The sequence below is a fragment of the Homarus americanus genome, unplaced genomic scaffold (assembly GCF_018991925.1).
Source record: "Homarus americanus isolate GMGI-L3 unplaced genomic scaffold, GMGI_Hamer_2.0 scaffold25013, whole genome shotgun sequence".
NCBI classification, from domain to species: Eukaryota; Metazoa; Arthropoda; class Malacostraca; order Decapoda; family Nephropidae; genus Homarus; species Homarus americanus.
Window position 1 is genome coordinate 3,910,592 of NW_024722158.1, and position 109,063 is coordinate 4,019,654.

Sequence of the window (109,063 nt, forward strand, 5' to 3'; positions counted from 1 at the left end):
CACCACCCTTCTCCCCACCTACCAACCCCCCTCACCACACACCACTTCTCACCACCTACCACACCACCCACCTCCTCCACCTACCACCACTCACCACGACCATCACCTACCACAACCACCACTTCCTCACCACCTACCACCTCTTACTCAACCTTACCAGCATCAAAGGCCAACACATACAGCAGTCTCCGACACCCTATAGACACGACTCTCCCATACACCAGGTTGGGGACAGAGTGGATATGACACACTGTATAATGTTAAGACGGGTGAATGAGGAAGGAGTGTGGCCGGTACTGCACTAGATCACCTTCACTTCCTCAACTGTAAAGTAAGGTGTGGGGAAGGAGTTGGGGGGTGGGGGAAGGAAAGGATGTATGGGGGAGGGAGTGAAGTAGGGAGGGGTACATAAGAGGAAGGGAGGGAGGGGTGAGGAAAGGTGAAAGCAAAGGGAAGGGGGAGATGTGGATGCAGGAGGAAAGGAATGAAGTAGAGTGGGTAGGTTGAAGGAAAAAGAGGAAGTGAGGGGAGGGAACACGGAAGAAAGGACGAAGGGAAGGAGGGAGAGTAGGGGATAAAAAATGGAAGGGAGAACAGGGAGGGGGAGGGAAGAGGAAGGGGAGGGGAAGGGAAGGAGAGGGAGGGGAAGGAGAGGGAGGGGAGGGGAGGAGCTTGGACAGGTGTTGGTGTATCATGTTTCAACCGCAAGTATCGGGTTCTCCGTCATCCTGGCGCGTGCTGACACACACACACACACACACAGTGGTTGATAATATGGAGTGTAGACAGTCTGGAGTGAGAATGAGACAAAGAGGCAGTCTGGAGTGAGAAACAGATAGTGTGGAAGGTAGACACAGTACCCTCATATAAAAAAAAAATACACGTAAAAAATAATTATATATTTCAGTATGTTTATTTTTTCTGTGTTGAAAAAAAAAAACTTTGTTGAACAATTAACTAATGAGGCACCCAAGTTTTTTTTTTTAGATTTTTTAGTAATTATGAGTTCGTGAGTTGTTTTTTTTTTTGTAATTATGAGTTTGTGAGAGTTTGTTCTTTTTAATAATTCTGAGTTCGTCAAGTTTCAGCCTTTAATTGTGTTTGTGATGGGGGTTTAGGTGTGGTACTCTTGTTAAGGTACCCGGAGAGAGAGAGAGATGGATGTATATTACGTACCCAGCTAACATAACCTAACCAAATCCGCTATATTAGTATTCGAAAAAATCCTGTCACCATCACACTTTGGGATCACCTGAAGAATCACCACCCCAGCTTATTTAACCCGAAGATTAACCACCCTAACTCTATTTGGGGTGGATGAGGTTAGATTATGTTAGGTTAGCGTTAGGGTAGTGTTAGATTAGATTAAGTCAGGTTAGCGTTAGGTTAGTGTTAGATTAGATTAAGTCAGGTTAGCGTTAGGTTAGTTAACCTTTAAGTGAAATAAGCAAGGGTGGTGATGCTACAGTTCACATGAAGCAACAGTCGACCACCAGTCCTGTCGTCTCCTCTCCACTGTTGATTACGTGCTTTATAAATTCCCGCTTCTCTCGGTCAGGATTTAACGTTGGCTAGACCAGGTGTAGCCAAGAGTATTAATCGGGAATTTTTTTTATCTTTCTAAGAGCATTATTCTCTTTTGTGGATGGTATTAAAATGTGTCCGGGTGATCTATTAGTAGTGATTTGGGATCATATGAAGATCTTCCCCCCCCAAAGTATCCAACTGAAGATCCACCCCCCCAGTCGTGCTCATATGAAGATCCCCCCCAACATATAATATAAATAAACAACATAAGGATTAAATAATAAAACATGATTCAGATTACTTTCTTGTTACACTAAATATTGCAAGAACTTTATTACACTAAATATTGCAAAAAAATATGAGTACATAGGTTATCAAAAGCATTCCGGAAGAAACGGTTAGGTTAGGTTAGGTTAGGTCAGATCCTCCCATCCAGGCTTGATCATATGAAGATCCCCCCCCAAGGCTAGATCATATGAAGATCCTCCCCCCCAAGTAGGTTTGGGGGGGAGGATCTTCATATGATCCGTGATTTGGTGTTTGACTTCACGGCAAATTAAAATTATCTTCAATACAATGAATATAATTATGTAGCGAGATTTTATTAGTAATTCTATGTTATCCTAACCTAACCTATTATACACTATCCTATCCAAACCTATTCTATCCTATGCTATCCTAACCTAACCTATTATTCTACTCTAACCTATCCTAACCTAGTGTAACATATTCTATTCTATCCTAACCTATCATAAACTATCCTCACCTACCCACTTTGCCGTTTGAGGAAATTACTGTTCTGATGGGCGAACCAATGTGTCTATCTCTGTATCTACACCATGAACCAATGTGTCTATCTCTCTATCTACACCATGAACCAATGTGTCTATCTCTCTATCTACACCATGAACCAATGTGTCTATCTCTCTATCTACACCATGAACCAATGTGTCTATCTCTCTATCTACACCATGAACCAATGTGTCTATCTCTCTATCTACACCATGAACCAATGTGTCTATCTCTCTATCTACACCATGAACCAATGTGTCTATCTCTCTATCTACACCATGAACCAATGTGTCTATCTCTCTATCTACACCATGAACCAATGTGTCTATCTCTCTATCTACACCATGAACCAATGTGTCTATCTCTATCTACACCATGAACCAATGTGTCTATCTCTCTATCTACACCATGAACCAATGTGTCTATCTCTATCTACACCATGAACCAATGTGTCTTATCTCTATCTACACCAGAACCAATGTGTCTATCTCTATCTACACCATGAACCAATGTCTATTCCTCGATCTGCCAATTCATGAACCAATGTGTCTATCTCTATCTACACCATGAACCAATCACCATTCCTCTATCTAAGCACCATGAACCAATGTGTCTATCTCATCTACACCATGAACCAAATGTGTCTATCTCTCATCTACACCAAGAACCAATGTGTCTATCTCTATCTACACCATGAACCAATGTGTCTATCTCTATCTACACCACAGAACCAATGTGTTCATCTCTATCTACACCATGAACCAATGTGCTCCATCTCTATCTACACCCATGAACCAATGTGTCTATCTCTATCTACACCATGAACCAATGTGTCTATCTCTCTATCTACACCATGAACCAATGTGTCTATCTCTCTATCTACACCATGAACCAATGTGTCTATCTCTCTATCTACACCATGAACCAATGTGTCTATCTCTGTATCTACACCATGAACCAATGTGTCTATCTCTCTATCTACACCATGAACCAATGTGTCTATCTCTCTATCTACACCATGAACCAATGCCAACTTGCATAACAACTTTTACTGAATAATTATGTATATCTCTGTCTATTTATACGACGGACAACTATCAAATTGTATAACCAATGTACTGAATAACTGTCAATCTGCATATTTGTTCATCTATATACAAATGACGCAATGTGAACTTTTATGACGCATTTATGGAATTATTGTCTGTCTGTTAATGTCAACTTGTGTGATTATTTTGCTACATTGTATATCAGTCTACCTTACTTTATTTTATCTATGCGTATGGTAAACCTAAGTGAATTTATATGACGATTTTACTATCTATCTCTATTTATGAGATGAATTAATGAGCTTCGGTGACGATTGAATAATTGAACAGTACATTTTTATATATCTGTCTATTTATCCATCTGTCAATCTACCCATGTAAGTAGTCGCGCCCCCCGCTGCATTACCGCGCAAGACTCGGTACTCAGTAGCCTCGCCGCCACAACACACACAGTTAAGAAATTTTAACTGCAAAGTCGGGGGATATAAATTACCTTGAAATACGGCCTCAAAAGGTAACTTGTCCTTGTTGGTGTTAGGTGTTGGGGGAGGCGACGCTAGCGCTGCCACCATCACAGCGGCGGCCACCCACAACCTGCCTGCCACACACACACACATGGCGAGGACCTCTTCTTGCCTGCCTGCCTTCCTTTATCTTTCCCCCACAGCCAATCCTAATGACTCATGACTACCCTCACCACTGGTTCTCTGGGTCACTACTGCCGATGGTTTACAGGAGGTGGTGAGGAGGGTGGTACACGTCAGTCACCTCGCCTACCCAGCGGTCGTCCTCTCCCTAAAGATTCCCAACCGGTTTCTGGGATTGGGTCAGCGGTGTCTACTCACTTTACACTCGCTTTTAAGTAACTTTAACGCACTTTTATTATTATTTTGTTTAAGAATAATATAAACAACCCGTGTTTAGTGTTGACCTCATCCAGGAATCCTGCACTATGCCGAGGTTAATCCACTAAAACACGAAATATTATTATTATTGCTTCAGTTACACCTTGGACTGGCAGAGTGAGAGCGACTCCCCGTCACCCTTGCCCTCACACGATATACTATCGCTCTATCCAGTTTACAATATCGAATTGGGTGTTGCCGGACCTCCCACCCATCGTATCGTACTGCACCTCAAACTTTTAACAACACTTAACCTCATTAATTATAGCCACTTGTTCCATGAAATCCAAAACATATAATTAAGTTTAATAATAATAGACCCAAACTGTAGGGTTAAATATATGGATAATGACCCACAGCAAGCTTAGTACCTCGCTGCCATTTGTTGTTTTCCAAAGTCTAAGTCTGGTAGGCAAGGAAGATCAATACTCGGTTATTTCCTTATCATACTTCTATAACTTGTTATAAAACTAAATAAACTCGAGTGACTGACCCAGAAAATATATCTATAAGACCTCGGGAGAAACATTTTACGTCCGCCAGCGAATTTTCCTCTATGGTGGCAGCGTGTACGACAATTCAACTAAACGGTCCTTAATGTATAAAATAATTCCCATTAGTGTGCCAATAACTACCCACCATACACTCATACACAAAAACACATGGCAATCTATCCAGGTGTGTGTCTGTAATTAGCCGGGTTATGAGGGAGAATATTCAAGTCTGGTATTGACAAATATCGTGCACCTGTCAGCTCCGTCCCCCGCACCTGCGCTCTGCCACAAGATGAGGGGAATCAATGAAATATGAACTGGGGTGTATAACAGGTCGAAATACACTCGCTCTTGTCAATTATATACTGTACTTCATTGAGGGGGGAGAGAGCACCATAAACCTGCCAAATACATTCATACACTCCCGCATACATCTGCTGGTTTATATACATTCATACACCCTCGACATTCACACGAGTAATAAAACATACTCACTGATATATACAAGGGCATTAATACAGTTAATATACCTCTCACACATACACATACATACACACTCTCAAACATACTTTCCAACAGACACAGCCCATACATCACACACACACACACACACACACACTCAACATTCCTCATAACTTAGCATCAGATTGGCGTTTCACTTTTTTCGTCTCATTAAGGTTAGTTGTCGGTGTTTGAAGCGGCCCCGTGATTACTGAGTCAATACTGTACGTCATTAAGAGGCGACTCGAGGCTCCTGCTGTCCATTACTGTAATAACTGTGATGCTCTACTCGCCCAATGTACGTGTAATAAGGGTGTCCCACCATATCCCAGTGTAGTGCACTGTGCTTTTTGTACAGGGTGTCTACGTGTCCTCTTATAAGCCTATAAGATGATGATGATGATAATAATAATAATAATAATAATAATAATAATAATAATAATAATAATAATAATAATAATAATAAAAATAATAAAAATAATAATAATAATAATAATACAAATAATAATAATAATAATAATAATAATAATAATAATAATAATAATAATAATAATAATACAGTATCATTTAAGGTTATCATCATTATTATTAAGATACTACTGAGGTAATAATATTAACTTTTTAAGTCCCCCCCAACACACACGCTTAAATAACCCTCCACAAGACGGGGGAGTGAGGGAGGGAGGGATAGGTGAGGGGAAGGAGAGAATCAACTACGCGGGTAATTTGGTCGCATCATTTTCCCGCCAGACGTCACGGCGCGTCCGATTTCGTGACTGGACAGGTAGGCGCCCGAGCCAGGTACATGGACGCCGTGTGTCTGTCAGCAGATTCACGTGTTATAAGAAATACGTCCCTTGAATTGACTTAATTAGTGTGGGGAATATACATACTAATGTTTTAGCTTTTAAATTGGGTTCTTTGTTAATTACACTTATTGTTTACCATTGTTTGTATACCTGCACTGTCTTTGAGGATATGATGAACCAATGTAAACTTATATGACGATTTTACTTAATATCTATCTATCTATCTATAAGGTCACATCGACTAGTTTATTTGGTCAGGGTGGGAGAGCATTGTTTGTCACAGTCTGGCCAAAACTTGCTTGACTGTGTGTGTGTGCGCGCGCGCGTAGTCATAACAAACCGTGTGTGAAATCACCATGAAACCACACACACAGTTAAGTTAGGTTAGGTTAAGTCCTATCCACCCTGGCCCAAATAACCAACATTGGACGACATCGCTTGTGGTTCCTTGAACTCCTGTTGCGTCGCCCGGTACCAAATTAACCAAAAACCCACGCTTTATGTGGGCATAGTGCACTCTGATTGGTCCATACCAGCAATGATCCCTCCCAGCTCTCCCTCCATTAGCTCACCAAAATATGCTAATGGGTCTCTCAAGGCTGGCCCCATTAGCGACCCCACCAAGCCTAATAAGAGAAATGGGTTAAGTTGATTACTTCTGGAATAGGGCAGTTAGTTTAAATGCAATCGGTAGTGACGCGCGCAGTGGTAACAATTCTCCACCTCGCATTCAGTAGAAAGCTGGTTCGACTTTCATTGAAGGACGTTTCGTAGGTGAAGAATGAATATATACAGTGTATGTATGTATGTATGCATGTATGTATGTATGTATGTATGTGTGTATGCATGAGTATATAAACATCTACTTAATAATTCCTAGAGTGTATGTACGTATGAGTGTAGAGATAGGGCCCAGGAAACACCCAGCGGCCAGTTTTATAAATCACGTCTCCGCAGTACAGCAATTTCTTGTCGAGTGACGTTGGACAGTGCCTCGTCGACCACTAAATCCAATTTGTGTTACAGACTGTCAGCGTGTGGGAGGGGGGCGTGAGGCGATGGAGAGAGGAGGAGGGTGAGAGGTGTTGGAGGGCGTGAGGTGTTGGAGGGAAGAGAGAAGAGGAGGTCGTGAATCTAACCAGTGAACCAGTTAAGTTAGGTTAGGTGCTCACATCTCCAGTTATGAGTAAAAACTACCTTGTGAGTTTCTGAGGCGTGAGGGTCAAGGAGGAGCGGAAGATGAGGGATAGGGAGGAAGGTGTCAGGAGAGGTGAGGGAGGAAGGTGTCAGGAGAGGTGAGGGAGGAAGGTGTCAGGAGAGGTGAGGGAGGAAGGTGTCAACAGAGACAGAACTGAAGGATATATGATCGTGTTGACCTTCAGCTTTCTTAGTCCTGACGTGGGAGGAGGTGGTGTGTTGGCTCCCCTGGGAGGACGTCTTCTTCACCCTCGTGTTACTCTTAAGTCTATAATATCCTCGGAGTACCTCAAGATTAGGAACCTTAGCTTATTGCACCCTAATCCATCCTAAGTTAATATAGCATAACCTAACTTCATTTAACCTAACCTAACCAAACCTGTCCCCTGGGTAGTAGTAGTAACAACACAATCAGCCTCTAAGTTCACTATATAACTTCCACCACAACAGCTAGACACTAACAACCTCACCTCACCTAATCAATAAGTAACCCTTGGAAAATTAAACCTTCCAGCAATTACCCCTAATGACTGAGCAACAGATATGATAAAAATAATAAAACACAGGTAACTAATAATCTCCATTAACCTATCAAGTATTAAAAAGTTTTACTAATTACGCGGAGTGAATTTATTTTTGAAGTGTTTATGCTTCTGAATTACATTACGAGATAAGCTAAAAAAACAGTAAATTAATAAAATAAAATAAATAATATGACAATAATACAAATAATCTGACTACGTTTATATTATTAAGACATAACGTCACTAATGCCACATTTGTTCTCCCAACAATTACTTGGAAATATTTATTGTCTGATTTAAAAGACAAAGAAAAAAAATATTCCAGTTTGAAGAAAAGGGGAGTCGGCGGTACGAGATTTGTCCATTAAGTTTATTACGGCAGCGAGTGTCGCCCCCCCTGCTGCCAGCCGTATATCCCTCCCCCCTCCCACCTCTCCTCACTTACCAGTCGTGACCTTTCCCTCACTGCCAGCCGTACCTTCCCCTTCACTCTCCCTCGCTGCCAGCCGTACCTTCCCCCTCACTCTCCCTTGCTGCCAGCCGTACCCTCCGTTACCCTCGCTGCCAGCCGTACCCTCCCCCTCGCTGCCAGCCGTACCCTCCATAACCCTTGCTGCCAGCCATACCCTCCTTACCCTCGCTGCCAGCCGTACCCTACCCTCGCTGCCAGCGCAGCCGCTCAGCCAGTGCCCTCCTTCACCCTCACTACTAGCCGGCCTTCCTCCTCACTCACCCTTGCTGTACTCTCCCTCCCCCTCACTACCAGCATGCCTTCCCCCCTCCCTCACCCCCCCGCCGTACCTTCCCCCTCCCTCATCCCCCACCGTACCTTCCCCCTCCCTCAACCCCCCTCCAGGAAATTGGTGTCTGGGTCGTGTTGTCAGTTATCAGATGATCGTTGGCCTTATCGCTGGTAATATTGACGCCATTGGCTGGCTCAGTCAATATTTCCCCCACGCTTGAGACGCACAAGGAGGGACAGCCCTCGGAGTTACGGTTACTCTCACATTCTACCGGGCTAAAGACTTCCCTGAGTTATGGTTACTCACAACATTCTACCGGATCATACAACAGCAAATTTCACCGAATAAAATCCCATCAAAGTAAATTTTGTGACACAATATTGTATAATGGAATTTTATCTTCAATATCTTTTTTAAATATCTCCGTCGAGTGGGCCAGCTCACAGTGCCTCCGTCAAGAGGGCCAACTCACAATGCCTCCAAGAGGGCCAGCTCACAGTGCCTCCGTCAAGAGGGCCAACTCACAGTGCCTCCGTCAAGAGGGCCAGCTCACAATGCCTCCGTCAAGAGGGCCAGCTCACAGTGCCTCCGTCAAGAGGGCCAACTCACAGTGCCTCCGTCATGCTCACAGTGCCTCCGTCCAAGAGGGCCAACTCACAGTGCCTCCGTCAAGAGGGCCAACTCACAGTGCCTCCGTCAAGAGGGCCAACTCACAGTGCCTCCGTCAAGAGGGCCAACTCACATGCCTCCGTCAAGAGGGCCAACTCACAGTGCGCCTTCGTCCAAGAGGGCCAACTCCAGTGCCTTCGTCAAGAGGGGCCAACTCAGTGCCTCTGTCAAGAGGCCAGCTCACAATGCCTCCGTCAAGAGGGCCAACTCACAGTGCCTCCGTCCAGAGGGCCAACTCACAGTGCCTTCGTCAAGAGGCCAGCTCACAGTGCCTCCGTCAAGAGGGGCCAACTCACAGTGCCTTCGTCAAGAGGGCCAACTCACAGTGCCTATCAAGAAGGGCCAGCTCAAGAGGGCCAACTCACAGTGCCTCCGTCGAGTGGGCCAGCTCGAGTGGGCCAGCTCACAGTGCCTCCGTCAAGAGGGCCAACTCACAATGCCTCCAAGAGGGCCAGCTCACAGTGCCTCCGTCAAGAGGGCCAACTCACAGTGCCTTCGTCAAGAGGGCCAACTCACAGTGCCTTCGTCAAGAGGGCCAACTCACAGTGCCTTCGTCAAGAGGGCCAACTCACAGTGCCTCCGTCAAGAGGGCCAACTCACAGTGCCTTCGTCAAGAGGGCCAGCTCACAGTGCCAAGATGTCAAGGAAATCGCTAACTGGCCATCAGCAAACAGTTTCACCAATAACCTCCAGCCACGATCCTATAAACTGCTGAAAGTTCTTTTTACATTCTCAGCCAATCACAAACATCCATACTGTAAACTACTGCAACCTCTTGTCACGCTGTAAACTAATCGCCGATGCCATGAATGTAAACTATTATCCCAAAGTGTTAGTTCCTGTAAGCCAATCACCAGCTCTCATAATGTAAACTGCTTCAACCTGCTATTACACTCTCGGCCAATCACGACGCCCGACGCGGTAAATTGCCACTACCTCTCGTTAACCTCCGTCATCCAGTCACCTTTCCGGGTCAGGAGTCATTAACCTCCAACCAGGTGATTAGACCTTGATTAACGACCAGTGGGGGGTAGTGGTAGGATCAGTGGCAGAGTAACCGAGGCTATCATCTACGTCACCACTAACCACCACTACCATCAACACCACTCTATCACCATCATTGCCACCATCAACACCACTCTATCACCATCATTGCCACCATCAACACCACTACCATTATCAACACCACTATAGTGTATATACCACTACACCACCACTAACGCCATCAGCACCACTACCACCATCACCAAGAAAGTCTGAGGAACCCATACAATCCTTTTCATTACATCACTATTAATAATTACTGTTATTAGTGAAATAATGCACAGCACAGTATAACGATAACTGGTGTCTGTAAGTTACTATTTTGGTGAGACACTCCAACACCGAACACAGTCTTGGCAGGTGAGGCGCCTCGGGGGACGCTCCTCACTTGGTTTATTAAATACCGCCATGTAACCTTGATGGCAGCGTCTAGTCTGGGCTCCTTGGACGTGTAGTGTTACGCCCTTATCAATATGTAATGTTTCAACGATGCCGCCATCACGATATAGTTACCTTTATCTGGCTTGGGTTCTTACTGTATGTATGACTAGTATGTATGTATGTATGACTTTGTATATACAGGTATGTATGTATGACTGTGTATATGTCTCTATGACTATGTATGTATATATGTATGACTATGTATGTATATATGTATGACTATGTATGTATGTATGTATCCAGGACACTGCAGCAAGAAACAAACAAAAACACTTAAATAAGTTTGGGTCTTTCGTCAGATTAATGTGTTATGTTACCTGTTAACCAAGTAGTTAAATGAGGGTGCGCTAAGTCCGTAGACTTGATAGTGATACTACTGTAGGTGTATGGATATTTACCTAATAAAATCTAATCCGGTGTAAAGTTGACAGCTAGCATTTAAGATAGCGCTTGAATTTACTCTTTTATCTACCGGAACTCCATATATTAACTTATATTTATATACAAAATATTTTAAATGAACCACCTACACAACGAGTCTTCAAAATCCGAAAAATTCACTTTTTCTGAAACAACGGGAAATTGACTCAGCGAGGGAAATAACATGTTGGCAGGCATTTATTTCCCATCATTGTTTCATCTGGCTCTGTCTGATACGAATGACAATTTCCAGTAGCCACGAAAAACCCGAAATTAACGGAAATGTTGAACAGTAAACCGTAACATGACGTTGCTCGCCCGATATATGCACATAAACACATACATACCTTATATCAGTGTTCCTATTTCGGTGTAAATTTGTCGCCATATTACAGATTTTGTCCCAGGAATGTCAATATCTGCGTAATAACAGCACTAACATGGTAAAATACACTAGAAAATCCAGCACATCCTCTTGCTTTCATGGCGCAATGAAGTGTGGAAAAATTGCGCGCCATTTCTTGTCACGAAAATTTTTACATTCATTATTGTTTTTAATAACTGAAGAGATGTAATATATAGTAGTTATTTATTAATGAGGAAATAACTTCTAATATTGCTTAATAATTTATTAAAATGTACGTGTAAAGAAAAATGTCTGGCACAAGGGAAACGGGTTATAATTTTTTTTTTAAGTAACGAGTTACAAATTGATCAAACTTAACACAGTTCCAACTTTATAATTGGTAATGTACTGGTGTAATTACTAACCTTGTTACACTCTTGAAGACCCTAGTTCTTGAAGCTCCGAAATATCATAACAGATCTATCTGAAGAGTTGATCAAAAGCTAATGGCAGAGCTAGTCAGTGAGGGTACCCTGCCCTCTTTCCCTCACTAGCTAATGGCTGAGCTAGTCAGTGAGAGAAGTGCCCTGCCCTCTTTCCCTCACTAGCTAATGGCTCAGCTAGTCAGTGAGAGAAGTGCCCTGCCCTCTTTCCCTCACTAACTAATGGCAGAGCTAGTCAGTGAGGGTACCCTGCCCTCTTTCCCTCAATAGGTAATGGCAGAGCTAGTCAGTGAGGGTACCCTGCCCTCTTTCCCTCACTAACTAATAGCTGAGCTAGTCAGTGAGGGTACCCTGCCCTCTTTCCCTCACTAGGTAATGGCAGAGCTAGTCAGTGAGAGAAGTGCCCTGCCCTCTTTCCCTCACTGGCTAATGGCTGAGCTAGTCAGTGAGAGAAGTGCCCTGCCCTCTTTCCCTCACTAACTAATGGCAGAAGTGAGGGTACCCTGCCCTCTTTCAGGCCTCTAGGGTATGCCTGCCTCTTTCCTCACTGCTAATGGCAGAGCTAGTCAGTGAGGGGAGCTGGCTGAGCTGGTCAGTGAGAGAGTGCCCTGCCTCTTTCCCTCACTAGCTATGGCAGAGCTAGTCAGTGAACCCTGCCCTCTTTCCCTCACTACCTAATGGCTGAGCTAGTCAGTGAGGGTACCCTGCCCTCTTTCCCTCACTAACTAATAGCTGAGCTAGTCAGTGAGGGTACCCTGCCCTCTTTCCCTCACTAACTAATAGCTGAGCTAGTCAGTGAGGGTACCCTGCCCTCTTTCCCTCACTAGCTAATGGCTGAGCTAGTCAGTGAAGGGAGTGCTCTGCCCTATTTCTCTCACTGTCTTGCCCCGGAGTGGAGAAAGGCACCACAGGTGGCTGCTCAACTACAATATAATGTATATATAAACACGTCTCTATATATTTGCAGACCATAAATGTATACAGTATATACAGTACATCTTAAAGATGTGTTAGTATTATTATCGCCCAGTTACTAAAGTAGTAACTTGAGGAAAATAAAACCCATTACTTTCTGATTTTTTACTGATGTAAGGAATAATAAAAAAAATCACGATGGTTTACAAGGCAAGACTGCAGTGTAAAAACGTAAGCAAAATTTGTTTCTCTGGATCAATTTGTACATTATACACACAGGCATTGACTTCATTGGCTTATACACACTAATGCTTCAACCACTTTATATATATATATATATATATATATATATATATATATATATATATATATATATATATATATATATATATATATATATATATATATATATATATATATATATATATATATATATATATATAACGTTCTTATTCCTTTGATGATTATATGTAAAAAAATTACATTATTACAACTAATACACAATGATAATAATATTATAAGTAATACATAATGAGTTAAAAGGTTAAACAAGTTAAACAAGAACAGGTAATATGGTTAATAATAGTGACAAGACCTGGCCATTGATGTGTTAACATGGGCTTGGTGGTGAGTGATACTTAAACTGACCACAACACTCGAGAGAGTCATGGAGAGGATAAGGCAATTTAAGGAACAATATCTAATATCGTATTGGCAGAGGTGTATGAGTGAGGGGTGTTTTTCCCCCTGCAGACCAAGATGGAAATATCATAAGTCCTGCAGCACCCAAAGAGAGAGGGGACCCCATTTTCCCCTGCGGACTAGAAGGGAAATATAAAAAATCCAGTAGCACCCAACAAGAGAGAGGTCCCTATTTTCCCCTGCAGGTTAGGAGGGAAATATCATACAACCTGCAACACCCAACGAGAGAGGGACCCAATTTTCCCCTGCAGGCTGGGAAATATCATAAGTCCTTTAGCACCCAACAAGAGAAGGGACCCCATTTTTCCCCTGCAGGTTGTGAGGGAAAAACCATTAGCCCTACAGCACCCAATGAAACCCACTGATAGGGAGAACACAGGGGAAAGAATCCCTCAGTACATCAGTAAAGAAAGGCCAACGTAAAACTGAATGACACTGGTGAAAATACTGTTATGAAAATACTACATAATGGCATATATACGGAGTGAGTGTGTAAATTACAACTATTTACCAAGATGTGACAAAATGAGGGAAAATGTTGATAATAAAACCAAAATTTTTTTAATTGAAGGAGGAGGAAAGGAAAAGAGGGTAGGTAGATTAAGAGAAAAAAGAGGAGAGAGGGAAAGAGGGAAGATAAAAGGAGAAGGAAAAGAAGAGGGAAAGAATAAAGTCAAAAGTAGAGGAAAATAGAAGAAGGAAGAATAAAAGGAAAAGGATGAGACAATAGCAGAAGATATCAGAATAAAACCTGGTAGCTAAATTGGAAGGGATACTATCAAACTTCACATAAATAATACAAAGAACAAGTAATATTAAATACAGATAAATATGAGTAAATATACAGTACAGTACTTCAGATATATTTCTGGATGAGTTCATAATACAGTACAATATGTCAATCCCATTCAATAATAAAAAAGGTATAAAAATATTTAAGTGATACAAACACTGTACTGTATACATGTGAGCCGCTCAACCTCCTGCACTACAGACAGAAGTGTACAGTATAAGTGAGTGGGCCATGAGTGGTAATGGTGTTTCACGAGGAACCTGTTCACCTCACCTCATCTCGGTGTGGCCGACACAAGTGGCTGCGGGATTGACAAATTTGTCTAAGTAACTGTAATACAAAATTATTATTGTCACTTGGTCATACATTTATGGATAACATGGAGGTTTTATAATTAATTAGTAATTGCAGGTAAGAATACAAGAGACTGGGGAATTGTTTGTTACTCTAAAGTTTCTGATAAGCTCGAAAATTAGTGTGTTGAAAAGTCAGTGGCCTTATGGCAGATAGTCAAAGTTGTCATCACTGAGTTATAAATGTGATGGATTAAGAAATTACTACAAAGAATTTGTATTCATTTATGTAATTTCTATTCTCTTTTTGTCTATTCTATTTCATGTATATCTACAGCAAGTTATCATATAAGAGATTTTACTGTGTGTTTTCCTACCTAAAACATTATTACTTAATGAAAATATATGTTGACATGTTCCTGCTCTCACTCAGTCAAAATTTATCTTCTTTGTTTCTTCAACCTATTTCTCACTTGAATTTTCATTTTATTAAACTTGGAATTACAGTATTTTTCATAAACAATCTTTTCTCAACAAATGTATCTGTATTATGATATTTCATTAAAGTTATTCTCTAATCTTCCTGTTGTCAGTTTTTTTAATATTCTCAAGTTCCAAACTTTGAAACTCTTCAACCAAACTATCCTCTTCTTCCCTGAGCCTAAGCTTTAACTAAAGTCTTTCTTATCGTATTCTGTCTTCTGCAGTCACCCACAATCCTAAATCCCACAACCTGATGGTTTATAACAGGTCAGCAAGTTTAATTGTTTATACACTGTACTGTATATTGAAGCATTTTGGCTTGTGCTACAGTGATAATGTGCATCTCTCATTAATATGTCAAGGACTGGAGACCTGCTTGGCCAGGACACACGTGAGAAGGGTGTTATCCAGTGTGACCCTCACAGGTACTCCACTTCCCTCCTGCACCAACACTGAACAGACCAACACCTGAAGGCTAATTAACTGATAAGTGGTGAAATTAGAAAAAATAAATAACATAATTAGTTTGTGCTCAATTACATCAACGTCACAGCCAACCTACTTCTATCACTACCACTATACTGTACTGTCTATATACTATAACGCTGATGATGGTGACTCTTCTTTAAATAGTGTGGGAAGAGCTGCACAAGGACCTCTGTGGGCTCCACGAATGGTCGAAGAAATGGCTGCTGAGATTCAATGTCACAAGTGTAAGAGGATGCACCTGGGGCGTACCAACGGTAAGAAGGTGTATCATATGTCCCAACGGGATGAAGAAACCGCACTATTGAGACTGAATGTGAGAAGGACCTAGGTGTGTATGTTGACAATGACCTGAAGTTCTCGGGCCATTTTGAGAAGAAGGTAAATCAGGCAAATAAATTATTGGGTCTTATAAGGTCGTTCAGATATCTAGACGGTCAGTCCCTTGTAACGATCTTCAAGAGTGAAGTGCTTCTTCCCCATCTGGAGTACTGTCACCCCGTCTGGTCCCCGAGATACGCTGGGGACTGTCAGTTGGTTGAATATGTTCAAAGGAGGGCCACCAGACTGGTGCCTGCACTTCGGCACCTCAACTACCCTGAGAGATTGGAGCGCTTGAACTTGCCTAGCTTATACTACAGACAAGCAAGGGGGGGACCTAATTGAGGTGTAAAAGCATCTCAAGGGGCACTACTCAGTCGAGTGTCCTTACTTGGAGCTGGTGGACGCTCGCCCCACAAGGGGTCACAGCTCAAGATTGAAGAAGCCGCAAGTCCAGAAAACTGTGAGGGCAAACTTTTTCGAAGTGAGAGTTGTGAACTCTTGGAACAATCTACCAGAAAGTGTTGTGACGGCACCAAGTGTGAGCTCTTTCAAGACAAGACTTGACCAACACTGGAGCGGGTTCAGGTACATTCAGGAGCCGGTGCATGCCCATTACTTGCCAACAGTGCATAACAGAGACGTGATTGATCGCCCAAGCGGCTAATGAGCCGATGAGTGGTGAAGATGATAAAAGAAAGAAAAACATATAATGTACAAAATCTGGTTCAAGATTGTAAAGTTCAAAATAAAACTGTAAGAACACTTTAATATTAACACACTCACATTCTGTTAACACACTCATATTCTGTTAACACACTCACATCTCTAACACTCAACCTCCACTAATACTTAAGCACACTCGCTCCAAAAGGTATCCTTACGGTGGGGTCCGATAAATTCCAAAATGAGCACTGCTACTTCTGTTGTCTCAGTAAGGTTGTCAAAAACTTCCAGCCATTGTGTCATATTGTCTCACACAAAATCATAAAGATACTTTTTGGAGAGAGTCTATACTGTACTGTACATCATTTTCTGTAAAAATTCACCAGAAGTCGAGTTTTATTACATCATCTGGTGTTTCATATGGTTTACAAATGTGAGCCACACCTTTTGGGGCCAACTCAAGTATGAACACATTGGTTTACATAATTACTAATACTCAACAAACTTACTGTAATCATATATAATAATTCTTAAAATATTATAATGATTCTGATGGCTATACTAGTGGTGCATAATGTAGCTTTTCTCATAAAAGTTTTACTGGGGAATATGTTAAAATAAACAAAATATGAAAAGAAAATATGGGGAAAATGAATTTTTTAATAAATATATCTTACGGTACTTACAAACTCACACCATAATGGTGATAGTATTTATATAGTACAGTGCAGTACTTAATTTAGCATTGGGCATAAGTAATATAATAGCTCATAAATGAGAGAAAAAATACAATTAAATAGGTCACAAATCAAAATTCACTGTAAATACCGACAGGGCAGCTTATTGCTAACACCGCACCCTGGGTTTACTGTACTGAGGGGTGATGGCCAATCCCACCCTTACCCCCCATAGCCTGAGTGTTAAAACTGCATATGGGGAGCACAGAACCCAAGTAAGACAAGTGCTGGTGTGCCCATTCTTATACAGTATATGATGTCCTTCACTAGAATCAATTAAATCTCCACTAACAATGCTACAACATCTGCCACTTGAATCACTTCAATATCTTCACTGGTTCCAAAGTTATGTTATAGTTATTTGAAGGTTCACAAAGTATAACTGTTTTTGCTCTATTTTTCATTTACAGCTCTTGTCCTACTTCGGTTCTGTGCTCCTTAATAAAGACCATGATGGCAATTAACAGCAAATTAGGGGTGGCAGAATCTGTGTTAATTGCTCTTCATTCTAGCTACACTGTGTCAGAGCTGTAACAACTATGCAAGATCGAAAAAACAAAAGTATTTCCTGTTGTGTACTGTGCTACTTGACACAACACAACTAGTACTATAAAAGGCTTTGTTTTGATCACTAGAATATATAGTTTAAGGCACCTCTACAATAATCTACCTGAAATAAGATCTATGTTATGTTTCTCCTCATAACTGTATTCACTGTAAAAAGGAAAAAATAAAAAAATAAATAAGTCAATACAATAAACAGTATACAAATGTGCACAACAAAACTGGTAAAGGGGTAATTATTTACTTGCAGGTACAGATACAATAACCAACATGACAAAGATATAAACACAATATATATAGCAACCATAATGTATAATAAATTCTTTCAAATACAACAAAATCTATAATTAACAAGAATATTGTTCTGTATTTCATCTTTTAACATATACTGTATAAATCGGAGAGAAAAGATCTGACAATTGCCGTGTTAATCTACTCACTGAGGCGTCTTGGAAGAAAAAATCAGTCTATACCTGGGTTTCTATACAGTACCATGCAATTGACCACAGACGACACAATAAGTCAAGACTGTAACCTGATGTTGTAAACGAGGCTTCATTCTCTTATTAACAATCACAATTTTGTAATGTGAATATAATCATCAAGTCTTTGTTGCCTCTCTTTAAAAATTACAATAATGTGCACTACTTGGCTGAACATATTTCATATCTTAATATACTGTACTTCAACTTTACCCAAATACTCCAATGACAAATAAAGTGCAATAGAGTTAACCTGTAAAATATATACTGTACATAATGTTCACAGCACCACCAAACAAGTTCCTCTCATAGTTTCCTTACAACACTACAGAGTCTTTGCAGCTCAGAGACATTCTTAACAAAGCCCAGTACAGTACAGCAGTATTAGATAACTAGGAGAATATCATTTAAATAAATTACTGACTCCTTTTAATTAAGCCACAGCCTTCTTATCTACAGTAGCAGGCAAGAATTTTTTTGAAATACAGTAATGGGAAAAATGCACAGATGAGACTGAAATGAAGATGAAAGTTTAGCTGCCAACCTTTTTAAATATAAGTCTGGAGTCAAATAATAGACTGTAAACAATTTACAGATATACAATAGCTGCATTGTAAAGACATTTTTTGCATTATACTGTAGAAAAAATACTAAGATGTCTCGTGTAAGCGATACTTGATGCAGTACATGACCAAAACTGTCTAGACTACCATAACATCTGCGCCGCTATACAAAATACAAACTTCCTAATCAAAATAGAGTATGGAAGGGTCAACAATATACTTTAAATATTCAAATACAAATTATTCTTGGAAATGATTAGTCTTTGTATGTACACATTATTGCATGTGAATCTATACATAATTTTAAACTCTAGAATGTGCACACACCACTCTGCAGTGAAGGCAGGACTACATACATTATAGTATTACAACCTATAAAGTATTAAGAGGCTTTAAATATACTGTACATGTAATTCAAAATTATGTACCAGCATGAGGCACATAAGTACTGTACCTGTACACTAATAGTTTGGTGGACCTTGTGCTGATGAGGTCAGTACCCAAACAGGTGGTGCCATCACAAGATGGTGGGTAGAACCTCTTCTTGTTATGCTTCACATTGAAACATCTGTCCTTGGAAAATGTTCACCTAAAATATCATCAGACTATAATTTCTTGTGGTTTTTAGAGACACCATTTTAATGCCATACCAACCATAAAATGTCTTCACCACTAGAAGTTAAAAGGGGGGAAAAAGAGAAATGCCCCGTATACAACTTTTTAACATAAATATGGAACCTTAACATTTCACGCTCTGCTCACTCCCCCTGAACTATACTATACTGAATTATAAAGTCAGTGTTTATAAGAGTTACTATACAGAACACCCTAAGATGACTGTTAGCTTGGTTATGTATTGGTGTTTATTTGTAGTAAATACTGTAAGATGGTAACCAGGAACCAGTCAAGAGTAGCACCATCTCTGGCTGGTTGGTACGAGCCGGATGAAAGTTCTCAAGGTGAGTGAGTACAACAGGAATGGAAGTCGTAAAGCTCAATGATGCAGACATAATTATGTGTTGTATGCCTCATCACATATTTTACAGCCATATTAAAACAGTTATGTCTATCAAATTGTAAAACTGCACCACATTTAATATCTCACGTTTTTTTTCATAACTGACCACAAAGATTAATCTTTTACATGCAACAGACTTATCATCCCCAGCACTACTGTGCTCTCCCTCACATTGTAATGTATGTGATTCATGACTTAAGATATATGTGTGCAGTTAAGTAAATTATTTGTGCTGTTTAATAATATCATCTTTTAATCACTAAATAAAAGCCTCGGAAACACTATCAATTAAAATAGAGTTCACAGATTTAAGCTTGTCAAGTCTTCAGGGCAAACAGATGCCAGACATTACTGTACAGTACTCTTTAGCTCAGAGAAAGACTGATCCATGGGACAGTCAAGCTGGTGAAGCTGTGGAAAGCCAGAATAATGATAACTTTCAATATATCCTGAACAATATAATCAGGAAGAATGTGTGGGAGTCCTTGACCAACACTGATGCAGGTTCTGATACATTCTGGAGCCAGTACATGCCCAGTATTTGCCAACAGTGTGTAACAGAGCCAGTGCTTGCCAACAGTGTGTAAGAGAGAGCCAGTACTCGCCAACAGTGTGTAAGAGAGAGCCAGTACTCGCCAACAGTGTGTAAGAGAGAGCCAGTACCTGTCCAGTACTTGCCAACAGGGAAGTGACCGATCACCCAAGGAGCTAACAGGTCGAGCAATCAGTGGTGAAGAGGGTAATATTTTGTTTCCTCTCTTGATTTGATCACTGTTAGATGTAGTGGACATCAGGTAAACATAACCAAAGCCTATTATGAATTAAAAGCCTCAACCTATTTGATGTTTGAGTGTCATGATCCCACACCATGAGAGCCAGTTAGGTGGTGCTGACTGATGGTGGTCGTGTAATGACTGGTTAGGTGCACACAGAGAGGGCCCCTGAAGCATTATATGATGTCTAAGGTCAGGAATTATATGCTTAAAGTTATTGAATTTTTTTGTAATTTTTTTGTGATCTACCCAGACAATTATTTGAAACATAATCAAATAAAAGACAATTTTTTTATCAAGTCAAAGCCCATTTTTGAGGTCTTGATAGATATTTAAACAAAAAGTTATTTAGTCAAGACAGATTTATAGTTCAAGAGGGAGACATTACCTACAGATCCTACATGATGCAACACAGCCTCTGGTTTCCTTTTTGTTCCTTTGCTGAGTGGCTGACAGGGTGTGGTAGTGGCCAGTGGAAGTTACTGCCTGGAGCTGTGGGGAAGTGGGCGGGGTAAGGCCATCCGTGCCCACTCAGTTCATGTTGATACTTGTGGGAGCCCGGGAGGGACGACGAGTATTGGGACCCTTTGTTGTATGGTTGGTGGTGATGGTGGTGACTGTGGTGGTGAGGGAGAGGCTGGAGGTTCTGGAATCGTTCTCGTCGTAAATTGTCAAGATGGCTCCTTAGGATCTCTGGGTCCCAAGGATCTGGATGTGGCATCTCGTATATCTGAAAATAAACAAGACTCTTTTAGAAAATGTAATATACAGTACGGTAGGTCTAAATACTGATGCATATTACTAAACAAAAGTGGATAAAGCTGAAACAGTGCTCAGGTTAACTGCATTAACAAACAAAAACATCAAGTACTTTTAAACATTCAGAGTTGTTTTAGATACTTTAAGATTTGTGTTAAATTTTAGCAGGAATTTTATAGACACTTCACAGATGTTTTTTCATTTCTTCTGTCAATTTCAGAAAATGTGAGGCAGAGATATTAGATCTCTTAGACTGCTTTAAGTCATTCTATAAACACAGAAAAAAGTTCTACAGCTGCAATTTGAAATTAGCGCTGCCTCAGTCATTTGTAATGTAGACTGTACATTACTTGGGGAACCAAATTATTACTAGAAATTATTTTGAAAAAATAGCAATTACTAGTGATAGATTTTCTCTTAAATTTTTTGTGCTGCTCTCTGCCTGGCTAACAATTTAGGATATTAGCAGCATTAACAGTACCGTACAGTATCAATTACAGATTGTTAGCACCAGTAACTAACACTGTTACTGCCAGCGTGCATAGAGGAAAACTTCATTACATGTGTTATGCCTGACCTTATTTCTCAAGTTGTCCATGAGGTTGAGTAAGGCAGGACTCCCTCGGGCATCTCGGAAGTCCAAGGGTTCTCGACCATCCTATCAGGGAGAGGAGAATGAGAGCTGTATGAGACTGAGTGATCTAACACTTCACCATCTTAACACAATGAACAGAGTTATTGAGTTTCTGGACTATGAATTAGAGGAACCTTCTTTAGGGTAATCCCACACTCTTTTAAAATAAATAAATTAATAATAAGGAAAATGTTGGAATATAATATGAACATCTAAGGGTTTTCCTGCACGCTTTTGAAATTGATAGTGTTAAATGAGCTTTACATACAGTATATTTAAATATATTTAATTACTATACATATTTGTTATTTATAGTACCTGTACTTATATTGCATCATGTTAAATGTTTTATTTATATAGTTTGTGTATCACATGAAATAGTGTACCGGTATTGTGTATTTACCAATATTATTGCAATTGTGCATTTTGGTAGTGTCAATACCTGCAAAAAATCAGCTATTTCTAAGAATCGGAGTATCAGTATCAGCCAAAATCTTGGCATGAATACATCTTTCAGAGTTTCCTCACCATATCCAGTGCGTGTTCTGAGGACCCCAAGTCTAACAGAGCAGCAACAATAGCTCCCCCATCAGGCAGACCTGAAGCGTAGTGCAAGGGTGTCCTCCTCCACTGATCCCTCACATCATCTGGACAAAACCTGTACGAGGAGCAAGTCTACATCACACAATGGCACTTACTGTACAGTTAAACCTCCATATAACAGATTCATATCTATAATAGTTCATTAGAAAGGGGTTTCATATCTAATGTACCTTCGTTATAATGGATTTACATCTCTATAAAATCCGTTAGATGGAGATTTCACATCTAACAGATCCTCAATACTGTATAATAGTCTTGGTGAATTAATAGTGATTTCCGGCACAAATGAGTATCAAATTCATTCAAAACTCATCGAATACTGCAGAAAAAACATATTTTTAATATCCAAAGAAAGAACGATGCTTTTCTATAAACTTACCACGGACTTTCACATCCATTTAGTCCATTAAATAGAGGTTTTGCTGTACATTATGTACTTAAATACATATTCTTGTAAATAAGCAATGAAGTGATAGTGAATAGTCTTCCCCATGATAAAGAAGGATTGTCTCTGCTGTGTGTCTTCAATACACCGCCACGCTGACACGGATGTTTAAACTAATACAGTGTAGCCTCTAGGTAACGGACCATATGGAGAGGAAATTCCGTTATATCGAGGGTCTGTTAGATAGATAGACAGACAGGTAGATAGATATCGTTAATTGAAGGTAGAGATAGATAGATACTGTAGATAGTTGGAGAGATCGATAGATAGATGAAATAGATGAATAGATAAAGATGTACAGTATAAATATTTAGTCATTAAAATTGTCATACAGCATGTACTGTATATGGTCAATGCAGGTATACAAACAATGTACATATGCAATGGTAAACAGTTCAAAGAGAGACAATCAACAGAGCCATATTCATATACCCTGTACCCTCACCCTACAGTACCTACCTGGGTGTGACGTGGTTGTTGTGGGCTGCTGGCCGGTCCTGAGGAGCTCTGACGATGAGGTTGACTATTTGTTCCCGCCCGTATAACACTGCCCAGTGGAGGAGCGGCATTCCGTCTCCCTGGAGGTAATGGATGCTGTTAGTGACATCTGCTGTGTCATTAAAACTTAATACAGTACACATACTGTACACTCTTAACACTTCATCAACACCCAAGATAATGTTACACGCTCATAAAAACTGAATCACAGCAACCATGGTTAAGTTTGTAATATGGTCATTTTCTAAATTTGTTAAAGGTAGCAAATTTTCAACATTAAGCAATATGTTACAGTATAAACAAAGTATCTAGGGATGTGTTAACAATTACAAATATAATTATGATTCCACTATCAATACAGTACTTCTCTCCCTTCTCCACCTTCACTTCTATGTACTGCTTTCCATTCTTCACCTCTGGACACACTCACCTCCAGCCTTCCTTGCCACAGAAGGTCCACCAGGTAGAATATGTCACTCTCAAAGTAGAGAAGCTGCTGGGCTCTGGCAGTCTCACCATCCTTCACTGCCTGGAACATCTGCTGCAGGAACCCCTGTACAGTAAAGGGTGAAAATGATGGCACTTACAGCACTGCCACACATCTGTCATCAGTTGGTGTAAAGGATTTCCCTTTTCTTAGGTGTAACATTAAAACATTCTTCACTTAAAAATCCCAACTTAAAAAGTCACCTGACATCAATTCTCCTCAAAAAATCAGATTCTTCATCTCATATAGTTTGCCTTTAGTGTTATCTCAAACCAAAAATTCCCTTATTAGGAGCTTTACCTGACATCTCCTGTACTCTTGCAGGAAGAGTCCAATGTCCTGTTCGAGACTTTCTTGAGCCTCAGCCACGACCTCCAGGCGACCAAATCCTCGCAGAGCCAAGAGGTCACGTCTTCTAGGATAGAGGTCAGGGCGGGTCAGCCACTGGGCCACAAAGCGGTCCATGAGTTGTATTAAGTCGTGACGCTTCTTCTTGAGGGCCACGTCCACCACTGTCTTTCCCTCTGGGTCGCGCTCACACAGTAATGATGGCCCACCTATGGACAGTTTCATGTGAACAAATCTGATTAATATTTACTATAATTAGTCTGTGATTTGAATATTTAGTTACCAATCACATAAATTACAGGCACAATAATTTTATTAACAAGCAAATCAATAACAATCAAACACATAAAACTGGAGAACTTGATTAGATTATCCTTTTGATCTACTGATTAAAGCATTAACCAGAAACTATTTTCCATTTAAGTTTAACTATCATAACTAGATGTATACTGCACTCGGTGATTGGTAATGAACCCAACAACACTACAAAGGAAAATAAGTCTGAACATGAACAAAGTAATTACACACTCCACTTACCAACTTCAACGATGGCCTCAATAGCATCCATGTGGACGTCATTCTCTATGGCTTGTGTGAGGACGTTCTTACCCCGGTTCCAGACACGCTCCAAAAGTCGCGCTTCTCTGGAGGCTGCAGCCGGGAGTAAGCTCTTGACCACTTCCGGCTCCATCCACGACTCAAGGGCTGTGAAGATTACTGGTACATCCACCTGACATAATGAGAGACAACATATAGGTCAATACATTCAGGTAATTTATAAAATGGCAACAACAAGAAACAAACATGATCCAAATGAACTTGAAAAAAATACAAGCATCAGGTAAGAATTTTTGTATTACTGTCCAACCAACAGTAAATATGTTGAGAAATTAAACAATAATCAGCTAAATACATCACTTGTACTGTTTTTTTTAGCAGAGTAGTTTAGTACACCTGTAGTGAGAAATGATATACAGTATGTATGTTGCGTTGACTAAGTAAGAGAAACAATTGAAACCCTGCAATTGTGTGTAAACTTTTGGAACAATCTACATGTACCAGCAAGTGTTGTGTCGGCACCGAGTGTGAGCACTTTCAAGACCACACTTGACCAACACTGGAGCAGGTTCAGATACATTCAGGAGCCAGTGCATGCCCAGTACTTGCCAGCAGTGTGTAACAGAAATGTGACCGATCGCCCAAGCAGCTAACGAGCCGATCAGTGGTGAAGAGGATAAAAGTAAAGGTGCAAATGAGACAGAAAGTCACATCAGCAACCTGGGACTTGGTCACAATTTTGTGATGCCATATGGCAGCAGGGTCTACCATTAGACAATACATTATGCTTCCAAGTATAGTACAGTATATACATGAAACAACTTTCATACAATGTATCATGTATTTATTCTGTACAGTATTTTTACTATTTGCAAAGATCATGACATTCAATGAGTCGCATCCGTTTTATTCTTCTTGATGAACAGTTCATAAGTTTCTTCTCATAGTAAACTTCCACATGTGCACTGAGTTCTATCTACCTGTACTGTATATTATTTTTAAGCCACAGAACTTAATAATAAGGAAACAATGAACCAATGCAGCAGTACAGTGAAACACCTATTTAACGGACTACGTATATGGAGATTAAAGTCCAATATATCGAGGGTCTGTTAGATGTGCAGCCCCCCATCTAACAAGCTATATAGAGATGAAAGTCCATTATAACAAGGGTCCGTTAGATGTGCAGCCCCCCCCCCACCTAAATGATTATATGGTAGTAGGTAGTAGGCAGCTACTAAACAGGGAGGTACTACTGCCTGGGAAGATATTGGAATCATAATGTGTTGTCTAATGGTAGACCCTGCTGCCATATGGCATCACGAAAATTTTTACCAAGTCCCAGGTTGATGATCTGACTTTCTGCCTCATTTACACACAATTGCAGGGTCTCAACTGTTTCTCTTACTATTGACAACACAACATACATATACTGTATTGTTTCTCACTTTGATCTTTTTTTTTCTTTTAATTTTTTTAATTTTTATGGTTCTTTATTATTATTATTATTATTATTACATTTTCGCCCCCCAGGCCCCGATGTGGGTCAGTGACCTGTGGGGTAATCCCTGTAAAAAAATAAATAAATAAAAAATATGGAGGTTTCACTGTACTGCATACTAACCATAGAGTCATCCAGCATCTGGGTGTAGAGGGACGCTCCGTGGTGCCTCAGTTCCCGGATCAGCTCGTGTTGGCCGCCACGGATGAGGAAGAACAACAACGGCGCTCCTCGTTCACTCAACTTCCTGATGTCAACGTTGATCTTCTTCCTGGCGGGGGACTCCAGCAGCTCCCTCACCGCCGACACATTCCCCGCCAGGGAGTGGTGGACCAGACACTAAGGGAGATGCAAAGCAAATATTTAGCATCACCAGACAGCCCAGTTTATTGTTTCATTTTAAGTTTAGACACCCTAATACAGGAGGTTCTCATTATCCCTGGTTAATTAGGACCGGATAAACACCTCTGATAACGAATCCACTTAAAGCGGGGAGTTAATCCCATAAGAAATAATGGAAATAGGTCAAATTGGAACCATGGCATTGTACAAGACTCAACATTTTTTTTATATATCTTTTAACAATTATTTTCCTTAAAAACATTTGATAACACATTATTTTAAGAAATTATTTATTTTATAAGTTATCTAACATCCTTAAAGTTCATTGGGGTCGGTGTGTTTAGGCAACGTAGGTTGTGCCAGCGACCCGCAGCAACCGTTGCTGGTGCACACTCACTCCAGTGGTTCACTGAGACAAAATATTTATTATAATGTTTTAAAAATAAATAATTTTAACATAATAAAACATTTTTATTTACTTAGCTTCAAAGGTAGAGATGTTTGGCTTGATTGGATTAATGCCGGTGGATGTTGGGGGAAGGAGAATTACTCAGAGGATGAAAAAGAAACAGAAATAGGTGGATTGTCCAATCCCATTGTTCTTTTGTCAAATCACTTCTAATTTTACATCAATACTATAGCTAGTGTGATTCCTTTTGAGTGCTGCACCACCCTGTTTGGGTTTGGGAACTCATGGCTACAAAAATGATAAAATAATACTTTTTACTTACTTTTACCCTCTTCACCATTCATCGGCTCATTAGCCGCTTGGGCGATCAATCACGTCTCTGTTATGCACTGTTGGCAAGTAATGGGCATGCACCGGCTCCTGAATGTACCTGAACCTGCTCCAGTGTTGGTCAAGTCTTGTCTTGAAAGAGCTCACACTTGGTGCCGTCACAACACTTTCTGGTAGATTGTTCCAAGAGTTCACAACTCTCACTTCGAAAAAGTTTGCCCTCACGGTTTTCTGGACTTGCGGCTTCTTCAATCTTGAGCTGTGACCCTTTGTAGGGCGAGCGTCCACCAGCTCCAAGTAAGGACACTCGACTGAGGAGTGCCCCTTGAGATGCTTTTACACCTCAATTAGGTCACCCCTTGCTCGTCTGTAGTATAAGCTAGGCAAGTTCAGGCGCTCTTATCTCTCAGGGAAGCTGAGGTGCCGAAGTACAGGCACCAGTCTGGTGGCCCTCCTTTGAACATTTTCAACCAACTGACAGTCCCTAGCATATCTCGGGGACCAGATAGGGTGACAGTACTCCAGATGGGGAAGCACTTCACTCTTGAAGATCGTTACAAGGGACGGACCGTCTAGATATCTGAACGACCTTCTTATAAGACCCAATAATTTATTTACCTGATTTACCTTCTTCTCACAATGGCCCGAGAACTTCAGCTCATTGTCAACGTACACACCTAGGTCCTTCTCACATTCAATCTCAAATAGTGCAGTTTCTTCATCCCGTTGGGACATATGATACGCCTCCTTACCGTTGGTACGCCCCAGGTGCGTCCTCTTACACTTAGTGACATTGAATCGCAGCAGCCATTTCTTCGACCATTCTTGGAGGCCACAGAGGTCCTTCTGCAGCTCTTCACAGTCCGCTTGGTTCTTGATTTCCCGAAATATCTTGGCGTCATTGGCAAACATTTGTATGGAGGAGTGTACAACGTCAGGCATGTCATTTATGAAACAAACAAACAACAGCGGGCCCAATGCACTGCCCTGTGGTACCCCGCTTGTGACAGGTACAGATGATGATTTCGTGCCATTAATCACCACACACTGCTTGCGGTCATGTAGAAAGTCTTCTATCCACGCTAGGACATTTCCCTGAATTCCGTACCCTTCCAGTTTGATTTTCAGCCTTTCGTGGGGTACACGGTTGAAAGCCTGGCAAAATCTAGGTAAATATTATCGATATTACCACCCCATTCCAGAAAAAGGGTCCAAATATCCAATACCTTGAACAATTGTGTTAAGCAGGAGCGCCCCGGCATAAAACCGTGTTGGCAATCCTTTACAAGGTTGTTTCGTAGTAGATGTTCCATTGCGGCATCTCTGATAATACTCTCAAGTACGTTACATATTATGCTGGTCAGGCTCACCAGTCTATAGTTGTTCGTGGAGTGACGATTGTCCTTCTTGAAGATAGGACTCACATAAGCCACTTTCCATTCACTGGGGACCTTTTGTTCATCCAGGCATTTACAAAACAGGATCTTCAGGGGCTCGGCAAGTTCGTTTCACAACTCTCTTAGCACTCTAGGATGCACCATGTCAGGGCCGGGACTCTTATGGACCATTAGCTTTGACAGTTTATTTCTAATATCCTCTTCTGTGAACACAATGTGGGTCAGTGCTGTGTCAAACCATCTGTCCTCAAACACAGGAAGGTTAATTGCATCCTCTCTTGTGAACACTGAGGAAAAGAAGCTGTTCAATGCCTCAGCTTTATCCTGGTCAGAATCTGCGTAACTACCATCTTCAAGCCTCAGGTCTGATACTCCTACTCGCTTTTTTAATTTCGACTTTGCATAGCGGTAAAACGCCTTTGGGTTTGACTTGACCTCGCTTGCAACCAGCCTCTGGAACTCCGTTTCAGCCCTTCTACACTCTATCTTTGCTTGGTTTCTGGCTCTTGCATACATCCTCCTGTCCTGCTCATCGTTTGACCCAATCCACGCCTTGAATTTCTGGGTACACCACAACATGCACGAAAAGACACAATAAAGGCAGGAGTAAACACAACACAGCACTGGTCTGGAAGAAACAAAGCAGGAGAATGGCGCGGGGACACATGGGTGCATGCATGATGCAAGGAAGAGGAAGAAATTTCAAAATGCTTCAGCTAAAAATCCATAGATTTTATCGGGAGTTTTAAATCTGTAGATTTTCTCCAGAGTTTTCAGAGTTTTTGAGCAGTTTTTATGTGGAATCCACTTAAATGCAGGTACTTTTTATGTGGATGGTCACAAAAAGTTGACCGTGACTGCAAAACTGCAGGTAGTGAATACTCTTCTAATAAGGACCTCCCATCTCACGTTAAGATTAGATACCTGTGCTTATGTCAACGTAAGATTAAATACCACAGCTTATTTCACCTAAAGATTAGACACCCCAATATATATCACTTTAAGATTAGACACCACAACTTATTTCACTTAAAAATTAACCACCATAAAACTAACCGAACCTAACCAGGGACCAAATACAATAAATAAATCACAGTGACAAGAATCTGATCATGAGAGGCTGCAAGAGACCACACAGCAAGGAGAGCTGCCATCAGGTTCATAATCATAGCTAATCCAAGAAAGCGCAGAAAATGGGCGTAAAATAATAATGATGATGATTCTATGACTTGCATGATGCTGTAACCTAAATAGTTCTAACATAGTAAACAGTGTCCAGAAGTTAGATGGAAGATATTTTAATACCGAGGCCTTATCTTCAACTGTTCAATATTTACCAAAGTTACAGTATTCATAAAGCTCACTGGCAGAGCTATAATACTATGGTAGTGTGTGTGTGTGTGTGTGTGTGTATGTGTGTGTGTGTGTGTGTGTGTGTGTGTGTGCCCACCATGGAGGGTTGGATGCTCAGCAGGAGGGAGATGATGGTCTCATTGCCAGTGCTGACAGCAAGTTCACGCAGGCTCATGCCTCCCCGATGCAGGTCAACGCGGCACCAGGAATTCACTAGCTGGCGAACCTGATGGTCAAAGATTATACCTATACTGTAAAGGGTCAAAGGTTATGTGAGGTATTGTCCTTATGATTATATTAAATTCTTGGATAATAATTACAATGACTCTTTGATTATAAGTCATTATACAGTAAAAGACAATTTAGCATTATACTGTACTGTACAGAGGCAAGTTAAATTTGTCATTCTAACATAAAGCTTAGCTGTATGTTAAAAATTTAAAGTATCTCTGAGTACTGCAAGACTTTACAATTATGGTACACTGTATATATGCAAATCATATCAATAAAGAACTAAACACTTTGATGGCATTAGAAAATTTGATGAAAGAAATATAAAGTGGAAGATGGTCACCAACCAAGTGCTGTAGTGTGTATTCTGAAAATCAAAAGACTTGTTAAGCTTCACCCAAAGACGATTCAAGATAAATCCGATATGGCTGAAATAAATTGTGTGGCTTGTAGGGCACACACTTTTACTTTTATCCTCTTTACCACTGATCGGCTCGTTAGCTGCTCGGGCGTTCGGTCACGTCTCTGATACGCACTTTTGGCAGATACAGTAAGTCCTTGCTTAACATCGGGGTTATGTTCCTAAAAATCCAACGTTATACGAAACAACGTTAAGTGGATCAATTTTTCCCATAAGAAATAGATAAAATACGAGAGTTACGTTCATGAGCCTCCCTTTGCCCCATGAAATACATTTCATATACTGTACAGAAAATCATTGCCATTTCTATGGAAAATAATGCATACATATTGTATACAACTACTAAGTTTGTATTGGTACTCACCGATGGGCGGAGGTGGTAGAGCAAGTGTGTGGTGGGTAGTGAAGCAGGGGAGGCGGATGGCGGGAGGGGAGGCGGATGGCAGGAGGGGAGGAGTGTGGTGGGAGCGGAGGAGGAGGGTGGCGAGTCACTGAGACTCTGCGCCGAGCCGAGAGAGCATAGCGAGTTAAGACGAGAGCAGGTGATGCACCGTAAAATGTAGTCTGTGACGACGCAAAACGACGTAGTATCGGATCACCGGGACGTTAAACGAATTTTTGGTCTTTAAAGTTTAGCGACATTGTGCTGAAACAACGTTAAGCGGGATGACGTTAACAGCGGACTTATTGTACTGGGGATGCACTGGCTCCTGATCGTATCAGAACCTGTTCCAATGTTGGTCAAGTCTGGCCTTGAAAACGCTCATACTAGGTGCCGTCACAACACTCTCTGGCAGATTGTTCCAGAGTTCACAATTCTCACCCCAAAAAATTTGCCCTCACAGTTTTCTGGACTTGTCAAGTTGGAATGTATCTGTAATGATAACACAAGAGGTGGAGTGCATCTGTAGAGCACACTTGAGGGAGAGCTAAGAAGTTAGGTTTTCTACAACAGCATCAGTTAACTTATTCACAGGAACACCAGTAAACATCAGTACATAAAAAGGCCATCTTGAACCACAGAAAAGATGTCATTAAGAGTTCCTGTGTCCAAAAATGGTTATACTGTAGTTGTGTTATTATTGCAGTCTGGCTCTCTGAACCTCCTGTCTGCTTATATAATATCTTTATAAGAGAACCCCCATACATGGAAAGGCAGGCAATGGGCTGACACTTCCTTGGCAAGTTTGTGGCGAGAGCTTGATTACTGCCGTGTGTGCTGACTAATGACAGCTGGAGGTTCAGTAAGTGCTGACAACAGTACACCCCCCCCCTACCTTGCTGATGTTTTCTGAGGCCACGGCCCTCCAGAGACCTGGCCAGTAGAACCTGAAGACCCTCTGCACAGCCACGGCAGGACCGCACACGGGCTTCTTGGGATCCATACCAGCCCATTCATCATCCTCCTCATCACTATGGTCGTCCTGGTGGTAGGGGTCATGGTTGTGGTGGAGAGGAGTGAGGGGCTGGTGGTTGTGGTACCTGTGAGCATGTGTTTGACTTGGATCATTTAGTATATCTTCTTCATCATCATCATTTTTATTATTCTCCTCCTCCTCCTCCTCTTCTTCTTTATCTTCCTTACTGTTTTCAAGGTGAAAGTAGCTGAGTTTGTCAGGATTTGGGGGGGTCGGTTTTGGTGGATTTTGTTGATCTGAGGAGATGGAAATATACATGACTCTCAAAACAAACTTTAAGCTTGGTAGTGACTGTAGTTTGGGGACTTGAAGTATTAACTGGGTGATTTACTATGACTTTTAAAAAAAATTTGTGAATGAGAATGTTCGACCCACACAAACTGATTCTGTTTCTCATCATATATCATCCAATGAACACACATGCTAAGGTTCCAGTTAAATATCTCTAAATGTTTTGTAATTAAAAGTCAAATTAACTTAACCCAATTTTAAATGATCCATCAAATCCAACAATCCTGACCTTCCCTGACCTGATTTAGTTTCTTTTCTTTGAGCTCTGACCTGGCGGCTGCCTCGACCTCCTCCAGGAGAGAGACGCCGTCGTGTTGGGCGTGAAGGTCAGCACCACACTGTAGGAGGGCGTCACACACAGCTGCATCTCCTGGTAAAACATGATAGGTAGTTGCCAAACCTAGAGAATATTGGTCAAAGCATTTTCTACAAAACACCTTGTAATAAAGTTGTAGATACAGTATACAGGGTGTCTCAAAACATATATACACGCTGTTTTACAGATCTTCATAGAGATTGCTTGTATCATAACAGCAATATTGTCCAAATATTGTGGTAAACAAAATGTATATTGGTAGAAAAAAGGAAAAGAACAAAAACTAAATGAAAAAGAGGAAAATCGTGGACACTGAGAAGCATAACTACTCTTCAGGTGATGTGAGTCAGTGTGTGGGTGGTGTGGACTGACCTCTTCTGGCAGCATAGTGGAGGGGGGTGAAGCCAGAAGCATCGCGACCATTGATATCCACACCAGCGTCACATAACATGTACACAATGGCCATCCGGGCGCGGTGGTGCCTCTCCTGAGACGGTTCACTGGCCCACGCCCACGGTGGGTGTGGGGGTGTTTTGAAGCTTTCCGATATGAGCGACGTGTTCTTGGGAAGTGACGAGGTTCGGGTCTTTGCGCCGTACGTGGTTAATATCTTGGGTAGTGTGGAGTGATCCCCACCTCTGCCGCCGTTAACAAAACAGTTGGGTTTCCCCTTCTCCTCCTGTCTTTCATATCCGTTTTCTCTTAATTGTTCACAGAAGCAGGAAATGTAGTCATCGCCTGACTTGGCCAGGACGTGGAGGGGAGACCAACCATCCTGTAGTGGAAAAAGGTCAAAATTAAAATCCTTGATAACATACTTTTTTTGTTTTAATATTTTTAGTATGGGGTTAGAAGTTACTCGAGGAAGTGCTCATGTATTTGTAGTTATATTTTGAAATTTGATTCACAGAAAAGCAGACCAAAAATAAACAAACAAACAAACAAACAAACAAGCAAGCACACAAACAAGCAAGCACACAAACAAGCAAGCACACAAACACACACACACACACACACCAGAACATCAAAATCAGAAAAAATAATAAATAAACATTTCCTGTGTCATTAGCTCAGTGCAGTGGAAAATTAATGTCACTTCCAATGACTGTCGACTGTAATTGGAAACAGAATGTTCTGTGTTTGTTTACTCATTGAGGAGGAAAATATACCACAGAACTCTTTAGATTACAAATTATTAATGATGATACTTGTCTGGCGTTACTCAAATAAAATATCAAAAGTAAAGTCACGTTAGGTTAGAATAAGTCAAGTCAAGTCAGTTTAGGTTAGAATAAGTCAAGTCAAGTCAAGTCAGGTTAGGTTAGCATCAAGGTGGTTAATCTTCAGTTGGACTAAAAACTATTTGTAAAGACCTTTTAACAATCTAAAAATTGAATACCCTGACTCAGAGGACGTGGGGTAGGAGTGACTCACCTTGTCGCAGGATGGGCGGTCCCTGAGGGCGTGGGCGTGGTTGTCGAGGATGTGTCGCACAACATGGGGGTGTGGGGTAAGGATGGCTGAGTGCAGGTCGCTAACCACAGAGGCACTCATCTCTCCTGGCCAGGGATCCTCCTCGCCTCGCCCTCCCACCTCCTCTTACTCACACACGCTGACAATAACAACAATAATAATGATAATGTTAGTAATAATGATAATAATACGTGAGCCCAAACAAATTATCCTACCATAATCTGAGCCCCTTTAGAGGACCATTATAACTCCAATGGTCTACAAAATAATATCGTTCATTGCCTTTTGCTATAATGTCCCAGGTTCGATCCCCGGCCTGGGACACATGTGAGAAGGGTGTTATCTCGTGTAACACAATTTGAGTAACCTGTTAAAATTACGGGGTTGAAAATGGTGATTGAAAGCAAAAAAAAAAAATTGCTGGTGATTGACAGATAAAAAGTAACTGGTGGCTGAGATGTAAAACAGTTCTGGATACTGACAGATGACAGACAGGTACCTGTACCAGTTTCAAATGACATCACAGTTTAATATATCATGAAGTGGTTTAGTGGGTTAGTGTTAATAGTATGTATACTTACAGTGTTGTCTTAGGGTCAAGCTCTACCATTATCTAAAGTGCCTGTTAAGTTACAGTAAGGGAGGTTAGGTGAGTAGAGGTTAGGTGAGTAGAGGTTAGGTGAAGTGATGTGAGGTTAGGCGAGATGAACGCGTTTGTTAAGGTGAGGTTAAGTTAGGTAGGATGGGTGGTAGGTCTCCAAGGTTACTGTATGCCCCTACAAGGCAGGAGGTCATCCCACTGTGATGTTGAGGAGTGAGTGAGGGGTATTTTGCCATAGAGCCTGACCCAGGTTAAACTAATATAACCTAGACTATACTGAACTAACCCTGGCTAAACTAATCTAACCTAAACCCAAACTATACGAGCTCAGGCTGTACGAATGTAAACTAAATTGACCTAATCTCATTTACACCAACTCCCCTACCTCAACCTCCCTTCCTCTCACTCTCCCCATCCTCTCTCACTCTTTCCTCCTCCCTTCCTCTCACTCTCCCTTCCACATCAAGGGCTGATATCACTAGGGATAATCTAAATTCTCTTGACAGGTAATACTGCTGGTGAGTAACCCCTGATAACCTTCTTTCTCTCTCTCATATTAAAGAACCTAAAATTATAACGTCAACAATCAACATTACTGTACTGGATGTAGTGCTGCCCAATAAGAATAATAAAACTAATACTGCATTGTGACTATTACTCTATAAATTAATTAAAAGTATGTACAGTATTATGATAGACAAAGGTAATAATTATACCACTTTCAAGTACTGTACTCAGTAATTCACCAACCAAAGACACCTACCTAACCTTACCAACTTCCTGACCTAACCAACCAAAGACACCTACCTAACCTTACCAACTTCCTAACCTAACCAACCAAAGACACCTACCTAACCAAACCTAACCAACAAAGACACCTACCTAACCTTACCAACTTCCTAACCTAACCAACCAAAGACACCTACCTAACCTTACCAACCTAACCTTACCAACTTCCTAACCTAACCAACCAAAGACACCTACCTAACCTTACCAACTTCCTAACCTAACCAACCAAAGACACCTACCTAACCTTACCAACTTCCTAACCTAACCAACCAAAGACACCTACCTAACCTTACCAACTTCCTAACCTAACCAACCAAAGACACCTACCTAACCTTACCAACTTCCTAACCTAACCAACCAAAGACACCTACCTAACCTTACCAACTTCCTAACCTAACCAACCAAAGACACCTACCTAACCTTACCAACTTCCTAGCTGAGTGACGGAAGAATTTTCGGAGGAGTATTCTACAAGCAGAATCAAAACCTTTTTTTTTCTACATACACTTATCCATACATATAATAATCCATAAAGCCACATGATAATTGATACTTGGATTAGACCAGTGTAATAATATGAGTTTTTATAAGGTAGAATATATGGTTGAATCTAATTACTGTTTACTATTATTGTATAGTACTTGAAATGTCTATGTAAATGTTGAGCCAGTGTGAACCTGTGTGATAATTCTACTATCTTGTATGATCCAATAATCCTGTACAATACTCGAATCACACCAGACTCTGACACACGTGTTCCTTAAACCATTCATAGCTACTGTATATAATTAAGTCAACAGTATCAAACAAAACCCCCAAATCCCACCAAACAATCCAGTGAAATAATGTGTGTCGTTTCCTGCAGTTATATCAACCATAAAAGAGCTAGGGTAAAAAATTTCAACTGGGAAGAAATTAAAATGGCTTTGTATTGTACTTGTAAGGGCCAACACTTACCTCGCTTCATCAACAAAGACGTATATGTTATATTCCCGTTAATTCTTGTCAGTCTGGGTTAATTCCTCCTCACAAAGTCATCTCTCACTGGAAGTTATTGAAGATGGTGGACTTTACACGTGCGTACAGTTTATCCTTGAGTTTTGTCTGACTTTCCTGAGACGATGTTTACCATGGACCAGTAGAGGCATCTGGTGGTCACCTCAGGAAACTACCTCATGTGCTCTGGTTGGTGCGCGCGACGGCCAATCAATACTCCGAAGGCTAGAGAGGCAAGGTTCTCATTGGCCCGCTATTCGTTTTCTGTGGCATCATCAAGTGTGTCAGAAAGCAGAGTGTTGATCAATACGTCGGGTCGGGTCGGCAGCTAGTTACTTCTTAAGGCTATGAACACGTATACTATTCTCACCCCGATAACCTGTACTCTTAACACAAGAGCTAGAGCAGAAAGGTTTAAAAATACAGCCGACTGTCCTCACCAGCCTGGCGAACTAGCTGAATAAACAAAGTTAGAAAGATATTTGGCGGGCGAGTCAAGCCAGCTGGAGGCAGTCAGAACACCAGAGCTAAAATGTTCAGACTCCGGGAAAACGTCTCTAGGACAATGGCGCCATATATCCTCTGAATCAATACAGAATAGCGCATGAAACTGCTCCGGGCTTTTCAGGATTAAGCTGCGACTTACTGGTAATGTTCATCATGATTAAGTAACATGCAGGGAGTAGCAGAATGTACGTAGTTTGAGATACCATTTAATGCGTCCCGGAACCTTGTAGTAAATTGTCCCACACACATATTATTTTACACATTTTACAGACGTTATTATATACCTTCACAGTCTATGTACGTTGTTATACCTGCGTTGTGTATATACAGTACATCCTGAACTGCATACCGATATTGTCTATAAGCATGCTGAACCAACTGTAAATTTCTATGACGATTTTACTAAATAGAGATTTTTATTTGTCTATATCAATTTATCTATATATCTGTTAACCATCTCTCTCTCTACTCCGGATAGGACACTTTCTATCTCAATTTCCTACAGCGGGATAAAACTAGAGACACCCTTTTAATACGTCTTAGACCCTTGAGTTAAACTATCGTCACACAAACTCATAATTCGAGCCATTTTACACTTCAAAAACGTCATCTATTTATTTATGTATTTCCTAGCCTTCCCGAGGTGTTGTTTAAGAGCTGTGTCGTGTGATGTGCACCGTGATATTACTCTTTTTAGTGCATGTGTGTGTGTGTGTGTGTGTGTGTGTACTTGTACAAAGATGAAGACAATAACTGCTTGGTTTATATGTATTTATGGTTACAAGTTAATTGGGCCCCAGTCCTAATAGACCTCAGTACAGTCTAATCTAACTATTATGACTGGGGGTCCTTTAGAACTAGAGCCCTTAATAATTGGGACCTATTGGGGCCCATTAGAACTGAGATCCATTAGAAATGGGACTCATTAGAACTGTAACTCATTGGTACTGGGGACCCGTTAGAACTGGGGCTTAAACGAGATAAAAATTTAAATTTCAAAACACTGTTACCACATAAGACACATAAACAACACACACACACGATGACGTACTCTATGACCCTGTGTTGTACAGTATGTAGGCTATCACCTGAAGAGTGACTAACCCAACCCAACCCAAACCTTACCTATCCTATCCTTACTCAAACCTAACTTACCCTAACCTATTCTAATTCATCCTATCCTAACCTAACCTAGGCACACCTAACCTTACCCCCCACATAGCGTAGAGTGTTTAATATTCAGGTAAAATAAGCTGGGGCTAATTATCAGATGATCGTATCTATACACCATTCATACTTGGTGAATATATTGACCCTAACAACACCTATAGGTCATATGATTGGCGGGTCAAGAGGTCAAGGTCACAGTTCTGATTGTCTTGTCCACAACATAACTGGAGAATAGAAAGAACATTGCCCTATCTATGACGTCACAGAGGCTCCCTGTCCTCTATAGGACCTGGGCTACTGCGTCACAGGTACACACGTGACGTCACAGCAGCTAATTGGACTCCCATAAGACCTGGGCCACTGAGTCACAGGTACACACGTGACGTCACAGAAGCCCTATACGCCATTATAAACTCACATCTATTAACGTCATAAAGCCCTCAGCTATTTACCGCCTTTGAGAATCAATACAAAAGATAATGTGGGAGGATAAAGAGGAGATGAGCAGCAGATGATGATAAACTTGCTGCCTCAGGGATTAAAAAAATAAAATACGGGAGAAGAAACAAAAATGGAAAATAGATAAAAAAAAATAAAGACAAAAACTAAAATACGACATGAAATTGATAGAAAAATATAACAATGGAAAATAAATAGATTTAAAAATTAATAAAAGTAAAAATAAAAATAACAACAGATAAAAGTGAATGAACTACGATAGAATGAAAACAAATAAAGTAAAGAAAAATATATTGACACCTGGATATACAGTACAATGAAGTATATTCTGAGATACAACCCTTCCAGCCCTCAGCCCTTAAACCCTTCCAGCCCTCAGCCCTTAAACCCTTCCAGCCCTCAGCCCTTAAGGTTATCAGGATTTAAAGCAATAGAGATAGAAGGACTCTGCCTGTACCTGGAGCCGCCTCCCACCTGACCACCACCGCCTGTTTGATCATTGCATCTCACCTGCAGCTAATTTGTGAGATGTCTTGGGATACCTGCCACCACCACAGCCTCCTGATTCACACCATCTTAGGTTAAATTATTCGGATCACGTGTAGATTAGGCACCCTAGTTTACTTCACCTGATGACTAAATATCCTAACGTAAACCTAACCTAACTAAAGCTAATCTCACATAACTTAACATAATCTAACTTAACCTAATCTAACCCAAATGAACTAAATCTAACCTAACTTAAGATAATCTAACCTAAATTCTGGGTTCATGTCTCACCCTTGCTGTAACAACTAGACTACTGTAACTTACAAAATAGAGAGAGACGGGGTTCATGTCTCACCCTCGGTCTAATAACTGGATGGTAGTGAATTATTGATGCCATGTCGTGAGGGACCCGCAGTGTAAAGGAAAAGTATTAAGACGAACTTTTATGTGTGAATGAAACACAAATATTATAAAATGAAGAGAAATATTCAAGAAGGATCATAGACACAGTATTGTAAAATGAAGATAAATGTTGTAAAAATACAAAAATAACAATAACAACAATAATAACAGCAACAACAAAAAGGAGAATAACAATAATGATAATAACTTTAACAATAATAATAATAACTTTAACAATAATAATAATAACTTTAACAATAATGATAATAACTTTAACAATAATGATAATAACTTTAACAATAATGATAATAACTTTAACAATAATGATAATAACTTTAACAATAATAATAATAACTTTAACAATAATGATAATAACTTTAACAATAATAATAATAACTTTAACAATAATAATAATAACTTTAACAATATTAATAATAACTTTAACAATAATAATAACTTTAACAATAATGATAATAACTTTAACAATAATAATAATAACTTTAACAATAATAATAATAACTTTAACAATATTAATAATAACTTTAACAATAATAATAACTTTAACAATAATGATAATAACTTTAACAATAATAATAATAACTTTAACAATAATAATAATAACTTTAACAATAATAATAATAACACCAACAACAACAATAATAATAACAGGTAGAGCCAGGTAAGGTCACCAAGACAGGTATTGTCTCCCGGATGACCTTGTATTTGCAGCAGCTGGTCGATAATGCGGCATAGTTGACCTCTGTTGGCCCTTCACTACGCCACACAGTTGGTCTCTCGCTGAGTTACGGTGATTTACATTGAGTTCTGGCCGTATACGTTGTTACGACCCCCAGTAACATACCAGGGTTGAGTTACGGACCCTAGTGACGTACCAGCGTTGAGTTACGGCTCCTAGTGACGTACCAGGGTTGAGTTACGGCCCCTAGTGACGTACCAGGGTTGAGTTACGGCCCCTAGTGACGTACCAGGGTTGAGTTACGGCCCCTAGTGACGTACCAGCGTTGAGTTACGGCTCCTAGTGACGTACCAGCGTTGAGTTACGGCTCCTAGTGACGTACCAGAGTTGAGTTACGGCTCCTAGTGACGGGCGTGTGTGACTCAGTGTTAGCTACGGCCGTCACACAATCCCAGGAAGTCATCGATTCATACTACAAACACACTAATACCGCACTACTATCACACTGCCACCACAACACACACATACAAACATTCTCAAGCACACAATCATTCATAAATACACAGATACACCGCGATAAACACACAAACATTGACACACACACACACACACACACACATTATAGAAGCTTAGGTTGAGATTACAGTCACTGACGTTCTTAACATTATAGTTGCTGACGTTGTTATAGTTTGGCATTCTAATAGGGTAACATTATAGTAGTTGACGATCCAATAGGCTGACATGCAGTATATAGACACGATATAGGAAACCGTTATACCGTCACTGGGATGCTGGCAGCCCCCGGCTCGGCCCATCATTGATTATCTTCTGCTTAACCTTACTTAACTCACTCCTTCGATTACCTTCACTTAAAGCTGATTTCTACCTGATATCAAACCGGTTTATATGTGATTTTAACCCTAGATTTACCGGTTGTTATAATAGTACAAATCAAAGCAACCTGACATTATGTCACTAGGCTTCAGAATGTGAAAATTTTTATGTTAGTTTTTACTTGATATTGAACTGTTTTTTACTTCATTTTAACCGGTTTGTATATGGCTTTTACTTATATTCCCGAGTTGAAATAATAATAATAATAATAATAATAATAATAATAATAATAATAATAATAATTATAACAATAATAATTTCATTGATTTATTATTATTAAATATAAAACTACTGTGAATTTACACGTCGAATGGTTTCAATTCTCCGACTTCAAATATCTTCTATGGCAATTGGAACCTCAGTGGTTAGATTTGACAGTGAGACTTGTGTAATAAAACACCAGCTTGACCTTACTTGAGGCTTTAATAAGCAGAAAATTACAGTTCCTTTGAAAGAGCATACACTTTAAGTGAGTAACATTGTTATGTGAATAACAAGCAAATAAGTTTAATGTCATTTCTACACACAAGCCTTCTTTATATATTCCTTAATAAGTGCTAGTTATCACAACTCATAATGATCTGTGGTAACACGGTAAATCAGGAAAATATTCATCAACTAACCTTCTGTTAAGGGCCAGCCATGAGTCACCAGGCCAAGGGCCACCACTATAAAAAAGACAATAGATCCCTTTGTATAATCCTATAAAGTTTCCATAGAATACATAGTTATTTGTAGCTAAATAATAACTAAATATTACCACAACTTGGCTGGTTACTGTCAAATAGATAATAAGTATTTATACAGTTGGGTAACAGATGGATGTCAACATTCACAAGTTATTGTATTTATTAAAAATTAAATATCTACAAGAAAAATAATTTAAAACAATCCGTAATATACAATATTAATATCACCCTATTTCATTAATATAATTATCGAGATTTAGAAATTTTAATACGAAAATTAGTTGATGTAATCAAGAATTATAATAGTTACCAAATTGTCAACAGCATCAAGATGGCGTCCCGGGGCACCCAAGTGATATACCCATTAGTGTTCCTCAGTGCTCTAATGCCAAACATTATCGTCCTCTAATTGATCACAGTGATAGATAAAACTCAGAAATAGACTGAACAGGTATGTGGTGTATGTAGAGTGAACCAAGGGAATGGAAATGCACTACACCGTACTGTATAGCATTCACGCCAAACTTTGGTTTTATTGACTGGCGTCATCGGTGATTTACCGCCTCGAGGAACAACAGGAATGTGGCCACGGACTCCAGGTGGGTAATTTGCTGACCTGTTATAATAATTTTTACACGATATATGAAAGAAGTAATACAGGGCAGGTCATAACAGTGGTCTACTTCTCGGAGCCCAGGTGAGTCATTAGGTGGTGACCTGCGAGATATTAAAGATAACACGGTAGGCCATCATAATAGTTAATAATGGTCTATCTTTTATGTATTTGCTTCCGTGTGACATTAGTGTTAAGTGACAAATATATGTATGATATTGTGTTAAACATAATATAAATATTATTTAAGATAAAAGTATTCAAATGTCTGACAGTCATAGACACCACATATGCCATTGTGTTTTACGTACACGTTTGTGTATATGTTACTAAGTCCGTACTGAAGTTTTGTTTACTATTGTAACAGAAGGAATCAGATATAGTAGTTATATATAGTAAAACATTTTAATAACCTGAATTTCAAGTATATCCCCGTCAAAGCTAATGGTTTTGTAAGTGAAGAAATGTTAAGTTCGCTCCTAAGAATACTCAACAAATTTATCTGGTAAATTTATTTTCGATTTTTAGTTTTTACTTTCACTACTAATGCACGAAGGTGATATAAATGGGCCCGAGTCCCAATAGGCCCCGGTTATATTGGGCCCCAACATATTAAATAAAGATTCTAATGATAGTAGGTTTCAGTGTTAATGGCCAAGTTATTAGAGACCCCAGCACTAATGGTGCCTGTTAGAATTAAAGTCCATTTAGCGTACAACCATCAGTGATAAGCACACTTGATGATAAGTCCACTTAACTGTACTTAGGTCCAGTGTTCTTATTACAAGGACGTGCTACACCTCACCTGCAGGAGGCGCGTCAACCTTACTATGTTGTTGATTAAACGATTATAAAGACTTGTAAAGTTATTTTGACATATCTGACGTAATCTATAGTAACTCACTATTGATGGAATTATTGAGTGTAATTATTACCTTTAGGAGAGTATTAATAACTTTGTATATTTTGTTTTCCTTAGTTAACTGTTTTGATTTTCATAAGTCACTCAGGGCAGTTTGAGCGCTGATTCCGGTGCAAATAGGAACCTGTACATTTTGTATTTTCCTTGTATTTGTTACCCGAATTACGAAAATAATGAAATAGTAACGAAGAAAGGTTTAAATAGTGAGCGTCGTTACTGTGGAAAAACAAAACTTGGAAAATAATGGGATTTCTATTGTTTTTAAAAGACTGTTGGCTGTGTAGCTTTGAACAAGTTACTGCTTACACTCTCTTTATGTTGAACATTACAGTATCCAGTTTCTTATTGTGCATTCTTTATCCGTTGTCTTCTATACCCGTTATATATCAATTCATTAAGTATGTACAGTATATCAGAACAACTCCAGCTAGGCATTTATGACTTGTGTGCGGCGATAGTGATTGACTGTGTCGTGTTTTTACTAACTTAGAATACGGGCTTAACACCTTAGTTGTTGAAGCGTAGTAATGCCCGTGTGTACATTGACCAAAGTGACCTCGTGGGTGCTAAAGTCAGTCATTCATACCTTGGCTCTGGCTTACACTGGTTCCTAGCAAGAATGAATTAAAAACTGAATCCGTGTGTGTGTAGCCAGCCCCAAGTGACAAATGTACCGCACTTTGTTATTCTATTTTTGACAACCTTTGTGTCTATTATTTTTGTGGTGTTACAGTCAGTAATAACAAGACTTCAGTAAGGTTCTGTATTAGTGGTTTTGGTAGAGTAGCAACTATTGGTGTTTTGCATGAATGTTTATATACTGATGTTCGTAGTTTCGTGTGGGTGAGAGAGGGAGGGCATGTTATTGTTATTAACAAAAACTGGGTCAAACTAAATCCAAACGAGAATTTCATCAATAATTTGGTAAGGTTAAGTTAGGCATAGTTTTAGGTTAGTTTAGTTAAGTAATGGGTTAGGTTAGGTTATGGTTATGGTTTAGTTAAGGTAGTTTAATGTAGATTAGGTTAGATTTCAGTTTCATTAGACAGATTAAGTGAGGTTTGGTTTGGGGTGATTGCGACTCGATTAAGTTAGATTAGGTATTATTGGGTTAGGTTGAGTTAGATTAACTCAACCTATATCAGTAGTAAGGTTAGGTTAGCTTATGTTAAGTTGGGGGCCTGTTAAAACTTGGGCCCATTAGAACTAGGGCCCATTACAACAAGGGTCCATTAAAATTAGTGCCCATTAGAACTAGGGCTCATTAAAACTGGGGTAGTACTTTAGAACTGGGGCTCAATTGACTTGAAGGTAAAAAAAAATCCTATACAGTATGTTCGTTGTGACAACCAACCAGGAAATTTAAATCTCATATTTAATTTTCGTACTACTGTATCACGCTAGTTGCCGTGTGTAGGTTGTATTACACACATCATTGACACTCGGGTGTGTGTGTGTGTGTGTGTATACCAGCTAAGTCAATTAACTTGGGATTTACCGATTGTAAATTAATTACTACGAGTGATGATTGAATCATAGCCTAGCCAGCTCTCACAACTTTACCGCTTGAAGCCTCGTTGGTGTACTTAACCTAAACTAACTTTAAACCAACCTAAATTTAACTTAACTCAACCTAACCTTCCAGAGTCCAGACCACGCACCACCCAAGCATGGCCCCGGGTACGCCACAACCCCTCGCTGAATTATTGAATTATTATCATCGCTGTGAAATTAAATTCATTGATGTTTATTAAATTTATTTTAAGTCTCGTGGCACCGAGGGAGAGAAAGTTACGGTTGTTAGGAGTTATTGTAATGGTGTGGTAGAAGGTGTGGCGTGTTCTGAGCTGATGTATAAGGTAAGGTAGCGTGATGCTAAGATTATTATTGAAGTGTGGGGTCATGGGTGATAGTGTAATGTGTGGGGTCATGGGTGATAGGGTAATGTGTGGGGTCATGGGTGATAGTGTAATGTGTGGGGTCATGGGTGATAGGGTAATGTGTGGGGTCATGGGTGATAGGGTAATGTGTGGGGTCATGGGTGATAGGGTAATGTGTGGGGTCATGGGTGATAATGTAATGACGTTGATTATTATTAGTGTACATTATGTAGGAGGCTGGATTAGGTTATGTTAGATTGATGGGGAAGGCGGCGTTGTGGAGGGGCCCCCGGCGTTGATGCGGTGGGTTGGGTTAGGTTAGGTTGTGTGGGAAGGTGAATGTGGTGAATGTGTAAGTCATCAGTCAGAAGAACGGAGTGAGAATGTTATGTGGTTGGTGTAGCCACACACATCATAATTAATGTGGTCCTACATAGTGGTTTCTTCGGGTTGGATTATACTGACTGGTATTGTGAGAGTGTGTTTAACCGTCCCACTTAACCTAACACATAAACTGTATCCTCTAAGATACATAAGTTAGATTTGTGTCCTAAACTGGTATAAGAATCATATTAACTCATTCTCTTACAGGCTACGACCCTAACATGGAATGCCCCAAAAAAACCCAAGTCAAAATTTTCTTGTATGTGGGAGTATAGAAACTTACTTAGCTTAATCTACGACCAAAATATAGATAATTTTGAGATAGGTGAAGTAAGAATGTTACCTCACGTATCTCAGAGTATATATATTAATGTTCTCTAACTCGTAGGAGAAGGTATTAAACTGTCTCGCTTAAGCTATGACGGGTCAGTTCACTATAAAGTTACTTACCGTATGTTGCTGATAAGTACTTTGTGTGTGTGTGCACAGTATTATATGCCGGTACTGTACACGTTCGTGTAAGTAATGGATAAACAATGGCATTTCTACAACTACACATCACACACACACACACACACAGCCTACACACACATACACACCCACTCACCTACACACCTGCGTGACCCAAGACAGATCTGGGAACACGAACCAAGTATGTCCAGGTAACGAGAGGATTGCATGGTGCCTGATTACTGCTGAGGCCGTGTGTGTGTGTGTGTGTGTGTGTGTGTGTGTGTGTGTGTGTGTGTGTGTGTGTGTGTGTGTGTGTGTGTGTGTTTATTTTGGTCCACACACACACACAATAGGTAAGGCTAGGCTAGGCACCATTAGGATAGGTTAGGTTCTACTCACATTGGGTAGTTTGACTAAGACATGATAGGTAAGACAGGCAAGGCGAGGGCTGACAGACAAGGACTGGTATAGCTAGGCTAGGATGAGATAGGCATTGTATGGCTAGGATTGGCTAGGATAGGATAAAATTAGGCTATGTTAGAAGTTAAGCCAGGCTAAAGTAGGGTAGGTCAAAATAGAGTAGGCTAAGATAAGTTGGTGGTACAGGCCAGGAGTGTGGTGGTACAGGCCGGGAGTGTGGTGGTACAGGCCAGGAGTGTGGTGGTACAGGCCGGGAGTGTGGTGGTACAGGCCAGGGTGTGGTGGTACAGGCCGGGGTGTGGCAGTACAGGCCAGGAGTGTGGCAGTACAGGCCGGGGAGTGTGGTGGTACAGGCCAGTGTGGTGGTACAGGCCGGGAGTGTGGTGGTACAGGCCGGGAGTGTGGTGGTACAGGCCGGGAGTGTGGTGGTACAGGCCAGGCCGGGAGTGTGGTGGTACAGGCCGGAGTGCAAGGCTTTTATACTGTTCAACTTTAATGTTACCACCACCCCCCACCCCCACCCCCTCCTCTGCCTGTATGTATGTCTCTTGTATGTTGCCCTGCCCCCCCTCCGTCTGTGTGTGAGGTCGTGTTGGAGTAAGACTGAGGTCGTGTTGGAATAAGACTGAGGTCGTGTTGGAATAAGACTGAGGTCGTGTTGGAGTAAGACTGAGGTCGTGTTGGAATAAGACTGGGGTCGTGTTGGAGTAAGATTGAGGTCGTGTTGGAGTAAGACTGAGGTCGTGTTGGAATAAGACTGAGGTCGTGTCAGTCTGGGGCCTTAATAATCAATCATGTTAATAATTTCCTTGTAAATAATGACTAAAGTTTACACCTGGCGAATATTAATTAAAACATGATGGTATAATTAAGGTGACAAATGATTCACCCGCAAGCGATTACCTCCATTAGTTGTTTACCGTGTGTGTGTGTAAACAATATTGGTGGTGTTAAACAATGGCTGGGATGTGTAGTGTGGAGGTAGTGAACAATCAACCAACACTACCACAACTACCGCCACCACCAACCACCACAACTACCACTAGCAGTCTCCACTATTACTACCACCAACACTACCGCAACTAAAACTACCACATCTATTACCGCTAACTACCACTACCACAACTACCACCACAACTACCACTATCAGTCTCCGCAATTACTACCACCAAAACTACCGCAACTACAACTACCACATCTATTACCACTAACTACCACAACTACTACCACTACCACAACTACCACCACTCTCGGAGGGTCCTCGTAACCTTTTCAATCTCTTTCATGAATTAACAGTACGACCACTACACCTGCTGCATGGCCACACTGGTGAATGGCCACATTGCTCTATGGCCATACTGCTACAAAAACATGGCTACATTAGTATATGATCATGGCTACCTAGTAATATGATCATGGCTACCTAGTATATGATCATGGCTACCTAGTATATGATCATGGCCTCCAGAATATTTTTTGAAAGTGGAACAATTCAATTCTCTCCCTCTCTCTCTTTCTCTCCCCATCCCTCTCTTTCTTTCTCCCTGTCTCTCATAAGTCCCTCAAATATTAACTTCCTGGTCCACTCTTTGTTAACAACACACACACACACACACACACACACACACACACACACACACACACACGGTGATTAGGTGGCAGGAAGATTGATGTTTTGTTGTTTTATTTGTTAGTTTTCTGTTTGATTACTTTGTGTGTGTGTTTGTTTTGGAAGTGGGTCTTGTGTACGTGTGTGTTTTTTATATGTGGGTGTGTATGCTTTTGTGTACGTGTGCTGGAGTGACTGTCTGTGTATGTATGAAGAAACACATAAATATACCACGTAACATCAGCATATTCCAAGGGTATATGTGGACGAAAGAAATCTAGAGAGTTAAAAGTATTATTTACATGTTTAGTCGTGTCATGTGAGGGATTTTACCCTGGGGGGGGGGAGGGGGTCTTGGGCACTAACTCTTTGGGTATCAACTCTTTGTTATGGTCACGAGGGGAATAAGATCCGTATTTTGCCTGATTTCTGATTTTTGGCTCTTTTATTATCATGTTTTTAATCCGGTCTTATTTTTACGTGATGCCGTCCGTTCGTTCATCCGTGAGAGTGAGAGAAGGAAGGGAGAGAAGTAGAAATATGGAGAGGAGAGAGAGAGAGAGAGAGAGAGAAAGAGAGTGAGAGGAGAAAGAAAGAGATAAGTTAAACAAGAAAAAAAGAGTGAACGAGAGAAAGAAGGATAAAGAGACAATGCGACAGAGATCTAATCTTTATCTCAGCTGTATGAGGAAAGTTTAGCTGCCAACGCAAGAGGCCACTACTGGGCAGGCCCGCCACACTGTCCACGACTCTGGCAACTTTTTGTTATTATCTGTGACGTCACCAGCCAGATAGGCGGCAGCTCCTCGCCTCACCAGTAGATGTTGTCTTCCTCTCTCTCTTTCCTCCTTCCCCCCCTCCTCCTCTTCCACCCTCCCTCCCCTTCCCTTATTTCATGCCCCTAGCCTTCATTCCTCTTCCTTTCTTCCTCCTTCCCTTCCTCTGCTTACTTCCTCCTTCCCTCTCTACTGTCCTTCACTTTCCTCCACCCCCCCCCCGATGGGGGAGAGAGTGGAGGGAGGCAGAGAAAAGATGACAGGAGATTGACAGGCGAGGGCGGACAGAGGGAAAGGAGTTAGGGGGTGAGGAGAGGGAAGAAAGGATGTTGGATGGGGATTGGATTGTGAAAGTTGATGATCATCATTTTTATTTGATTTATTAGGGTCAGGTCACCTCTCTCTCTCTCTCTCTCTCTCTCTCTCTCTCTCTCTCTCTCTCTCTCCCTCTCTCTCTCTCTCTCTCTCTCTCTCTCTCTCTCTCTCTCTCTCTCTCTCTCTCTCTCTCTCTCTCTCTCTCTCTCTCTCTCTCTCTCTCTCTCTCTCTCTCTCTCTCTCTCTCTCTCTCTCTCTCTCTCTCTCTCTCTCTCTCTCTCTCTCTCTCTCTCTCTCTCTCTCTCTCTCTCTCTCTCTCTCTCTCTCTCTCTCTCTCTCTCTCTCTCTCTCTCTCTCTCTCTCTCTCTCTCTCTCTCTCTCTCTCTCTCTCTCTCTCTCTCTCTCTCTCTCTCTCTCTCTCTCTCTCTCTCTCTCTCTCTCTCTCTCTCTCTCTCTCTCTCTCTCTCTCTCTCTCTCTCTCTCTCTCTCTCTCTCTCTCTCCTCTCTCTCTCTCTCTCTCTCTCTCTCTCTCTCTCTCTCTCTCTCTCTCTCTCTCTCTCTCTCTCTCTCTCTCTCTCTCTCTCTCTCTCTCTCTCTCTCTCTCTCTCTCTCTCTCTCTCTCTCTCTCTCTCTCTCTCTCTCTCTCTCTCTCTCTCTCTCTCTCTCCTCTCTCTCTCTCTCTCTCTCTCTCTCTCTCTCTCTCTCTCTCTCTCTCTCTCTCTCTCTCTCTCTCTCTCTCTCTCTCTCTCTCTCTCTCTCTCTCTCTGGCAAAGCTTGTAGTACATTTTGCCTAATCTGAGTAATTCAGTCTGGTCTTGACACTGAGGGTGGCATCACTTCTCACTGCCACGCAGGATCGAGGTTCATACACATCATAATCATTAACAGCTGTATATGTGTAGAGGTCAGATTCACGTGGGTAATGAGGAGTTCACTCGACCGTCGGCTTGTATTGACAACCGTGTGAGGGGCTGGCTCTATTGGATAGGGAGGTGTAAGGGATGGGGGAGGGGGACGAGTGGATGAGGGACGAGTGGATGAGGAGGGACGTGTGGATGGGGAAGGGGTGAGGGATGGGGGAGGGGGACGAGTGGATGGGGAGGGGGACGTGTGGATGGGGGAGGGGGTGTAAGGGATGGGGGAGGGGGACGAGTGGATGGGGAGGGGGACGTGTGGATGGGGGAAGGGGACGTGTGGGTGATGGGGAAGGGGTGTAGGGGATGAGGGAGGGTGTCATTATTAGATGGTGGGGGACGTGTAGGGGAATGGGGGTTATTCTGAATAGATGGGGAGGGACATCTTGGCGGTGGAGTGGGAAGGAGAAGGGTGGGGGACGATTGAGTGGGGAGGTGGGGGAAAAGGTGTGTGTATCGGGAAATTTTGACGGGATATAAGGATGGATGGGAAATTAGTCAGTGAGACGAGTAGGAGAGAGAGAGACACCACGGGCGTTGATGGTAGACCGCCTGGCGTGTGTGGGGGAAGTCACTGTTGTGGAGGGGTCCTGTATGTAAATCTTATATTGATCTCTGGTGATTTAAAGATGTAAGATGACTTAGTACCTTAATCTGACACCAGTTATTATCTCTCTCTCTCTCTCTCTCTCTCTCTCTCTCTCTGTTTCATTCATTAACTCACGCATCCCCTGGAGCGTTAGTTTGAACGTTAACCGAGGCACTTAACGACCCCTTGAGCGGTAGGTTCAACCTTAACTGATACAATTTCCGTGTTAACTGAGACAATTTAGGTGTTAACCGAAGCAAACAACACCCCTCACTTGAGCATTAGTTTAAGGTGTTAACACAGACACCCAACGACCCCTGGAGCGGTAGTTAAGAGAGACAGCCACTCAAGCTGTAGTAAATCGGAGAAATCATCCACGAGGATTACAAGTTGTGTGTAATTAATGATAAATTCCCAAGGCAGCTCAGAGGGGGATTTATACCATCAGCATTAGGATTAAGCTTAGTGTTGTTATATCCTGGGATTAACGAGTCTCTGCTGCATTGTTTATACCCAGTTGTAGGTCCCACAACTAATAGGTCCCACAACTAATAGGTCCCATAACTAATAGGTCCCAGGATTAATAGGTCCTTGAATTCAATGGTTTCAGGAGAGAGAGAGGAGGGGGTGGAGTGAGAGGAGAGGAAGATGAGAGAGAGGTGAAAGAGAGGGAGAGTGGATGAAGAGAGAGGAAAGGAGTGGGAGAAGAAGTGGAGTGAGAGAGAGGGAGGAAGTGAGTAAGCGAGAGAGAGGGGGTGAGTAAGAAAGAGAGAGGGAGAGAGAACCCTAAAATATGTACGAGAGAAAGAGAGAGAGAGATACTTGTGTTATGGCCATTGTGTTAGTTCATGGAAGGACGCCCTGAAATATGTACGAGTCAGCCCAGGATGTGTCATGAGGGCCGGGCGTCACGTATGAGAGAGAGAGAGCGAGCGCACCAATAGCTAATGTGTTACGTCGTGAAGGGAGGTCATATCTACAGGTCAGATAAGGTCACAGCTAGAAGGAGGGGTCAGGCAAGGTCACAAGAGGGTTGAGGTTAGGCAAGGTCACGTAAGGGGAGGTTGAGTGAGGTCAGGCAAGGTCACGTAAGGGGAAGCTGGGTGAGGAGGTCAGGCAGGTCACGTTAGGGAATCTGGGTGCTTCTGCGCTTCACGTTGCACAGGATGTAAAGGGGTGCCCAATAAACTAGCCCCCTCGTGGGCAATCTAAAAAAAATCTAAATCTGAGGAGGTCACGTAAGGGGGGGGGGGTTATAAGGTCCGGATTGTGTAAGTGTGAAGGACTGGATATTCGGGTTATGTAAGTGTGTCTGGATTTTAAACCAGTGGAGCGCTGAGAGTGTGCGTGTGTGTTCCTCCACACACACAGGTAACTAATCACAGTCTCTCGTCCACCACAGGTGATCTGCCTGGACACACAGGATGACCAGCCTCTCTCGTCAGGTGAGTTAATTACTGTGTGAATATTTCTTTATAATACCTGTATATAAACTATTGTATCACTCACTCTAAATAAGTATCCTAACGATTTTGTGTGAGATAATATAGCACAATGGTTTTGACAACCATACCGAGACAATAAATTACCATAGGGATGTGTGAGAGACTCCACCTTTGTGTCGTAACTTAACACAGTCAGTTATATTCTCTCTTATATCTCCATGTACGACAATAAATTAAACCTTACGATCATTCCTGGAGACTCGGCGCCGCCCGTCGTGCCATCTGAAGCAGTGAGACCAACGTATGTGTAATGTCTTCCCACAGACCTCCTTCAAGGTCCCTCTCCACCTTCTCTTCCAGTGACATGACGGAGAAGGCTGGATTAAGCTGGGGAGGGCTGGACTAAGCTGGGGAGGGGTAGATTAGGCTGAGGAAGTCTGGATTAAACTGGGGACGATTGGCCTAAGCTGGGGAGGGTTGGGCTAAGCTGGGGAGGGCTGGACTAAGCTGGGGATGGGTAGAGTAAGCTGGGTAGCATCAACAGTTTACCGTCAAGTGTAAGTTCAGCTTTAACATGGAGGACTCCGCCATAGTGTAGCAGAGGCCCCCCAGGTGAACTGACTGACACCTGCTGACGCTTTTTCCTCCTGCTGCTGACGAAGATGCTGTTCCTGATACTGACCTTGTGGTGTTGGTGCTGACGTTGTGTTCCTGCTGACGACGATGATGATCCTGCTGACAATGATTCTTGATAGGCTTCTATTACTGACGTTGTTCCTGCTGACAGTGATGCTGACGTTCCTGCTGACAATTACCACAAAGCACAATACTAATATTCTCAACCAAATTTCCTACGATAATTATTACTTATACCTGAAATAAGTGTAATATTCACCTAAGATAATTCTCAAATGTTCTTAAGGTGAACATTTGCTCTTAAGTCAACGTGTACGAATGAACAGAAGAGATTTATATACTTAAGATTAAACAAGAATCAGGGATGAGTAATGAGAGAGAGAGAGAGCCCCGACCTGTGTACAGAGTGGAAGGAAATAACGAAGAAGACACGAGAAGAGAGAGAGAGAGAGAGAGAGTTACCTCGGTAACTAAGCAGACGTCACAGGCTGGCATTGGCATCGTTTTAACCACGTGATTACCCAGATATCAATGTGAAGGGCAGAACCCACGCATACCCGGGACACTCAACACACACACACACACACACACATATCAAAGGAGGTAACAGGTGTGGTGGTAATAGTGGTAGTTGTGGTGGTAGTGATGGTAGAGGTACTGGTGGTAGTGGTAGCTATAATTAGTTAGGGCGGAGTGCGGGGGAGGCGTCGGCCATCGTCCCTGTCTCCCGTGTGTGTGTTCCACCTAACCCTTCTCTGTCTCTAGTACTCGCAACATTAAAAGGACCCCAAACACCGCCTGGCGATCGTTCGTGTGGTGAAGTAGCTCCCAAGTTGCCACTGTGACTAGTAGAGAGGATCGCCGGTGTAGGAATGAGTTGCTGAAGAGAACGCCAGGCACTGTTAACTGCTCGTGCTGGCAATGTTGTAAATGATAGGGTGGAATACATCATAGACCCAGGTTGGTGTAAATACTTCATTATTTACGTGTTGGCAACTGAGAGACTTTCACCTAGTATTATTTCTGTTGATGTATAAATACTTTAATATTTACATCTTGGCAACTAGAGCTGTTGTCCTATAGTAGCAGCATCCGAGTTATATAATAATGTTGACGTTATTTGTAAATACTCGCATTATTTACGTCTTGGCAACTGTACATTTGAATGGTGCCATATTTTGCCGCCTCCCAGTGACATCATTATGTTGGAGGTAAATAGGCTTAGCATTTACGTCTTGGCAACTACGTCATTCCTGGATGATGATGATGATGATGATGATGATGATGATGATGATGATGATGTAGTGTTAGATTAGAGAGAGAGAGAGAGAGCAATAAATACCCAAAGGTGTTGGTTAGTAGGAGGGTAGGTAAGGGAGCAAGATAAGGTATGTAGGTAAGGTGAGGTAATTAAGACGGAAGATAAGGTGAGGTTAATTAAGGTGCGGCAATTAAGGTACAAGGGTGACATTTTTACCATATTTATTGGCCATATAATATTCTTCCTCCCGCCCACACAATATTCCTGCTACCACCACCCACATATACAGCTGTGTGGTGCAGGTGGATGTGGGTGGAATCGCCTCAAGACACTCCACATGAGGCTTTAGTAGACAAGTGGAAGAGAGCGTAGCAATTCTCCTCATTCTGGACACACACACACACACACACACACACACACACACACACACACACACACAGATGAGTATATCGGTAAATCAGTATGCAGTGTATGGATGTTTGTATACGGAGACGTGTATGGATGTGTGTATGGATGTGTGTATGAGTGTGTATGGATGTGTGTGCGTGTCTATGGATAAGCGTATGTGTGTGTATAGATGTGCGTGTGTGTATGGATGAGCGTGTGTGTACGGATGAGTGAAGGTATTCACGGTCGTGGGTGTCGAGTATTTGTGAACTTGGCAAGATTACATGTGCCTATTTTGGACCCGTAGTGGCTGGCTGGTTGGTCGACTCACCCTGGTCGTTCTCTTACCCACGACCTATTTCTACCTGTTGGACTTGACAGAACTGGTGGAGGAATTGGACTTGACAGCGTTGGTGAAGTTGGACTTGACAAAGGTGGAATTTGACTATAGTTAATCAGGTAAAGACTACCATTGTGTACATAATGACTAATTAGCTAGGTAAAGGCTATAATTATCCAGATTATACTATAATTGATCAGGTAAGGACAATATTTAACCAGGAAAGGTGTATAATTAATCAAATGGTGACTATAATTGATTACGTAAGCTCTATAATAATCATGTAAGGTGTATAATTAAACAACTGCAATTTTGTCAGGGAAGGGCCATAATTACCCAGGTAAGGACAAGTTAAATAGATTAAGACTTATTAATCAATCAGATATGTGACTAAAATTAACCAGAAAACTATGTAAAGTTGGTAAAGACTATAATTTATTAGTCCACTATTATATATATATATATATATATATATATATATATATATATATATATATATATATATATATATATATATATATATATATATATATATATATATATATATATATATATATATATGTGTGTGTGTGTGTGTGTGTGTTTGTTTGTTTAATATTATAGGTCATTAGTTAACACTTAACCAGAGAAAAAATCAATATTTGATTAGGTAAATACTACAATTAAATAGGTGATGTCTATAATTAGATGGGCCCGTAATTAATCAGTGACACCCACCTGGATGTCTTGTGAGTGGCTGTACAGGTAAATAAATAAGCGAACAATAAGCCGCTTAGTGTCATGTGGTGTAGTGACAGCGTATAGTGGTGGTGTGTGTGTCATGTGGTGTAGTGACAGCGTATAGTGGTGTGTGTGTGTCATGTGGCCTTGACACTGTTGGCATGATGTTTGGCGGTCAGTGCCCCCCCCCCTCCCTCCTTCACCCCTTTCCTTCCCTTGTCGGTGTAAGTAAGTCCCCCTCCTCCCCCTGTCACTGGTAGTCCCTCCCTCCCTATCAGTGGTAGAGATCCCCTCCCTCCCCCTATCAGTGGTACCTAAGTCTCCCTCCGTTCCTTCCCCTGTTGCCCTCCGCCCCCCCCGTCCCCTCCTCCCCTCCTTGTCACTTCACATAAAAAACTTGAGGTAGAAATTCCTTTAAACTTGTACTGTAGTTTTTTTTTTAGTTAATTTCTGTTTTTGTGGGTAAAATGTGTATGTGTTAGACCGAACCAGGTGTTAGTGTTAGTAGTAATGGTGTTAGTAGTGGTGGTAATGGTGGTAGTGTTAGTAGTAATGGTGGTAGTAGTGGTGGTAATGGTGGTAGTAGTGGTGGTAATGGTGGTAGTAGTGGTGGTAATGGTGGTAGTAGTGGTGGTGGAGGTAGGTAGTGGTAATGAGAGTGGTATTGGTGGAGGTGGTGGTATGTGGGTTTTGGTTGAGTAGAGTACGTTAGGTTAGGTTGGTAGGTTAGGTTAGGTTAGGTTAGGTTAGGTTAGGGTAATACCTGAGTAATCAAATAAATCCCTAATTAATTCAATAAATTTGTAACTTAATACATAACTGTTTGAATAAGTCAGTCAGTGAATAATGAAACGGGTGACTGACTCATTGCAAGTTCTGGTGAGTTGAGTAAGTGTTGAGTCACTTAACGAGTCACTGCTTCTTCTTAAAGTGTGGCGGTGAGTCATACACACACACACACACACACACACACACACACACACACACACATACACACACACACAGATCAATGGAATATTCTCAGCCAGACCAGTGAGAGCGACGCACCTCTGATACGAACTAATAAACCCTTCTACTGTGTGTGTGTGTGTGTGTGTGTGTGTGTGTGTGTGTGTGTGTGTGTGTGTGTGGCGAGGGATGTGTGTCAGGGCCAGCCTCCCATCCACGCACACATTTATAGTAAAAAAAATAATAAAAACAAAGACAACAATAACAACAGAAATAATCATAGTATAACAAGAACAACAACAACAGTAATAAAAACAACAAAACACAAACACTCTCCCCTAAATTTCTAAAACACGAATAATAAAAACTACATAAGTGAAGGTTAAGGGAGTGTCCGTACTAACGAGGGGGCCATAGCCAGGTATCCGTACTAACGAGGCATCGGTTTTAGCGAAGTTGTCCGTACTAACGAGGTGTCCGTACTAACGCAGGGTTTTTTCTTGACCTAACTTCGTCTTGTGATGGAAGCTCCGTGACCTCCCCGCTCACCTGACACGCACACAGGTAAGGTCATACAAGTCGCCGCACGGTTGGTGGCGAATGGCCTTCCTCTACACTAACCATTAATTCAGAACTTTATATTTCATCTGATTTATTCTCATTATTTCGTGGTAAAAAGTACACACACACACACACACACACACACACACACACACACACACACACACACACACACATCACCGTTCCTTCTTGGCACTTTTCCTTTCTCCCAAATCTTGGCTTTGCTGGCACCTACCACTCTCTCTCTCTCTCTCTCTCTCTCTCTCTCTCTCTCTCTCTCTCTCTCTCTCTCTCTCTCTCTCTCTCTCTCTCTCTCTCTCTCTCTCTCTCTCTCTCTCTCTCTCTCTCTCTCTCTCTCTCTCTCTCCTCTTATCTCTCTCTTTCATTCCCTTTTCTCTCTCCTACTACTCACTTTCCTCTTCCCTCCCTTCCTCACTCCTTTCTCTCCTTCCTTCTCTCCCTCCTTCCGTCCCTTTTTTTCCCTTTAACTCCTTCTCTCCCTCTCAGCTCTTCCCTTCCACCACTCAGAGCTCCCCATCCCACTCTCTTGATTCTGATTGGTTGAAGCTTCTCTCCTATTTTCCTTCTTCTTCTTCTATTGGTCATTTTTGTCATCTTACTTTTCCTCTTCTTCTTCCTCTCTCTCTTTCCTCCTTTCCTTTCTCTTCTTGTTCTTCCTCTTCACTGTCAGCTCTTTCTGTTTGTCTTCTATGGCTGTTCATGTGTGTGTGTGAGAGAGAGCAGTGTATGTGTGTAAGTGTTTTATAAAGCACACACACACACACACACACACACACACACACACACACACACACACACACACACACACACACACACACACACACACACACACACACACACACTGCTGACCCAGTAAAACACTTTGGCCAAACACAGTATTTACGGCGTTGTACAGAAGTGTGTACAGGTGTGTCTCTTGGTACACCTGTTGTGCTCCTCTCTCTCTCTCTCTCTCTCTCTCTCTCCTCTCTCTCTCTCTCTCTCTCTCTCTCTCTCTCTCTCTCTCTCTCTCTCTCTCTCTCTTGCACCATTTTATCTGCAGTCTCTCTCTCTCTCTCTCTCTCTCTCTCGCCGTAGTGGTCGTGCAGGTTGAGGGGGTCGTGGTAGTCGTGCAGGGGAGGTACGGGTACCTCTCTTATTTTTCCTCCCCTTCTCTTCCCCTACTCCTCCTTCCCCTACTCCTCCTCCTCTTCCTTACCCTTTCCCCATTCGCCCTCCTTCCTCTCCCCTCCTCTTCGTTACCCTCTCCTCTGTTGCCGTCTTTCCTCTCTCTCTCTCCTCTCCCCCTCCTCTCTCTATCCCTCCTCATCCTTCTCCCCTCTTCTTCCTTACCCTCTCCTCTTTCACCCTCCTTCCTCTTCTCCCCTCCCCTCTCCTCCCCCTGTCTCCGTAAAAATCCGTGTGGTTTTGTGTTTTTGTTCATGTTTTGTGTTTTTGTTTACCGCGGCTGCTTCTCGTTTTCTATGAGTCACGAATCGTGTTTCATTTGTTTGACCCAATTTGGTGGACGTAAAGTTATGTAGCGGTGTGCATGTGTGTGTGTGTGTTTTGCTTGTGTGTATGTGTGTGTGTTTTGTGTGTGTGTGTGTGTTTTTATCTGTGTGTGTTTGTGTGTGTGTGCGTGCATCTCCCGGGAGCCAGAGTGGTAAGCGCGCGCATGGGGAAGCTTGGTTGCACTGGGGGCTAGACTTGATCGATGACAAGCGTGTTCAGTTGGGCTTGAGCAGTGTTCGTGTTGGGGCCCGTCCACCACCCCTCGAGTCTTATTCTCCCCAAACCTGTTCTTGTAACTCTTGTTCCCCTCTGCGTGTTCCTACCCGCCCGCCCGCCCACAAGCTTATCGTTGTGTCTCCTCTGGACGGAAAAAAAATAACCCCTCACTCCCACAACCCTTAAACCCCCCCTAACCCCACCCCTGACCCCCCTATACTGCCCCTTCAACCGTGATCACCGCCACCAGGATACAGTGACCAACAGATGGAAAGAATACCTGGGAAGGTGTGACGAAACGGGATGCTACCGTGGACAGGAAGACCAGGGGCTCAGTGTCGTTGTTTAGACCTGTGTGTCGGCATCACTACCTCCCCGTCACCGCTGCTGAGGCCTCGCTAACAGGTCGTGTGCGTCGTGGTACAACAGCAGGCAGGCTCCTCTACAACGCCTCGCCACGCCACTCTCTCAGGTAAGACATCCGGACTGCTCCTCCTTCTCCTTTATTCCTGTGGCTTTGATTGACATTTTCTCTCTCTAACTCTTCTCCCTAGACCTGCCCCCTGCTGGAGGCTCGTTGGTCGTGGGCTGTAAGGTCGTGGGCTGGATGTTGTGTGCTGTAAGGTTGATGGTCGTGAGCCTTGGGTGAGTGGGTTGCAGGAGTGTGGGCTGCAGGGACGTGAGTTAAAAGAAAGTGGGCTGGAGGGGCGTGTGCTGCAAGATGATGGGCTGTAAAGTCGTGGGGCTTGAGGTGTCGTGGGCTGCAAGATGGGCAGTAAAGTCGTGAACCAAGTTATGAGTTTTAAGGTCGTGGGTTGGAAGTTGGTGAGGTGCTGGAGAGTGGGCTGCAGGGGCGTGGCTTTAAAGGATGTGGGTTGGAGGGGCGTGGGTTAGAAGCATGTGGACTGGAAGATGGTGTGCTGGAGGTACGTGGACTAGAAGGACGTGGGTTGGTAGGACGTGGGCTGGAAGGACATGGGGTGGAAGGATGTGGGTTGGAGGGTTGTGGGTTGCAGGGACGTGGGCTGGATGTGCGTGGACTGGAGGGGCGTGGACTAGAAGATGGTGGGCTGGAGGGGAGTAGGTTGGAAGTCTGTGGACTAGAAGGTCGTGGGTTGGAAGGGCTTGGGTTGGAGGTACGTGGGTTGGAAGGACGTTGGTTGAAAGGACGTTGTCTGGGGGTACGTGGGTTGGCAGGATGTGGGTTTGGAGGATCGTGGGTTGGAGAGACGTGAGTTGCAGGGTCGTGGGCTGGAGAGACGTGAGTTGGAAGGACGTGGGCTGGAGGGACGTGGGCTGGAGAGACGTGGGCTGGAGAGACGTGATTTGGGTCGTGGGGTAGAGAGATGTGAGTTGGAGAGTCGTGGGCTGGAAGGTCGTGGGTTGGAAAGTCTTGGGCTGGGAGGTAGTGGGTTGGAGTGTCCCAGCTCCTCCTAAGACTCCCAGTAAGACCGGGGCTCAGCACAAGGTCTTCTCGGCTTGACCTTTCCTCTTCTATTGATTTATTCATTTTTGATCTGGCGAGAGTCTCAGGCTGAGTCTTAACACGTGAGGCTGAGTCTTACACGTGATGGTGAGTCTTAACACGTGATGGTGTGAGTCTTAACACGTGATGGTGTGAGTCTTACAGATGGTGAGTCTTAACACGTGATGGTGTGAGTCTTAACACGTGAGGCTAAGTCTTACACGTGATGGTGAGTCTTAACACGTGATGGTGTGAGTCTTAACACGTGATGGTGTGAGTCAAACACGTGATGGTGAGTCTTAACACGATGGTGAGTCTTAACACGTGATGGTGTGAGTCTTAATGGTGATCTTACACGTGATGGTGTGAGTCTTACACGTGATGGTGAGTCTTAACACGTGATGGTGTGAGTCTTACACGTGATGGTGAGTCTTAACACGTGATGGTGTGAGTCTTACACGTGATGGTGAGTCTTAACACGTGATGGTGTGAGTCTTACACGTGATGGTGAGTCTTAACACGTGATGGTGAGTCTTACACGTGGTGGTGAGTCTTACACGTGATGGTGAGTCTTAACACGTGATGGTGATGGTGAGTCTTAACACGTGATGGTGTGAGTCTTACACGTGATGGTGAGTCTTAACACGTGATGGTGTGAGTCTTACACGTGATGGTGAGTCTTAACACGTGATGGTGTGAGTCTTAACACGTGATGGTGAGTCACGTGATGGTGAGTCTTAACACGTGATGGTGTGAGTCTTACACGTGATGGTGAGTCTTAACAAGTGATGGTGTGAGTCTTACACGTGATGGTGAGTCAACACGTGAGTCTTAACACGTGATGGTGTGAGTCTTACACGTGATGGTGAGTCTTAACACGTGATGGTGTGTCTTACACGTGATGGTGAGTCTTAATGGTGTGGAGTCTTACACGTGATGGTGAGTCTTAACACGTGATGGTGAGTCTTATCAGTGTTCTTCATTTGGCGCATATGATGGTTGTTCATTTAGTTGGGCGGAAGGTACCCACACATCCACACACATACCCACACACACACACACCACATACCCACACACACACACACACACAACCCACATACCACACACACACCCACATCCACACACACAACATACTGTACACACATCCACACACACACCCACAACAACAACACAACAACATACCCACATACACGCACAACAACAACATACACACACACAACAACAACAACACCCACATACACGCACCCACAACAACAACAATACCCACATACGCACCCACAACAACAACAACAACAACATACCCACATACACATACCAACAACAACAACATTACACACACAACAACAACAACAACAACATACCACACACACACAACAACATACCCAACACACACAACAACAACATACCCATACACGCACCAACAACATACCCACATACACGCACCCAACAACAACAACAACATACCCACATACACACCCACAACAACAACAACAACAACATACCACATACACGCACCCACAACAACAACAACATACCCACATACACGCACCCACAACAACAACAACATGCCCACATACACGCACCCACAACAACAACAACATACCCACATACACGCACCCACAACAACAACAACAACATACATACCCACATACACCACACACAACACAACAACAACACATCCCCACCCGCCCACAACACAACAACAACACACTCCACCCGCCCACAACACAACAACAACAACAACACATCCCCCACCCGCCCACCACACAACACACCCCCACCCGCCCACAACATATCCTTACCTTTGTCTCCCCGTATAATAGCCACAACTCTTAAACAGTTGTAGTGATGCAGGCGTCCACAACACTCCCTCGCCACAACACACGGAAGCTACAGGTTAATTAATGTGTTACAATTATCACCTGTAGTATGGGACTTATTAATAAGGTGGTGGTGGTGGTGATGATGATGGTGGTGGTGATGATGGTGATGATGATGATGGTGGTGATAATGATGATGATGATGGTGGTGGTGGTGATGGTGGTGGTGATGATGATGATGATGATGGTGGTGATGATGGTGATGATGATGATCGTGGTGATGGTTATGATGGTACAATATTGATAATGATAGGTGATAAAGATGCTGTATGGAGAATGATGATAGGTATTGGTAATGATTAAAGTAATAGTGATGATGAATATTAATGATAATTATATGAATAGATAATAATAACAACAATAATAATAACTAACAATAATAATATTAATAATAAATTCATGGTGGTAATATCATATTCGAGGTTTATTCACAAATTAAAACAAAAAATCCACCTTTTTTAGACTATTTTGGGGGAACTTTTGGCCTTCGCGATTTTTTTTGTGAGGAATTTTGGCGAGGTCGAGAATGCCAATACTTGTGTCCACACACACACAGGGGAAGGGTTAAGGTGTCCACGATCAGTACGCAAAGGAGGAAAGGTAAAATCGAGGCCGGTCTCGGGGTGTCTCGCCCAGCTGGACTGAGTCACCTTGGGAGTCCTCGTGACCTACTTTCTCTTAGGAGTGATGGGACTGTGGGGTGATGGGGGTGTGGGGTGATGGGACTGTGGGGGTGTGGAGTGTGAGGGTCGAGGGAATGGTGTTTTGGGGGTTATGGGGTTGAGAGGAATGTGGGGGTGTTGAGGCTGTGGGGGGCGATGGGGGTGTGGGGGGTCAGCTCCTTCGCAGATGTCTTCCTCCCCCTCCCTCACCCCCAGACACAGGAGCGGGTGGAGGCGGCAGCAGGGAGAGGCTGGCTGGCTGGGAGGTTCATGAAGGCATATCATCTTTAATGTAGTGTGTAACAAGTGAGAGTCTTATGATAGCCTTATGTGAGCATTGTGAGAGCCTTACACCTTATGAGAGCCTCATATGAGCAATATGAGTATTGTGAGAGCCTTATACCTTATGAGAGCCTCATATGAGCAATATGAGTATTGTGAGAGCCTTACACCTTATGAGAGCCTCATATGAGTATTGTGAGAGCCTTATACCTTATGAGAGCCTCATATGAGCAATATGAGTATTGTGAGAGCCTTGTACTCAATACCTTCCCTTCTCTCACTCTCTTTCCCTCCTTCCCTCCCTCCCCTTGCCCTGTCCCTCCCCCTTCCTACTGCACTAGCAGGAGGAGGAGGAAAGAGGGAAGGATGGAGGGAAGAGGATGGGGAGGGGGATAGTTGGTGGTAAAAGGCAGAGGGAGGAGGCAGTAGGGGGAGCAGGAGGAGGCAGTAGGGGGAGCAGGAGGAGGAGAGTGGTGGTGTGGGACAACATCATTAACTTGAGTCATTGTTCTGTACTTTGTTGTGTCCTCCACCTATCCTCACTATCTTCACTATCCTCACCCTCCTCACGTTCTTAACTCTCTTCATTCTCATTCTCCTCATTGTCTTCGTCATACTTGGCTTCAGAGTGAGAGAGAGAGAGAGAGAGAGAGAGAGAGAGAGAGAGAGAGAGGCTACAAAGTTTAGATTAGATAGTTTACCTCAATAAAACTCTGCATTAATAGACAACTTTATAGTGAAGAGTTATGGTGGGAGGCCCCGTTAATCCCGCCCCGCCCTGTCAACCCCGCCCCGCCCCGTCAACCCCGCCCCGCCAACCCCGCCCCGCCCTGTCATTTCCATAACCGTGTACTATTACAGAATGAGAGGAAAAATATTTTTAGGCGTTCAATTTCTCTTATCTCCAAAAAAAGGTTAATATATTCATCTTATTTAACGTGGAATAAGCTTATGTGTGGTGATAAGGGGGGCAGGGGAGTCGAATCAGTCCTCCGTCAGTCAAATGTCTCTCTCTCTGTTGTCCCCACCTCCACCAACTCTCCCCACACTCCACCAACCTCACACTCCACCAACTCTCCCCACACTCCACCAACCATCCACACACTCACCAACCCTCCCATACCTCCACCAGCTCTCACACACACTCCACCAACTCTCCCCACACACTCCACCAACCCTCCCCACACCTCCACTAACCCCTCCCACGCATCGCGGCATCTCCACACACTCCACCAGCCACTCCCACTCTGCTTCTCCCCCACCTCCACCAACCCTCCCACACACTCCACCAACCCTCCCTCCACCAACTCTCCCCACACCTCCACCAACTCCTCTGCCACCTCCACCAGCCCTCCCACACCTCCACCAGCCCTCCCCACACCTCCACCAACCCTCCCACACACTCACCAACCCTCCACACACTCCACCAGCTCTCCCCACACCTCCCACCAACTCTCCCCACACCTCCTCAGCTCTCCCCACACCTCACCAACTCTCCCCCCACACACCACCAACCCTCCACACCTCCACCAACCCTCCACACCTCCACCAACTCTCCCCCACACCTCCACCAACTCTCCCCCACACACTCCACCAACTCTCCCCACACCTCTCCACCAACCCTCCCACACACTCACCAACCCTCCCACACACACTCCACCAACCCTCCCACACATTCTCACTATCGACCAATAGCCCCTTCACACACCAGGCTCGCTCCTACACTTGCCAGCCAGGGCTATGCCTATCCCCTCTTCTCTCCTCACTTGTTCTCTTGACCTTCTCCTCTCTCTCTCTCTCTCTCTCTCTCTCTCTCTCTCTCTCTCTCTCTCCTCTCCTCCTTTCTCTCTTCTTTTTTCTCTCCTCTCACTGTCCTCCCATTTGGTTTTCTCTCTCCCTCTCCTCAGTACTTTCCTCTCACTGTCTGCCACCTATCGTTATTCTCACTTTCATCTCTCCCTCCTTCTCCACTCTCACTTCCCTCTCACCCTCTCACCTTCTACCACTCTCCTCTTTCTCTCACTCCGTTACTCTCCCCCTTCTCTCACTTCCCTCTCACCTTCTACCACTCTCCCTCTCACTTTCTTTCTCTCCTCTCTCACCTGCCTGTCCACACTTACAAGTTATAATTTATTTTCTTAAGAAAGTTGTCAAGTCAGATATATTTTGGGCTATATTGAATATTTTCCTGATTTATTATTATTATTATTATTATTATTATTATTATTATTATTGTTGTTGTTGTTGTTATTATTATTATAGTTTAGTCACCACTCCCTCCATCCCTTTGTCCCTCCACTTCACCACCCCTCCACTCCCTCCATCCCTTTGTCCCTCCACTCCCTCCATCCCTTTGTCCCTCCACTTCACCACCCATCCACTCCCTCCATCCCTTTGTCCCTCCACTTCACCACCCCTCCACCCCCTCCATCTCTCTACCCCTTTCTTGAACCGCTCCACGACTCCTCAAGAGAGAGAGAGAGATGTCCTCCTCCGCTGCCACCCATCACCGCCCACTCCCCCACCCCCATCCCCTGTGCCGCCCATGCTTCAGGTTGGCAGGGCGGGCGGCCACTGTATCACACCCCTGAGACAACCCTCGCCTGCCCTCTGTGTGTGTGTGTGTGTGTGTGTTTTAAGGCATGTGTCAACTCCGTGTTTTAATGGTGATGAATAGAGAAAAAACACACACACACACACACCATAAGTGTGACGTCATCGTGAGGGGTGAGAACTTATAAGTGAACGTGTGTCAGGTAGGTCCTTCATAAGCGTATCATTGAGGGTGAAAGTCTGGCGCTGGTGATCGCTCGTGTCGGCGGTGTGTCTATGAGGAGGTGGGAGGAGTCAGAGCGTGAAGCAATTTGGCAGATTCCACGCGTATGAGGGTATGGTGCACGGTGATTGGTTCCTGTCCATCTTGTGTTCCAGCGTCCCTCTCAACCTATTTCTCAGTTAGAATCCCATGTTTTAACCTGACTTAACCTAACCTGACCTAACTTGAATTAACTTGACCTGATCTGACCAAAGCTAACCTAACCTAATTTAACCTATCCTAATTCCTACCCTACCCTCCCCTACCCTACCCTACTCTACCCTCCCCTACCCTCCTCCCTCCCTCCTCCCTCCCCTCCCCTACCCCCTACCCTCCCTACCCTACCCTACCCTCCTACCCTACCCTCCCTACCTACCCTACCCTACCACTCCCCTACCCTATCCTACCCTACCCTTAACTAAGACTCAGCCATAACTAAGCCTTCCTCTTATCTTTAGTTATGAGAGCAAAAGACGTAAAGTTCACTGAAGATCCTGTGTATGGATTTACGATGACGTTAACGAGTTGTATCCGTGTATGTGTGTGTGTGTGTGTGTGTGTGTGTGTGTGTGTGTGTGTGTGTGTGTGTGTGTGTGTGTGTGTGTGTGTGTAATAATAATAATAATAGTAATAATAATAAACGGTTTACTAATAGAGTTGCAGCCGGTGGCTGAAAATATACAGATTTACATTTGATTTAGACATAATGATATAATATGCATTGAATACATTTGCAGGGCTGTACAGTACATAAATCAGGAGTTGTTTATTATTTTAACAATGGATGGGATGGTGCTGTTCTTATATCTATCGGTGTGGGCTCTTATGGGCTGTATTTTGTTGTAGTGGCGGACTGCGCGAGTTGGGTGGGGGGCTGCAGGTGGCGGCGATGACGAGGGTGGTGCAGTAGTCCACTGCCAAACCTTTCCAGTGCTTGGTGGTGGAGGTCACTGAGGGATGGCATTTCCAGGGTAGAGAGAGCGTTGGTGTAGCCGGAGTATTCTGCGCCAAGCATGATTCTGTGTGTGTGTGTTATGATAAAATATTTAACTACTTTCATTCTCTCTTCTCTTATTTTCCTCTCACTTTCTTTTCGCTCTGACTTTTTGGGAGTAAAAGAAACGGTAAAACCATCCTCTCTCTCTCTCTCTCTCTCTCTCTCTCTCTCTCTCTCTCTCTCTTATTTCTTGGAGGAAAAAAAAAGGAAAATCCCAACAGAATCACACAGTGGACCAAGTAGTGTCTGGCAGGAGCGAGAACAACAGTAGCTGGGATGAAGTACTGTACTGGTACGGTATTGGAGAGAGTGACCGCTGGGAGTATCTCTCTCTCTCTCTCTCTCTTCTTGAGTGGTTAGTGAGTGATATATATTCTCGTCATGGAACACTCACTGGCTGCCTGGCGAACAACCTCTCGTCTCGTTATCAACAGGTGGACGACGATGGCGGGTCTTTACCTCCACCCTGTAACTCATTTCTCACTCCATGATAGTTTGTGGTGATACAGTGAAGACCCGTTACAGTGGACAGGTGTGATCGGTTCTCAGTGTGGCACCTGTGGAGGACAGTTCATTAGTTTGTCAATAGATGGCGTAGGAATACCATTGTCGATTGTAAATAACTCAGGAGGTAGTTGTCTCTGCTGCCAGTACACACACACACACAAGGATCGTGCCAACTTAGAAGCTCTGACCTGGACTCACAAACTCTCCAATAGTTGTTTGTTTCTTGGAGAATATATTCCAACGTTTCACCAAGCAGTGTATTAAGGTGTTATATTGTTTTATCATGTTGATGGTGAACAAAATGGCTGTACTTTTGGTTAATGACTCGAGTTGTGATGGTGTAGTGTTGGTAGTTATATAGAGAGAGAATGTGTATATGTGTATGTGAGTGAGTCTCTGTCTCACACACACACATGGCGGGAGTGACCAGAGCCAAGGAGTCTCAAATTCGATCTTCATTTTTTTTTACTTTCTTGCATCTGGAACATTGCCACGATCCTTCAGTCCGTCCGTCCGTCCGTCTGGAGGAGGTGGGGAGGAAGGGAGGGAAGGAGGGAGGTAGAGAGGGAAGGGGGGAGGTAGAGAGGGAGGGAAGAAGCCTTTGAACAGTTCCTCTGGTCGGCATAGATGGACAGGCTGTGATACTAAAAGATCTCATCAATTGTCTTCAGGATACGGTTGTGTGGCGAACCTCTACCTACTCTGGCAATCACACGAACATTCCTTCTCGTCTGAGGATACATATCAAGCGAACCTCTGGCGAACACACAGACATACCACAATAGAAGCATTTTGTTTACTTTATTGACTGCGTTAGTGTGTGGAATAACAACAGATATGTGTGTGTGTGTGTGTGTGTGTGTATCAGTTATTGATATTCCGTTTTCTATAATTCCTAAAACAAAAGAGAATCGAATGTAAACAAAAGGGTAAACATTGCTCAATTCCGCTACTGCGATCGAACATTTTTCCCGCCCAAAATAACAATACGCTGCAGGGACCTTGGCTGTGTAGTGTCGGCGGGGAAAGGAACTATGTGAAGCGTCCACGGTTAGAGTGAATATTCTCTCTCTCTCTCTCTCTCTCTCTCTCTCTCTCTCTTTTGTAGGTAACCTCGCTCTAGTCTGATAGGTTACTTGTTATCCATTCTGTGTACTGTACTCTCTCCCTCCCTCCCTCCCTCCCTCCATCTCACTGTTCCCGTTCTCTCTCTCTTTTCTCTCCTCTCCCCCTCTCTTTTCTCTCCTCTCCCCCTCTCCTTTCACTCTCCCCCGTTCTCTATCTCCTTTCCACCCCCCTCTCTCCCCTCCTTTCAATCTCCCCCCGTTCTCTCTCCTTTCTTTCCTCTTCCCTCTCTTCCTCTTCTCTCTCTTTCTTCCTCTCTCCTCTCCCCCTTTCTCTCTCTCAATTAGGAGTCAATTCGTGGGCCAGGTGTTGTTGTAATGGTCGGTACACCTTTTTGAGTGCATTAATAAATTAAGTTGTTGTTGACCCCCAGTCTTAGCCGTCCACACACACACACACACACACCTGCAGACACTTTGGATAACTGTGGTGCTCTCTCTCTCTCTCTCTCTCTCTCTCTCTCTCTCTCTCTCTCTCTCTCTCTCTCTCTCTCTCTCTCTCTCTCTCTCTCTCTCTCTCTCTGTGTTCCTGGCGCTGCTTGATGCCTCCCTGACTCCGAATTGTGTGTGTGTGTGTGTGTGTGTGTGTGTGTGATTATAAGGTAACATTACATACAGTACGGCAGACACTGTGACCATAACCTGTCGTGTGTATTCAACAAAGTTCGCGTCCCTGAGTTTATATTTAGCTGCAACAAAATCTTTGGCGATCGCGAAATTGAAGACGTCTGACCTTTAGACCAATTGGCGGCAATGGTGTATTTTATTGCAGTATTAAAGTAGGTGTGTGTGTGTGTGTGTGAGTTCGTTTTATTGAGATATTAATGTCTGGGACTGACAAGAATTTGTACATAAAATGATATGTGACCAACTTGGTACATTAGTGAATGTGTGTGTCTGTGTCTGTGTGTGTGTGTCTCTTATAAAGTCGTGTAGCATAACTTAAATAGTTGTTTAAGTGGAGTGAGGTAGGCTGATGTAGGGAGGGAGGTAGGCTGATGTAGGGAGGGAGGTAGGCTGATGTAGGGAGGGAATGAGAGAGGTAGGCTGATGTAGGGAGGGAATGAGGGAGGTAGGCAGGCTGGTGGAGGGAGGAACCAGGTTGGCGGAGGGAGTAAGGACATTTTTGCCAACTCCTGCGATAATGGAACTTGATTTCATTAGTAAAGAGTCGGAGAGTCGCCGAGGACATCTGTGGCTCTTACTGTGTTACTTATTGGTCCCAGAAAAATATAGATTCTACTGTCCGCTATTTCTTAAACAACTGAGCATCGCTAATTTCTCCCCATTAAGCAGTGGATCTTGTGTTGAAATTAATTTTCTGGTACTTATTGTTTTCCTTTCTGGTACTTATTGTTTTTAGTAAGTGATTTGCGAATATTTTTGTGTACGTTTTCCAGTATTTATAGATATGAACAAGTGAGCATCGCGCCACTTAATGTAACTCTGGACCTTGACTATTTATTTTTTTTATTTTCAACTATTTATAGTTTTTACAAGTATTGTTTCAAGTATTTATAGTTTTTATCAAGTGTTTTTTCTAATTTAGTGTTGCCTTTATCATGTTAATTGCCGTGTAAAAAATTAATTTGGGAAAAGTAATTCTCTCAAGTACTTCTTGATGTGAACAAATGAGCATCGTACCACCCAGAGCACCTCGTGAATTTTGTCTCTTTTGTTTTGTACTGTCAAGCAATTATTGTTTCGAACAGGTGAACATTGCAGCTTTCTTAACCTTCTTTTGTTTGTATTTATACCTTCAGGCATTTATTGCTCTCAACACCTAAACGTTCAAGTACTTATTGTTGTCGACAAGTGTGCATTGCAGCATCTGATGTACCCCGGGCGTTCTTTCGTATCATGTAGTGTATTCTGTGGATTCTCATTGTTTCTCACCATTACTTCGTTGTATTATTTATTATTTGTCAACAAGTATGCTCTCAAGGACTTATAGTTCTCAACAAATAAGCTTGGGAGATCAATTGTTTTTGTCTCATACTTCTCTGTTTTATTATTTGTCACCAAGTTTGCATTTAAAGTGCTTATAACTCAAAACAAATGAGCATCACAGCTTCAAGTTTTGACCCCTCCATGTCTCTGCCTCTTGTTTATGTTGTTCTTTCACGTATTTATTTAACATTTTATTATATATTATTTAATAGATATAAGGTGGATATTGGAGCTTGCTAGGACTGAAAACTATTAGAATTGGGGTCCAAGAGGATTGGGACCTCACTTATGTTCTTACACGGGGCTAACACAAACAGTCGGAGTATTGGTGGCCTCGGGTCGATGTTCAGCCTGTGGCCCGGTCTGTTGCCTGATATGTGGACCAAGTTTGCTGGAAATTGGCTCAGTGTTTCGTGAGATGTTTTAGTGAGACTTACATACATACATGCATACATACATACATACATACATATATACATACATACATGCATACAACTTGGATGGGTGAATAGGCGGGTTGGTGTGGATGGGCGACTTAGGCGGAAAGAAAAGCAGTTTGGTTGAGTTGATGGATGGGTGGGTGGCTTGGATGATTAGGTTGGTAGGTGGCTTGGATGAGTAGGTTGGTAGGTGGCTTGGATGAGTAGGTTGGTAGGTGGCTTGGATGATTAGGTTGGTAGGTGGCTTGGATGATTAGGTTGGTAGGTGGCATGGATGATTAGGTTGGTAGGTGGCTTGGATGAGGAGGTTGGTGGGTGGCTTGGATGGGTGGGTGGGCTGCAGGTTTAATCAGACTAAGTAAAGAAGACGGTAGTGGAATATACACTGGGAGACTAGCGCCTTTCTTCCTCACGCCTGGAGGAGAGAGAGAGGGGGGAGAGAAAATGTAGGATTACCTCATAGCCCAACCTAACCCAACCCAACCTAACCTAACCTAACCTAACCTAACCATTTCTGCTCCACGTAAAAAGTGACATATACTCCTGACTTTTTTATCTAGACCCCAGGGGCGCTTAAGAACTTACCTGGATGTATGTTAATCACGCCCCGGGGTCTGGAACACACACCTGGATTTTAATGCAACAGAATATCCCTATGTGCTTAAAACCTGACGTGTAAGAGAGAGAGAGAGAGGTAGACACATAAAAACATCCACTTTTAAACAAATAACAACAACAGACTCACCAAATACAACATGACAACATCAATTATATCCATCTGAGATCGTGTACCTCTGACTCTCCTCCTCCTCCTCCCTGGCTGCCAAGTATACAGGGCGGTAACTTACAGCACTTGGCTCTGTGCGTGAAGGGGGAGGGACATCCTTTTGCTGACGCTGTTCTGTAAAACGCTCCCCTCACTCACCTCTCCCTTCCCTTCCCCTCCCCGTCCCTCACTCAACCCCTCCCTCTCCCTTTCCCTTTCTCCCTTTCCCATTTACCCCTTCCCCTCCCGTCCCTCCACCCCCCCCGACACTCTGATATCTACCCCTAAAAGAAACCATTAAGAGACATAAGAGATATAACACCACAGGAATGATACCAGGTGATCGATAACTTTTGGAAATGTCAGAGTGAACTACAACTACTACAGCAGGTATTGTGTGTGGGTGTGTGTGTGTGTGTGGGTGTGTGGGTGTGTGTGTGTGGGTGGTTAAGGTGAGGTAAGCTGAGTGATGTTAATTAGGATGGTTGGATATACGATTATATCTCCTTGTGGTTGTAAGAATGGGATTACCCGAAGATTAACCTAAACCTAACCGAACCGAACCTAAACCTAACCGAACGTAACCCTAACGTAACCTAACCTAAACTAACCCTAACTTAACCTAACTTAGCACTGGACTAACTTGACCCCAGGTGTAATAAGCTGGGTGCTAATCCTTAGTTATAATAAACCATCATCCTGAAAGGGTTAAACCATGACTTTAAAGGGTTAATTCATCATCCTTAAAGGGTTAAACCAACATTCTTAAAGGGTTAAACCATGACTTTAAAGGGTTAATCCATCATTCTTAAAGGGTTGATCCATCATCCTTAAAGGGTTAATTCATCATCCTTAAAGGGTTAAACCATGGTTTTAAAGGGTTAAACCATGACTTTAAAGGGTTAATCCAACATTCTTAAAGGGTTAAACCATGGTCTTAAAGGGTTAAGCCATGGCCTTAAAGTGTTAATCCATCATTCTTAAAGGGTTAAACCATGGTCTTAAAGGGTTAAACCATCGTGCTCAAAGGGTTAAACCATGGTCTTAAAGGGTTAAACCATCGTGCTCAAAGGGTTAAACCTAAAAGGCATTATAACGTATGCAACAATAATACCCACCACCACTTAACTGTTTACAGTTAATAACCTTCCGGTGTTTACAGTTAATAAATATAATTATTTAAAAAGTTATCCAGGGTTTTTATCGCTGGGTACAAACATGTCGTCATTATTCTCATTGTTTTATGTTTCTATAATTGGTTTGTGGTTTAGGTAGTCGGTTTTATACAAGAGAGGAAAGTGAATTAGTCATTGTTTGTTTACATAGTTGTCTCTGCAGTAGAATAACTCCCATTAGTGCCGTTAAGCTCCTGTTTGGCGTGATTGACCTCCATATCAGAACCAAGGTCAAGTCCGGATATGAAGGTCACTAGTTTATAACGTCAATGTCTGTCTGTCTGTCTCTGTTGTACAATAAGTGCCATTGGTGCCATGATCTTATTTGGCATGAGTTCTCCGTGACAACCAATTCTATTTATCTATCTATCTATGTATCTATCCATCTATCTATCTAACCTAACCTAACCCCGGCAAGAGTGGTCGGTGCCTTATCTCAGCTGAGGACCACAATCTTTCGCACAAACTCGAAAGGATTTGACCCATTTTTCCCCTAAATTGGTTTCCCCAATTTGGTTCCGCCCAATTAGATTTCCCCCAAATCGAGTTTTCCCCCAAAATTGGTTTTTCGTTAATTGGTTTTTCCCCAATTTTTTTAATTGTTGGGGGAAAAGTTTGTGAGGTTGAATCATGATGAAAGGGATTAGACCTACCTGAAAATTAGCCCCCAAGATGAGGTTAGGATTAGGGTGGCTAATCTTCAAGTGATCCATTAGAACTATCATCTGGCAACACTGTACTCCACAACCACTATTCAGCCTATTGATTGGACGAGCCGGCCGGTGTTGTCACCTCGAGATCCAACAATTTAAAACCAACTTGGAGATGCCAGAGAGTGTTTTCTTCTATATAAATAAATAAATAAATCAGTATTGGGGTTTTTAAGTGAGTTTTTGTTTATTTTGTCTTGTGGATAAGAAACCAGATTGTTGTTTTGAGAGGTGGGGTCATCTCTTGTGGGGTCAGGTTTTGTGGTCATCTTTCAGGGAGATCATGTTTTAGGGGTCATTGAGGGGTCAGCTTTGGGGGAAGTCATGTTTTAAGGGTAATTTTTAGGGGGTCGTCTCTTAGGAGGTCATCTCAGGTGGATCATGAGGGGTCATCTCTTGGAAGGGCCATTAATGGTCAGCAATTGGAGGTCATCTGTTGGGGATCATTTAGGGGTCATCTCTTGGGGGTCATCTTTTAGGGATCATCTTAGGAGGTCGGGATTGGGGTCACTCATTCAGCTCTTTGTCTGTCCGTTGTTATATGTGTATAAAGGGCTCTGTGGTACTCGACTGGGGAGGGGAGAGGGAGAGAGAATAGGTCTAGGGGATGGTGAGTGGGGGGGAGGGGAAGGTGTAGGTGGGGAGAAAGGGAAAGGGGGATAGTGATGGAATATGGTGATGTAAAGGAAAGGAGGGAGAGATAGAAAGGAGAGAATAGGTCTAGGAAAGGGGAGAGGTGTGGAAGAGGATGGGGGAGGGGTGAAACGAAGGGAGGGGAGAGAGATGGAAGAGGGTGAGGTGAGGGGGATGGAAGGGGGTAGGTGGAGGGAGAAGATGGGAGAGTGATGGAAGGGGGGTGAGGTGAAGGGAAGAGAGAGGAGAGTGAAATAGAGGAAGGGTGCAAGAGTAGGAAGAGATATAGAGGGGAAGGTGTAGGTGGGGAGAAGAGGGGAGGTAGGTGGGGAGAAGAGGGAAGGTAGGTGGGGAGAAGAGGGGGAGTTAGAAAATATCACCCTCACCACACACCACCACTATCACCATCATCACTCCATTACCACCATCAACACCGCCATCAACACCACCATCAACACCACCATCAACACCACCATCAACACCACCATCAACACCACCATCAACACCATTTTTTAACGTAATTATTTTCCCACTGTTTTGACCAATTAAGTCATGACAACAAATATAGGTTTTAATTACCCCCATTAACTGGTAGAGACTAATTAAGAAGTTGTAATAATTTACCTGGGCTTTGTTTATCCTACCTGTGGGGGTGGGAGGGGCTATTATTGTCAGCTGTGTCTGTCTGTCTTATGTTTGTTCGTACCTATGTAACTTAATAATAATAATTAACGGTTTATTGAAAAGTTCTGCAGCCCGAAGGCTGAAAATATACATTGGACATAAATGACTTATTACATACATTGATGGTTTAACAAAAGCCTTCATTAGAGAAAGGTGAAGGAACATACAGTGAACATACAGATTAATGTAGGTGTTGAACAGCAAACACGTAGTGTAGTAACTCCCTCCCAGATGGTGTTAGGAGGGACCTCACGTGGTGTAGTAGTTCCCTCACAGATGGTGTTATTAGTGACCTCACGTGTAGTAATTCTCTCACAGATAGTGTTATGAGGGACCTGATGTGGTGTAGTAATTCCCTCACAGATGGTGTTAAGAACATAAGAAAATAAGGAGTCTGCAATAGGCCGGATGGCCTGTGCATGGCAGCTCTATCATCCATGAATTTATCTAGCCTCCTTTTAAAACTTTCCAGTGTTCCAGCACTTACTACAAAGTTGCTAAGCTTGTTCCACTCGTCCACCACCCTATTTGTGAACCAGTTCCTTCCTATCTCCCTCCTAAACCTAAACTTATCCAACTTAAATCCGTTGTTCCGAGTCCTATCCTGCTCGGATATTATAAGAACTTTTTCTATATCCCCTTTATTGATTCCTTTCACCCACTTAAATACTTTTATCATATCTCCCCGCACTCTTCGTCTTTCTAGGGAATGCAAGTTTAGTTTCTTTAACCTATCTTGATATGGAAGGTTTCTAAGTCCCGGAATCATTTTCGTCATTCTTCGCTGCACCGATTCCAGTGAATTGATATCCATTCTATAATAAGGGCACCAGAACTGAACCGCATAATCGAGGTGCGGCCTGACTAGCGCAAGATATAGTTGCAATAAGACCTCTGCACTCTTATTACTTACACTTCTAGATATAAAACCTAATACTCTGTCTGCCCTATTTCGAACATTAACGCACTGTTTTCTAGGCCGTAGGTGTAGTAGTTCCCTCACAGATGGTGTTATGAGGAGCCTCACATGAAGCTGTAACAACCCATTCACTACGTGGTGTCGTAGCATCATGGGTACACCACGTGGTTTGGTGTACACTGGGCAGTCCCATTTACACCCAACCCCTATTGCTCATATATCCATCCAACCTGTGTATTGGGTATCTGTCTGCGTCTGTCTGTCTGTCTCCGTTAAATCAGTGTTTCACGACGTTATGTACCTAAGTGTAGACACACATTGATGAGACAGTTATTTATTTAGTTCAGGCCGGGGCGGGTCAAAGGTCAGGGGTCAGGGTGTGACTTGACCTCTCCATCACCACAGGGGGTGACTACTTCTGTTTTACTGGTTAAGGTTGGTTAGGTTAGGTTAGGTGTTTCTCTTTATGGTATGAATCGACCAGTGAGGGAGGGGATGGGGCAAGGGAGGGAGGGAAAGGGGAGTGGTGAGTGAGGGGAAGGAATAGGGGAGGGGTTAGCAAAAATGTGAGGTAAATTTTTAGCTGCAAATGTGTTGGTGGGGAGCTGTGATTTGACAGGTACAGAGGCCACTACTGCTGGGACGGTAGTGTTGTATGCTGGGTCACCTGTTGTAGTGTGTGTGTGTGTGTGTGTGTGTTTCTTTCTCTGTCAGCTCTTACTCCATCTTCGTGAGGTCTACTTGAGGTCGTCCTCCAACCCATGTCATTGACTATGTTGCCTTTCCTCCTCCTCCACCTACTTCTCCCCCCACTCCCCCTCTCTTTTATACCTTACATTCGGTCTGTCTGTCTGTCTGTCTGTACCACAAGAACATAAGAATGGAGTGAACTGCAGCGGGCCTATTGGCCCACACTGAGCAGTCCCATTTACACCCAACCCCTATCGCTCATATAAGCATCCAGCCTCTGTTTGAAGCTATCCAGCGTATTCGAGTTAATGATGATATTTTGTAACTTGTTCCATTCATCCACTACTCTATTTCCAAACCAATGTTTACCTATTTCGCGCCTAAATCTAAATTTGTCTAATCTAAAACCATTGTTACGAGTACCTTTGTAATGTCCCCTTTATTCAGCCCTGACTTCCATTTATACACCTCTATCATATCACCCCTGACCCTCCGTCTCTCGAAGGAGTGCAAATTAAGATGGTAACCTATCTCTGTGCTCAAGGTTCCTCATGCCCGGGATTAGCCTTGTCATTCCCCTCTGAATTCTTTCCAAGAACATACAGTATAATATATTCCTGTGTTTCATTTTAACATTATATATTTTTATCTTTTTCTGTGTTTTATTTATTTGTTTATTTTCAAGTTTTTCGTATATTCTTCCATCATATAAATGTATTAAATAGCTTTTATGTTATATTAGAACCCTAGTTATATATTTCTGTTATATAAAAGAACAAATATATCAGTCTACGCTATATTAAATCATCTAATATATCTGTTATACTGACTATAGCTGTTATAACAAAATGTCTAATATAATGACTTTATTTTTCAGGTAAGGTGTGAGAAGTTGCCAGTCACCGCGAGAGGTGCACCTGTAAGTGTTGATGATGTTATACAGGTGTTGATGTTCTACAGGTGTTGATGTTATACAGGTGTTGATGTTATACAGGTGTTGATGATGTTATACAGGTGTTGATGTTATACAGGTGTTGATGTTATACAGGTGTTGATGTTATACAGGTGTTGATGATGTTATACAGGTGTTGATGTTATACAGGTGTTGATGTTATGCAGGTGTTGATGTTATACAGGTGTTGATGTTATACAGGTGTTGATGATGTTATACAGGTGTTGATGTTATACAGGTGTTGATGTTATGCAGGTGTTATACAGGTGTTGTTGATGCTATACATGTGTTGTACAGGTATTGCTTATGTCCAGGTGTTGTACATGTGTTGTTGACGTTACATACTGTACCTTTACGGACAGGTGAACTAATTTGGGTGCGGGTGGTGATGCTGAGTACTGTAGCTTGTGTGTGACCTTGTTGATGTGTTGTGGGTCTTCTGCCTCACACACACACACCTACCTGCCTGCCTGCACACACACCTGCCTGTACACACACACACACACACACACACACACACACCACAACTACTAATTCTTGGCCTCCCTGTGTGTGAGAGAGACCCCAACAACACCTCTCAACCCCCTAAATATAGACACAGTTAATTAGGTGGTATTAATAGCTCAGAGAGAGAGACTCGTGTGTCAGTCGGAAACAAAAGGTGTTAAAATATCTTTGTCTTTTATTTACTGTAATTATTAATGGTGTATAATTAGCACCATTGTTATGCCACGTCACCATCGATAAGTGGACCAGTGTGTATGTTTGTGTGTGTGTTTACATGTCTGTACTGCGTGTACCTTGTATCTTACATAATTTTCATATGTGTGTATGTGATTTTTTGGTGTAATCTTGACACACACACACACACACACACACACACACACACACACACACACAGATCTATAGTTAATCTATACAGTAAGTAGACTCTATGTTTCTTATGTTTTGGTATTGAATGCTTTTGTCAATCAAGCAACCCACTCCCCGGTTTCACCATATGTAACCTATCACCTCTTCATTGTATATTTTCAGCCTTCGGGCTGCTATGCTATCTTAATAAACCGTTAATTATTATTATTATTATTTACCTGCCTTGCACACACACACACACACACACACACACACACAAAGTTGGTGATCTTAACAGAAAAAATTTCTTCAAACTGTGAGGAAATTTAATGTTTGAGATAAAAAGACTAAGAGAGACTTACGGACCGGAAGCCTCGCTAACACGTGACCTGGGTCAGGTGTTATTGTGTCTCTGTCCGACCTACAACGGCGTAGGCTGCCAACATACCCTTCTCTCTCTCTCTCATGCTTACACATTTCTCTCTCTATCACCTTTCTTCTCACTCTCCCACCACCCCTTCCATCCTTCCTCTCCCTGACTGTCTCTTTCTCCCTGTTTCCCTCTTTCCCACTGTCCCTCTCTCCCTCTTTCCCTCGTCCTCCCCATCCTCCCTCCGTCCCAATGTCTCTCTCTCCCTATTTCTCCCCCTCCATGTTCTTCCCCCTACTTGCTCACCCTCCCCATCTTTCTCTCCCTCTCTCCCTCTCACCCTCAGGGCTCATATGAATAAGTATTTTCTGTAGGTGTATTAACAATAAAGATTTTTGAAGTCTCTTATTTTCCAGTTGACTTTGACTATTTATTTTTTATTTTTCTCTTTATTAATTTTTTCATCTTTATTCATTATTCTTGTTTGACGTTTTATGTTGGTTTATTTCTTGTTTATTTTTAGTTTTACAGTTTTTTATTTAAACTTTGTGTTGATCGACGGACACACACACACACACACACACACACACACACACACACACACACACACACACACACACACGTGATGGTAAGAACATACAGACAGACAGACAGGCGATAGTACATAATTAAAACAAATTCTTTAATTTGTACACCAATTAGTACACCTACCACAATTAGTTCACCCAATGTGTACATGAATCACTAGTTACCAGTACAGTAAGGTCCACCAAGCCGTAGTATGAGGTGGAGGGAAGGTACAGTACTTGTTGGCACACAGTTGAGCACAAAAACAGATCTGAATTATGTAAATATATGTTGGTGGTGAAGGCCTTACCAAGCTGCCTCTGTTACGGCCGTCTTATCTAACCTAACTTACTGTATGTGGTTAACTTTGGTATAAGTACGTGTTTAAGTGTAAAGTACAGTACAGGTGTGGTACTGTCCAGGTGGTGACTGTAATATAAAGTACAGGTACAGTGATTAATTATTACATTTGCTCAGGTGTTATCGGAAGGTTACCTGTATTTCTGAGTACAGGGTAGTATTGTGTGTGTGTGTGTGTGTGTGTGTGTGTGTGTGTGTGAAATATTAAAGGAAAGACGAAAATAGTTGAGATGTGATGAAAATATGTGGAGGGAGACGAAATGAGAGAGAGAGAGAGAGAGAGGGTAGGTGTGCGCGCAGCCCCCTCCTCTCTCTCTCTCTCTCTTTATCCTCCCTCCTCCTCCCATCTCTTTCCTCTTCCTCCTCATCCTCCTCTATTCCACATAACTACTCCTCCTCCTCCTCCTCCACATTCTATAAGGAGGAGGAAGAAGATCAGAGTTTAAACACAGATGACACATTACCCACTTATAAGCCCTCTCATTGGTCCAGTGGTGTTATCTCTCGACCAATCAGAATTAGTCTTGAGTGTCATCGGCACCAAAAGAAAGAAAAAAGTTACGTCTGTCTGTCCGTCTGTTTGTCTGTCTGTCTATCTGTGTCTGTTTGTGTCTATCTTTTTGTTTGTCTTTTGTCTATCGATCTGTCTGTATCTCTGTCTGTCTGTTTCTGTATATCGGTTTGTCTTTGTACATGTCTGTCTGTCTGTCTGTCTCATTACGAGTAAAAGTAACTAAAATATTCTTAAACTGTATGAAATGGAGGAAGGAGGAGGTGAAGACGAGAGAGGATGAGGAGAGGAAGAAGGAAAGGTCAAGGGTCGCGAATCTTCCTTCGCGAAGCCACACACAGCTGATGACAACCACAACCACAACTATCACAACTACTACTATTACTATTTTTTATTACTTTTTTTAAACGTGGCCTCCAGCCTCCCCCTATAGCCACACCTTCGCCACAAGAACAACAACAACAACTAATATTACAACAACAACTGTTATTATTTGTCATAACCACAACTACTAGTACTACAACTATCACTACTACTACTACTACTATTATTTTTTTTATTTATTTATTGGCCCCCAGCCTCCCCCAATAGCCACACCTTCGCCACCATTTTATTACCTTAATATTAAATATCCTAATACATAAGTAGCTATCTTATCTGTGTTGAGTTAGATGAGCCGCAGATCTATGCGGCATTCAGTGACTGTAGCCTCATAGTCAATATCTGCAACTGTTGTCGGCTTTGGGGCCGATGCTCTCGTTCCCCTGAGGCAGAGCAAAGCCGACCGAAGGAGAGAGAAGGACAGTCGACATCTCATCCAGGCTGTAACATAACTTCTGGGCTGCTGCTTCTGTTCGGATATCACCTCCGCGAGTCTGGCATAGAGGCATCTTGCACTTGGTCCCATCCCACCTGCCTTGATCAACGTTCTGAATTCTCTCCCCATATGTCCTTATCTTGTCGTTCTCGTTCCTCCTGTGTGCAGCATCGAGAGCTAAGTTACGGTGACATGCGGCCATGGGATAAAAAATCCTGATGTCGAAGAAGGCTCGCTGTCCCCGCGTCCAGAATCCTCTAGCACTGACGTCAACACGGGCTTCGTTGGATGTGTTTGAAGTCCTATGTTGGAAAATCTTACCGTCCAATGGAGGGAGGGTCGGTTCTACCCTGACATCACGGCAGATTTCCTTCAACATATTTGCTATGAGATCCCTTACTTCGTCATGCATCATGCATATGAAGCCCCCTTTCTTGCACACCATGGCGTGATCGACGTCATAGGAAGAGCCACACACGCACTGGGAGGGCAAACCTTCTACTGGCCTACCGTACCTTAGAGCATTGAGACTGAAACCATTTGCCCTTATCGGTAACGTAGTTAACCAGTTCGAGGCGCCCACCTCCTGTGCTACCCTGCCACAACCCTTTCCAACCCTGCCACAACCCCTTCAAACCCTGCCACCACGCCTTCCAATCCTCCCTGCCACCACGCCTTCCAATCCTCCCTGCCACCCTCCCTACCACCCTCAGCCTGCCACCCTCCCTTCCACCCTCAGCCTGCCACCCTCCTTACCACCCCTGCCACCCTCCCTACCACCCTGTCACCCTCCCAACCACCCTCAGCCTGCCACCCTCCCTGCCACCACGGTCTCGGTGTTGTGGATAGGAATGAAAACATATTCTGGCAGCCTTTAGAGATGACATGAATGGTGAATGTGACGCTGTGGTGGTGAATGTGGGGCTGTGGTGGTGAATGTGACGCTGTGGTGGTGAATGTGGGGCTGTGGGTGGTGAATGTAGCGTATTGCCAGGTGGAATGTAGCGCTGTGGTGGTGGAATGTGACGCTGTGGTGGTGAACAGTGGTGGTGAATGTGACGCTGTAGGTGAATGTAGCGCTATGGTGGTGAATGTAGCTGTGGTGTGAATGTGATGCTGTGGTATAAGCGCTGTGGTGGTGAATGTACGCTGTGGTGGTGGAATGGGCCGTGGTGGAATGCAGCGCCGTGGTGGTGAATGACGCTGCAGGTGAATGACGCCGCAGGTGAATGTAAATGTGGTGGTGAATGCGGGCGCTGTGGTGGCAGGACGCTGTTGTGGTGAATGTAGCGCTGTTGTAAGAATGTAGCGCCGTTGTGGTGAATGTAGTTGCTGTGGTGAATGTAGCGCTGTGGTGGTGAATGTGACGCTGTGGTGGTGAATGTAGCGCTGTGGTGGTGAATGTGACGCTGTGGTAGTCAGCTGTGGCAGGAATGTGACGCTGTGGTGGTGAAATGTGGGGCCAGGTGGTGAATGTGGGCTTGTAAGATGGGTGCTGTGGTGGTGAATGTTGTGGTGAATGGGCTGTGGTGGTGAAATGGGCTGTGGTGGTGAATGTGGGTGCTGTGGTGTGGAATGTGGCGCTGTGGTAAGGAATGTAGCGCTGTGGTGGTGATTGTGATGCCTTTTAATGGTGAATGTAACCCATTAATAGTGTTAGAGAGGAGAGAGAGAGAGAGAGAGAGAGAGAGAGTTGGGGAGAGAGAGAGAGAGAGCGTGTTGTGGGAGAGAGAGAGAGAGAGAGAGAGAGAGAGAGAGGAGAGAGAGAGAGAGAGAGAGAGAGAGTTGTGGGAGAGAGAGAGAGAGAGAGAGTTGTGGAGAGAGAGAGAGAGAGAGTTGTGGGAGAGAGCATGTTCAAAGGAGGGAGAGAGGAGATGGTGTGCATGTGTATTGATCCTATATTTTGTTGGGTCATGTTGGGGGTGGGGGAGGGTAGGGGGGCGCGGTCAACCATCTGTGTCGTGCCTCTTAGCTCTTCTTGGGTGTCTAATAAATACTTCTTTAATCTCTTTAATCTCTCTCTCTCTCTCTCTCTCTCTCTCTCTCTCTCTCTCTCTCTCTCTCGCTCTCTCTCTGACCGGGTCTTGTTGACCTAGGCCAGGCTTCTGTCTTCAGGAAGAGAAGTGACGTCATAGGAGGGCTTCTGGATTGATGACGTCACAGAGGGTCCTGGATTATGTGAGGTGAATTACGTATACTGACTGTACTCAGTCGCCACACATGGTGGTATGATGGCCAAACATGTTGATGACCACACATGTTGGTGGCCAGGCCACACATATTGGTTACACATGATGGCCACACAAGTTGAGGACCACTTATGTTGGTGGCCCCACATGTTTGTGGCTAAATCATTATGTAAACACACAAGGTGACCTGATGTCTACTCAATATTGTCATCAGGTCAGAGGTCAAATAATACGACATAGTTATATTTCCCTACTTAGGATTCATGATCAATTTAGACAATTCTTCAAACAGATGTTACTTATAACTCTTGATTATAGAAGGGGGATTATTAATAATTATAGATAGGGGCTTAATAATTAGTGTTAGTTTGTTACAGGTCAAAGGTCGTGTATAATTAGTGAGGTTGTGTTTAATTGGTTCCTGAAAATAGATAATTGTGTGTGTGTGTATATATATATATATATATATATATATATATATATATATATATATATATATATATATATATATATATATATATATATATATTTATTTATTTATTTATTTATTTATTTATTCATTACAAATATAAACCAACTGAAGACTAATATATATTTTCTCAAGTTTTTTTTGTAACATTTAATACCGTAAAAAAAATATTCTCGTATTTCTGGTCATTTGTCGAGGATTAATCGTATCTCAGGTTATGGGGTCAAAAAAATTATCATACATTCTGAATTTTAAAAGATAAATTCCCATGTCCTGCACTACGGAATACCTGAACTCTCGCCAATTCCGCAAAAATTCCCTAATTGGCGAACTGGAGCATGAAATATATGGTAATTAGGAAGTTAGAATGTCGATGTTGGTCCCTCCCTGGGCACAGCCAACGTCTCTGGCACTCCTGGTAGTTAATGTGGCACTGTGTTGTGTGTGTGTGTATTCATGTCTGTGTTTTATCGTTTGTGTATGTTTCTTGACGTGTGTTTGTTCTTTTATATGTATGTGTACGTGTATGTGTGTTGTGTACGAGTTTAATTCTTGTGTAAATCCTTAGATATGTGTACATGTGTGTTTTAGAGAGAGAGAGAGAGAGAGAAAGAGAGAGGTGTATTGACGTTGGTTGAGGAGGCTGGGTGAGGAGCTCTTCTCTCTCTCTCTCTCTCTCACTAAACCACACCCACACCCACACACAACCAGCACCACTAAAACACCTGGCCGCTTCCACACCCACACACGCCCACACCTAAGCCCACACACACACACACACAAACACACACACATACATCATACTAGTTTTTATTCGTGTTTTTCTATGTTTTATCTCTTCTGATTTTTATTGTTTTTTTTCATACATTCAGTTATCAAAATTGTGTCCTATTTCACTATTTATCAAAGATTTCTCTCATTTTCTGTTTATTTCATTCAAGTTTTATTGTTTTGTATCGATTTTCATATATTTTATTTGTTTCGGATTTTGTTCCATTGTTTGTTTTACATTAATCTACGCTTTCGCTAACATATATTTTGTTTCTTTTCTTTGCAGGTGAGTCCGTGTGTGTGTGTGTGTGTGTGTGTGTGTGTGTGTGTGTGGTGAGGGAGGCTGATGCTCTACACCAGCTTGTTGCGGTTTTGTAAGTGTTCCTGAAGTGCTTTTCTTCATCAGTATTTTCTTGTAAGTGCTCCTTAAGTGCTTCCCTCCAACATGCTCCTTGCAAGTGCTCCTTAAGTGCCTCCCTCCAACATGTTCCCTGCAAGTGATCCTTAAGTGCTTCCCTCCAACATGTTCCCTGCAAGTGCTCCTTAAGTGCTTCCTTCCAACATGTTCCCTGCAAGTGCTCCTTAAGTGCTTCCCTCCAACATGCTCCTTGCAAGTGCTCCTTAAGTGCCTCCCTCCAACATGTTCCCTGCAAGTGATCCTTAAGTGCTTCCCTCCAACATGTTCCCTGCAAGTGCTCCTTAAGTGCTTCCTTCCAACATGTTCCCTGCAAGTGCTCCTTAAGTGCTTCCCTCCAACAATATAACACTTTATTCTGTCTTTGTAGTCTTGTTCAAAACTTTACTTAGAATTTGATTTGTTTTAATGTTTATTTTTATGTATGTTATATAAATTGTGTTTGGTGCGTTAAGTAAACATTTCAGAGGCATAGTGTTAACAAGGAAACATTTTACAAGTGTTTAAGCTGTAAATACAGTATGTTGTGTTGATGGGCGTTTGTGTATGGGCTACCGTGTGAGCCTTGGTGGGCGGGTGGGCGTACGTGGAATGGTTTGTAAGCGAGTCTGATTGGGTGTTAGTGTGTGGGTGCGTGTATTGATGTGTGGGTGGGTAGGTAAGTGTGTGGATGGACGCAGGTGGGTGTGTGGGTGGGCATTGATGTGTGGGTGTGGGCGGGTATGGGTGTATTGCAATAGTGATTTCAACTCTGCAACACTCATTAATTATTGCTTTTGTATTGAAATTATAATATATATCTGTTGAAGAATATTAGAGGCTTTGTGTATTGTTATATGATAGCTATACAGTGTAACACCTTATTTGTCTTGCTATATTTTGCTGCCTATATTTACTTTGTGGTTTAAGAAGATATTGTATATATTTTTGCTTACAGTTGCTTATTGTATATCTGAAGACTTATATTGCCTTAGTATTTTGTAGATGAATTAAATATTTCTTTTTTATTTAATACATTTGTCTGCATTCCAATATTATTTTATTTTTTATATTCCAGTTGTGTTTTATTATTTATATTTAAGAGTATTGACGTTACTGAATTTTACTTACTTGCAACATATTGACAATTATTATCTGGCTTGCAGTACCCAAATCCCTTATACAATACTGTATTTTGTTTAGCTTGTTTTTGTAATTATATTTGGCTGTATTATTTTTTAAGAGATATATAATGTATGTGAGTTTACTTTTATATTTTATTGATGTATTAGTTTGCAATATTCAGGTTTGGTTCACAATATATCAATTTTATTTACTGTATTTGTGAGGCGTTATTGTATTGTATTGTTGTTGTTGTTGTTTTAAGGGATTCTTCTTCTATTTGTGAAGAGCTACGGAGTTCCAACTTATCTGGCAAAGAATTAGGCCTATTGTCATTGGACTGGGGTAGGCCTAGTGATAACAGCCGACTCTACCTGTAGGGCCAGAGAGGTGACATATGAAGGAGGAGCCACACACCTGTTTGTTTGCATTTTAATGTTTGATTATTTTACCTGTTTGTTAATTTGTTTGTTGTTTTATATAAATTGTTTGTAGGTTAGGTTAGGCTTTTGGTGTCTGGGGTAGCGACGTTAGTTCAGTATGTCATCCTCTCTGTCACCAATCTGTGTGTGTGTGTGTGTGTGTGTGTGTGTGTGTGTGTGTGTGTGTGTGTCCACTTTAGGAGCTGCCCACAAAGATCTACAGTAACACACACACACACACACACACATTGTTCACTTGCAAATATTGATTCTTTCTTTTATCTTTCTTTTTCATCTGACAGACCCTCGATATAACGGACTTCTCTCTCCATATAGTCCGTTATATAGAGGTTTGGCAGTTTTACTAATTACCCCTTGCAAGAAAGAGGAGAGGAGGAGTATAGGAAGGGGGGTGAGGAAGGGAAGGGGTGGTAGGGGAAGGGATGAGGAGGGGAAGGAAGGAGTAGGGGAAGGGAAGGAGGAGAAGGAAGAGGAGAGTAGGGAAAGGAAAGGGCGGGGAAGGAAGGTGGGGAGTAAGGAAGGAGGGGGATGGGGAAGGAGAGGAGTAGGGGAAGAGGATTCGCTGTAAACTTGAAACACATAAGTAATGGAGCGGCTCAGTGATCCCTATTGTTGTGTGTGTGATGTAAGTCACCTGGTGGGAACTACAGTAATTCGTCAGTCTTTGAGATCCAGTCAGGATGAGAAGGGGGGAGAGGAGGGAGAGATTTTCGTTTCTGGGTGAGATTTCGACAATCCTTCCACCACCTCCACCACCACCTCAACTACCACCTCCACCACCTCAACTACCACCTCCACCACCACTACCACCTCCTCCACCTCCACCTCCTCCACCACCACTAATAAGTCTTCACCAAGCACTGTGACAGCTTTCAGCCTTCCCAACACTCTCTCTCTCTCTCTCTCTCTCTCTCTCTCTCTCTCTCTCTCTCTCTCTCTCTCTCTCTCCTTTTTTCTTTTTCTATCTTTCTCAAACAAAATTAAACCCCTCTCACCTCCCTTCATCTCCCTACCCTCACCCCCTCCCTTCCTTCCTTATCCTCCCTTCTTCCCTTACCCCTTCCTTATCCTCCTTTCTTCCCTCACCCCCTCCCCCTCCTCCTTCTCTATTTTGTCTTTTTCTACTCGTTTTCTTGTTTAATATATTTTCTGATGTTTAAGTAATTTATTTGTCTTGTTTTGTCTGTCTGCTTGTCTCTCTTTCTGTCCGTCTGTTTCTCTGTTTCTTTCTGTCTGTTTGTCTCTTTTTCTTTCTGTCTGTCTCTCCGTCTCTCTTATTTAACCTTTGTGTGAGTGACCTAACCTAGTATTACGAGGGCCACTAGCTGGCGTCATTGTGACCGAGAACTAATCACTGACTGTCTTACCTGCAAACGGTGGAGACCCTCAGCTTGGATTAATGAAGTGTGGCTGTCCGCAGAGTAACACACACACACACACAAACAAACAAACCGTGCATACATACATACATACATACATACGTACATACATACATCCATCGTTTACAAAATGGCCGACAGTGACCATGTTGCGCTAGTGGTGGGATAATCTTTATATTTATATTCCGTGTGTGTGTGTGTGTGTGTGTGTGTGTGTGTGTGTGTGTGTGTGTGTGTGTGTGTGTGTGTGTGTGTGTGTGTGTGTGTGTGTGTTGTTTCATGTCCTTACTGATGTTGTTCTCTACAGGATAACGTGAGCGTGTGGACAGTCCTAAAGGATGGCTGAGGAACAAGACACAAGGAGCCATCACCATCATCCTCCTCCTCCCGCCACCACTACGCCACACTGGCCATGCCAAGCTCTCTACACGGCACTCTGAACGCTCTCAATGCAATACCGTGAACGTTGCTGTACGCCCACGCTGACGTAGCTTCGCCTCTGCAATTACTACTACTACTACTACTACTACTACTACTACTACTACTACTACTACTACTACTACTACTACTACTGCTACTACTACGACTACTTCTGCGTCTGTGATCAAGATAAGACTATAAAGACTTGACGTTGTTTGGTGGTGAGGAGGATCTTGTTGAGGGAGAAAAGAGGAGTGAAGGAGAGGTCAGAGGAGGAGAAGGAGGTGGAGGAAGGAAGGAAAGAGGTCAGATAGGCCGGCACGTGTGACAAGGAGAAGGAGGATCATGTGTGTGTAGGAGACAGTGAGTAATGTCTCCTGCACCTCCGCCCCGCACCACTCTAGTAACCTCCCCTCGCCCCACCATCCTTCATTATTGCTCACACTCTGGCTTGACCTCTGGTGATTACTTGCTACCTCAGGGAAATAATTCTTTCCCGTTATAGTGTATATGGTGTGTGTGATGGTGCGGCTGTATAGTGTCGGTGTTGAAGTTGCCCCGCGCGCCGCCTCCTCCTGGTCCACACCACTCCATAAAATAAGCCAGAAATGTCAATGAAGACAAGATTTCTCTCCGCTAGATCAACAGAGCCGAAGGAGAGAGAGACATTACTAGGCGTGTGTGTGGTGAGCGGCGGGGTGATCTTGTCGCCGGGGGCCGCGTCTGTCACCCACCAGTCGAGATAACAGTGATCGACAATGTTATTACCTTGTAAACTGTGTGTGAGAACTGTGAGTGTGGTGTGGAGGGGATAAAGCGGCGCCTCAACATGTGACTTATAAATGCGTCGCTCCGCTCACTCTCTCCATCACCTCTCACTCTCCTCCAAGACTCACTCGTTCGGGGACACTCTGTCGGGGTCTTCACACACACTCGTTCGGGGACGCTCTGTCGGGTCTCCTCTTACCGCTGTCTTGGATCTCTATTGTCGTCGTCGTTGTTGTAGATCACAATAAACAAAGTGTCGTGGTGTTTGAGGGACGACGATCTTGTGCCACAGGTTCCTGATGCCCACACCACAACCACAGTCATCCATCACCACTACCATCATCACCACCACCATCAACTCCTCCTCCACCACCATCTCCAACACCTCCACCACCACCAGTTCGCCTTACACTCACACACGCCCCGGGCCGCCTCCCTCACTACTGTGTATGGTGGGTGAGTGACTCCTGCTGGCAATATGGTAGGCGCTGCAGGGTTGGACGGCAGCCTGCTGGGGGGAGCCGTAATCGGCGAGGACACAGTCGAGGACGAGGTGGAACTTGGCTCCATCCCCTTGCTGGAGACGCCCCCGGGAGAGCAGCCGCCGCCATCACCTCGTCTCCTAGGCTACGGTGGGGGTTACGGCGGGTACGGGAGCAGCAGTGGCAGCTACGGTGGGTACGGCACTGGTTATCCTCCTTACGGTGGCGGCGGCGGGGAGCTGGTGATGATGGCGGGCGGCACACACGTGGGCATGGAGAGCCTCGCCCAGGCCGCCGTCATCCTCGTCATCGGCGTCGCCATCATCATCTCCAACATCATCATCCTGGCCACCTTCATCACCATGCCAGGTACTACACCTTCACCACCACTACACCGCTACTACTATACTACCACTGCATCTACACCACTACACCACCACTACTACACCACTAGTTCACTACACCTTCACCATCTGGGCAAAAATCTAACACTAGTCACCTGCTGTGAGTCAGGTGTCTGTTGTGTATTTCTCACCTCACCTAGAGTAGACCAACTCCCTCCCGTGTTCACTAGCTCTCAAAAGTTTCTATTTACCTTTCTCATCTGGTCTAGGTCACGTGTCTCTGTGTAGCGTTTCTCACCACCTTCTAAAATAGTATTGAACATTTATCCCCATGTGCCTACAAGAGAGCTCAGGCTCTCAACTGGCTCAGCCATGTTAATATGATTCTTAATCGACTCTGTATCTGTGTCCTTCTGGCTAAATGAACTGTTTCAATATCAATATGTCTTATGTATTTCCCAAGGCCCCCAGAGGACATAGTTGACTCACTTCCATTGCCCCATGTCTTACCAGTTCTTAAAAGATATAACTTGACTCATTACCATTTCAGTAGTCCCTGAAATCCTGAATATATACTCCCATGTCTTACCTATGTCCCAAGGCTCAATTTCATCTCCAAAGGCCCCAGATATTCACTCCCATCTCTTACCTGTGTCCATGGGCCCCTCAGAGGACACACCTGACCGTCTACCATCTCCGCAGGTCCCAAAGATGTGATCATGTACTACCTGATGTCGCTGGGTGTGTCAGACCTGGTGGCGGGGGTGGTAGTAGTGCCGCTGAGCGTGTACCCGGCCTTGGTGCAGCGCTGGGTGTACGGTGACGCCGTGTGTGGCCTCGCCGGCTACCTCGAGACCACGGTATGGTTCGCCCAACTCTGTACCTTCATGTGGATCAGCGTCGACAGATACCTGGCCATACGCAAGCCGCTCAGGTGAGGTCTTGCTGCTGGAGGAAGCTTTCTGAGATTAATCCTTTGAGTTCTACTGTAGAGGGTTAAAGCGTAGTCCTCAAAGGTTAAACCATCGTCATCAAACGGTTAAACCATCGTCCTCAAAGGGTTAAATCATCGTCATCAAAGGGTTAAAACATAATCCTCAAAAGGTTAAACCATCGTCCTCAAAGAGTTAAATCATCGTCCTCAAAGGGTTAAATCATCGTCATCAAAGGGTTAAAACATAATCCTCAAAGGGTTAAATCATCGTCATCAAAGGTTAAACCATCGTCATCAAAGGGTTAAATCATCGTCATCAAAGGGTTAAAACATAATCCTTAAAGGGTTAAACCATCGTCCTCAAAGGGTTAAATCATCGTCATCAAAGGGTTAAAACATAGTTCTCAAAGGGTTAAACCATCGTCCTCAACGGGTTAAACCACCGTCCTCAAAGGGTTAAACCATCGTCCTCAAAGGGTTAAACTACCGTCCTCAAAGGGTTAAACCACCGTCCTCAAAGGGCTAAACCATCGACCTCAAAGGGTTAAAACATCGTCCTCAAAGGGTTAAATCATCGTCCTCAAAGAGTTACACCACCTCCTCAAAGGGTTCATCGTCCCACAAAAGGGTTAAGGTCCTCACCATAGTCCTCAAAGTTTACCACCGTCCTCAAAGGTTAAACCATCGTCCCTCAAAGGGTTAAACCATAGTCCTCAAAGGGGCTACACCATCGTCCTCAAAGGGTTAAACCATCGTCCTCAAAGGGTTAAAACATCGTCCTCAAAGGGTTAAACCATCGTTCTCAAAGGGTTAAACCATCGTCCTCAAAGGGTTAAACCATCGTCCTCAAAGGGTTAAACCATCGTCCTCAAAGGGTTAAGTTTCCCTTTCAGATCACCAGATGGTCCTTAAATAAACAGGCAGACTGACAGATTGGCAGAAAAACAAAAATATACAGACAGATGGATAGAAAGACAGATAGACAGACAAACTGAAAGACATATAGACAGGCAGAGAGAAAGACATATAGACAGGCAGACAGAAAGACAGATAGACAGGCAGACAGATAAATAAGTGGACAGAAAGACAGCTAAACAGACAGACATCTTAGTTATATCCGATTATATGTTGGGTGAAAAGTGTAGGCGTGGTGAGGGGGAGGGCGGGTGAAGCCTTACAGTGTAGACGTACTCACCAACACCTTACTCATACACTTGAATTGGTGACTCGCGTAACATTACTCATTGATTAAACACACGTGTCTCCCTGACTAACCCTACCATGCCTGTATTAATTCTACTACTACTAATGATAATGTAGTAATAATTATACTGATGATAATAATTAGGATAATAACAATAATAATAATAATAATAATAATAATAATAATAATAATAATGTAATAATATTAATAATAATAATATTAATAATAATAATAACAACAATAAAATTGATAATACTAACAATAATAATAATAATAGTATTAATAATAACTATATTCAAGGAATGGCTTCCAGTAATTACTATACATTCACTAGGTTCTGGCAGTTCTCTTGGTTGATTATAGTGACAAACTCACGCCAAGGTACATACAGGTAACACTAATTAATGTTGCAGGTACGAGACTGTGCAGACTAAGACGCGGTGTCAGTGTTGGGTTGTGTTCACTTGGATCACGTCCATGATGCTCTGCTGCCCGCCACTCCTCGGCTTCAACAGCTCCTCGCACTGGGATGCTGAAGCGTACGTGTGCTGGCTAGACTGGGGCAGCATGATAGCCTACGCCATCACCCTCATTCCCATGGTGCTGGGACCCACGCTCATAACGCTCTTCTACACCTATGGTTACATCTTCAACACCATGCGCAGGCTCAAAACTTGCGTGGTGGGACAGGATAAGGAGTTCATCACGGCGCTCACCTCCAACCTGGCCAACCCCGACCACGCCATGTCTTTCGTGCTGGTGCTTGCTTTCTGGCTGTCGTGGGGGCCGTGTGTTGGGGTGAGGACGTACGAGTTCCTCAGTGGCCATCACATCGATGTGAGGTTCCTCCACTTTGCAGTGTTTTGGTTAGGGGCTCTTAACTCCTGTTGGAAATCCATTATTTACATTGCCATGAGCCCAAAGTTCCGACGTGGCCTCAAGCTGTTCTGCCTCTCGCTCTGCTGTCAGCGGAAGGCCCGGAATGCAGAACTCATCATGGATTACTAGATCAACCCAGGACTTCCGTGTATAACTTCTTCCATGTGTTCCCGTAACTTTAGCGAGTAATGATGCTTTCCTAGCGTGTGAAGTTGTGTTAGTGAGGAGCTTTAGAAGACAGATCGTGGGTGAATGCATTTAATGCTCAATCCATTAACTCGAGCACTGATGGACTGCTACTGGAGTAATGTTCAGTGCTAAGCTTTATCAAAAGAATATGATTTTTTGTACTTGACAATCTTAGGATGAATGTTAGTGTGTTTAGACTTCGCTGGTCCTTACCTGAGGTCCAACGGGATTACACATTGTTGTCTATTGTACTGTTCGTTCTTGTTGGGATGTTTGCGTGTGATAGACAGGCTTTAGGGTTTCATAAACATATCAGTGTCTCAGAACTAGCAGCGTCCAGGAATTACATTTATGTGCGAATGTCTATATTTTTAGATTTGTGAATGCCCTTTTTTATTATGCATTTCTTCTTTATTAATGACCTACCAGTGTACAGTACATTCTCTTACAACTTGTGAATGTCTTATGATTTAGATGTGATGGTATGTTTCTGTATAAGGGAAATGGCACATTTTTCTGTACCGATATGTAAGCATACTGTATGGCAAATATGTTATTGGGTCGTGTTAGAGATTCAGAGGTCACACCATACTGTTTGTGTGTGTGTGTGTTTGTTTGTAAAAAATATGTTTCTAGTATGTCTGGATGTAAGAATCTCTACAATGCTAAACTTGAACTCTTGATCTTAGACACTCATAAGTATCTTAAGTGTGTTGGTAAAGATAATCTGTTTCTCTTCAACACACGTGATTTGTGTTTATGTTCAGATATTCAAAGATAACATGATGCTGATTTGTTTAGGTAGATACACTATAAACATATACTTTATACACACATACACACACACAGCTTCTAAAAACAGTAAGGTGGCAGCTGTGAACCCATGACGTAACTCCTTGAACTTATAATGTTGGCTGTACATTTGTTATTGTGAGGGTCTAGTAGTGTATATCATATAATCGTGTTATGGTAGCCCTCTGATTGGTCAACTTCCACTAGTGTATCTCAGAGATGGTAAGTTTGGTGACTGATATATCAAAGATTTGGAACGTGATTCTTGAGAGCCAGCTGATTAGCCTTGACTTCGGTGACGCTTGTGTTGACTATCACCTCATTGCCGACAGTAGTAGCTGATCAATGAGTCAGTTTCCCGCACGGAGGCTGAACGAACTATCGATTCCAAAGGTTAATAAATCGTAGGAATGTGTAGGTCATTGAATACTAAAAGTTCATGAATTGTATGGACCTCTTTTAAGTTCTCATGAGCTAAAAGGTCATTAAATTTTAGGGATCTCTAAGATTTTTTAAGAACTTTGAGAACAGATCGAGATGTAATTGAGCAGGTAGAAGAAACTTGTACAGTACATAGAGACTTGCCTCACACACCCTTTGACGGCTACTCAGATCAGATTATTGAAAGAGAGAGAGAAAGAGACTGGCCTCGTAAATACCACTCACACTAGAGATGTGTTCCTTGGTGAGACAGTGACAACAACAATGATAAATATATTGACTTTTGTTTTTAATTCATCAAAATGACAGGTCTTAGTCACCCAAGACTACCGAAGTAAAACATGGTAATATTCTAGATCTCTTTAGTTTTTATCAGTTACTTCAAATGTATGTTGCAGTAATCACCGGTATTCACTAAATTAGGGTTTTTATTCAGCTATCATTGTGGGGAGTTAACTACTTTGCCAACTAGTGATGTCCGGTAACTTGGTGTTGAACAAAAGCGTCACCAAAGCGAACATAAATTTTGAGGTCATAATACACTACTTATTTTCTCAATTCTTCTCAGTCACACAGAAGGATTACTCAAGCATCTGTCTGTTCTCTAGCACCGAGCGCCAATCAGTCAGTCAGTCGGCCGAAGAAAACAATGACAAAAAGAGACAATAAATGACATGTTTATAAATTTTGAATATACCCCGACCCTCACACACACACACACCTCCCTCTATACCGTGAGTTCAAGATATTGTTGTGTATTGTTATAAATGCTTGTTGGGAGTCTATGAAAAATTGTTTAGCTGCCAGTTGAGTCTTAAGACCATTAAACTGTTGTTGCTATGAGTGTTAAAAAGATGAAATTGTTGTTGACATGAGACACCAGAAGGTAAAATATTGTTGGAATGATTTCTATACAGGAAAATATAGTTTAAATGAAAGATAGAGAATAAATTATTGTTGGAATAATTTGCAAAGCACAAAATTATTGTTAAAATGTATCTTGGAATATGAACTTGTTGACATAAGTCTCACGAGATAAATTCAGAGCATGAAATAATACGAGCTACTTCAAGACTGACAAACCTCATACCATTTAACATACAAAACATATACAGTATATACATTCACAAAGTACCACACCATGACATTAATAAACACGAACATACATATGCACACTCGCCTGCACTTATACCTGGTACAGTGGCTGGTGCATTTTGTGAGATGTGGCAACTCTGTGGAATGCTTATCTTCCATCCTTAGTCTGGCTACTATTGTCAGGTTCCTTAGTGCCATTCCGGGAATTGTAATACCATGTAAACAAAAACAGAGTTGCCACATCTCACAAAACACGCCAGACAATGTACTAGGTATAAGTGCAGGCGACTGAACATTATGTTTGTAAAAGCCCATATAAAGGATTTGTTGTGACGAGAAAAAGAGCGATTCTGTTACTTTATATCTTAGTGTTGTATTTCTAATGGTATTCACAAATTTGGTCCATGTTTGAAGAGCAGATCCTAATATTATATATTATCAATACAAACCTTTACATACAGTTTCTTAAAACGTTCTTGAAATGTGATATTGATTTGAGAATTGTGGTAAATGCTATGTATTTTTTTGTTTCAAGTTGTGTGTGTGTGTGTGGGTTAGTTACACACAGTTATGCCTTGTTTATTTAGTCAAGTCCTGCCAGTTTGTTACAGGGTGCAGTAAATTCAGATGTATGTTAAAGAATAAGGGTTAATTTGCAGTACAAGTATTTATCTCTGCAAACTTCATGATCATATAACAGTACTTTGTTATTAAGAGTGAAATTATGTTCTCTCAATCCCTCTAAAAAAAGGTATATTAAACAATAAGAATGTAATGATAAATATCCCCAAAATACATCTTAAAAACATATATTGTATAAGAATATAAGAAATAATGTCCCCCCCCCCAAAAAGCTATATTGTCCAATAATAGCCAAAATTACATGAAAGAAAAAGACCAGTGTATATCCTCCCTCATCATCCAGACAGCAATTGAGAGACCATCAATCATCAACTCTTAGTCGTATCTATACCTCAAGTCTTGTTCTTTGACGCACATCTGAGAAAAAAATCAAAATTTACCAATCAATGTTTGTCTGTACACTTGGCTTTGTACAGAGACAGTTGTGCCATAGTATTTACTGTAAGTTATAATGCTGGTGGGGATGTGTGTACTGTGTTGGTGGTCTGTAGTACGTTTTGACCCAGGTTCATTGAGAAATACGTTACTCTCTCTCTCTCTCTCTCTCTCTCTCTCTCTCTCTCTCTCATTGTTGCATAGGACTCAATCTACACTTTCTCTCTATCGCTCAAACTACATTTTCTTTATCACTGTCACACAAACTTCATTTTCTCTCACTGTTACTCAAACTTTACGTTCTCTGTCACTCAAACTACACTTTCTCTGTCACTCAAACTACACTTTCTCTGTCACTCAAACTATACTTTCTCTCACTCAAACTACACTTTCTCTGTCACTCAAACTACACTTTCTCTGTCACTCAAACTACATTTTCTCTGTCACTCAAACTACACTTTCTCTGTCACTCAAACTACACTTTCTCTCGCACACACTACACTTTTTCTCTCTCACTGTCACACCTCTCTAGGACAGTGACCACCTAATACATTGAACATACTGTACACCAAAAGGAGACTGTGTATAAACCTGTACTGATTGATAACAATGAAGTGTGTTGCTTGTACCCATGATAGCTTTGATGGTTCATATGACGATGAGAACCCCCAGCTTTTTTCACCAGATAATTAACGACCCTAACCTAAATAAACATAACCTTATCTAATCCTAACCTAACCTGATCTAATGTTAGCCTTACCTATTCCTATTCTAACCTAACCCCCCGAGTTAATGTTAGAGTATTTAATCATCAGGTAAAATAAGCTAGGGTGGCACATCTACAGGTGACCCACTTGGATATATTGTATAATGAGTTTGAAAAGCAGAAATATTACCTGACACTTATATATCTACTATAATATATTGTAGTCAGGATTGATTGCCTTAAGCATAATATAATACTGTACAGTTAACCATATAACTTTGTCTGTTGAAGTATTTTATCTCTTTTATTGACTGGTTCATGAAAAAAGGTTTGATAATTCTCTCTCTCTCTCTCTCTCTTGAAGCAATAAACTTTACATAAGGGGTGTGTGTGAGGGCCTTGGTGTGTGAGGGCCTTGGTGTGTGAGGGCCTTTGAACGGTTAAGCCTTGTATCTGATAAAATAAGCTATACTGTATATATTCCTAATTTATGTATACACTATTTGTTACGTTTGGAAATAATTGATTTATGATTATTGTATAATTTATGTTGAGATGATGTGGACAAATGTATATGTTTTGTATTCTGGTGTAAATTTCATCATTGTGGAGTACTGTACGTATGATTGAAGTATAATGCTGAATCATCATCATATCTTCCATTATCATCAGGGCTTTTAATGATCTCGGCTAAATGTGAAGGGATAATTAATTCCTATTTTTAACTAATTCCTTTTACTGTTTTATCACTTATGAAAGATAATTAATTGATATTTTAAACTAGTTCCTATGATTTGTTTAACACTGTCTATGAAGGGAAAATTAATTCCTATATTTGACTTATTCCTATTACTAGTTTATCAAGGCTCTGAAAGCTTAATTAATTCCTATCTTTTCCTTCTTCTATGACTGGTTTATCACTCTTCTTTCCCCAGTCCAGGTCACACAGTAGCCGAGATCATAACAATATTAAAATCAAATTATCTGTCCGCTTGGATTAATTATTACCTGACAACATATGTACTGTACCTTAAAATTTAAATTAATTATATGCACTGTTTTCTTTGTTATATATATATATATATATATATATATATATATATATATATATATATATATATATATATATATATATATATATATATATATATATATATATATATAACAAAATGGTCATCTTTGTATAGTTTTCTGCACTGGTCGAGGGTTTGGGAACCATACTCAGAGGATTTAAAAAATTCTTAATATAAATTCCAATGATTATGACGAAAACAAATTTAAATGACAGCTATGATAAATTTTTTAAGTAAGTGAAAATTTAAAGTTACGATATTATTAAGTTTAAGCTGATAAGTATCTTGTGATCCACTTACATGTTGTTTGTCTTGTAAGCAAGTCTGGTCAACCTGTACTCTGTAACTGACCTGTGGTTAAGTTACAGTTTGTATTTTCTGAACATGTTAGTACAGTATTATTATTATTATTATTATTTTTTTTTTTTACTGTGACTTGATTCTTTGTTTTTGCTCTTTTGCGATTTATTATTAATTACTAGTTTGTTCATATATTCTTATTTGTGATTATTTCTGTGACATTTTTTCTAAAACTGCAATTAATATTTTTATGGCTTAAATTATTTTTTTTTGTTATTATGTTCTAAAGCTATGATTATTATTATGGATATTAAGTAGTGTTCCTTTATTTTTAAACTGTGAGCATTATTGTCAATTGACTAACGTGATTAAATAATAATCTTGATCAGGTACAACTTAATTATAATGGGTATGGCACTCCTTACTCTCAATATTATATGCTTAAGCTTCAGGTAAACCAAAACAGCTTCATGTAAAGAGACACTGAAAGCTTCTTGTAATTGAAGCTTCTAAATAAATTGGCAGTTTAGTGTGGACGATGTGTGACAGGAGTTATTCTTATGTGCAGCCAGCCAGCCATGTGTCAGTAGGCGAGGAACAGTGATTCAGTTTAGTGCATATGACTTGTCACATGCAAACTTGGAGTTGAATGAGTGTCTTAATAGTTTGTCTTGACTGAGTTTCTTGGGGAGTTACATATACAGAACATTGGTATATACTGTATGACATCATTTTGTATTTATTATTGTACGATTCGCCATGTTGCATCTGAGGTTGACTTGCAGGTAGTATTGCAGAGGGTTTTTTTTTTTACAGTTTCTCCTTCAAGTGATCGTGTAACTCTTGATGGAGTATTAATTCTGTTCACAATGTTTAACCTCTTCTTAGGACTCGGTAAACACAAACATGGAGGCACTGTGTAAACGCTGTGTGCACTTGTCTAGAGAAATGTTTGTGTGTTTGTCTCTCCTGGACAAATACCCAGATGTTGTTATTATTATTATTATCTTGCATACACATTGAATACTGAGTGAAGTAATATCGGATATTATACAGTACAGTACAGTACATCAGGTCATGAACTGTAGTGTGCAACTTTTTCTCAATTTTTTATGAAACTTAAATTGATGTATGTATGTACATATATACTGTATACAGGATAATTTTGTTCATGTATACATTGCGTTGTTAAAGATGCCCACAACAATATTTTCATGCATTTGTCATCGTTTTTTATATTATCTTTTATATTATTTCCATGAGAACTCTTCATTTTGATGAAGAGAAACCTATTGTAAAATATTGCAACATCATTTTCTCCATTGTCATTTACCATCAAATATATTTCATCATTGTCTTGACAGTTTATATGTCAGGATCTTCGGGTGTCATAAGTCTAACTTGTAATGCTTTTAACAGCAACATCACCCACCACCCACCTCTGCTTCTCATGTTGACCACACCACCACCTGGCCCTCAGCCTCAGAGATCCTTGAAGGTTGTCCTCTAACTGGAGATAAGAACGCCCATCTACTAAGTGTAGAATTTCAATGCAATTTCAATGCCACAATGGACATTATTTTTGTGCTGTACCTTAAGGGAACCTGATAGATGAATTCTTACATCTTTTGTTATTAGGTCAGTTTGACGTAAAAATCTCTGAGAATCCGGGACCTGGCACGTAATGGCAGTTTTACTGTAGGCTATATTGACTATCAACACAGAGGAGGACTATAGGGAGTGTTGTGTGAAGGCCTGATGAATGAAGGAGTTATTGAGATGGGTCTTTTTCACGGATAGTTTTTGTGAATGAATATTATACTCCAGAGATCATATTGTTTAGGAAATATGAGCCTTTGAGTATAAGTCCTGCCCTCTGTTGATAGTCGCTGCCGTGTTTACCCGGTTGAGTGCCTCATCGTGTACTCCCCCTCACCCACCAATTGTAAACTCTGCCAGAGCTTAATCAGACAACAATTGACAAAAAAATACACTTTGTGGAATATCGGAAAGGGTGTATGTGTGTTTCCTCTACTGCAGTTTCCTTGTTTTTTATTTATTTTTTTCCTTCAAGGATTGCTGATTTACGTAGTCACCCAAAAAAATCCTGTCGCAAACCACGAACCCCGAGATTCAGACTCGTGAACCCGAAGCAGTAGACACTGATACATTATTCTGTCCATAAATGCTTTGGATTCAAGAGTCTGAATCTCAGGGTTCATGGTTCGCGACAGGACTTTTTTTGGGTGACTGTACATGTGTGTGTGTGTGAAGTGTGTAATCTTGAGGTATATAGAAAATGACACAACCAGATGGTGTTTATTTTGATGTTTTTTTCTAAAATAATTTTCCAAAATAACGTATATAAGCATTAAGAAAAAGCTTCTGTGGTTTAATGAGGATAATATTTACTCATACAAAGGTTAATAATTCACCAAATAGTGGGAAAGAGTTTATTTAGCGGCAACTTAACGCAGGAGTGAGTATGAAGTGTATCGAGATAACCCTCACTATACAGACACACCACCTAGGGCTTTAGCATGGCACGGCACAACAGCTGCTCATCACTGTTGCTTCAGGATCCATAACAACAAAACACTACTTGTTAGTTTGGACCTTCATTCTTACTGAAAAATTAATGACGTTTGATTGTAAATACAAATTTTGGGGGTCACGTGAGGTTTAGGCACCCCAGCTTATTTTACCTGAAGGTTAGCTGCCCTAATGGTAACTTAACCTGACTGAACTTAACTAACCTGACTTCACCTAAATTAAACTAACCTAACCTAATCTAAGCCCCCAGGAAGCATTAAGGTGGTTAATCTTCAGGTGAAATAAACTGGGGGAGCCTAATCTTCAGGTGATCCAATTCTTGTTGGGCCTATACAAAAATCTCACTATGAAGTCAAGTTTAGATGTTCATGTTTCTCAATAAGTAATAACTAATAACCAAAAATCAAAAATACCAAAAGGAACTCCCCCCCTATTATAATCATGTCATACTGTGTTAACTTCTCATGCCAGTATACAAGGTCATGTTAGTCATGTTATTACAGGTCATAGGTCATGAAGTTTTGATTGATTGAACTAGAGACTTGTTATGATACCCACGTTACACACAGCTGATCAAAACTTGTAAGTAGAAATATATAAATGCTGACTTTTCTAGGACGATTTCTTGTTGTCGTCTTTATGATGGCTTGAAGTTGACCTATTTTGTTGTCTCATAAACAGCTTCAAGGTATTTACTGATGTGTGAAGAAGTTGACTTAGATTCTCAAAGTTCCTGTGCTATTATTTATACTCTTGTATGTTGGGTATGAACTAACACATCTTGTTGCGGTTGGATCTCAGTGAATCTCGACACCGTATTTCTTGTAGCTTAAGTGAGCCAGCCAGGTGTGGCCTCATAGCTCAGTTTAGTGGGAATAAATAATCGTAGGGGCGTTTGAGAATCTGAGCGGTCATCTTTAACCTAACTCTCCCAATACTGTAATTTTACGAACAGTTAGGTGTCTGCGTCCTGCTGCAGAGAACGCTAGGCTGCTGTCCTCCATTATACTTGAACAGGTGTCACTAGCTGTTGTCTGATCCTACAGGAACACCACCAAGCGCTTGATAGATTATAGCAAGTCTAGCGGAAGCCAAGCAGTTTTGGGAAGACTAGAATAATGGTAGTTATGTTATAATGGAGCTGTCTAAGGTCAAACAGTCATTGCTTTTGGGAAGATGCACGTTATTTAGCCTAGCAAATGTGTACAACCAGATTTGTTTGTAAAAAATAAATAAAGGAAGGATAGGAGTTTACAGTAAACTATTAACAGCAGCTTCGTTCGTTTATTTAGTCATTGCATTGCTGTAAGTTTTGACACGAACGTCCAGTGCGTGTCTGACTTAGATCTCTCATTCAGCTGAAGTAAGCGAACTGACTGGCAGCATGAAGATTATTAGTATCATAACTGTGTGTGTACCGTACTGTATGGTGCTGTAGGTTTTTGGCTCTCGTCACCACATTTAGCTAGCAAAGTGATGTAATAACTGTGTCATCTAGCCAAGTAGGCAAAAGAATCGGGTAGACTTACACTGACAAAAAAGTACAAGGTTGTGTATTGACAAATCAATTTTCTGCTGCGAGAGAGGATTGACAAATCGAAGGGCTGACAAATTACTCGACTGACGCCATGCAGTAGAACCCATTGTCTCATCATTCCCGAGGAAAATGGTAGGTCAATAAACACCTGCAAGTTATAGGCTCACAGGCAGATGTTTGTACGCTGACGCACCACTTAGTTATCCAGACTTTGCGTTGCAGATCTGGGATATTTGGCTCATTTTCTGCAGGTCAACGATGAATAATATTTCCTTTGAAATGTTGAGGAACATTTCCTACACCTTAGAAGGATGAATCACACTAAAATCAAAGTCATGTTTAAGGTACAGATGGCAGTTTTGTATGTAAGCGATCCCACACACCTGCCTCTCGGACGACCAACTGTGTCGTATACCTAAAACGACAACGTTCCTTCACTCGTTATTTTCAGTGTGGTTATTTTGATAGATTTATCTCAATTATTTTAATGTGTAGTTAAGGAACGTGTGTCTTCTTATCTCAACCCTGTCTCGTTTATTTCGAGAAGTGTGTCTTGAGTTGGAGATGTGTCAAAGGCGAGACAAGCATGTGTGAGTGTGCGTTGACCAGCCTTCTTGACGTCACGCTGCAGTTGCAGGTAAGACTGTGGCTTAATGACTTCATAACACATGTGTAAACGAATGTCATAATCCCATGTTGTATCTTGTCATTATCTGTCAGTTGTAACATCCTCACACATACGAGTTTCACCGTCCATGCGACACACCGTTATCAACTAACGTTGGTGGCATATCAAAGAGAGATGTCAATTAGATTTTTTCTTCAGTAGAATGTCTTGAGTGTGACGTCATAACCATCTCATTTTCATTGTAGATGAAAAACCTATGCTTAATATTCAATCGTTGATGACTAATGTAATATTTAACGAATGTAGAATATTGTACTGTACGCGCTTAATAAAAGACCTTAGTTGTTGAAGCGCAGTAACTTCAACATCACTTATAACTTATTGTGTGTGTTTGAGGAGAACCAACACAGTGACCCTCGGGTTACTAGCCGTACTTGAGGTGGTGATTGCGGTTGATTCAAATAATTTTCTGGACAGTTCATAATGTTTGATTCCATGGGCGAAACTGTATTGGTTTGTTAAGTATGGATTTGTCAGTAGATATTTCATGTTCTTTGCGACCTTATCTTATTCTTACAAAAACATTCACATCACATCAAATGTATACAGGCATATATATATGATACACATATACGTATTATACATATATGCTTATATACGCTGAACGCTGGATTCCACAGTTCAGTAGATCTTCCAATAGGTGAAATAAAAAATAGGGTAGATTGACAGGTCTGCGTGTTGTCGCGGGAGATGCTAGTGAAGGCCCGGTGCCACTCTAACCCCCGTACAGTGTGCAAGTAAGTGTCCAATTTTAGTAAGATGTCAGTTGTTTTTCATAGGTCACGTTTTTTCCTTAAATTTGACCCAGAATATTGTAAAAGAAGATTATTTCAATGGGCGGATAATGGCCTAGATGTGAGACTTAAGCAATAGTTAATGGTTGTGGGTGGGTACAAACTGTGACATCACTCCCAGCCTGTGTACGCCCATGCTGTCGTTTTAACTTACGTTATAGCTCTGAAATGTTTAATAGTAATATATTGTTCACACATTGTTTATTTGTTATGAAACATTCGTATAACTGAAGAACATTTAATAAGGAAGAACAACATAATGCAATAAAAAGAAATCAGGAAATGGTAAGATTGGTAGCGTACTGAGAGTTGAAAGAGCGCCTGTCGCACCACACGCCTCTACGCCGTTCTCAGACGGCCCGACACTGTCAGCCAATCACCGCACCCCACTCACTCTACAACGACCAATAAGATCACAGTATTGGGCTATCAGGTGCTGACTGAGAATTCAGGATGTGTCTCCCATATTATTTATTGTACCTTAGACGCTGGCAAGTTTGTAATAAGGAGTTGATTTAAATAAAGTCGAGCAGCAATACGAATGTGTTTTCGTCTACCTGTTTGCTTTAGTAACCAACCTAACCATACCCAACCACACCTAACTTTAACTTAACCCAATCTAGCCTAACTTGACCTAACCCGCCCACTTACACTTCTCAGCTGTGTCACACTTTTATAGGCCTACATGATTAGTAATACACAGAATTTTGAGTAGACCTGTGGATTTTATTGCTAGAGTGTGTTCTCAAGTTGTTAAGGGGTGAGAGATAGTGTGGTGAAGGGTGAGAGACAGTAGAGTGGTGAAGGGGGTGAGAAAGAGATAGTAGAGTGTGGTGAAGGGGTGAGAAAGAGATAGCAGCAGTGTGGTGAAGGGGTGAGAAAGAGATAGTAGAGTGTGGTGAAGGGGTGAGAAAGAGATAGTAGAGTGTGGTGAAGGGGGTGAGAAAGAGATAGTAGAGTGTGGTGAAGGGGTGAGAAAGAGATAGTAGAGTGTGGTGAAGGGGTGAGAAAGAGATAGTAGAGTGTGGTGAAAAGGTGAGAGAGATAGATAATGTATATTCATAAAAGAATCGTCCATCAATTACCTAACCCATTTTAAAACTATATATATTTATGTACTTTATTTTGGGGTATTAATAAAATATCTTCGATCAACAATTAGATTAATTTTAATTCGTAAACCTTTTTATATGAAGACGCAGCACAGTGGTACACAACAGCCCGTTCTCTTTTGCTCTCCCATGATGTAAACAAACATGACTGCTGTATACAGACAGGGAGATACAGGTCTATAGTTCACCTGTAAGACCATACCTCCAGAGAGACATAATATGCCCGCCACAGTAGAGGTCACAGATTAAGGTTGAAGAAGCCATAAGTTCAGAAAATTAGCAGGGCAAACTTTTTCGGAATGAGAATTGTGAACTGTTAGAACAATCTGCCAGAGTGTTGTGACGGCAGCGAGTGTGAGCTCTTTCAAGACGTGACCAACACTAGAACAGGTACAGATACATTATGGAGACAGTCAGTGGCGGCTCGTGCATAGGGCTGCAGAGCTGCAGTCCCCCCAGACACTCACTGCCAGGCGTATGATTCCTTTAGAGAGACAGCTGAATAATACACTACCAACAAATATATCATTTTATATGTTATTTAATTATTTTCAATACGTTGCTAAGTGAATTTTCATTAAAATCAGACCAAAATTTAAGTTACTTTCATAGTTGCTGTCAATGCTGTACGATTCATGTCTGTTATTAATTGGCGCCGCCGCCGCTGCACTTGAAGCAGCTCAGTCTCGTACAACGTGTGAACGGTGTGGTTAAATCGTGCTTTCTTTAATTACCCTTTGACGATGGAAAATAGAGTGAAGTATTTGCAAAACATCAACTTTTCCCAGCTGACATTAAATGAAAAGACTGAAATCAAAGCAAGAGGAAGACCTACACCAGTTTTATCCATTCAACAGAACAGTACAAGCAGGAACAAAGAATATACACGCCAGTTTAACATCAGTGTTTATCAGAAATGTGAATGGCTCTGTGGTTGTGACGAGGCAAATACTTTATTCTGCTTTCCATGCTTATTGTTTGGTGGGGAGATGATGAATGACAATAATCTACAGTCAACATTTTCAGACACTGTCAAGTTGCTGAAAATTTTAATAACAACTCCAATGACAACGGCAGAAGCAGAAAGGTGCTTTTCAACTTTGAAGAGAATTAAAACTTTTTTGCGCAGTACCATGGTGAATGACAGACTGTCTGCTTTAGCAGTGATATCCATTGAAAATAAAATGATAACATAAATAAAGGATTTTAATGAAATAGTAATAAACAATTTTGCTACATCGAAGAGCAGACGCGCCGACTTTATTTTCAATTAATACTGGTCCATCACCACCAACACTACTACCATGCCCTGGGAATTCGTGGACATCAACTACAACTCATACCTGAGGTAGGTCAAATTTGTGTATCCTACTGTTGTGTGAGGCTTGCAGTCCCTCCATTTTATTTTTCACGAGCCGCCACTGGAGACAGTACATGCCAACAGTGTGTAACAGAGACGTGACCGACCGGTCAAGCGGCGAAGACGATAAAAGTAAAAAGTAAAAAAGTACCCCCTTTAAATGATAAGTACCTCCTACCTCTTCCTTTAAATTTGTTAAACCACCAATGTATGTTGTGGGGTTCAAGATGTTTGGTTCACACTCAGGATGGAATGGAGAAAGGAAACTCACAATGTGCTCTCTATATACATGTTGTATTGGATGTACAATGCAGCTTGGTGCTGGGAAGGCAGCATGGTTACAAGCGTGATGTAGAGAAAGCTGTTTGGTGAGGATGCTCAGAGAAGGACAGCTTGTGGGTCGCCATGCTCGCCGGCGGGAGAGAGGACCGCCAGGCAGGCGGAGGAGGAGGAGCGAGGGCCGCCAGGCAGCGGCGGAGGAGGTGTTGCTGGCTGGTTGGTGTAGGTAGAAAAGAGGGAGATCACGAATCCCGAATCGAAAATGCTAGTGACAGGGGGGAAGGAGGTTCAGGGGAAGAATAAAGTGAGGATTGAAGTGAATTTTAGGAGGAGAGAACAGATGCAGTGGCTAAACACCGCTTGCGTGAGGGATTATAAGATGGAGGCAGCAGCAACTCGCCTGGACGCGGCCGGGAGGCGACAAGACAGAGCCAGGCTAGCGTCAGGTGCGTGTTGGGTTGGGCAATGGATGTTCAGTGCTTGGTCGGCTTGATTGTGTGTGTTGGTTTCTTGTGTGGAGGAAATGTCTTGGTCTTCTTAGCTTGATGTCGATTTTATTCTCACTCTCCTCCTCTTCTTGCTCTCTTGAAGTGTCCATTCGTTTGTGTTTGGGTCTTGTTGTTCGTCTTGCTCGTGTATTAAGTTCTCATAGGTGTGGAAGAAGTCAGAGACGGTGAGGTTGACCACGTGGGCTTCAGCTCCACGGGCCTCGTGGTGTTCTTGGTTCTGTGTGGTGGGCGTCTTCTCTTGGGTTTTCTTTTCTTGGTTTTTCTTTTCTGCTGGTTTTTTATTTTCTTGGGAGCATACAGCAAGGAGGGCCTCTTTGTAGCTCAGTTTCTTCTCAAGACGAGCCTTGGCTACCCTGCATTCCTCCTTCCATTTGGGGCAGGTCCGATCGGCGGAGGTGTGTGGGCCACCACAAGCAGCGCATTTTTTAACTTTGTTGGGGCAGACCGTGTAGCGGTGTCCAGGGCTGCTACACATGGAGCAGGTGTCCTCCTGCGCCTCACACTTGTTTACAGTGTGTCCATAGTGTTGGCATTTGTAACACCATTTCGGTCTGCAGTAGGGCCAGTTGAGCTTCCTTGGGTAAGGTGGAGTGGTGTCCGATGAGGGCAGTGGTGTCGGACAGCTTCTTCACAACTCGAAGTTGCTGCCCCTTGAGGAGCTCACTCAGCTCTACTTTGTCCATGTGGGCAATTTCGGCGTGGGAGATTACACCCAGCTTCAAGTTGTCCCACATGTAGGCAATCATTTTAAAAGGAATGCCGTTGATGTCTGGGATCTCCGCGAGCTGTACGGGCATGCCCTTCTCGACGAAGGTGATCTTGATGTCACCATGGAGCTTTAGACGTTCCACCTTGGTGACCCCCACGATCCCATTAGTTTCAAAAAACTTCTGGAGAACTAGGAGGTTTAGTTTCTTGGGGCAGGTCGGCGTATCCGGACGTATCCGCGCCACGTAATCAAACTCGTAACCGTTCATGGTGAGAGAGGGTTAGGGGAGATCACCACGAGGTCAGGTCTTAAATAGTGGGGGGTAGGCGTGGCTTAGTAGTTGACCCCCGCTCCGTGATGTATGGCGGCGCTGGTTGACCCAGACCACGAGGCATACACTGGGGAATTGGTGGGGTCGGCTACTCAGCGACAAACAGCGTTTGTAGGGGAGAAATCCACTACAATGTAATAAGTCATTTATGACCAATGTATATTTTCAGCCTTCGGGCTGCAAACTTTTTCAATAAACCGTTTATTATTATTATTAAATACCCCCTACCTCTCCCTTTAAATATCCCTCCCCCTCCCTTTAAATACCCCTACCCCTTCTTCAGTATCTCTTACTGGTTTTCCGGCTTCTTTGTGGTATTGATTTATACAATCTTTTATTTTCTATTTCAATTTCTTTCTACACTTATTTTTTCGATGACCTATGCCCGGTTGAGCTATTCCCCGTAAAAAAAAATCTCTTTCAAAACTTAATACTTTCTCCGCCAAAAAAACTAGCACTTCATATGTACCTCATCTTATCTTTAATGAAATACCTGTAAAGAGGAACTACATATAATAACCCGGGAATCTGATTTGTTTTG

General features: G+C 42.2%; 2 protein-coding genes across 2 annotated transcripts; one reads left to right on the plus strand and one right to left on the minus strand.

Annotated features, from left to right (window-relative positions):
- Positions 1-16,646: 16,646 nt before the first annotated feature.
- On the minus strand, positions 16,647-37,412 carry LOC121862107. Its single transcript, XM_042360093.1, has 14 exons — positions 36,862-37,412; positions 34,476-34,653; positions 33,414-33,816; positions 32,996-33,095; positions 32,294-32,498; positions 30,462-30,590; positions 26,657-26,872; positions 25,012-25,204; positions 24,427-24,683; positions 24,070-24,192; positions 23,601-23,719; positions 22,622-22,751; positions 22,037-22,117; positions 16,647-21,430 (listed from the first exon to the last, which is right to left on the minus strand). The coding sequence occupies exons 2-14, from the start codon at positions 34,593-34,595 to the stop codon at positions 21,098-21,100; spliced, it is 2,409 nt and encodes an 802-aa protein (XP_042216027.1). The 5' UTR covers positions 34,596-34,653; positions 36,862-37,412; the 3' UTR covers positions 16,647-21,097.
- A 21,697-nt stretch (positions 37,413-59,109) lies between these two features.
- Positions 59,110-99,053, plus strand: LOC121862110 (probable G-protein coupled receptor 21). The gene is made up of 4 exons (XM_042360102.1): positions 59,110-59,583; positions 88,314-90,045; positions 90,723-90,954; positions 92,572-99,053. The coding sequence occupies exons 2-4, from the start codon at positions 89,673-89,675 to the stop codon at positions 93,164-93,166; spliced, it is 1,200 nt and encodes a 399-aa protein (XP_042216036.1). The 5' UTR covers positions 59,110-59,583; positions 88,314-89,672; the 3' UTR covers positions 93,167-99,053.
- The last annotated feature ends 10,010 nt before the right edge of the window (positions 99,054-109,063 follow it).

Excerpts from the sequence above, each read along its gene's own strand:
- LOC121862107 (XM_042360093.1), bottom strand. The coding sequence starts at position 34,595 with ATGAGTGCCTCTGTGGTTAGCGACCTGCACTCAGCCATCCTTACCCCA. Across the intron at positions 30,591-32,293 it reads CCTCAGAAAACATCAGCAAG|GTTCGCCAGCTAGTGAATTC; the intron begins GTAGGGGGGGGG and ends TTTGACCATCAG. Across the intron at positions 24,684-25,011 it reads TGAGGCCATCGTTGAAGTTG|GTGGGCCATCATTACTGTGT; the intron begins GTAAGTGGAGTG and ends AACTGTCCATAG.
- LOC121862110 (XM_042360102.1), top strand. The coding sequence starts at position 89,673 with ATGGTAGGCGCTGCAGGGTTGGACGGCAGCCTGCTGGGGGGAGCCGTA. Across the intron at positions 90,046-90,722 it reads CACCTTCATCACCATGCCAG|GTCCCAAAGATGTGATCATG; the intron begins GTACTACACCTT and ends CCATCTCCGCAG. Across the intron at positions 90,955-92,571 it reads GCCATACGCAAGCCGCTCAG|GTACGAGACTGTGCAGACTA; the intron begins GTGAGGTCTTGC and ends TTAATGTTGCAG.